General features: G+C 44.2%; 2 protein-coding genes across 6 annotated transcripts; one reads left to right on the top strand and one right to left on the bottom strand.

Moving 5' to 3' along the window:
- The first annotated feature begins 64,547 nt into the window (after window positions 1-64,547).
- On the top strand, window positions 64,548-74,296 carry SMNDC1 (survival motor neuron domain containing 1). Of its 2 annotated transcripts, none has more exons than XM_014872474.2 (6): window positions 64,548-64,689; window positions 65,294-65,413; window positions 68,825-68,967; window positions 70,733-70,894; window positions 71,682-71,835; window positions 72,600-74,296. In XM_014872474.2, the coding sequence occupies exons 2-6, from the start codon at window positions 65,294-65,296 to the stop codon at window positions 72,735-72,737; spliced, it is 717 nt and encodes a 238-aa protein (XP_014727960.1). In that variant the 5' UTR covers window positions 64,548-64,689; the 3' UTR covers window positions 72,738-74,296. The 2 variants fall into 2 exon arrangements, with proteins under 2 accessions (XP_014727960.1, XP_014727961.1); XM_014872475.2 differs by lacking the exon at window positions 64,548-64,689 and adding an exon at window positions 64,771-65,032.
- A 5,427-nt stretch (window positions 74,297-79,723) lies between these two features.
- On the bottom strand, window positions 79,724-135,393 carry MXI1 (MAX interactor 1, dimerization protein). 4 transcript variants are annotated; one of them, XM_088169323.1, is made up of 6 exons: window positions 135,096-135,393; window positions 124,435-124,567; window positions 108,309-108,338; window positions 84,121-84,235; window positions 82,794-82,965; window positions 79,724-81,630 (listed from the first exon to the last, which is right to left on the bottom strand). In XM_088169323.1, the coding sequence occupies exons 1-6, from the start codon at window positions 135,289-135,291 to the stop codon at window positions 81,470-81,472; spliced, it is 807 nt and encodes a 268-aa protein (XP_088025449.1). In that variant the 5' UTR covers window positions 135,292-135,393; the 3' UTR covers window positions 79,724-81,469. The 4 variants fall into 4 exon arrangements, with proteins under 4 accessions (XP_088025449.1, XP_014727957.1, XP_014727958.1 ...); XM_014872471.2 differs by having other exon boundaries at window positions 79,724-81,633; window positions 135,096-135,384; XM_014872472.2 differs by lacking the exon at window positions 135,096-135,393 and adding an exon at window positions 125,298-125,772 and having other exon boundaries at window positions 79,724-81,633.
- Window positions 135,394-144,179: the final 8,786 nt, after the last annotated feature.

The raw sequence follows: 144,179 nt of genomic DNA, 5'->3' as shown, positions 1-144,179 counted from the left end.
TTTGCCCCTTACATAGCCACAGACAGCCTTTACATCAAATGTGGCTGTCTCCCTAGTGTCCTTTTTATTTCATGCTGGTGACAAAACATTTGGCTGATTGCACTGGACTCTACTTACCCACATGGCAGAGCTTTGAAATCTCTCTTTGCCCCCACCCAGCCAATCAGCCAGTGCATGTGCACTGGGATGTACTGGGCCCAGCTTGAGGCTGGAAGGGCAGTTTGGTTCCCATTGTTCACTCCCACATTAGCCTCTCAGATAAAAATGCAGAGAAAAGACTGCCAAGTGGAAGAGGTCAGGGAGGCAGGAGCACACTTGTCTAACCGGATTTGCAGTGACACTTCTCACCCACAGGCCAGCATGCTGCTGCTGCTGGTGCAGGGCTTGTTTCCCTCCTGCCAAACAAACCCAGATTTGCATTCAGTAACATACTGTACTCTTTGCTTCTAATTTCTTGCATGGCTGACTCCTTTGCCCACCGTGTTACAAGGGAATTTGAGTCCAAAATGTGAAAGAACTCTCATGCAGGAGAGAGAATGATGCTGGGGAAAATAATTCAGGATCCTGTAAATAAAGACTACATGAGAGGAAGCATTGAGAAAAGGTGCTAAATTAATGTTATGGAAAACTTTAAATTTGGATGCAATTTAAATAGTAGAATTTAGAACATAGGCTACAGAAGTGAATACATTTTCCAACCTCTAAAAGGGATAGTCTATAAATAGACTTTTAAATCTATTAAAGGATCTTTTATGACCCACTAAAACATTCAGCAAATATCAAATTATATTTATTCCTCAAGATCACCACCAAATGGCTACAGCCTTACCCCAATTTTTTCCTCTTTGAAAAACAATAGGAAACAAACTGGTTTATCTACTGTACCTACTGCAAATACCTTTATGGCAAGGTAATTGCTAAGAGCATTGTGTTGAACAACTCATTACTTTGTTACAGGAACATTTGTCATGCCCTTTGGAGATAGCAGAACAGAATTCTCCGGGGACCTTTGAAAAATGAAATCAGTGGCATTACTCAGAAGACAAATTCAAAGTTTAAAAACAGATTTAAGAAGGGTTTCCCATGCCTCCTGAAAAAGAGACAATCTGCACTTTCACCGGGAGCCTAGCTAGATTATTCCAGTCCTTTTAGACCATTAATGATTTGTGCCTAATGTGCACTTGGAGCAGTGATTCACTGATGAAAGCGCTGCAGGGCTCCCTGTCCTGTGCACAACTCTGTTCTCATCATCACAGCAGTACAGGACATAACACCGTGGGCTGCCTGCACTGGAGAGAAGATCATGAGCTCGATTGTGTGCTACAAACAAAGGGAGAGCTATTATCAGACGCTGCCTTGCCAGGCTGCATGAAAAACCGCCTCTGCAAATTGCATAATGCCCCTGGATATTCCCAGCAGTGCGATGGCAGCCCCACGGGGCTGGCGCTTGGACAGGGAGGAAGCCGGATCTCCTCCCTCCCACCTTCCCTCCCAGCATGGGAAAGCTCAGGAGAGCTCTTGTGTAGTCAAAAAACCCCCTCACTTATCTCCTGGGAAAGAGCTGTGCTGCTCTGGGGTGACGTGTGACGCGCAGCGTTGTGGTCATGGATCAGAGGGAAGGCGGCATGGTGGGAGCCTTGGGAAGCACCTGGAGAGGGACACAGAGAGGTGTCACACTGGTCCTCCTTGAGTGTGCATCACAGTTCTGCTCCTCATGCTGTGCTCGTCTTGTTCATGAGACAGTGCACCCCAGTTTTGATCAGTCCCGTGCATTACAGCAGGAAAGCATCGGAAGGACGGGAGAATGCTGTAAACACAAAGCCTGTGCATGCTGCAGAGCCCACCTCGCACAGCGTGGAAGGGCTTCAGCTGAACAGCACAGAGATGCTGGAGTCACACCTTGTTCCTTGCTCCTCCTGGGCCAGGTGAGCACCTGTGCCTGCACCAAGGAGGGACTGGAAGGACAGCACAGCTGGGGCAGAGGGAAGGGTTTGCTCAATTGCCTGAGAGGCACTGTGAAAATGCAGCATGAGGGTGAACTCTCCAAGGAGCACAAAATTCCTGCTGGAACAGCCAATGGTGAGAATCGCAGCCGTTGTTCAGTGGGAAAGATTTCACGATGAGTGAATGTGACCATGATAAGCAATGTGTGTGACGTACCCAGCTTCATTTCCCTTGCTTGAGAATACATAAGCTTGGAATGCCACCCCCTCCACCTCCTCCTCCTCTGCCTCCTCCTCCACTCTTGCTGGTGGCACCAGGGATTTACAAGGCAGGAGGGAGCATTTCCTAATATTGGTTGGGTGTAACTTTCCAGCATGACTGATTGTGCTATTAACTGTGGCAAGGGGAAGAGCACAAGTGAGCAGCATGGGAGAGCACTTCAAAACCCGGAGATGAACGATAAGTGATATTAAATAGTTCTATGTATGCAAAATAAATGTTTGAAGTTTGTAAGAGTATTGTTGTAAACATTTTTGGGTTTATTAGAAAAGGGGAAAGTTACAGAGAAAAGTGAAGCGTATGTAGAAATAAAAAAGATCTATGTAAGTAAGACAGAAAGCATCTGAGACTTAATTGAGTCAGAGTTAAAAAAGGGGATAAAATTAAAGACAGGGTAAGGAAGAGGTGGAAGAATGCACAGTTTGGTTGAAGCTCTCAAACCTCTCTGTTAAGAAAAAGGATAGGACAGAAGGTAATGGAGATCAGTGGAAACAGAAAGAACAGGCCTCTGTAAATGAAGCTCTAATTAAGTAATATGCATGGGCACACACACACAAAGCACACAAAAATAGTAGCTAGTCTGCAACCACTCTTAAAACCATTTTGGTATGAATGGCAGTGATCTGAAAATAGGGGATGATGAACTAGAATGCTGGAATTCAAATAAGGATATGGGCAATCTATGCATCTGGGAAACTTTCTAGAAAAAACTAATTAGTAAAATACTATTATACCAGGTTTAAACAGTATAAATGTCAGAACAGTTCATGCCAGAGAGAGAAGGATAAAAGTGACTCAAGTTCTCAGAACTACATAGATTGAATATCAAGCTAAACGTTTGGCTTTAAAACGGGAAATCACATAGAAGTGATGAAATTCATTGAAATCAGTAGCTAAAAAAGAGTAAAGCACTTTTAGATGACATCAGATTGTTTAGAGACACTATACAGCAGACTCCTCATCAAATAAAAAACATTCAAAGCAGAAAGAAAAAGTAAGACAACATGATTAAACCATGTAACACTTCTGAGATATAAAAATAATTTCTTTAAAAGATGGGGAGTTTAGGAAGATGCAAAAGAACACAGTCTGACAAAGTGGATGTGAAAGAATAATAAAGTACAACAAAATGAAAAGCAACTTGCTAAAGGCATAAAATGGAATGATGGGACATTTTCAACCACAGCAGAAGCAGGAAGCTGACAGAGATTTAATGGGGTCCATGGATGAATAGGAGCACATGAGAGAGAGGACATAGTAGAAAATCAAGTTAAATTTGTCGTTTAGCTGCTCCCTCTGGAATGCTGAATTACTCTTTAAGGAGGATCAGTCTTACAAGGCAGTTTCATGACTCCTCCAACAGGACCAGGTTGAGGCCACCGTGACTTGGTCAGGATCTCCTGCCCCATTCCTTGTGTTGGTGCTGGTCCTTCCCTGATCCCATGGCTCAGGCACTGAAGGCAGACCCAAGCAAGTCACTGAGGTTAAGGGCCACACTGCACACAGCCTGGGATTCCAGAGGCTCCCCACCTCGGGGTTATGAACGACCACCTTCCCCAGGGAGAAGTCTGATGAGGGTCTTCCAAGATCAAGCGGTGTGGAGAGCAAAACCACTGTCTGGAATCTCAGCCCAGCTCACAACATCAATGGACCTTGGGCTGGGTCTCCTTGGCAGAAAATGGTCAGGCACTGGAGGACTCTGCCCCAGCCACAGATGGGTGCACTGCTGCACACAACAGGCAGAAAATCTCACCCTGCTGAGCACAGAGCCACCACAACCCATCAGGTGTCCTCGCCATGCTGTTCTGGGTGGCACTCAGCAGGCAAGGAGGATGTGGATGTGACATTTCTGAGCTGTGATTCAGAGACAAAGCAGCTGGACGTCAGCCGGCCCACTGAGGTGATTCCTGGAGGCTGCTAAGGGCTGGTTTCCTTTACACAGATGACACAAAGCTGTGCTATCCAAGGGAAAAAGAGAGATTTAGTACTTTATCCAGACCTAAGAATAGGATTCTCTGAAATCAATCACAGAAATACAAATAGATGACTATCACAATATCTGACATGCTAATACTAAATAAAAAATACATTAAGATAATGAGCCTTTGATGATTTCCTCTTTTCCTGAAATTTGGTTACTTGGAATTTCCTAGCCACCTGGGTGTCCCAAACTGAAAAGTCAAGTGGTTGGTTTCTTTCCAAAGTGTCAACGTGCTCTGTCTCAGGGCACTGCAAACTTTTCAGGGAGGTGTAGTTGGAAACACTGTCACCTTTCCATCCCAGTCAAGCTCCTGAGTCATGCTCGTACAGAGGGCAGGCAAGATCAGCGCTCAGATTCTTCTGAATAAAGGTAGAAATCTTGGCAAATGCTTTGGATGCACTGGGTGCTTTATTCCTAGCATGTCTCCCTGAAACATCACATGGTCCAGTCATGCCATATGGTCTAACAAACAAGCTTAAGGTTTAGGGTGCTGCTGCTTTTTCAATCAGACCTTCATTCACCATCCATTAGGCCTTAGGCATGCATGTAATGAAATCCAGTTAAATAAAGGCTAAAATCCATCTTGTTTTTATACTGTGTCGAGTGCTGACCTGAAACAAACTAATGTTGTATTTGCATTTTTCAGTGATTTCCATAGCGGAAATCAAACACATCCCATTTCTCATGCTGGGATTAATAAGTGATGACTCCTGGCTCATAAAACCTTTCAGCTTCCATGATGCCAATACATCCAACACTCTGATATCCCAATATTTTAGCCACTTGCATGTTTGCCATTACTGCAGTGTCTGATCAGTCTCAGTCTCAAATGCGTCTATACCCATCACACTGTGTGACTGACAGCTGCTCTTTTGCCAGGAGTACAGACGGATGACTCTGGGCCAGAGAAGGGAATATGTATCCCACATCATGGCAGACACCCTCCAGCTCCTTGGAGTCCTTGGCTGCTGGCACAATCACTGCATCAACTTTTTTCCCATTTCCCCTCTAGCAAAAGACATGGGCTAAATCCCACTGGCATCTATGAGCATCTTACCATGGACGTCATGAACCTTCTACTGACTTCAGCAAACTTGGCTCAAACCTAATTGCTTCTGCCAGCCTTCCTGTGTTCCTGGATTTCACAGGGTAACTGCTAAGGACAGAAATAAATCCTTTGTTTACTCTGGAAACTGGAGAGCTGCCTTAACCCCTGGCTAAAAACAGGTGCATTTTCCTATCAGGTTCATGAGTCACTTCTCCCAGGAAAGACTGGTGAACTTGGAAAGCCCAACACTCGTGGAACAACAGGAAAGGATGAGTTTCTAATTGAATGGTGCAAATCTTATAATCTGGTTTTCCTGTGTGGCTTTTTTCTTTTTAAGTCATGTTAAGTCATTGGTTCAACACAGCTCAGGCCTGTTCCTTGCAAATTCCTGGTATTTTAGCATCACATCCAGTTTGAGATGGCAAACACTACTGGTGTTTGACTCCTACAGGAAACAGCAGGTGTAATGTGTGACTACATAAATGCTGCAAGCAGTTAATACATTTGTAATAGATATTGTGCTTGGTCCAGCATAATCAAGTCTTTCAGCACAGGAACTTGTATTTCTCCTCTTCCTCTTCCTCTTCCTCTTCCTCTTCCTCTTCCTCTTCCTCTTCCTCTTCCTCTTCCTCTTCTCTTTTCACGGAAAACAGTAGTGCTTCTCACATGCCATCTGGTCAGGAACAGCCAAGGAATTCTTAAAAGGTGACCTTCGAGGTGACTTATTTTTGATGAATTAAGAAAGCAAACGAAACCAAACTTGCAATATCATTCCTCTCCAATTTTAACACCAGAAATTCAAGTCTTACTACCCTGTTTCCCACAGCTGTAGACTTATGATGACATCCTGGGAAGGTTCCCAGGGGATTTTTCTCCACTGCACAGTTAACTTGTGTTCTGACCCAAAACCAGTGGCTCTTGCCGTACACAGAAGGGAAATTTCTGACAGGCCAGAGTGTGCTCCTAGTTCAGACCAGATTACATGGCTGGCTATAGAGTGCAGAACCTGAGACTGGACCTTACCCCTTTTACCCTGTGACTGCAGACAGGAAAATGAAATAAAAACAATTTAAATTCTGGTAATTCTCCAATGCACCTCCTGTAGCTCCTCTGTGGCAGCCAAGTGGCTGCAAAATAAGCACACAGCCTCTGAGCAGCAAAGTCTGGCTCTGTGGCCAGACACACACAGATCAGCACAGCATCATCAAGGTCACAGAAATACGGGCAGGTCTCTGCCTGAGATGGGGCCAGGTTAACTGTGCAGTAAAATCAAAGCATGGTAGGGGAACTGATTTTTGTGCTACATCTCTGCTGGATAGGTTTGGCTAAAGATGCCTCACTATGTTAAGTGTTTTTGAAATAAGGAGAAGTCACCTGGTCCCTGCATGGCCGGGATATTCAAAAGAGTCCTCTCTTCATGACTGTGTCCTTTGAGGACCTTCAGTGCATGAATGGTAAAGAGAAGACTCAACACTCTTGGCATTGTAAATTAAGTGGATAAGTATATCTTTGGTGTAATGGAGGAAAACATACATAAAACCCTCTCAAGAGAGACATGCAGAGGAGCATGACCAAAGCATCTCTCCCTTTACAAAAATCAAAGGCTTTCTTTGTTTGATATAATGAGCCACAAATATTTCCAGTTACTGCCCATCCCCACCCCATTCCTCCCTCTCCCCCTGCCCTTTCCCACTTCAGGTCACTTGGAATGACACTACTTACAAAACCATCAGAAAGTCAATTACTCACGTATATTATTGCAGGGCTAATTTTTAACCTCTTCCAGCTGCACTGTCAGCTGGCTCGGTCAGACCTGTTCCTCCAGGCAGATCAAGTGACAGCTTTCCATTCCTGCCATGCACGATTTGGAGGATCCTGCACCAAGCAGTCTCACAGAATTGCTCAACAGAGAGCTGCAGGAATGAATGTCAGAGGGAAGATGAATGAAACACAAGTGTCTGAGAACAGTGGCATTAATTTGGTGTCACTGTGAGTCTTAGAGGACTACAGGAAAGGTGCAAATGTCACAGCCAGTGTGTGTTCACCATGAACAAAGGTGGTGTCATCAGGTTCTTGGAGAGCAGAGCACTGGCCAGTGTAAGTCCATGAGCTCTCTGGGGCCCAGACTTTGAGAAGCAGACACCAGCACACACTATCCTTGCTCCTTGTTATCAGAGAGGATCTGCAAAGCAGAACCAAACCCTGGTGGGACACTTACCTCAGTTGTCGCTTGGGTCATGCAAGGACCCACAGCCTTGCAGTAACATCACCTGATGCCCAAGTGTCATGTGGGGCTCCATTGTATGGGGTGAGCCCAAACAGAACAGATCCTGCTCCTTTCTCAGTGCCCAACCATATGCTCTAGCTGATCCAGCTTGCTAGCCCTGAAAGCTCAGAAAAATGTGAAATAAAATAAAATTTATAAAAAGAGAAGAGCAGATATTTTCTAGCATAGCAATTTAACCAGCTCATTCAGAGCATTCAAGGAGCACCATTCGAGGAGCTGTTGTAAATGGTGGGAGAAGGTGACAAAGACCAGGCTTGTGGGGGGGAAAAAAGATTTTCTTTTGGTGATGGGTAGCTGCTAAAACGCCTTGCACTATGACAAGGGCCACACACCTCTAGGCTGTGTTGAAGGAACAGCCACTTGAAATTGCAGATATCTGAGCAAGACAGGCAGTGACTGCCCTGTCTCTGGCTCCCTCCTTTTCCCTGCAGTGGTACCCTGTGTCCCCACAGCCACAGGGCTGCACCGGGACTAATGCTGGCACGGGGGAGAACAGATTAACACCGGATCCAAGTGTCTGTGTGCCATATGGCTGTGGCAGGAGTCTAACAGCAACAAGGAAAAAAGATTTATATCTTGCTGAGAAACATTTTATAAAGTGTATGAAGGTTGTCAAGCCTTTTTCTGGAACTATATCCTGTGGACTTTTCATTTGAAAAGCAATTTTCTCCTGGTATTATCAGAGATATGACCAGCTCTGAAAAACACCCCTAACTGAGAAATCCCCAAGTGTAAATATTTTTTCCCATAGGTATATTTTAGAACAGAACAGGGTTTGAAAAGCATAAGAAAATAAAATCAAAACAACCAGGTTGGCAATGCCTGTGAAGGCAGTGAAGTCAGCCTCCAATCTCTGCTTCCAGTGGACAAGCTCATGCATGAGAGATACTTTTCCAACTAGGTAAGTCTAGAAGGACAGATTTTAACAATTAACCTGCCTCAACAGCCCCAGCACTGCTAGAGCAATGTGTTTGAGAAGTCAAGAGCAAAATTCAGTGGAGTGGATGAAACAGAAGAGGCAATGGAACCATGCTCAGACATAAAAGCGACCATATGTTCTACTTAAAAATAATTTTTCTGATCTTAGCTGTCCTCACTACCACTAGTAGAGAAGATGGTTACGTTATTATGTGTGCCTTTTATGAGAAAAGAAATACAACTACTACTGGAAATACCTACTTCAGCAACAAAGTAATAAAGGTTTCTCAATTCTTCTCCACATTCCTGAGCCCTAGGGTAAGATTAACCCACCTTTAGGGCAGTCAGCATAAGATGCCCTGCAAGAACAAACACAATTATTTCTAGTTGCCAGCTTTGGGAGCAGTGCACTCCGTAGCCAGCTCAGCCTGTTTTGAGTCCATCTACTCCAGACACCACAAACCTACTCCTAACTAACTAAACCTAACTAAACTAAAGGTGAGAACCCACTTCTGCTTCCATCATGCTCTTTGTTAAGCCATCACCATCTCTCCTTATGGCAGGGAAAGTGGACTGGTCAAAAAACAGGATGAAAGATGTTTCTGCCTTACCAACACTACAGACTGAAAGTGCCAGAGAATAGGAAAGTGCTATTTTCACAGCAGAGAGAAGGACGTCAATAATACAGAAAAATGCACCCTGCAGCTCTCATGGTACCAGTGCTATAACATGCATTTCTGGGCCAGCTAATAATAGCAGAATATTGATAAACAGAGGGCTGGGACTAGGCTGGACAGTGAGTGGGGAATGTGATGACGACAAAGGAAAAGCTGACGTGGGAGGAAGCAGGAATTTATTAATATGAGAAAACTAGGAGCACATAGTTAACTCCACTATCAGCTGTCCACTTGCAAGTGAAGGACATCAGTGGGGCAGACCAGCCAAGCTGACAGTTTGGCTGCAGAGAATTTGGAGAGTTCACCACCACAGAGGTCAAATGTCAGGTGTGGGACCATGGTTTGATGGGAGGAAATGGCTTTTCTTTCTACAGGGCTCAATTTAACTCAAAGCAGCTTGAAACAGCACAGCCCCACACACCCCCGAGTCCACTGCTGGACTGCAGTGCAGACCCCAAAGAGGAGAGGAAAAACATCTTTCTCACTGCTGTGTACTCCCAAGCCTGCATGATCCCAGGGCCAGGCTTTTACACAAGTGCTGATTTAACAGGATTCTCCACCTTTTGCAGAATCTGGGCCTTCAGAGGTTCCCCAGGGTGAGGCCATGGCAAAAAAAAAGAAGAGAAAAAATATCTAGCAATAGGGAATCTCACCCTCAGCCATGAAAAGTGTCACAGTCTCTCTGCACTCCTGTTAAGTGCCCTTCCTGGGCAATAAATTGCTAGTAAATAGAGGCTTGATTTGTTTTTTCCCAATCTTTTCAAGCATTTGGTAGCTATGAAGAAGGATGGGCTAATCTAGTTTTTGTAAGGAATTAGTGAAATCTTGTAGTTCTTGTTTACATGTCAGGCTCTGAGGAGCCAGTGCTGAGCCCAGACTGTGCACAGCCATCAGTGGGCCTCAAGCAGGTTGTGACTTAACTATTGGAGGGGAGAGAGAGTAGGAAAAAAATCCCTTGTGGATTCCCGAAATGGCCACTGGCTGATCTGATCCTGAGGTGACTAATAACGATTTGGACTTATTTGACTCTCTGTGGCTTTACTGGAAAGTTAACTCCCCCACTGCCAGCATAAAGAGACTCCTTCCCCTTGCTGGGTTCCAGGGAAATACAGAAGCAGCTCAAAATAACAAATTACTTCAATGCTGTAAATGTCACAGCAAGGGGGTCATGGGAGGGGGAAGTAAGGGATTTAATTTGATCTGTGCTGAAATGTCCTAACTAGATTGTGTTCAGATCTGGCAGCTCAAACAGGTCTCACAATACATGGGGGCAAACAAGAGAACAGAAACACAACGAAGTGGAGAAATTTAAGCCAGTCTCTGTCAAAGCATAATGCAAGCTGGGCCTTAGTACACCTTGCTCTTGCTCAGCTTTGCTAATTATCCTTCCTGGCTCGGTCAGTTGTTTGCTTGACTTTAAAATATTATTTCCCTGGTCTCTGGTCGAAACCTATTATGCTCGTTCTCCAGGCTTCACAGAAGGCATTATCAGCCTTCAAAACCTCCTGCATTCCTCCTTCATGCTCCTGTTCCTGCACCACATCATCTGCTGGCCCAGAGGCATCAATTAGAGGATAATCCCAGGGCACTCATGCGGTGCCATCAAGAAGCCGCCGTGTCACCTCCTCACACCACTTCCTCAGCACTCATCCCTGTGATGCCCATTTTGCTGGAAGGGAAGATGGAAAACAGGAAAACAAATGTGACCTGTGCTTCTCCAGGACCTGCTGCAACTGTTTGCAGCAGCTCTCTCTGTCAAATCAGTAAGAGGAACTGGCAGAAAGGAGCCTGTTATTCCAGTTGTGCCAGCCACCTGATGACAGGAGGAATTGATCCCAAATGCAAATACAAATGTTACAAAATAAGCAAGAGTGAGTTGTCGTTAAAAGAAGTTTGCAGCCAAAAAATTGCATTTTTTTCCTTTCACAGTAACAAGTTTGAAAACGGAAATAAATTTGTCAGCTGAATCATCTGAAAGTGCTTAGTCTGCAGATTTCTCAAAACAATACTAGGATATTTTTAAAAGTTGGAGAAGAGGAATATAACCACGCTGTCGCCTTCTACCCCTTTTCTAAGCATCCTTACTTGCATTATCAGCAGAGGTATGGAAAACATAACAGAGGAATTCAGTAAGCTCAGAAATGTTACACTTTTTCTATCAAGTTCTTAATTTTTCCAACTTGAATATTTTCAAGTGGGATAAACAAAAAATACTTGTTTTTTTTTCTTTAAGGAACAAATACACAAAGAAGACACCCACAAAGCATAACATGACAAGTCATCTAAATCATGGTTTCAAAGTGAGCATTTCATGTAAACCTAATGTTTAGTTTTGTGAAATTGCTCCTGAGAAAAGCTCTAAGCCACAATCAAGTCAATTCTAACACTTTCGGACCTGAAGTTCTCAGGATTCATACTGTTTTGGGACTTTTGCATTTTCGTCCTCCCTCATTTCCTACTTTACTACAGCAAATATTTCAGGGAAGTGTTTAAATGCAAATAAAAATCTGCTTTCAGTGCTGACTGTATTTTTCAAGTATACAGTAATGAGTAGGGAGAGGAGAAGGACCTATCTTGATTTTTTTTGTAGCTCTTTCCTGAATCACAGAGAGCAGATGGGTAATTTCAAGCAGAATGATTTTTATGTGTGATTGAGAAACACACAGAACAAATGAGAGCAAAAGCCAAGTCTCCTGCATAGCAAGTCCCTTCTATGGCAGTCCTCAAAATGGACCATGAAAAGCATCCCTGCCCTTGCAGACCCCTCACAGATGGGAGACTTCAGAGCACTGCAGTGACACATCATAGCTATTTGCACAAAATTTATGGACCTGTCCTTTCCTTCGTGGACAATCAAGGATGGATGAACAGTGAAAGGCAAAGCTCTTTTTCACTTTATTAATATAAATGTAGCCAATTCTTTTTTTCTTGTGCAGAGACTCTGTGTTCCTGTACTCAGTGTGCAAATAAGACAGTGCAATGTTATTCTGACTTGCTCTATACCTCTTTCCAAGTGGCTATGAAAGAGAATAAACATTTCTATGAGTACAGCTTGCTCTACCCTCCATTATTTCCTTCAATCCCTTTGCCATTACTTACTTAAACAATTATTTCTACACTTACACAATCCTGATGCTAACTGACTCACCTGTACCAATTAAACCATTGTAAAGAGATTATCTCCATTTAATCCTTGTTGTCCTATAGATACAAATTAGAGCAGCATTTCAAATGCACACAAGCCAACTCAACCTTTGTGTTTAACTTACAGTTTTCTTGCTTGTTGTTCTGTGGCCTCTCTTGCCTTAATGAATATATTTCTGCTTCAAAGTCCAAAACTCAAAACCATTACATCTGCACCAATAGAATTCATCTATTCTTATCCTATGCCTCCCCATATTCCCTTCTCCACCTGTGTCTGCTCTTTTACCAGATACCCAGACTGCACCATCCTTTTACTGTGCAAATACCTCTGAGCAGCTCAGACGCAGAACCACAGGTGGGTTTGTACCTATACACTCAGAATAATCAGAAGCTCCATGAGCTGCTGCTCTGCTGGACACCCATTCCAACCAGGGCATGGAGAGGAAATAATTAGTCCACAATGGCAAGACCTCTTTTGACTATTAATATTTCTTTTAAATTTTCATATTTAGGAAATAAAGACAATGACCATAACCTCTCTTCTGTAGCTCTTCCTCTTTCATCTGTTACATGTCATACATTAGACTACAAACTCTTTGCTCTGTGCAGTGTCTCTGTTCCCAGTTTAACATGGCAAACTTCCAACCTTGATTTCAGCCTTAGTGACATGATACTAAACAACCAGTAACAAATAAATCATAATAAATTTCCCTCATTTACTGAACATATCTAAAACAAACAGGCTGCACAACAAGCACCCCTTGTGATTATGTGAAACTGGTGGATCTAATACTCCAAGATTTCTCTAAACCTCTCCAAGGCAACACCTGTGCTCCACCTACCAACTCTACTTTCAGAATATAATGGGCAGTGAGTGAAAATGAAAGGGTTAATTTCTCTCTGTCTCTGGCTAACCTTTCCAGGCTATTCAGTTTCCTCTCTGACTCCAGCCCATCGGAGGCATGCGAGGTGAAGGATAGAATTACACACTGGGCATGTTTCCTGTACTTAGTGGGTGGATAGAGCACAACTTCCGCACTAATAATGTCAAGGTAATTAGGACATCCTGCAAAACCTGTAACAGGGAAGAAATAACCATTGTTTATTGTCATTTCTATTGCTGAGGTGGTGGGCTCCTCTCACAACTCTTCTCACCTTTTGTTTTGACCCCATCTCTGCTTCAGCAGATACACAACTGGTCCAAATACAAGAACTCCAGCATTAACAATATGGACTTGGGATAAAATCTGATTTCTTTTTCCAGTACCATCATTTCTCTCAGCCCTGTCTAAAGGCCTGAAGCAGTCACTGAAACTGGCACATCTGTCCCTCATAAAGGCTCTGGGCCCCTGGACTACAGAAACACAACTCTGGCTCAGTGGTGAATTAATTTACACAGTGGGGCCAACTCCAACAAGATGGATCAAGAACACATCTTCACATCCCCTTCTTCCCCAAAGCAGACTTTAGTCTGGTGGTCAGGACAGCTCTTGGGCAGATAAGTCAGGGTTTTAGAAAAGCATCTCTCCTCTTGAGAAGAGTCCAGTGTGCAACAGTTTGTTATTGGGGTCCTGTCTCCTGGATTCTGCTGGAAAGAAATGGTTTTTCTTGACTCTTGAAAGAAGTGGCACCAACACTGATCTTCAAGTGTTGCAAAGCCCAGCCAGCCCCACATGGGCCACAGGATGGGGTAAATTTAAATTACTCATCTCAGTTTCCTACTGACTCCCTTAAAAAGCTCCTTTATTCAGTGTGGGCTTTTGGTAGATGTTCTTTAGAGGAGTGGAGATCTTCCTTTGCCCTTTGAAAAGGCAGACTTTGGAGAGAAGTAACAAACTTTCCTCGAGGCCATTGAATATAGCTGGCAAAAAAAGCAGGGAATTTTGGATAACAGAAACTTTTTTTAGATCTCAGTTTCACAAGAATTTTAGCATCAGACTACTGACCCTGTGCCTTTTCTGTGAACTGCCCCTCCTCTCACTAAAAAATGCCAAGGATGAGATAGATGGCTGCTTACTGGAACCAGTTGGTTGTGCAGCCCAGGCTCCCCACTAGGGCTCCACAGTGACCAAGGGGAATGGATGGGAAATGAGACAACTGGGAGACAATGCACAAGCCTTTGCCTCTAAAAAAGAAGGATCCTTTGCTTGACTTTTCTGGCTGCATTTATCACAGGCTCTGCTGTACACAGATGCCAGCACAGCCCGTCCCATACCACAGGAAGCTTCTACATGGTCAGATGCAGACAGTCATATGGTACCTCTGCCTTGCCAGAGGGCTGGGGGCTGCTGGGCTCCTGAAGCCATGTAGATGCATCAGCAGGGACCATCTCAGGATCACTTAAGCCTGGGCAGGGGAACATGACTGTGCAGGTGTACCCTGGCTTGGCACTGCTGGGCATTAATTCGTGCATTCACTGCCCAGCTAAAGTGACCTTCTGTCCATACTGGAATACAGATAATGATCTGTTAAATTATTGCTCTTCCCTTTCATAAGGTTTCCTGGCTGCTGGGTGCTGATGTTTGTAAGCACTTTAAGGAAAGCTACATTGATTATTCCTCAGGTGGAGAGTTTCAGGATGCCTCGTGTCTCTTGTTTGCTTCACCAAACCTATTTCCAGGAGCCGTGGTTTTGCACACATTGCAAGCACAGCCTGCATCAATATCCTGGGGGGAACTGTGATTCTAATTAATGGCAGAGTCCTTCTAAAGGTGTCTCTATTAAGCTTGTTGTACATAAGGGCACTTGCTAGGAAATGTCCCTTCCCTCTCACATGGCATAAGCTGTTGCCATCTGCAAAATATATTGACAGTAATTCTGAGCCTAAATTATTAAGTATGGTGCTGCTGGGCTTGTGGGGACAGCCACATGTTGTATATCCTGTCTGAAGGGCCTTATGTGTAACGAAATTCTGCATTTGTTTTTCAGAACTGCCACATGAAAAGATTGCACTTGTGATTGTCAAAAACTTCAGCCTGTAAAAGAAAGCTGTGTATTTCAAATTTGAGACAAGGAAAACGGTTCTTGGGCCCTCAAATAATTAAAGATAACTCTGGTAGAGTCTGAAAAAGTGATACTGTGAAAATAAGTAATAGAATAAGATTGCTAGCAATCAGAAGAGAATGGCTGTCTGTAATAATGTTTTTCACCCCACAAAATAACCCTGGTTAACCCTAAAAGCTGATCTTCACTCAGAACTTACTAGCATAATTATAATGCTAAAAATACCAGTATAGCTCTGTTTGGACATGCTTATTTCAAAATAAGAAAATCCACATTGGGTGGAAATACATGTGTAACATGAAGTATAATTATTATGGTAAAATTCCCTTCCCCATAAATAAAAACCTCACAGCTTGTCTGGTTTATTATATGCACTGATTTTAGAAACAATCTCTGACCAGATAAAAGAAAGGGCACATCCACCCAAAAAGGCAGGTTCCACATCCAATGAGCTTCCCTCAGATGAGAACCAAAAAGCTGAGACTTACAGAAAAATCCACCTTTCCACAAAAGTCTGGAAGGAGGAGTTTGGTGGCCGAAGTGACTAAGTAGCAGCAATGCCTTTGGTCTAGCTCACTGTTTCCTCTCTGCTGCTACAACGTGGGAACGAAGCTGTGGGATAGCTGGGGGTGGGAGAGCTGCAATGGTTGGTCTGGGCAGTGCCTTTTCCTCAGAGACTGAGAATTTCATATACACAGCAGCCTGTGCCTCTCAGCCTTCTGGAGGAGTGCAGGCCAGCAGAGGTTAACAGCTGACCCTCACCCTTCTGCCTGGAAGTGGGCTGAACTGAGGCAGAGGCAGCAGAAATCTCTGCTGACAGCTGCAGAAGGATCACCTAGTGATAGACTTTAGCTGTACCAAAACTCTGAAGAATGTCCCCTCTGCTTGCCAGGCCATTAAAAAGTGAGGGTTTCATGGGGCTCTAGGAATTTCCATCCAGCCACTGGCCCTGGTGGTCATCTATGAGCAGTCCATGACCATTGTCTGCATCAGTGCTTTGCTCAACTCAGCCTGCCATGACACAACTTTCATGGCTTTCAACCACTTCCTTCACAATGTTGCCTCATGGATATCCCCATGAGGAGTCCTTTACTAAGCTTTTCATGCTATTTCTACTCATGCCCAATTAGCCATTCTCCTGTCTGACTTACTCAGCCTTTGAAGACACACAGCTCCTAAGAGAGGCAGGTGCCAGAAAACACTCTTATGAGTCCACCATTAAGACACTTAATTGCTGCAGGACTTCAAATCCCAAGCAACTATTAATAGCCATGAAAGAAATGTTATCTTTTGCCCTAGAGACTCTCCACTACTTGTTTGTAAGAGAGGGCTTTTGAAAAAAAGCAGAGCAGTCATGGCCTGGATACAGACCAGAGTCAGTTCTGCCCATTGACTGCCTTCAGTTCCTCCCCCAGACAAGTTTCTAACAGAGAGCAGCAGCTGCCCAAGACTCAGAGTTCTTCAGATGTTGATTTAATCTGTGCTTAAAGGTGTGTCTTCCCACAGGAACTTGGAGAAGTTGGATAGATATAAAGAAGAGCTTCTGGTGGGGGTAGTTTGGATCAGCCCTGCTATCTGCTCACAGTTGGTGGAAGAGAGCAGGACAGGATGTAACAAGTGAAAGAAACCTACAAAATAATGCTGGTCATAGGTCTTTTGAAAAAAAATGCTGTGAATTACCAGCGGAAACCCTTCAGGAGAGGAATAAGTCACAGAGGGAGAGTGTCAAAGCAGGCTACAGACATCCCCCAGCTGTCAGACAGGAAACAAATGCCCTTCATTGTGCAGTGCCATGCAACCAACACATTTCCATCTGGGGACAAGCATCATGGCAGGAAAGGATATCCAGAAAGGATGATGGGTGACAAGCAAAAATAACTGAGACACCTTGTTAGAGCCTTCTTTAGAGGTCCTCTCCCATTTTGCATGGTTTTATAGGGCTGTGTATGGATCATGTTGTTTTACATGATGCTGACTGATGAAGGAGACCAGCTCAAGCACTCAGAACCTGCACAGGGCCTCATTGAGTGGCTGAAATCATCATAGATAACCTGTGCAGGAGCTCAGCCCAGATACCTTGGGACTTTTATCAGACAGTGGAAGGTCACACAAAACATGTACAGCCTTCTAACACCCTCAGAACAGAGGTGAAGTGTTTTCTATTCACAGTTAGTGCAGCTGTATATAGCTTCAGTTGACAAGAAAACCTTAAAAGTGCTCTTCTCATAAAAGCAACCACAGAAGAGATATTTCCCATTTCAGTTCTCAGTCTGCAAACACCACAGTGCTCAGACTTTGCTTATGAGACAGCCTGGATATCAGGAATGAGGTAAGTTTACTAATTCCTCTAAATCATGCCTCCCAGCTCTTCAAAGAAAACAGCAGTCTCACTAAAGAGATTTTGCTCACATTTTGCTGTCTTTTCATGCAGAAGAGAAGCAGAGCCATTCCCCACCAGGTGACCCTCTAAGGGACATCCTGTGCAGACTTGCTGACAGACCCCCACCCCACCTCCACAGACACCTTGAATGATACTGCACTTCATCAGTGCCTTGTCCCAAATATAAAGGCTTGGAGGATACAAAAAATAGCAGAGATTGCCTTTCAGCTCTGCATGTGATACTCATGAAGTCATGTCTGCACTGAAAAACAGTGTCGACTGTGGTTTGTTCACCCTCAAACAATCCTTTGACTTGATCTAAGCCAGCCCCATTCCTGCCAGGACACAAGTGTGTCCCAGCGCCATCTAGCCAATGTGCCTTAGAAACACACAGCAGCACCTGGAGAGCAAACCCCAGTGCAGAAGTTATCCCTAAAAACACAAGCCCCTCACCACTGAACCCTACACCCACAGCTGCATTGGCAGCTTCGTGCCCAACTGCACTTTGGCTTGCTAAGTTTCATAAAGGCCTCTTGAATTAAGTTTAACATAATGTGCAGCACCATTCAGAGACTGAGTTTCCATGCATTTGCTACCAAAAGCAAAAAGATAACAAGGGAACTATTGTGGCTTCAACTAATTTTTGTTTCAGGTTTTGTATTTCCTTTGAATGAAAAGCAAGAAGTGAAACCTTGGTGTGAGTGTGTAGTGTAAATCCCCAGACAGATCAAATCAGATGAAAACTGGAATCTCCATTGGCTCCATAATGTGGCCTGACCTACCTTAAAGGTGGACCTTACTAAGAGGAAAGAATTTGCAATCAACTCCAAGCAGGAAATCCAGAAAGAACTCGAAGGTGGGGTGGCTGTAACAGAGATGGAAGGAGAACCAGCACTAACATAAGCTAGCAGCTTTCATTAGGGATTTGTTTCCATCATCAATTTAAGTCACTCTGAGTCTGCTTCCTCCCTGTCATACACTGCCATCAGCTCTCCTGTGTGGGTACTGATCATCACAGGGTTAGCTGCAGTGCCAAACTGGCCTGCTGATCCTGCTGCAAACCAAAATCTTGAAAAGAAAAATCTTGGGACAGGCAGAAACTAATCCTTCTCCCCATTCCAAGTGCCAGCACCAAGAATGGTGGTGGCAGGAAAACTTAGCCAGATGTTCAGGGGAAGACAGGACTACTGCTTTTGGCTACAGTGCAAATCTAAAGCATAAATCCACACTCCAAGCACTCTAGAGAATCCATTTTAATTTGGAACAGCTTGCTAGACTACATGCTCAGCACCCTTACAGAGTATGCCCACCTCCAAGCTGAACTTTCATGTGAAACTGAAGATGACGTAGAGGAAGCCAGAAACTGAACTGCAGTAGCGACATAATAGCACCACCTGCAAGGTGACATGTCTGAATGCTGACCTTTCTTATTGAAAGTTCATTCTGCATCTGTTAGACATAATAATAGAAATAGATATTTGCTTTATCAGCTGCAAACCAACCTGCTTTGCATGTACTGAGGGTCCTTAGCATTGATACAATACAAATAAAAATAAGCTCCAAGGTTGAGTGGTTTACTTCTATTAACTGAGCCAATAATATTTCAGCATTAATTACATACGTAATTATACATAAAAATATCAGAATCAGTACATTGCACAATTCCTTCTGGATTCATGTGGGTACAGGTCATTAAATTTTAGTGGAGGAAGCTCTGTGACAGCAGATTTTTCTTTTTTAGCAAACAGTATGCTGGATATCTGTGCCTGCAGTTCTGTAAAGCTGGGCTGATGTGAGGCATTGAACATCCCAGTAAGTCTGAGATTATGATTTGTGAACATTTAGAGAATGTGGGAGTGGCAGACCTATTCCACTCACCTGAGCAATATCAAATAATCTCAGGAGTGTTCTGCACTTCTGAAAACAATATCAGCCTCAAATTGGTCCACCTTGGTTCACTGGCCATGGAATACTGTAGCCTAAATCTGCATGTTGAAATGAGATATCCTTCCCAAATGAATACTTCCCTTCTTTAGCAGGGAAAGCTGCAAGGGAAACAACATAAACCATAAAGAAATACTATAAACATCAGTTTAGAGACTTGAGCTGGATGCCCTCTACCTGTGGGGCTCCCCGTGCAGCAGCATAAGCACTCGCTGAAGGTGGGGTGTTCTTTTAGCAAATATCTCAGCCCTGAGGGGATGGTGTCTCCCAGCAGAGCCAGGAGCCATTCAAACATTTCCCTGCAGTTCCCTAACACAGATGCCAGGCAGTGCAAAGGGCACAGGCAGCTCCTGGCAGTGTGGAAACAGCTCTCAACTGCCAAGTCATGGGAGAGTGACTTGAAATGTCCAGATCTGCTTGTCCCTGGGGCCACAATTTCCTCACTGTAGCATGTGGACAAGACTGATTTTTCCAAACCTCTCTCTAGAGGGACAAGGTAACAGTTCAACTTTTACCCCTTGTCTGACTCACCCTGTCTAGAAGATTCATTGGACTGGCAAAAAGCAAAGGCATATTATTTACATGGATTATAACCCATCACCCATTTAAGAATTTGGCCTTTTGATTTGTAAATGTACTTCAGTTTAATTTGTAAAGATTTTAGTCCAAACTGGAACCTGCGCTTTCACAAACACTGGAAAAGCAAAAGGCTAAAATCTTCAGTCCAGGCCCATCTCCAGGTCAGAACTTGGTGAAGAAACCACTGACAGGACCCAATATTTCTTCAGATATTTTTTCAGATCTTAATGCTGATAACAACCTTTGACAATGTTACATGAACTTTGACACAACTGCTCAGAGGGCACAAAGAAGGTGACAGTGAATTTGCAGATCTTTGTTTCACTCTTCCATCACCTGTGCCTGCATTAACCATGGCACAGTTAGACTCTTCTGTGGGTTTTCAAAGAGAAAACAAGGATATAGAGCTGAGGAATGTACTTAAAAAAACCCCACAAACAAACCCACAAAAAGAAACAAACCCAGAAGTTACTGAGCTCAGCCCCAGGATGAACTTCTCTAGAAAAACATGTTTCAAGTCTGAACAGCAGCAATTAATTCCTGTGCTGTAAACCAGGGGAAAGGGTACACAAATGGGGTTGATACTGAGAGTGATCCAAGCTCATGCCATTGGAGGAGAAGGAGATGTGCTGTATCCCTGATTCTGCCATGAATCAATCTGGTCTTCAACACCATGAGAGCCTGGAAATCTCTCCTGGTCACCCATTTAATTATTAGGCTGCCCAAATCAACACTTCAGGTAGCAAAACCACAAATGAAGGAGTGATTTGGTGTCACACCATGAACCAGGTAGAAATTTATATAGGAAGCACTTACTTACATGTTGGCTATATCAGAGTAAGTCTGTTAGGGCCAGTTATTTACAAGTAATTAAGAAGATCACTGAGCTGATGCAGAGAGGGGCTGATATTTGGGTAGATTCTCTCTATTTATCAAAGGGACACACAGTAGAGCTGGCCTGGCAGCAGCCTTTTCTATATAATAACATCACAGTGACAGGAAATGCATGCTGTTTTCCAGCATTGAATTTCTAATTCTGGTATCTTGCTTCCCTCAAACAATTTTTGTCCTGTATGTAGCTGCACTAAAGCAATATTATCTTTTGAAAGCCTGGTTTGCAGCTTTTTGTGCTATAGTCAGGAAGGTTTTTTTGGCTTTGTAAAGAGTAGCACATTATTGTTTCATCAATGGGAAATATCAAGAAATGTCTTTTGAGGAAGAGAGGAATTGTGGAGGAAGAGAGGGAAGAAATAATGTCTGTAGCTTGTTATGGGCTCGATGGACATACTCTGTTTTCGTCAGCAGCTGTACAGCCCTTATATAATATTTTTGGTCAATGGCCAACTCAGCCCCACAGAACTGTTTTGATCAATGTTTTTGTAAAGCAGGAAATGAATTGAATATATCTGATATCTGTGGGTAATGGAACAAATCCCAAAGATTATGCAGTCAAAGCTTCAGGCCACATGCATGGCTTCTAAACCCAATCTCCGAGAAAGGGATTTTATCAGCTCTTCCCTGGTTATGTGAGGCAAAAGTACAACTGAGTGCTGTGAAGACTAAGAATTCCCAAAGTATCCAGGGCACTCCTGTACAGAGAGATTATATTATGCATTAGCCAGTCCTCCAGGGCTGCTGGTGGAGTCCCATCTGTACCTAGCAGAGATGGGCAGTTTGCAGAGCAGGAAGGGAATAAGTTGTGTTATATAAAGAAATTCCTCTTAGAATGAACAGCAGCATAGTCACAAGCAGCTTTGTAACTCTCCTGTGAGAAACAAAACAGAAGTAACCACACACCTGATCAGCACAGTAACACCAATACCACGTCCCCCTGACACCTACAACAGGACAGCAGGCTGGATCAGACGAGCAAGCCAAATAAAGCATTTGGAAATTACTGGATAGCAGGAATCCTGAGCTGGCAACCAGAGACAAAAGTATCTTTGCATTACATAATACCTATGATATTATTATGGTGTACATATTTGTAAAAGGGAATTAATTCTATTGTGAAATACTTTTCCTGCTTCAAAATTACCACTGTTCCAGTAAATGCTGAAAAGCTGCTGGAGATGTCCCTATTGATGCCCTACTCCATTAAAGCTGCTCTGATGCAGTAATTGACTGTCACTGTGATTACTCCCTTTGCTTGTCCATTCAGGCAAACTAAGCACATGGCACTGTAATTTTGGGCTTGCTGAGCAGATGACTGGTTTGAATAGCCTGAAGTTAGTCTCAGAACTACAGCATCAATATCAAGTTATATTATTCCAGTGATTCCAGGATACACCTAAAGCAACCAGCTGCTTTCTTGGACAGTCCCCTTCAACTGTGCCTTCAACTCCCTGCAGTGCATTTGCCATTGTTCCAGCTCCCATTTGGAAGCTGCAGTGGGACACGTGTGTGCAAGGTGCAGCGTCATCAGAGGCTCCTGAGTCCCCAAAAGTACCAACTGACATCAGGAAGGTGAAAGGAAGTGGTGAAAAGTCATTACCCCTGGTGGCATTGAACTGTGAGATTGCATCATGTGAACAAGAATAGCCTCATAAACCTCTCTGTGCCTGCCTGGGGATTTTTTATTTCAATTTTTAATTATGAGCTGTGGCCAGATTTAGTTTCAACCTATGACATTCCTTTGTCATATTTGTTCCCATCTATATTCTTGGTTCATCCTAAATTAGACCATGGCCCAATCTAGACTGTAACAGTCAAAGACTCAATTACAATTTGTGTTGCAATCAGGTCTGGGAACAAATTATTTCCGTTTTGTGGTGTTGATGGGAACTGTGCCCATGAAAACTTGAACCCAGAGAAAGCCAGATGGTCACATCAACTCCCTTAATGGGGGAGAGGAGCAGCGCTGGCAGAGCTGCTTTTGCACTGTTGTGGTGGACTATAATGAGAGCAAATTTCTTTCTCTGTTCTTTAACCTATTCTCACATACCCTTTTTGGTGGGTGGCACATCTGGCTCTCAAACTTATTGTTTCTCTGACTGACAGTTGGCAGAGGTTGGTGGGTGATTTTCATGACAAAAGGGCTTTTGTTTGGCACTCCTTTCCAGCAAGTAGATGAGAAGCAAAGAGACACAGCAATATTCAATGAACACAGCACAGCTTTCCAGGGATATTTTCTTTTTGAGCCTTTCCTGTAATAAAAATAGCTCCTCCACTGAAGTCTACACATTTCTGGAGAATTTTTATGTCTATCTATATATATAGATATATATACACTATTGGTGTTACTCCTCCAGAATAAACACAGATATTTTAGCCAATCTGCTGGGAAGATTTTTCAGCTTGAGCAGCCTCCCCAAGAGAATCTCAAAAATTAACTGAACAGATTGAACTCAAGTCTCAACCTCAGGTTCTCCTAACCAGTCTAAGCAAATTCAGCTCAGGTCTGAATCTTATAAATGTGAAACAACTATCCTCATAGTGCTCTGAAATAGGAAATTACTGCCTGCATTATATAAAATATTATTTCAGTCTTCTTTCAGTCTTGCACAGAAATCTACTTGCCCAAGGTCACAAGAATATTCTGGCAGAGGCAAGAATAAAAATCTTGATTTCTTGTCTCCCAATCTGCCCCTTAGGCAACTAAAACCAAACAAGTACCCTTGGGAAGGAGATATGCAAGCACCATGCCAAATTGGGAAGAAGAGGGGAAAAGAATTTGACATTGTGACAGGACAAATATTCTCTTCCTCATGGGAACATGTATCTCTAAGGCCCCTTCCAGCGGATGCTGGAGCTCAAAGAAAAGGCTGATCTTTGTTCTTGTACCTCAGAAGCACTGGGAACCCATAGAGAAGCAGTAAAACCAGAGCACCAACTTTTCCCATCCCTTTCCTGACATCCCAGGAGAGTTCACATCCGACACCAATCATACCACTCGCTCCAGATGGTTTTCAAATACGTATCAGTAAATATTTAAGGTGTGTTTTTCCTTTTAAGCAAATACTTTTCTGTATGGCTTAAAGAAATGTCCATGAACAAAAGAATAAGGGAGGAAATGAAGAGTCAGAGAAGTGTGTGATTTTTCTGCTGTATCTCACTTCCCAAATAATTTAAAGACTTTAACCGTGAAACCATTCTTCAGCACATTAAATACATTAAATCAAAGCTCAGTTCCATACTTTAGATACCCAGTGGTGCCCCTTTGGATATCTCAGCCCACAAACCCTAGCAGCTGGTACCCATCACCCCAGGCTCTCCCACCATCTCTGGCTGGTGGCATTGCACTGATTCCCTGTGCCACCTTCTTTTCACTGCTGTCCCCTGGCTGGTGCTAAAGAGCAGGCTGCCTTCATGAGAAAGGCCAGACAAGCAGAAGAGGGGCTTCTCAGCTTTGACACCCTGGAAGGCACACTGTCCCCACAGCCCACCCACCTCTGCACGCCTGTCTCAGCCCAGCCATCCACCAGCCCACGGACCCACTGTGCAGCCGGGCTCTTGTGTGGCAGCAGGCTGACTCCACTGCTGTGGCAGGCTGCAATATATACATTTTTCTACCTCCCTCTGAGAAAACCACCAAAAATTGACTACATAGCACCTGGCTGCTGATTATGAAGGGTGGTAACCCTTCATAATACCGTGCTCACTCAGAAGCACACTTTGACAGAGGACTGATGGGCTCTGGTTCTCTAAATCTGAATTTAGACGGGGATAAGGGTATGCAGTGGGAGGAAACAAATGCCTAAATATGGAAAAGGCAAATGAACTCTAAGACACCATGCTGTCAGGAAGGTAATCAGGACTGGCTGCCTGAATTACCACTGTTGCAGCAATGCCTAGGGACTGGTCCTGGGCTGAGCCCAGCTCAGGCTCCTTCACACGGTGCAAACACAGAACAAAGTCCATCCTTATGCAAAGAACTTAGCACAGGAAACACCAGCACCAGAGCACCACCAAACCCACTCACCTCCAGCCACTGTCAGTACAATGACTCCTTCAGGTTAGGGAAAAAACCAAAACTGTAAAAGCCTGTTGACATCATTGGAAAAAACCCAGAGCCCCTCCTACATGACATCTGTAAGAAAAAATAGGTTATATTGCATTGGCCTCTGAGGATAAGTCCTCATAATAAAGCCTGGGCCTGCTTAACTTAGCAGGCATTAATACTGACAAGAGTTCAGGGTTCATCAGTCAAGCTAATTTGTTCAACATTACCCTGCTCTTACTTATCTGGGATAATCTTTCCTGCTGGAGGAGGGGAGCTGCAGGCTAATGTATTTGGTCCTGCTTTGCATGAACTAGTTTTATTTTTCAGGCAATGTTCCTGCTCTGTTATAGCATTTCTGTTTAAAAGTGACCACAAAGAGGAAAAAATACATAGAGGTATCCTTTTTCTTTCTATTTCACCATGTTTCCAATAGACAAAGAAGGATTATTCATTACAATCTTTACAGTTTCAGTGGCAGCAATAGAGGGCTGATAACATGAGGAGGTGAAAGAAAGGACTTAGGAACAAGTCACTCTTGAAAATGCTCTGTGAAACCTTGATTTTAATTTATTTTCCCAATACACACGTGGGAGAAAAAGCTGTGTAGGAGATATGCCTGATTCTCATCAGGAGCTGAGAAAACTTTTACTCATCGATTCACTTGTGAAATTCCCCAGCAAAAACAACTGCCTGAAACCTTGCAAAAACACAGAATGTGCAATACTAGAAGGACTCTGAAAATAACTCTTCTCTTCACAAAGACTTCAATGAAAGCAGAATAAATTGTGAGACCAGAGCACTTTAGCAGGGAACCATCAATGGAACGAAGCAGGGGAAGGGCTGAGAGAGCATGTGTTCACTGAAGCATATGGTTACCAATTTGCTGGACATATGTTGTATTCCCCACAGGGCACGGGAGGACTTTTGGATTAAAGGGTGTAAATCATTGGTTATCACCATAGAATTAAGTTCTATTCTAAATGTACAGAGGCTAAATATATACCTTTTTCTCCCCAGAGATTTCTTTCCCTAGTCGCAGCTCAAAAAAATCTACCAATCACACTGTGCAGTGCTTTTAAGAAAGAAAATGAAAATAGCAGTTCACACAGAATTTTTTTCCCTTTTATTATAATACTTTGGGGTGGGGGGGGGGGCAGGAGGGGCATAACAAGGCAGAGAGAAAGTAGAAAGACAGACAAATGTCTTGGGACATTTTATCCAATAATTTCCAGAAGAAGCTATTGAACACAGATGTGCTTTTACAACACAGCAGCACCTAATTATTTTTCAGGACTGTTGCAATACATGTTGAGGAATCTCTGAATAATAGAACCATATGGTAACATTGTCAGAAGGAGAAAAAAAGAACCCAGTAGGCTGGGGGGAGGGAGGAGGCATTAAAATGTGCTGGCTGTAAATAGAAAACAATTTGTCAAACAAAGAATGAGGAAAAAGCAGGCATGTGAATTGTTGAAGATAAAAATTTTCTTCACATTCTCTGGAGAAGATTCCAAGAGCCTCATTCTTTGTCATTCCCAAAACATCTGTCCTGTGAGACTGGGTACAGAGCTGCCACAAAACTTTTGAAGGACTGCAGAGGAGCTTGGACAGTAGCTGTACACCAAGGCAGGAGACCTGGACATGACATGTAGTTCTCAGTTATGTGAGGACAGGTGTTCCTCTGAAAGCTTCTCCTGGTGTCCTGAAAGGTGTTGAAGTAGCAACAGAAATACAAGAGGCTCTGCCATGGAACCTTTTCTTTCTCTCCAGCTTCACAACCATACAAACACAGATTTGAGGCACCACACTCTTTCCTGAAAAACCTAAGCCAGGAACCACTAAGAGTTTAGCTCTCACAGGCACACAGAAATGTTCTTTATAGGCCCAAGAATATCCACGTTTTCACAGGGCACCTCAGAGGGAAGCAGATACCTGTGAAAGGGATCACATGAGGAGCAGGCAGTCTGGTATATCCATGATGGTGTCAACTCCATTTTACACACACTGTAGTTACAGCTCACCCAGAGCCCTGGACCTTCTCATGCTCTGCACTTGCAGATGGACTGTGAGATATCTTCAAATCCCAAACCAGTATGCAAAATCCTCAAAATCCTCCTGGTCAAAATGCTCCCTTAGAAGAGAGCTGTCTGAGGAATACCATGCCCAGTAACTGGTAGGAGCATGCTGGAACATGACAACAACAGATCTCCTTTCCCCTGACTTAATCTACAGCCTCCTGCAGTGTCAGAGCTCACCTTCAAACACAGCCTGGGCTCACACAGCACAAGGACTGGCACAAGGACTCCTGGCCTAAGCTTCCTAGCATCTGGAGCTAGGCTAAGGTTCCAGGATAAACCTACAAGGCAGCACTGAGCACAGAAGGGATGTGCACACATGCAGGAGGAGCTTTTTCCACCACACACCTTGAGTGGAGAGATTCCACATGCTGCTCATCCTCGTGGGTGTCTGGCAGTGCAGGAAACACTTCCATCTGAAATCAAGGCATCAGAGGGTGCCTGGGGCTGTGCACATTCATAGAAGGAGCCTCTCTTGAACAAAAGGATGCCACTGCAGTGATCACAATGTCCCCAGCTTGAGGCAGGGGTAGCTGTAATTGTGCAAAGTGCTTTTTATTCATTAACCTTCACTGAAGTTGTGTTCTTCAGTGAACATCTCAAAAAAACCTTCAGGGCCACTTCTTTCTTGTCCTCAGCTAGATGAAATTTGTTTTCTCCTCCTGGAGAGTACATTTAATCATCCTGCAAGGGACCAACAAGTTTAATTGTCCCAATGAACTAATTTTAGATCTTCATACCTGACTTCAGATTCACTTCAAATACACTTTAAGAATGAGAAATAGAAATGCTATCCATTTTGGGGTCATGTTTTTCCAAGGGCCCCAGAAATCTACACCGCAGCTATATTCTCTTGCATATATAAATAACTAAATTCACAAATGATAATTGTAAATTATCTGCCTAATGTGCAGAAAGGTAGCCAGAGCTCCTGAGGGCTTTCACTGCAACCACAGCTGATTGCAGGAACAAAATTGGAAACTGTTTCCCATGCATAGGCCTATAATGTCACTGAAGGATTGCAAAGGGGAAGGAAATACAAAGACCTATGTTCCTCCCTCCCAAAAAACCCCTAAGCCTAAAGAACATGAAGGAAAGCCAAGAGAAGTAACCACCTAGCCTTTGACAAAACCAAAAATGACTACAAGTGTATTCGTAATAATTACAGATTATATTAAGATATGTAGGAAAATCTCTCAGGCTGGTTTATTCTGCTAAGACTCAGTTTACTGCTGATGATTCAAGCAATGTAATGTTTTGTATTGATCTGCCAGTAATTTTGGCCCACATAAATCCTTCTGGGTTGCCTCAGGTGCTGGCTAAGGAAGGTAGTGACCATGTGTTAGTCAGATCTAGACTCAGCTATTTCTCCTGATCAAGAGCCAGACCTACCACTCTTCCAAACGTTTTCCAATTTAACATTCTTGCTGCCTTTGCTTATTCTCCCAGTCCCTTCTGGCATTCTTTAGCACTTACAACTTTCTAGATTTCTCTTTTGCATAATATAAATTTTGAATTATTTTCTTCTCAGAGTTAAAAGCCTGATAAAGCCAAAACTCAATATTAGTTCTGCACACATTTTTAATCCTCTAAAATAAATTTGTACTGTATTTGTCAGTGGTGGTTGTCACAAAATCTCTCATATCTTGTCATGACCAGCTTTAAAGAATTTTGTTAACTTTTTTGCTCCTAGTAGAGGAGGAATATTTTAAGTTTCCAGCTTGGCACTAGAAGACCCTGGCACACTGTTCAGGGGCCAAGTCATTGCACAGGAAATATGTTCATTATAGACATTTCTAGATGACAGAGTGGAAGTTGCATGTGACAGACAAAACTGTTTTCTTAGTGATTCATGCAAGAATTTACATGCACAACAGACACCCAACATAGCAATAATTCCATGTCTAAGTCCTTAGGCTGGGAAAGACTTCACACGTGCACTTATCAGAAAAAGCTTCAAGTGACAGTTTTTTCTGCTGCTGTGCATGCACATCTGAACACAAACACTGCTTTCAGGTTAAGAGCAGAGTTTCAGTTTTCAAGGCTCATGTCACCACTACTTAACACTTATTCTTTTATTAGTGAACCACAGCAAGTGCCAACAAAGAGGGTATTTCTGTAGATGTCCATGGGAACAAGACCCAGAGCATCCTATAAAAGAAATTAAATACATGAAGAGAGGCTTGTTGATCCAGACACAATGGGGCAAAAACCCAATAATGTAGACTGTAGGTGAAAAAACTCCTTGGGTACTTTGTCTTATTTATGTTTGCAGAGATAGAGCTGTTCTCTGAATAGCCAATATACAAAATTGCTTTAAACATGGCAACATAGCACCTTAGATAAAATACAGGGCTCTCTGGTTGGACAGCAGTTAGTCAGGGGAAGCCTTCTTAATGAAGACATGAATTTGAAAGCACATATTTCTTAAAATCATGAAGGTGACAAGTGAATTCAGTAATTCAGTAATCTACTACTAGTTGTCCTTGGCCCACATCTGCATTCAAAATCTTCTAGGAAAGAATAGGCTCCATGGAGCTAAGGTCTGAGGATGCCAGACTTGGAGTGTAATCACACCTGAGCCCATTCTTGTCCAGCTCTTTTTGTGACCCAGAAAGAAAATTTGAGGCTCAACTCTTAAAAATGGCCACATAGAGGATGGATGTATTTTCAGATTCTGCCATAACACAAGTGAGAAGTGGGTAAGCAGCAACACATTCACGTTTCCAGCTCGTCAACGTCGCTGAGCATCCTTCCATGTTTCTTTTTCGTACATGACAGAGACTAACACAGCACAAAGCAAGATAACATGACTGAAGAGCTTGAGAGATATTAAACCAAACACATTGCAATGAAATTTGCATCATTCTAACTGCTTTCCTTCCTTTTCTTGAGAAGACCACAGGTGGGAAAAAATGTGGTACTTAAAACCAGCAAAGGCCTTAAAAACAATTAATGGGAATCCTTTGGTCCAGTAACCTGAAAGCTTGCCTTTACTTAAGAAAGTTCCCAGCAATGCCAGTAAGCAGGGAGGAGAACAGAGAGGACCTCAGTGCTAACCAGGACATTCTCTGTGCTGACAATGTGGCACTGCCACGGTTCAGTGGAGAAATCCCCAGATGACTCAAGGAGACAAGAAACATGTACTCAATGCAAGCTTAATTTCTGCCCTTTATGCCAAATCTGAATACACTCTCTGTTTATAATATATTTCTGGTTTAAGTTACTTCAGTTTTCTTACTGTATGTTCTGCTGAGAAGCTCCCAATTCCTTCAATTTTAGTATCATAATGATACAGTCTTCCTGAAAGAAAGAAAGGACAGAAAGAAGAAATAGAATAAAAACAACTTGCTTAGCAGTACTACCAAGATGCACTTCAAAACTACACAATTATTCCTAAACCCCTGCAACAAAATATAGCTATGATTAGCCAAAAAACCCCAAAAAAAAGTCATGTAGCATTATTAATGACAATAACAGATAAAATTACAATCGTGTTTCCACTGATTCCACAGTACTGCAGCTCTATTACATGGGTGTCTTATTAAAGAAACCTTAGGCATCTATTTAAAATTTTTTTTCCACAGAAATACTCTTATGGGATGTCCATAAAATTATAAATAATTAACACAATGTGATATTACTACTCCTTTGCTTTCACCAAAAGGAGGCCTACAATGTCTGTTGAGACAGGAAAAACATCAGATTTTCAAACAAGCACACCTTCTCACTTTTGTCTCTTTATGAAGTGATTTTCTTGCTTAATCTAACTTAACATCTTTTTACTTCTTACTTTTCAGTGGATTAAAATTTTTCATTCTTGACCAGACATATCTTTTTTTTAAGTTTTATTTTAACCTACTTTTACACCCCTGGCACTTCCGACTCTTACCCCAGTGTAAAAAATATATTTTTTTTTGGTCATTCAGAACATCTTCTGGTGCTTATATTGTTCACTCACCTCTTTCAGCATTGACTCATCTCTGTGATGTCCACTGTCATCTCTCCTGTCATTTCTAATTCATGCCTTACAGTATTATGACGCATTTTCCCTTCTGCGCTGATGAACAGATATGGCACAAAAGAGAGAAGTGATAGGAAAAAAAAGGACTTTCCTCCTGATCTCATAACAGCTGGTTACTCCACAATGACACATTTTTCATTAGAATCCCCACCAGCCCAGGAGGAAACCTCTGTTCCCTCAAAATAACAGCCTTTCTTGAGCTGAATGTCATTAATCACCATTTGTTAATTCATTACATTCCCACTCAGTGCTGTTCTATGCACATTTTTGAACTTGTGTAGCTAGAGGTTAAAGATGAGCCATTTTTCTAGGATATGTCTAGCAAACATAAGCTTTAAAAAGGTGCTTATATGTCAGGAATAAGTCCTACTGAGTAGGGACCTCTATTCTCCTTTAACTCCTCCAGTTAGCAGACAGCTCACGCCATGCAGACATGCCCACGCTTACAGTCACATCGGCACAGAGCAGGCACAAAGGTGTGACACATGCCACCTCTGGCCCTGGAGCCCCCTGTGACAGTCACCGAGGGTGGCTTAACCCCTCAGGGATGGAGGATTTAAGGGTAATTGACCTAATCAAAGAACACAACAAATAGCTACACTGACATGTTTAACAGAACCCTTATCCCCATCATTGTCGGTATTTTCATGGGTTTTGGCCGAAATCACATTAATGTCCATACATACCACAGGCCAGACTAACCCAATAAGCTCTGCTCTAAGTAACAGGAACACACTAACACAGAAGGTTTCTTCACATGAAAAAGATGAGTGGATAACAGGTGGTACTTAACAGCCCAAATGAGTAGTGAGAGAGTAGGATGTGATAAAAGGCGTTATTTAGGGAGACAGAAAAGAGACAAATCAAATCATCGGCAACAGCAGTCTGAGGGCAGATAGCCTGCCCAGGAAACAGCAACAGGAAAAAAACATTTTATGTTGTCACCTCCTGTTGTCCTGCAATCACCTTATGGCCTCGTCTCAGTGCCATCAGCAGTGGCCCATGCAGCTCAGCACTCTGCTCTCTGATTTCCCACTTCAGTGCAACAAGAACTTCATGCTCTGATCACAACTCCTGTGCTGTTCCCACCAACACTTCTGATGGAGAGCTCTTTCACAGTTCTGGAAATCACATCTGTGAAAGATATCCTGAGTATTATATGCAGAGGTGTAATACTAGAATAATTCCTGATAAAAACCAAGTGAATAATGGTGATCTACAAAGAAGACTGGAGGTCATCACCCTCACTTCTTACAGGCCTACAACACTGAGAGGGTAAATTATTGCACACTAACATCATATGTGGCTCTTCCTATGAGCTACAGCAGTAGCAGGCTCCCAAATCTAGGGACAACAATGAAGAAAAAAGCCAGCACCATCTAGTCCACTGTCATGTAGGCTGCAGAGCCCTGTGAGAACAGGTCTGTGATGGGGGAAGATTGTGACCTCCTGTCTCACACAGCTTTTGCTCAGTGAGCATCACCCCACAGCTGTGCTCTCCTCAGCTTGAGCTGAGGTTTCAGCCACACATTTGTGTTTTGCTCCAAGACTCGGGGACTGCTTGCTGTTTTGGAAACTTGAGGACAAGGAAACCAGCAGACTCTGCAGACTGGTCAGCAATACTGATTCACACACCCAGACAACTGGACGGATCCAAGACAGACCATGTTTGGGAAGGGGAGAGCTGCAGGGAATCAGCTTTGCTCAGCAGCAGGTGATGTAATGTCTCTGGAAAGCAAGATGGGCAGAGAGCTCCGATGCATCCTCTCTCCGTCACAAGAACTGGGGATGGAGAATATTCACACAAACGTGAGAAAAAGCAGAACAGAGGGAGGAAGGAACAAGCAGACGGGGAGGAGGAGGTGCTGAAAACCGGCAGGGGAACAGCTCTTTCTGGGAGAGAGTAGAAAGGATTTTGCAATGAGGAAAGCTGTCGCCAGTTATTTTTGTACAGATTTAAAAGTTCACCGAACCCAGCTCTGGAAGTTGCATGTTGTGTTTTTGGCTGGCAATATTAACATACCATATGGAGAAGCCTCAGTGTGAGCTTTACAATATTGTTTGGATACTGACGTATTTTCATTACTGAACCTGCCTTGAACTGTATGTTCTTTTCTTTTGATGTACTACAGATGAAACAAACACATGAAATAAAAAAGCAAAAACTAAAAACAACAAAAGAAATGCACAGGGAAATACTTGTATTTTGAATTAGACCTGAAATTCATTGACTTTAGTATCCTGTCTTTTACAGCATCTACCAGACATGATAGATTCTAGACAAGAGGAAGAGGCAAAAACCACTATACTACTGTTGATACCATGGATGCTGCTTCTTCATCTGTTTGTCCCATTATACTCGACTGCTTCCCGGTTTTAGGGATTTGCTGAACTAGTGGTGTAAAGGAAGGGAACAGTTTAAACATACCCCTTATATTTACTAGTGTAATAAGAAATGAAGGGCAAATGGGGGAATGAAAGCAAGCTCTCACCTTCTGTGCTCCAAGAAGATCCCTAGCAGAAAATACTCCAGAACAAAAAGTTGCACTGAATGAAATCATAGAAGCTGAAGGGACTGTAACATACTGAAGACACAGAGATTCCAGAAACATGGGAGCTGCATCCTCTTCCTAATTTCCCTCCCTGTAAAGCTATTCCACTGCTGCAATTGTGCTTTCTGTACTGTAATCCAGGGCTTTTGTCCCTCCTGACTACTGATCACATATGTCAAAGGCAAGAGGGCCAGTTAATTAAATGTCATGCAGGTGCTGCGGTCACAACAGTTGGCATTGAAGCCTGGGAACCCCTAAGGTGAGGAGAACCACCATGGCCTTTAAGGCCAGCCCAGCTTAATGCTGAATGGAGCTGCTGAGAAAGAGCTGGAAAAGTCAGAGGATGGGGTGCAAGTCCCCAGCCATGAGAATCACTGTCAAGAGGGGAGGGTGGCTTACTTGGCAGACGTGCCATCCTGCAAAGATAACAATTTATTACAGGTGCCTTGGGCATGTGGAACAGGAGAACCACAAGAAGTATTCTCTGAGCTGCACAGAGGTGCTGCAAGAATACAAAAGAAGTCTAAGGGAGGCTGTCTTCCTGAGGCCAAACCCAGCATGTGGGTGCCTAAAACCTATTTGGGACTTCATTTGTTTGATTTCAGTTCATTGTTTTTTCATTTTGTTTGAAAAGAAGTAATAAGAACATGAGCACTGTTGACTACATATTGTGCTTAATACCTTGTGTCTGTGTGCTGGATAGGGTTGCTTATTGCTAGTGTAATAAGAAATCCAATATCCAACAGTATCCAGCAAACACCCTGGGCTAGGTTTGAACCCAAAAGCTGTGCAGTGCAAGATTTTGCATTTTCCAAGTCTCTCTTCAGTGAGTCACAGGCCCTGGCTAATACTTTTTTCTACAATACACACTTGTTAATAAAAGTGTATCTTCCTTTGCTAATTACCATCACCACCATGAAAGGAAGCAGTAGTAGGAAGCTTTCCTACACATCTGTTCCTCCTCCTTACAGCCCATACTGCACCAAACCTTGTATTTGCATTTTTAGAGATTGCTTGCCTGAAATGTAAATGAAGACATATAGATCATCTGTTGACAGTAACACATCACAGTAATTTCAGTGAGGCTTTAGTGACAATTTCACTGCTAACATGGCTATTTTTGATATGAAGTTAAAACAGAAGAAAGATGATGGTGAGATGGCCAGAAAACCCTCATTAGGTAAAAAAGAAACACTGTAGTATTCTTTACTAGACAAGAGATACATAAATATAAGAAAAATGATACTGTAGAGAATATCTCTTTTCCCTTCCTGGAACTCCAGATGAGGAAGTTACAGCTATGTGACTGCAGCACAGTGTGATACCAATCTGTAGCCAGTGTGGGTTGTACTGGGCGACAACCCTGCCAGACATAATCCTGCTCCAAAATTCTCTTGAGCATCTCTCTGATAGAGACTTCTCTACTCCCTTCCCTTGGCATCTTTTTTACAGGCTACAGAGTTTACCTGTCTTCCAAGAACTGCAGGAGCCAGGCAACACAACTTCAAATTGCTGCTTGATTCAACTCGTGGGAGTTTCTACTACTGATGATGGCCTCTGCAATGCATTTATTAAAATCTGGTGATGTGGGTTGCCCAGTGCTCTGCTGCAGAACAAGAGACACGAGAATCTTTGTCACTGGTCTCCTGTCACTACAATTTTCAGAAAACGTTGTGTTTAGAAAGATTTACAAAGAAGCACAGAGAGCAAAGGGAGTTTTTCCATTAGGGTTAGAACCAAAGGCTCCCTGCAGAAACAGTTTGCTCATTACACCAAGCACTGGCAGAGAAACTCAAGAAACCACTGGTCAGTGTAGAACCCAGTCTTTGATCTCCCTGTAAATATTTAGTGGCTGAAAAAGCTGCATTGGATTAGGTATTTTCCTGTACAAGTGGGGAAAAAATTAAGAGAAAAAGCTTATTTTTAATCTTCACCAAAGGTCACAGTTGAAAACTGAAACCACACCTTGGTGGGAGGAACAAGAGAAAAACCTGCCTTTGATAATATCACTGATACAATTTACCAAAATAAGTTGCTGGGACTGATATCCACTAGCCTACCTACTTGCTACTCAGCTCTTAACACTCCACTAGTGCTTTCAAGACATTTTTCCACCTCTGCTTGTGCTGAGGTGAAGTTGGAACAGTGGGAAAAGAGAAAAAAAAAAACCTGCTGCTGAAAACTCAGCACTACCACTGTGCCCTCATTTCTACTTGTAAGATCATTGGTGCAACACTAACCCAGCTGTGCCTCCTGATAATCTTGAAGGTATTTATTACCACAAGCACTGCTGAGGCAGGAAGCAGTCATATCATCCCCACCATGGGGCAGACTGTACCTCTGAGGGATCAGATAATTTTCCCAAAGACCCAAAACAACTTAGGTCTGGCAAACCAAGGCACAGAGCTATGCCACCTTCCAACTGGTACAGCTGAACTGGGTTTCTCTTTTCTCCTATGCTGTCAGAATAGTCATCAGTACACTTCCAGTTTTAAAAGAAACAATTATTTGAACAAAGAACAATTTTTATCTATCTGAAATCGCAGCTGAGCACATTAAAAGTCATTCTATAACCCACTTTATCCTTGAATTTCACAAAATGATTGGTTAAAGTTCTTAAAAATGGGCCACAGTCCAAGTCCTATTAACAGATTACTGCTGTTAGCAAAATTCTTTCATGTCATCACACGGGGGGGATTATAAAGCACTGATGAAATGAAGTAGATTAATAGGATATAACAAATATTACTTAACTACTCTGGCCCCATTGCAGTAGCTCAGTTGTTTTTTTGCAAAGCTCTTGCTCAAACAAAGACAGCTGAACAACATTGTTGACACTGAGCACATGTGCATAATTGTCAATTAACTTAAGACACTAAATGCACATAAAAAGTAGTATTTTTGGGAAATGGCTATGATGAACCACAGAGTTTCAGTATAAAATAAACAGCAATCTGATCGGACAGAAAAGTCCGACCTATATCAGAAAGGTACAGCTTCATGGATTTCCTTTTCAAGAAACAAGGGAAGATACGTAAATCAAATAAATAAAAAAATTCTATCAACAGCCTGGAGTTGTCCCATTTATAAGGCAGATAAGTAACAAGAGAGTAAAGCAGCCTTGCAAAACTGACTTCATAATTTTCAGATTGGTGGATTTCAGTTATATTTTTGAATTCTTTTCCCCGTCTCTGACCTTCTGGTGAGAAACGAAATACTGATCTTCAGAAGAAGCAGCCAGGTCAAACCTCCTGCATTTTTCCAAACCCACTCAACACATGGAAGGATGGTTCCATGGTTAACTGAGAGTCAGATTCTGTTCCCAGCTTTCTCTGTGACCGTGGGTGGCTAAAAGCTAGAAATCATGCCTCTGATAAAAGAGAGGCTGGAGAGGAATTTCATTCATCAGTGTATGCAAATATGCTGGAAGTGAGAGCATTAGCATATGACAAAGTCTCCATGTGCAAATTGTCTGCATGTTTTGGAGGTGTGATTACCACTGCATTTGGGTTCAAGACAAAACATTTATACCCAATCTCAGCCACTCCCCATACTCAGGTATGTTATTGCAAACGCAGTCAGTGTGTGCAGTAAAATACAACTGGATTGTTTTGCCACAGTCAGCCCCAACGTTTTGTTAAAGGATTTTACTTAAAAAAAAAGAAGTTCCTCATGTGAAAAGAGCAGGAAATGGAGGAACCAGCCTAGCAGACAAGTCATCACTGCCTATAGCCTACAAGATCCATTACAAACACAGGAGGCCAGAGGCTGTGAAGCATAGATTGCTTCAGCTGTGTTTTTACCTGTATTGCCTACAGGCATTTCAGCTTCTCACCTCTCACCTATTTACCTATTTATATTGTGTCCCAAAAATGAAGCCCCAAAAGATTTGAGCTGATGGCAAGCTCTGTTATCTACCAAGCTGAAGTTGAAACAAAATCAGAGATTCTCCTATAATAAATACATTGGGTAGACTAAGCCTTAAGACAAGACAGCAGCCGACAGAAACAGAAAACTCCTTTCACTGCCTCTGTTTCTGTAGTACTTCTCTGAAGATACAGCTCTGCTCCAGTCCAGCCCAGAGTTCATTAGGCAGACAGTGCATGATGCATCACATGTAGGTGTGTGTGGGAAGCAAACTTCACCATTTCACAAAGCATTTTGCAAATACTTTTTTAAACCCATGTGGTATAGTTTGTCTCAGCTGTTTAAAGCTTTGCAGTCAGGGCTCTGCTCAGCAGAATACTTCAAGGCACACAAAAAAATATTAATTATGGCTTCATAAATATCTCTGTAAAGAAAGTTAAGTGAATTCTGTGCAAGCAAAAGGAACAAAAACTGACTGACATCTCTGCGATCTCAGTTTTTGGTTTACTTACAAAGCAGTCCAAGGCCACAGTTTTACACAAGGCCAATGTTACTCCTACTCAATACACGTCAACCTGAGGAACTTTCCAGGAAAGACAGGAAAGAATACACCCATTCATTCAATTCTATCCTAAAACCACCAGCTAATGGGATATAGCTAAGAAGGGAGAAGAAAAATAAAAACTCTGTATGAGGCAGCCCCCTGCTTGTTATTGGAGTGATAAAGGCTGCTGAATTATTTTAGGTGATCTTTACAAAAACCTACACAAAAAAACCAATCAACCAAAAAACCTCCCCCCCCCCAAAAAAAAACCCAACCAAACAAACAAAAAAAACCCCCCAAAAACAAACAACCCAAAACCAGGAGGAGGCATTCAAACCCAAGCTTTCTAATAGGGAAAGGATAAACACCTACCTACCCTGCCCTTAGAGGATTCCTTCAAGAACAGAGATGAAAAACAGCACAAAGAAAACTTACAGTGGTGCTAGAACCATATGACCATTTCCATTATAGGAGTGCTTCAGCTTCCAGATACATTAAAAGAGAAGTGACATTTATAACCCTTTTGAAAAGAGAAATAAAGAAAAGCAATGAAGAGACCAGTTGTTTCCCTTGCCTTCCTTCCTCTCTTCCCATAACTCATATACCCTCCAGGAAGAAAGATTTCACTCTTCTTTGGCTTTTCAGAACAGCTGATCTGTCTCTAACAAATGAGGTACCCCGAAGAGGAAATATTGGAGAGATTGAGCTGCTGAAGAGACACAGCTGACCTCAGGGCATCACCTCTCCTCTACTGGAGAAACCCAACCCTTCCTAAATGCCAAAGTTGAGACATTTCCTCACAGCAATTCAGGGAAATCTCTGTTTGTGACATGTATATTGCTAATACTTATCATTGCTCAAATTCCACTCTCTCTTTCATTTAAGGAATGCAAGGACAATCCAGCCATTGTTGTTTTGACCATGACTGACAACTGCTCTGAACCTTACCCACAGGGAGATATGATTTTAGGTAGAAATTTTAGAGGTGTTTCTAAACAAGCAGTGTCTTCTGACTTCTTTAGAAATGTATCATTTGTTAGTCATTTAAGTACTACTAGGTTTCCCCTAGACAAAGAGAATCAATAATTTCAGATCAGAAAAAGAGCTGTTGCATTTCAAAACAGATTCATAAAAAAAGCTTTCGTGTCAAGTGTTGCAACAAGTGGGGAGAGTCCCACCATTGTGCAGAGGCAAGAAAGAGTTTCATAGTTAATAGAAAGAGCAATACTGATATCAGGCTGTCTGCATCATTGTTCCTCATCAGCAGTAGTGCAAACTGAGAGCTACAGTCAGGGCAAGCAGAGCAGCACTGTGTTCATTAAGGGTCGCGGATGGTATTGAAAACGTCAGCAAAATGCTGCAAACATTCTTTGAGCACGTCCTTTCAAATAGCAAACACAAAGCACTACAGGAATTGCACATTCCTCAAGTCATTTCCAAAGCACTGGCCTCAGCAGAGACCAGGGGACCAAAAGCTGCTAATGAACGAGCAGATGGGTCTTTGAATGATGTCCCACACTCGGTGTCAAAGGTGACATAGGGTCCACAGCAATGCTTGTCAGAAACATTGTCCAGCAGACTAAATGACAAAGGGGAATGTTTTAATTACTGCTGACAGCAACCCGTTTTTTTATGAGCTCCTAAGTTTCTTGAAATTGTACCCAAAAGCCTATAGATTGTCCAGAGAAGTCACTCTTTGAAATGCTTCATCTTGAAGCTCCCAATCAGAAACCTGCCTCCACTGTCTCTGCATCCATGTGGACAACTTGGACAGCATTGCATCAAGTCATTGAACTCTATTTCCAGCTCATATTAGAGATAGTTCGTAGTGGCAAATTTCTTCAAGTAGATCTTAATTCTGCTATAAACTGGCTGCAATTGACATGCAGGATCTGATTCCTGTCTCCTATTTCCAGCAGATATGTGAAAAAGCTAGCTTGAGATAGTCAAGCAGTGGCAGTCTTTAGTTCAAGCATGTACTGCCATAACATACCATGGAATTATCATCTAGCAATGACTTAATCTGCGACCTGAGAAGGAACCCCCTGCCCAGCAGGGGAGAGCAACACTGTCCAATCAAAGGCTGTCACTCACAAACCAAGTGTAATTAGCCAGAGGCATGTTGCTACTGTTAATAACTATAATGAATCCCAAACAGAGACACCTTCCCTGGCAGGCTGCTGTTTGGGCTTGAAAAACTGTTTCAGAATAAATAAAACAAAACCAGAAGCCATCGCATTAGCTGCTGATTTTTCACCTCCTACTCAAGCACTCCACAGAGATCCACTCCAGGCTCTCAAAAGCAAGCAGTTACTCTCAATCAGAGATATCTGGCATGGAAGGAGTGACTTAGTGCATTCCTACGGGTGGGTGGGTATTTTTATACTGATTCAGAGAATGGAACTGGCTTGCTGAGTGGGAGAGAACTACTCATTTCCAAGACTACCTCCCAGCCCCCTTCCACTCCATTTCTTGATTTTTAACATACTCCCACTGCTTTATGACTGGTGCATTACACATAACCAGCTCCTGAGGTGGCTGCTCCTGGGTAATAGAAGAGAATTGTTCACATTCCAATGTTGGGAGAGCTAATTTCCTTCTCCTTTTCCTTCTCCATCTCCTTTCTTGTCCTTCTGTATTGTATATAAAAACCTAAAAAATTTATATTACACAGCACCGCAGCAAGCTCACATTTTTCACCCCACCTGCCCTCAAAGCACATGTTTTAGAAAATTGAGAATGAGGAACAAAGAAATCACAGGATGCTGTGCTGCAGAAGGATCTGGCCACACCTTGTGCCAAGTTGGGCGCAGGTGGTCTCAGAAGGTATCAGACTGGTGACCAGTTATCTCAGCCAAAACCAGGATGGCAGAAGAACTGATGTCTGACTTCAGGATGACATTTCTCACCTCTCTGGCCAGGGGCTTCGAGCCAATATCCTGGGCTGATGACTGGTCTGGGCATGTACAAAATGCTCCCCATTTTGCCAAGCCAGCATTTGTATTTCTGGTTTCTTTCACTTGTTGTCAGAGGATAACGTGAGTCAAGAAAAAGCCTGCACAGACCAGCCAGGACAGTCCCAGAAACATTTTAGTCATACTGCTAGTACAGGCAGCTAATTCCAAATGACAGCCAAGACCTAGGCCCCCCCCTTTCCATTCCCTGAAACTCATTACTCCTATCTTGAGTCCATTAAACTGTGTGTAAAATGGGGTTGTATCTCTACAGCCCTGCAAGAATTTGATGGTGTTTGTACACTACTCTTTAGTTCTTTATAACTTTTTACAAAGCCACTCATTTATTGATATATTATTTTTGTAATCTTGTCAGTACCTTTCAGGAAAAGAAACACAAGTGAAATGTTAATGTCATTCCCTAATAAGGCACTTCCTTACTAAGCACAGTAGATCAATTATGCCATGTTATCAGTCATGTCATGTTATCACTGTCAGCCTCACAGCACAGAGGTGCTTTCCTAGAAGACAATTTATTAGACCTATTTTTGTTTAACCCAAAGGTTTGTCTTCCTTCCGCTTCTGAGTACACATTCTCCAGAGCAGAACTAGAGAGGTATTTACCCCAGATTGTTGATGACAGAATTAGCAAAATCTCTTTCTAGTTTTCTCTGTGCTAGACAGCTGGCAATTGTGGCTGTCTGTGGCATCAAGGAGAGACATTTTTCAGGGGCTCTACTGGCAGCACGCTGCAGCAGGAGAGCCTGCAATGTAACAGGGCTGGGAGGTTTTTTCTTGAAAAAAAGCACCTCCCTTGCCTGCACAATGCTGCCTGCTGTACACCAACTGCATTAAGAGCGAATAAATGAGAGTGGCACATCCAAATTTCAGCGTTCACTACAGGGAAGGCTTGTGAGCAAATTTTTCACCATGGGATACAGAATATGGTGTTCAAATACATTATCACTGGTAGTAGACAGCTGGAAGTCAAAGAGCAGCTATAAATCCCTTTGAGATACGACAGTGGCACCTTACGAAAGGGTATTGTACAACACCTGTTATAATTTCTACCATTTTATTTTCTCCTCCATTATGAACCACTGATGCACACCCCAAGCAGGTAAGGTAGCTAGCCAAAGAAAGCAAACAGCTCTGGATGATTCCACAATGAAGGTAATAAGTCATATGCTTGTTGTTATCATTTAAGACAATTCAGAAGAAAGGATCTGCCTGCCATTAAAAGGTTATTTAGTTTAAGACAGGTAAGATTTAAAGACAATAGTAATCTTGGAAAAATTTGGTGTTATTAACTAGAATAAAGACAGGACTGCTGTGACATATCTTCTCCAAAGATTTGCCTTGCAAAGAAAGGAAGCTAAGCTGAAGAACATACCATGTCTCTAGAATAATAAATTATTCAGACTTTGATCATGAGCCCCGAAAGACCCCCCAGGACCCCCCAAAACCTCATCAAATCCCCTAGAAACCCCCACAAACTCCCCCAAATACCCCTAAAATCACCTCAAAAAACCCCAAAATCACCCCAAATCCCCCAAAACTCCAAATGATATTACAGAACACTGGCATTTTGAACATCATCTCCTATTATAAAAAGCCACCACAGCACAGACAAATGAGATGCCTGAGAATGCTCTTCTGCAATTCAAATTAGTGCTTAGTCTTGCTTTTTTCATGGAAAATAAAACCCCTTTTGCCCAAGAATGAAATAATTATATGGCAGTATTGCCTCTGAACAACACTAGGGACTGGTTTGGACTGGATTAGACTGGTTTCAACTGGTTTCGACCGGTTTGAACTAGTGTGAACTTTCTTAGACTGGTTTGTACCGGTGTGAACCAGTAGGAAATGGTTTGAACTGGTTTAGGCTGGATTGAACCGATATAGACTGGTTTGAGCCGGTGTGAACTCATTTAGAATGGTTTGTACTGGTATCAACGGGTTGGAACCCTGGGGCTGGACAGAACGTGGGAGGGGGTGGGGCTTAAAATGGGTCGGGGCCTGACAGTGAATGGGAGAAGTCAAAAATGGAGCGGGGCTTAGGAGGAGGAAGAGCTTGGGAATGGGGTGGGGCCTAGAAATAGGCACGGCCTGGCAGGGAATGGGCGGGGCTTCAAATGGGGCAGGGCTTGGGAATGGGGTGGGGCCTGGGATGAGGCAGAGCCTAGCAATGAGTGGGAGGGGTCGTGCAGTGAGGAGGCGGGGCTTAACGGAACATGGGAGGGGCTGGCAGTGAGTGGGCGGGGCCTGGGGAGAGGCGGGGCCTAAAAGGAGCAGAGCCTAAAAAGGAGATGAGGCCCGGGAGGAGGCGGGGCCTGGCAGTGAGTGGGCGGGGCCTAAGACAGGGCAGGGTTAGGAGAGGAGGTGACGCCCAAGGACAGGAGAGCTCAGCTTTGGACTGGTTTCTACCGGCTTCTGTCGGTTTGGACGGGTGCAAAACCAGTTCCGACCGGTTCAGACAGGTTCGATCTGGTACCAACCGGTCTAAACTACTTCAATCCGGTCTAATCCGGATTCTAATCTGAACCAGTTTTGGCTGGTTTGATCTGTCTCAACCTTTTTGAACTGGTCTGAACCGGATCAAACTGGTCTGAACCAGTCATGACCGGTCAGAACCGGTATAAACTGGTTTGAACCGAATTAGACCGGATTGAAGTAGTTTAGACCGGTTGGTACCAGATCGAACCTGTCTGAACCGGTCGGAACTGGTTTTGCACCCGTCCAAACCGACAGAAGCCGGTAGAAACCAGTCCAAAGCTGAGCTCTCCTGTCCTTGGGCGTCACCTCCTCTCCTAACCCTGCCCTGTCTTAGGCCCCGCCCACTCACTGCCAGGCCCCGCCTCCTCCCGGGCCTCATCTCCTTTTTAGGCTCTGCTCCTTTTAGGCCCCGCCTCTCCCCAGGCCCCGCCCCATTCCCAAGTCCTGCCCCATTTTAAGCCCCACCCATTCACTGCTAGGCTGTGCCTATTTCTAGGCCCCACCGCATTTCCAGGCCATGGCTCCTCCCACTCCCAGGCCCCACCTCCTCACAGGCCTCACCCCCTTTTAGGCCCTGCCTCCTCCCAGACCCTGCCCCATTTTAGGCCTTGCTCACTCACTGCCAGGCTCTGCCCTATTTTTAAGCTCCACCCACTCACTGCCAGGGCCCCTGTCCCCCAGCTTCTGTCCAGCCCCATGTGCAGGTAGTGGCCGTGACCCTCCCAGAGCCATGCAATGGTGCCGTGGAGCTGCGGTTCTGGGAGAGGTGGGGGGTCTGGGGGTCTCAGGGACTCCAAAAAAAAACCCCCAAACCACCCCAAAAACAACACACCTAATATTCTCACAAACAACCGCAAATGTGGCCCTGCTGACCCATCCCCAGCTGTGGTTCTGAGACAGGGGTGGGAGGTCTGGGGGTCACCTGGTTTTAATGTGAAATCCCCATTGCACAAGTATTCCTGCAACTCTTGAAGCCTCAAAGTTAGTTAGTTGTGAAAAGCTGATGAATATTGAATGCACTAACAAAACTGGTATTTTCTAACTCACTTCAAGAAGTTCTGACCACAGTGGTTGCTACAACGCTCTCATTATGTATTTAAAATTAAGGGGATTTAAATGAAAATTGCAACCCAATTGTGCATCTCGCCACTGATTAACCAGCACATTGTCACTTAAGGCACTATTAATAAGCAAAGAGTAACTCTTTGTCATCCTAGCAGATGAGAGCACTTTTCCATTAAAGAGTCACTTGCCCATAAATCAGAGCTTATCAGAAGCAGCATTTGATGTGCGTAAGCAGAGGAGTCAGAGAGGAACTGGTGGAGTGAGCAGCCGGCAGAGCGAGCACACAGGAGCGCGCTGGACCAAATGTGCACATCACCAGACATTCAGCACAGCTAATGACATCTTTTCTTGCCAGGCTCTAAGATCCCATTAACTGGTGAATCATTCTACCATCTGCAAAAATGCAGGTCCTTCCTCCCCCATCCCCTCACTTAGGACAAGCAAAGGGGAAGCTTGAAAACAACTTTCAGCTCTCTTTATTTGTCCTTGTGAGAAGTTTCATAGTCTCCCCTTGGTGATGTAACAGGTGATAGCTTCACTTCTCTCTCAAAGAACTTTATTACAAAGCAATGTAACATGCAGAGACCAACAGATTTCCAAGTTACACATACAACAGCATTCAAAATGTCAACCAGAACCGATACCTTTGATGGCAGCTGCACTAATAGATTGTTTTGTGTTTACTGCCCTTAAACAAAGCAACATTACAGAGCCGGGATTGAAGAAATACAAAATATTACAAGTTGGGAGAATGAATGATAAAATGGAGTCTAGCTACCTGCTAAGCCCCCAGTCATCTTGCAGTTTCCAGAGACTCCAGGAATCTCCTGGCAGATCAGACACAAAGGCTTTAATTGGTGGTTTGGTGCTCAAATGTCATACAAAAACCCAGAGAGAACTCAAAGAAGGAACTCACATCACCTGCCTATCTCGAGCTGCCAGTTGATAACCACATGCCAGGGACTGCATCTCTTCGTTGTTCCAAGGAGGCCAATTAGTCGCTCATTGGGATGGCCAGACCTGGGATTGTTACAGTAGAGAGTTACTGGTTCAAAAGTTACTGTGCATGTGGTTCCCCCAAAATTTCCTTTGTAGCAGTCCAGTTCCCACATAATTCCCACTAGAGCTGGCATGGCTGTTTGGATGCCCACAATGGCAACCAGACTGGATGTACTGGATGTTTTTGCTTCCAGATGGAAAAAAAAAAAAAAAAGATAATTTTTTGCTGTGCTAGTGTCATTGGGAACCTGGCATGAAAGCTGGTCAACATGACTTCAGCAATATTGCTGTAAAAAGCAAAACCACAGACAAATGATCTGTGCATAAGGAAGTTGTTTGAAGATTTTATTTTTTTAAAGGTAATTTTCAAAATATTGAAAGCTGCAATTCAAACTGCATAACACAGTATCTCCTCCCTCACAATTTTTTTAAACACTCATCTGGCTTTCAGATCTAAAAATGAGTGCCAATAATAGTCTTGAAGTCGCATTAGGGAAAAAAAACCACTAGCAAACCAATTCAGTCAGTCAAACTGATTCCACAGGCATTCAGAGAGATTTATTCAGACTTAAAAGCAACGATAAACCTGCCCACACCTGGTCAAGAACAAGGGCAGAGAGAGCCACTCCAAACACCTTCCCACTCTAATCTGTTATTCACATTCAGGCCTCAATTTCTATCATGACAAAGATGATATAGGGGTTGGACTGAATGACTTTGAAAGGCCCCTTTCAATCTGAACTGTTCAATTCTAAGAGAGCAACTCAGTGCTTAACACCCCTTTTCCCCAGCCATTTCCATTAAGTCTCATATTTAAATAAACAAGAATTGAAACAGAAGAAGGAGGAAGTTGGGGTTAGAGTTGTGCCACTTTCAAGGGCTTCATGCTGAAATGAACACAACATTCTTAAAATTGTTGTGAGTTGCCTTGTGAATCTGAAGGATCATATCTATCTCTGTATTATCTGTAAAGGATGCTTTTACAGACCTTGTGTTTTTGGGACTTACTTGTTTTTTCTGTATCAGACAACAACTAACTTAGAAGTTGTAGAGATTGTTCAGCTAATGTGCAAACACCCATGCTTCATAATGGCATAAAGCATCTGGTTTTTTCACTTTATATTGTAAAGAATGCGTCTCTGGGTTTTTTGTTTTGGCTTTAAAGAGTGCATCATTAAGTATTGTGCCAGAAAACCTGATTAAGACACTATTCTAACTTCTAAGTTCATCTAAAACAAGCATTCATTTGACAGCTTTAAGAAGATGACAAAGAGCTTTTTTAAAATAACATTTTAAAATCAAAGAGGTAAACCAATTCTATCCTGCAAGAAGAAAATATTATCAATTTGTTAGACTAGTTTGACACATATTCCATCAACAAAAGAATGCAGATTGTCACAACTGTCTTAAGCAGTGAACAGGAATGAGTTATTCAGATGTACTATCCTTTCCTTGATAAGAATTATGCAAGTTATTTCACTACCACTGCATATGATGGCACTGCACTGACAGTCTCCTGGTTCCCCAACATCCACAGCAGCTGCAATTTTGCAGTTTCCAAAAGAAAGCTCCTGAGCATGGGCAGTACTGGGCTCAATACTCAGAGAAAAATGACATACTATAAATTTATTGAACTTTCCAGGAACTTAAAGGTTCTTGTTTTTTTCTTTTTTTTTCTTCTTCTTTCTGTTTCCTTACTCTAAGATGCCACAAATAATCCATTAATAACTTAGTGGTTTAAGTTCCCTTTCTTGGTACTGTCCTGGGGTACAACGCAAAATGTGTATTCGATCACCATCTGTTGAAATGTGGGAGGGGTGGTGATCCTTATCTCTGTGGGAGATATCCTCTGCTGATGTGCCATCTGATAAAATCAGGGGGATGATCATCGTTATCTTTTCACAACCCATCCTTCCTCCAGAAGATATATTCTGTTAATGGGCCATTAAATCCTATTGTGTGACTAATAAGCTTACACCATCCCACTGGGAGATGCTCCAGCCAGCAGGAAGAGCCAAGTCTTTCCTACCTAGATAAAAAACTGGGGTTTGGAACGTCAAGGCAGCCCTTTCCACTGGATCCCAGAGGAAAGTCAGACCTTTTCCACATCATTACTGGACCTTCGGAGGAAAACTGCACCTTCTACAGGAGCACTGCTTCAACAGAACCACATCTGTCACTGCAAGAGGATGCCACCATTTAATCAGACTGCTACCAACACCCTGACAGGGTGTCAGGTTGTATTCTGACTCTGTCAGTGGCTTTTCTTTTGTATTATTGCATGTATTTTATTTTTTCTCTTTTTTCTTATTAAATTGTATTACTGACTTGGAGTCTCTCACTGGTTTTTCTTTCAAACCAGTATGTATGGAAAGTGCTGCCAGCAGCAGCTTCTCAGGCAGTGTAGATGATGCTGGTTGTGCTCTCCAATGGGATGAGCACCTCAGCACTGCACTGCATGGCAGTCACCACTGAGGAAGCCTCTGTGCCTCTGCTGTGCCATGGATATCATCACTTCAAAGGATTCCTCTTTCCTTCCCCTGCCATGTCCTCTGGTAGCTTGGATGCTGGCCCTTTTTCCAAACAGTCCTCACTGCGGCCATAGTGGCAGATGGAGGAATCTGGGGAGAGGGAGCAGACATCTCACTGCTCTCTCTGCATGTTGGTGCCTCTCTCAAATCACTGTTTCATTCCCTGCACAGCAGCCCAGGTAATGCCTTAGTATTAGACTCACAGGATACCAGAATTACAGAGGCGGAAAAGGATATGAGTAGCTGGAGGAAGTGTTAATATAACATGTTTAAAGCAGGTCTTTCTGTCATCTTGCATCAGGCAGCTGTCAGTAACCCAACAAGATTTAGAATTTAAAAAGAAAAAAATGAAATCATGCTTTTTTTTGTAAAAAACTATGTTAGAATCACCACACAGAGCAAACAACATTCTGTGCAAGTATATGTGGTGACACTTCCTCTGGGAAAAGTTTTAATTTTCCCTTTGTGATTTATCCACCACTCAAAACTCCACATCCACCCTGGCCTTCAGCTGGTGCCAGTTCACAGAGTGTCCTGTGACATAATTTTCACAAAGTGTTTTGTGACATGTCTGTCACCAGTGCATGTCATGAGGCTTTATAACATCACCTCAGCTTTCCACTCTGACCAACCTTCTCCCAGCTATACTTCACACAGGGAAAGAATTTTAAAGAAACAAAAGAGGAGTCAGTCACCTAACCTCACATTTGCAATGCGTGGCTGCAGCCTGAGCTGAATCAGAGTCCTTTGAAATTGAGTCATTTTGTCTAGTTTGCTCTAATGTGATAAGCTAGATAGAAATTCTATATATTATTACACAGAATTATTTCAAACATGCAGCTAAGATAGAAGCAGAGTCCAGGGAGGGCTAATCTGTGCCTGTCAGCCCACACTTTAATCACATGCCGATTACTTTGTTAGTCATCTCTTCATCAGTGCTCTCAACCCACTCCTGCTCCTCCTGCAGTAAACTTTAATTAACCAAAGAAACACTGGAGTTACTCACTGAGAATAGAGAAACAGAAAAATGGAGGAGCTGAATGCTAAATGCCTGTCATCACAAGTGAGAGTGAATCAGTTTGAAGGTAGTGGAAAAGACAACTCTTTAAACCCAAGCAACAGGAATTCCTGTCTGTAAGCAAACATTTTGAAACAATCCAAAAGGAAGACTTCTGTACCACTGAAATTCTGTGTTTCTTTCCTGGGTATATGTTTTGGGTTAGCAGCTGGTCTTTTACAATAAATTAAACTGAGAAAAAAGCAAATAGACCAACACATGAATCACCTGCTTGGAGAGTTCACTAAAATCACTGCTCTTCATCTGCTATGCATTATCCTCACTCTGCTGGGACAGCTGTTAGCTAAAAGTCAAAAACAAGCAAGTCACACAATAGCAATGTTTGTACATTGGGCTGAGCCATCAGTTCGTTCTAATTTTAGTGAGCTAGCACTGATCCTTCCACGGTAGGTAATTGTGCCGATTCCCACAACAGTAACAGCATTTGTCACACCACCAGCAAGTAACATTTGAGGTGTTATGGTTTTGTTGTGCTCTTAGGGATAATAATTAACCTTCGATGGAAAGGAAACCACCACAGGAAAGGATGATGCCACTGTACAACAAGTTGAACAAGTTGACTTGTTCATGACTTGCTGAAGAGAATCCATGACAGAATGAAGGTGTTCTCCTCCTGGATCAACATCCTTGCATTAGCACTGCACTCTTCCCCACCACACCAAAGCAGGCAGCATGAGATCTGGAAGGTGATTAGTTACTCACTTGCAAACATTTTCATATCAGTTCCAGAGTGCCAAGAACCTATCACATGACCTTAGCTATCAGGTGGCATATTGGAGAAGCAAACCAGACCGCTGGATTTTCCAACAGCAGCCAGTACTGTGAGTCACATGGAGGAGCTGTGCTTTGGACAAAAGCTGCCTATTAGCCTTGCATGCTCATGAGGGATTCTGAGCAGCATCCTGCACCCAGCATGCACCTGGCACATTTGCATAATTTGCAGTATTAGAGTAGAAAGAGGATTGTGAAAACAATGACTGAGGCAATATTCAACTCCAAATGGATGTGCTGCTACTAGCCTACCATAGCAGGCTGCTGACAGAACGAGCTCTAGATAGATTTGTCGCATCTCTTGCCTGGTGTCCCTTCATTCTTCTCTTAACCTCTCTATTACTCCATTAACGATTCTCCCAGCTTCTTTTTCCTCCCACTTTTCACCATGATCTACTCAGCCACTGCACCACTCTCTCCCTCTCTCCCACTCATGATGATGCCTCTCTTCATGCCAGTGTCTCTGCTTCAGCCACAACAAACCATGATCAACTACACCAGGATCCTCCTTTTGACAGCACATACTGGCACATATATGAAAAGACAGTAAGAATCAGCCTCTTTTTCGTCCATTTGTGGAACCATCCCACTTCTTCTGGCCCTCACCTTGCTGTCAGTCAGCCACTGCTCTCACGCCTGATCATGTGAAGACACAAAAGATCCTAATAACTAGGTTTGAGAGGAAAAGGAGCAAAGCTTTACAAGAGCTCACCATCTGGGCAGTACTTGGTATAGAGCTGTCACTCAGTGCCAAATTCACATGCCAAGTCAGATCTATCATTACAGAGATGCCTGTGCACATGGACTGTATTCTCAGCTGAAGCAGGACAAATCTCAAAGAATTAATCTCCGTTTTCACACATTTTCATCTCAGGCAATGCTGTAGAAGCAGTGTCCCCAATCTAGCATTTCAAGATGCTATTGTGGCATCCCAAACAGCAAAGCAAGCCGTAATTTACTCTTATAAGCCAAGGGTAATGAGGCACAGCTCCTCCCAAGCACACTGCAAAGGGCAGAAAGAATCTTTCCCTGTTACCCTTAAACAGTCTCAGTTTTGCTGGAGCAAACTGTCATCTCCCTTCCCTAATCAACCCCCCCAGAGTGGCAAGTGCACTTGGCCACCTCTGTATTTCAGTCTAGGAAAAGAGAATGCCTGTTTGCGTTGGCACAGGAAGGAGGCTCAGGCAGGCACGCACAAACTTGCTGACCTGGCACAGCATTCAGCTGTAACACACAACCGCTTTCCCAGGCAACTCATTGTTAGCGTTTAATTGTGAACGCTGTAGAAACGGCCAAGGGATTTGGATGGAGGTTATGGGAAGCAAAGCATGATCTGGAATGCTGTTCTGCAGTCTAGAGAGCAGTTGGGTAAAGACAGCAGAGGCTGCCTGGGTAAATGGGGAAGGCTGGAACTAGCACCATGCAACAGCCTGTCTACAAGCACAAGTAAGACAAGATCGCCACAGAAATCAATTTTCATACCTACTCTCACAACCACTATAAAAAGTATATTAATCACATCAGTAATAAATCATGTAAGGATTGCATGATTGGATTCAGGGGTGAAGGGAGCAAAGAGAAAATTCATCTTGCCTATCACAGTCCTCTTCTTTTCATCTCTGAGGGACCCTTAAGTCCCTTTTGATACCCACTTCCTACTGAGAGCTGTAACTTACCATGTCACCCAGTTGAAATCCTGCTTAGGATATTAAAAAACAAAAACATACGCTTCTCAACAGAACTCTCTGGATTATTTAGTTGGTTTTTAGAAATTAACAATAATAATGCTAAAACATCCAGCAGCCTAATTATCAGCCACTTCTCATTTATATTCCCATTAAATTCACAGCTGCTTTGCAAAGAGACAGGCTGCTGTATGAAGACTGCCTTGAATGCTCTCACCCAAGCCGCTTCAATGTATTCCATGGAGAATGACAACACAAAGAACTCAAATGCCTGCCTGGTGTTTGGCAGGTGCCATTGGTGTATGACACACAATTCAAAAAGCAAACAGTAAGAATGACGTGACGTTCTAAAGTGAAAAAACAGGGTATTTTATTCTTCTCATGGTAATAAAACTGTTAATTTTCAAGTATCCTCTGACCTTTTCACCATCCAAAGGAATTTTATTGTGATAAATCTGCCAGCTTACCTGTCCTGTAATGAACCGTGGCTGAAAAGTGGGGAACTGTGAACACTGCAACTGCTATTGAGGGGTGCGGGGGGAAGAACTGACAAGCAAGGTGTCTGTGAGACTGGCACACTGCAGATAGGACCCCGAGGTGTCACAGTGCCATCTTCCAAAACTCACCCAGCTGGGTTCCTTGGCAGGAACACCACAAAAAGAAGAAAGACACTTCAATTGCATTTTCTTGGCTTTTAAACGTGCTAAATTGATTGAATATGTGTCAGCTTAATGCAGTGAGATATTTCAGCATCTCTAAAATACATTTGCAGGTGTATTTCTAATTTGCAAGGACATTCTCATGCCAAGCACCATGTGGGTACTTACCTGATGCCACAAATCTACAGCAAGAACGATCTGCATCGTCTCAGCTAAGAAATGAAATCGTTTTGCTAGACAGAACTAGGCTGATTTCAGACAAGATGTTATAAGGAAGCACAGAGAGGTGTATTATACCTATGGATTACATAGAGCCTTGGTATAACTCAATCTACCAGTGGTTTAGCCCTGGAACTATTTGTTGCCTGTAAGGTGATCTATAAAAACTGATGCAGTTTTTACAAACAAATTCCTGCCCACTGAGATGCAAACTGGGATTCTCCCATCTTTTTCACATTTATCAAAAGGCTTCCACTGTAAAATTTTAGGTACTGCATATTAGAGCTGGAATAAGCCAGATAACCTAAGGACAAATAGTCTAAATAATGAACAGACACCCTGAGATGTTTTGTTTTCCAGGATCAACTAATCACACCTTGCCCAATAGCTTGATTCAGTGTCTCCAACAAAAGTGAGAAGCACAACTGAGAAGCATGACTGAGATATTTTCAAGTAATTACATTTTCACAGCAAGCAATTTTATCACCATATAAAATGAAGTTGTTTCTATCCCCTCACACTACCCATACTAAACAACCAGAAAAAATACAGAACATGTGAACTACTATTTTTATAGCAGCCCTCAAAGGTCAAACACAACCTTTGTATTCAGCTGATGTTTGCCTATTCCTGATTTCTAATAGCAAGAAAATGGGTTATTTGGGACATATTTAGTTTAAAGGTTCTCTTAAACAGACTCTTCAAAGCCAGCCATATGATAGCAAACAAAACATACATCTAAAACATTGAAAATCTCAGTTTCTGAAGACATTGATTGTGTTCAAAGAAGAAAAGTTTGTCATGAAAGAATAAGTATGGAAAAATGATGCTGGACTCCAGCAGAATACAAAGTAAATACAAAGAAAACCTGTTTGGCAGTATTAGTTGACATGAGAGGTGACAATGCCACACTTCAGGGTTTTAAGAGGTGTAAAAAAAGCCTCCTTATTACAATCAGGGCTGCTGCACTGACAGAAATACTCCCATTACATTTATCTGGAGCAGAGGTTGCTATACTTTGTGCACAAAGATATTGGGGCAGGTGCAGTTTATAAACAACAAAACAACACCAAAGTGCAAGATGCAGGCTTAAATAATAATTTACATTAAATCTAAAATGAGAAAGAAAATTTGCACTTACCATTTGAGGGATTGGCCAAAAAGTCAACAAAATTACATTGAAATATGGGAATGTATAATAAGCCTAACAGCCAGATTCAAGTTTGGATTCAGTCTAGAATTTTGCAGGGTTGTTTTTTGTTTTGGTTTTTTTTTGGTAGGGTAACCAAACTATGAGGAATATACTTATTTTAAGTTCTGTTTCTAAGTCTATCAAAAAACCTCTGAGTTTCATGAGTTTCCAACTAAGTTCAGCCAACATATACAGGTTACTGATGATACAAACTTCATGAATTACATCTGGTTTCATTACCATGCAGCTCATAAACCACAAAGCAGACCAAAAGCACGTTTTCACAGAATAATTTGGAGTCAAGTTCCAGAGCTTTAAGATTTTGAACTTGGAAATCAGGAGCCAAACATATGTGAATTTAAGGCAGTGTGTTTACTATCAATGATGTTTCCTCTCTTGCATGGCTATAAACATTTGGGTGGCTTATTTTTGAGACAGGCGATGAAATTAGGTTCAATGATTCTGTTTGCTACAAGAAAACAAGATATTTTTATTTACAGGCTTATAACTGAGTGCTCTGGGAGTTCTCCTGATAAATGCTTCACCAGCTGAGTCACAGTGCGCACAGGATTAGTCACGGCTGAGGAAGTGTCCCAAGGTTTCATTTCCAGATTTACCTGATGTATATTAATTTCTCCTGTGAGCAGCAGCTCTCTGAAGATGTGTGCTTCAGAAGCCTTGGCTCTGTCATCGCCCCCACGTCACCACAGCCTGGAAGACGAGGGCCAGGGTGGCAGCACACAGAGGATGGCGATGTCTGCAGCCGTGCAGGGCACAGGAACCCTCGCAGCCCGTACACCAACATATGTTCTGTGGGCCTCAGCAGAGCACAGCCTGCGTCACGCTCACTTGACGCTATTTTAGGCGACAATGGATAAACTAAATGACTTAGCTGAGCGACCCAGCACTCTCCTTTCTTTACATGCTCCAGCAGAGAAGCCTGAGCCACCCGCAGTGCTGCTGTGCCTCTGAGCTTCTACCCGCAGTGTTCCCACTCTACACATGGGGAGCAAGGACAAGAGGTAAATAACTTTGTCCAGGGTTTAATTGCAAATCCCTGGTAGAATAAAATCCTTTCCAATACCTCAGGCATCCAGGTTTCAAGTCACCCTCTCCATGAAATCTCTAAAAACCCTCTGCCTGAAAAATCTGACCTGGATCTTCCATGAGAGCTGCAAATCACTGCCTTTGCTGCATCACCAAGCAAATACGAGGCACCTCTGTTACCTTTCCTCACAAGCTCGAGCAGAGTCTGAACATGGGTGCATGCACAAGCTGGCTGCACGTCACTGTTCTGAGAGACTCACATGAAGCATAAGGAAGATCAAACCTGCACACTTGAGCAACTCTGTGAAACCAGAAACGCAGGATTCCTAAATGGCTAAAGAGTGTAACCAGCCTTTGAACCCTAAGACAGTTGTGTTTCTGCACCTTAGCTCCAGTTTTTACACATAAGTTGAATTTAGACATGGAGAACCCTTGCACTGGTGCCCACATCCTCATGCTACCTGTGTGAAAGACACTGCTTTCCAAACAGGCTGTTCACATTCTACCCAGGGGATGTCTGCATCTTGCTGCATCTGGAGACTTGTCCCCAGCCAAGTAAACTACAGAAACACTTGAAGTTTCTATCTTAATGAAAAAACATTGAAAAAAAAAAGAAAATGGTAAAGTAAAAAATATTAAAACTGCACATAAAAGCTGTTATTACAGAATTGGCACCTAGATAAACTTACAATCACTGTTAAATACATTTTTACACAAAAGCAAACCACAGTGAAGCTGCTCCATGTTGACTAGCATTGTTTGTAGCTTTGAAGACAAATATAGAGGTCAATGTGTTAATGAAAATAAGCAGCTCCGTGAGACAGTTCTGTTTCTTTTGAGGTGAATATACATTTTCTCTAGTTTAGCATATCCATTGGGTGGGTATATGCTAAACATTGGCTCAATTTTGCATTTCTTCCTGCAGCAGAACACAAATTGTTAGCTCTCACCTGTAGGTTAAACCATGCCTAGTTTCCTTCCTTCTATTATTCTGTACTCTCCTTCCTCTCTTCCTGTTTCTGTGCTAAGGATACTGACATCTCCTTATGACAAAATTTTCCTCCTTGCTTTAAACAATTTCTCCAATAAACTAACTGGAACTTTCAAAAATTTCTCAAATCAACACATTTTGGAAAAAGCTTCTTTGGGCCTTGACAGAGTTCTTTAATATCATGTAAATGTAAATATGTTGTTTGAAAGCTTGATGAGTTCTGAAAAAGAAGTGAATCAATATCTACCAAACACTCTGTACTAAAATTACTTGTATTATTAATACAACTGATGACAGGACTAGTCCACAGTGATTTACAGTTTCAAAACCAATAATGTTTCCCTGCTCAGGTCTATACAGATGCCCCAAAGTGAAGGAAGTTTATTTCCCAAGTGGTTCCACTGAAGAAAAAAAAAGGTATTAACATAGCTGATCTAATACTTCAACCACTTTGCACCACAGCTCCTGACAAGATCTCCCTCAAGGTTAGCCTTAAAATTATATCACAGCCTAATTCTGCCTTGTTTTACATTAGTCTGAAACCATGCCTAGATTTTATTAACTTTGATTCTGTTATTGGTTTTACATATTATCCAGATTTAACTTTTAATATGGTTTCATGGTTTGAAAAGCATCATCATCTACTGGTAGGGAGTTTTTAGTGCAGCAGGAAATGGAATTAGGAGAGATCCACTGATTTAATTGAAGATGCCACTAAAAGCGTTGCCAACTGCAAATATCCTGCTCTTCTGACTTCAGCAGTGATCCTGGGAGGAGTGTGGAGCAAACTGTGGTTCATGTACACAGCAACTCTGCTTTAGAGGAGTCTCTGATCCAGAACAGGCCCGCTGAGGGACATCACATCTCGGGGTGCATTACCTGCCTATAGACACCAACACTATCAGTAGGATTCTAGCATATGCAATAATTTGATATGGTAATTATGCTGTGTTGTGCCTGCCAAATGAAACATCTCTACCTTTTCCACTGCTGCAATGCATATTCAAATCACCAAAGTAACTAAAAAAGGAGAAATGTACTATAAAAACTCATCTAGATATATGCCAATAGTATTTCCTATGCTCACCATTCTGATTTACCAGGCAGCTACCATCTTCATTCTATTACAATAAAAGGGAGGTAGAGACCCCAAATAAATGCCCTAAATCTAGGAATACTGGCACCAGGAGCGTTAGTGAAATAAGTCTGCTTGCAAATATCCCCAAAAATGAAAAACGCAGAAGAAAAAAAGCCCTGTTTGAGTTTTGCACCATAATTTCTCTCTGTATCTTAAGATACCAGTGTCATGACTCACTCTGGAGATTTGAATTGCTCCCTGGGCGACATGACCTTCTCATACCAGCTTTGTTCCTCATGCTAGCAAAAACTGGTCATCCACAAATGCTGAATGAAGAAACTTCCTTATTAGTCATCTCTGGATCTATAAAACTAATACCGGAACATGGTGTTTAAACAAGCCCACTGCTGCTTCAGGTACGTGGCCTTCCAGCATTTCAAATCTAAATAGTTTCATCAGGTGTAGGAGGAAGGATAGAAAAAGAAAAAAAGTTAGATATCTAAGTCATCTGCCTCCAGATAAAATCTATGGATCAGTATTCCCTTCAGCAGTTTGGATCTATATTTAGGTTTTTATGTTTATATTCCTGACTGGCAAATCCCTTGGCAATTTTGAAACCAATGCTTTAAAAAACCCCCAAACTTGAAAACCCACCGAGCCTTCATAATCCGACGGCTGAGCTCTCAGTTGCACTTTAGCTGATTAGCTGTCCATCCTTATGTATGCTGTAAAACACTGTGATTCCTCATACTCAAGTAAAAACTACAAATCAAATTCTCCTTTCAAACACAAGAACAGGTATTTGTCTACACGTGGTCTTGCCTGAATCCCTCCTGAAATAGTTCAGTATTTTCCTGACTGTGTATAAAACTAAAAACTCAGAGCAAAGCACATGCATCTCACTAATTCATGTTACAGGCATGTTGCCTCATTCAAAAGACAGTGCAATAGTATCCAGTCATACCCATTATAACGGTCACTAACAAAAAATGTCACCTTGTTCCCATGGATATTTTTTGTTTAAGCTCTCTCTGCTTGTAACAGTACAGGCTCAAATTCCATTGAACAGCATATTCACCCTCTCACCAAATTATGTGAAGAGGATTCACCAAGATGAGGACAAACATCCCCATAATTGCAGGAGACCTAATCAGAATCCATCATCTGTCCCCGAGTCCACAAAGTACTAAGCTAAGTGCTAAGTGTTCCTGCAGATCTAAAACTTTGGAAAGACTTCAGCTCTATAACTACACTGAAGAACTGAAACCTTCTCACATAGGAAGCTTAGCACAAGCAATCAAAATCCTCATGGAAATCCTCAATCCAGCATATGAAACAGCGCAAAAAAATTAACTACACCTTTTCCTCTTTGTTATTAAGAGAGGTAGATAGCACTGCACTTACTTTCTTTTTGAAAGAAAAATTTTTAAAAAAACATCCAACCAAACCCCTCCCATAGATTTTTAGCCAATATACGATTAAAAATTATCCCAGAGCCCAAACATGGTGTTGACATCTCTGTGTGAACAAGAATCCAAATCTTGTTATATCTCTAAATTACCTATATCTTACTATACCCTTGGCAACCTGTTATCCTGGTTTCCCATTAAGATGGATACCGCAACACAGTCTGTTTTTATTAAGTTTAGAATTTAAAGAAATATCCACCAGTAGCTCCACTATTTTTTCTTTCAAATGACACATAAGTAGGAACATTGATAAAAATAGTTCTAAATGCCCATCTGATATACTCTTCTTTTATTGGGAGTCTCTGCAAAGTGTTATTTGCTGCCCAAGGATCCAATATGACTTCATCTGTAGACAGCTGTAATGACATGCAAGACAATTTCTGTAAGAGACATTTCAATTTCTTTTTCTGAGGAAACATCTTTAGAAGGATTTCCAGTTTCTCTAAGTGTTGGATCAGCTGTAGGATGTAAGACAACACTCTCTGATTACCAAACACTCTGATTACCAGGAACAGGATGCTAAACCACATGAAAGCAGTCTCGCTGCTCAAGTAGTGACTAACATGATGTAGAAGGAATGTTTAACAAGTTCCTTCATGCAGCAGGATGGGTGAATGCCATCTCTCACCACTACGTGCACACTCCAGAAATTCTCTCACTTCAGGAAAATGTGTCTGAAAGTCTGTCAGTAGAATGAAGGATGGAAAAGTTTGGAACAGCAATGCACATATTTTGCATTTTATGTAAATTGTACATGTTGTTGTTTATATTGTTAAAGGAAACAATGTATGTGGATTCTACAGCTACTATGGCATAATTAACCTTTTTAAAGGTTCATGAACACTACAGTTAGCAAAAATAAACTTAGCATAGTGCAGAAACAAAATGTTAACTGCTGGCAACTTCTAGGTTCACAGGACAGAAATACAATGTGGCATGACAAAGTCAGACTACAGCAGTCCTTGATACTGCTCTGTGCCAGTTAATCACAACTTGTTTCTGCATCCGTAGAATGCACTATTTGCCATGGACTCCTTGAATTCTAATTTAGAAAGAGAATTCTTCATTTTCTCACTGGATTTCATTTGATATTCATCAGTTCTATGTGGCAGCATTGTTTAAATGCTCATTTCTATGACATAAGGTATCTCTATTACTCCTTGTTCTAAAGGAGGGCAAAGAAACAAAAGGTACTGAGGTCCAAAGGTGTACACTTGACTAATTAAAATTTCGATGTTGTTAACTTCAGAAGAGGCAGAAAATAATCAAAACCCTCCTTATAAATAACACTGTTTCAAATCTCTTCCTATTTTTGACTGCCCCCAAAACTACTCGTATTGCCTAAATAACACTGATCAGGAGTGGTAGCTCTTCCAAGCCAAGATGCTATGAACTTTCAAAACCTGGGAATGTATGACAGTTCCTAAAAGCAATCTATCTCACCATGCCCGTGTGGTAGCAAAGTTACCTCCAGATAAATTTGCGGCCAGTTCTCAGCTACAATTCCCATGGGCAATCAGCTCTAAGTTTACACTCTGAGCTTTTATTCCATACACAGATCTATATCACTCACAATATGTAAATACCCCTACACAGGAGAATAAACCCAGTTCTTTACAGGGCTATTCAGTAGCCTTTTTGCAAGGCTCTCTTTCTCTTCTTTCAGCTCACTTTCCTTTAAAATTCAGCAAACAGCAATGCAGGACCCACAAACAACTGCCTATTTTTAACTACACATTCTTGGTTACTGTAAGTCCTGTGTTCTGAGCAGTGCTCACACCAGGCCTGTGCAGCTCCTGTGGGGGTGGACCACCAAAGACTGACTCTGGCATGGAGCTGCAGCTGTGGGGCACAGCAGAGCAGCTCAGCAGCACCCAGAGGCCACACAGCTCGTGGTGGGCGGCTGCTGAGCAGCTGCCACTAACCCCAGCCAGTGCGTGGCACACAGCTGGCAGCAACCCCTTTCTGGGGAAAACACACACAGCCATCACTGCTGTCAGCTGCACCTCATATCCCCTCCCCTCTCCTTCCATGTGCTCATTACAAGCTGCCCTCTCCCTGTGCATACAATGCCCTCCTGTTTGTCTACCTTCACTCTGCAGGACTTGGGTCTCCCCCCCACAGCAGCCCCACAATCCATCACAGCAGTCTGTCTTGTTCCTGACTTCCCAGGTCCCTCCCCACACACAAACCAAAATACCCCCACGCTGTTCCCATATTAACCTCAAGTTCCTGCTTCCCAAACCTCCCACACTGCTGGCTTGCTGCTTCAGCTCCTCTCCTAATCCTCCCAGGCTCTTCTACCCTCTGCATTGGCCCTTGCTCCCTGCTTTCCAAACTTCCCTTCTCAGCATTCCTGCCACTCAAAAACCTTCTGGACCTAAGGAGTCTCAGGAGCACAGTTCCTGGCATCCCAAGAAGAAGAACTAGCATGTCCAGCTGCCTTCTCCTGCAGTGCCCAGGCCACCAGGGCTGAAGCTCCCTGACACAGATGGCAGAGCACCTCAGAGAAAGACTTGGAATATTGCTCCCACCCAAAGGCTCACACGAAGCTGCAGATCCCATCTGACAGTCTGTGTTGTGTAGGCCTGATCAAAACCCAGCAAACAGACCTGCTGCTTGTGCCAGTAAACGATCACACTGGCAGGCTGTCATTTCCCACGTAAGCTGGCATTCTCACAAGCTGTCAGTTGCAAGGGAATGGAAATCCAAGAGTCTCAAATCCCTCTGAAGTGGATGACATCATAAAGGATGCAAGTTTTCAGTCCATTCTTCCTAAATCTGATATTTTCTCCTTATCCCCATGCTTCCCCACCCTGAGTCTTATTCTTAATCGAGTGTTGATTCACTTTTCCTCCTCAGTTTTAGTCACTGTGCCTTTTTCACCAACAGGACATAATTTCTACAGTAATTCAGAGTATAGAACATGTATGAACTCTCAGTTTCTTTGCTTAGTACCACAATTTGTATTGATTACCTGGACTGCAAAGAGTGAAACTATCTTCAGGAATGCAGACAATACCTGACTTCCCTTCCACACAAACTTCTGTGTAAGCAGGCATTGAAAAATCTGACAATTAAGCCGAATTTCAGGAGAGTAAAACGGCAAAAATGACTTAAAACATCCAGAACTTCCCTGAGAAATGTTGAGCCCATGCTTTAAAGCAAAGAGACACTTGAACCTCTCAACAGTGTAGGTGTGTATTTTAGTCAAGCACCTGGGCAAGCAGAATTTCTTTCTATAATTGGGTTTTATAAGAGCCAAACTGCTGAACTGCTAAGTTCAGCCAGACTCAAACAGTCTGCAGAAAAAAAAAAACAAAACAAGAGCAAGCTGTAGAAATAAATTTTGCAGAAGCAACAACAACACAATGCCTCATAATGGGAAATATTGCATAATTGCATCTATGGACAAAGTTGAGAGTTCTGCTTGTATTGAGAAGTGGTAACCTCCTCCCCCAAAATAAAGCAAATTAGAGACACAGGACAACCGAACAAAAAACCCCTGCACCTTCAGGAAAATTGAAATATTAATACAATATTTTCTTAACCCTAATTAACATACCAGTAACTTTCAAGATTGACTTACTGCCCCACTGACAGGGCAATGCCTGCCATGCAGGCAGCCTACCAGAAAAGCCTAAAAATATCCAGTGTCTCCATTCTGGCCTAGACTTGGATTGCAATTTCTGTCATGAGGACAGACCGGTTTGTTTGCAGAAGCCAATTTTTTTGCTAGTGGCTAGGCCTCTGTTCTGAGCACAACAACACACCCATACAAAGCTGAAAAACAGGACATTAAATCACTTTGACATAGTAACATCTTCACAGCATTGGTTGCTGCTCAGCACTCGGATTTCTGATCCTTAACTGCTTCAGGACTTAACTTCTAGGACTGAAGAATGTTGCAGATTTAAGTGTACTTATTCACCAAAGCACATCCACGTTTCAAAAGACTATATTGTCCCAGTTACCTTCAAAAACAACTTCCTATATATGTTCCCATCATCTGGCCATAAAAATCACGCAGCAGACTGTAAAAAGGAACATTATGGAAGGTGGAAAAGAATTGTGGACCTGTAGCAGAGTTGTTTCCCGAGCAGCCAGTTAAACACGGCTGGCGGTGCAGAAGTTTTGCGCAGCGCCACTACCACCTCCTGGACACGCCAAGCGTGGCTGCGGGACCTCCAGCGCCTCTTCCAGCCGCACATCAGTTTGCCTTAAAGGCAGGCAGCCCCTTCCAAGGCATGCCCAGCTATCCCCGGCACTGCAAACCTCACCTTTCCAGCCAGATGTGCCGTTCCCGGCTACCCAGCGGTGCTCTCTGCTGCCCAGCACGGCCACAAAGGCTCCAGTCGCACCAATCCCACAAGTACAGCCAGGTCAGCTGGGGAGCTTCCCACTGGGAATCACAGCTGAAAGCCCCAATGCTAATGGCAACAGAGTTGGTCTTTGGTAAAAGCCAATTAAGTTGCCCTTTTTTTTTCCTGTTGCTAAGTTATATATATTTGCTGTAAGTAATGCTAATTTGCAACTATGTACGTATCTATCCAAGCAGCAAACATTTAATGAACTATAAAATATACTTTTTAAAGAGTGTAATCTGTAAGACAGCAGGAAGATGTCCTCCTTACACTCTTTGTCCTCACTATAGTATAAAAGAGCTTCTCTAGTCAAACAGAGAAAAAAAAGTCTCTATTTTTGGGTGAAGATAAATTCAGTTATAAGGATGCAATTAATGAGAATTTTAAATTTGTATGAATTAACGATCAGTCGTTTCAAGATCTGGCTTGTCTCCCTATATATAACATATATATCTTATAATGTTGGTGGCTCTTCTTGAATGTCTGCATATTCCATACTCCATACTCCACTATAAACTACATATCTATATAACCATAAAACTACTTCAATATTAATTCTCACCAAACCTTTTATAGAAATAAAAAGCCTCTTTATGCTTGCTCTTGCTGATGCAACGACAGAAGTGTTCTCCTTTTTGCTGTCGCTGCCTTTGGAGATACTATATGGTGGGTGCCTTCACAGTCCCTCTCTGTCACTTCGATCCTACAGACACAGCACAGATTTCTTGTCCTGAAATGTGAAATTGAAACTGATTGTACTAATGTCCATTCTAATTGATAGGTACGCTCACAAAGTCATTAGGATTGCACTGTATTGGAAAATTTCTACGTGTTTCAACAATTACTGATCTGGCCGCAAAGTCTTATGAGAAAATGTTTCCTTAACTATTTCTAGTTTATTACTGCATAGTAATGAAAATACCAAGAAGTTACTGTTGCTATTTTCATTATTACATTTGGCCTCATCAATCATCTCTAAACAGCGTCCAGTAATTTCTGTAATTTAATTATCAAATCATGCACCAAGATACAGAAATGTGTTTCATTCTGGGTCAGGATGTCCTCTGAGGACACCAAGTGTCATAGAACACAGTAGATATATTTTCCTCATAATATATAATAAATCCAATGAGTGAAGTCAGTTTCCTGGGCGGTGACCATGAGGGACAGGATGTTTGCAGGAGACACTGATCCTCCTGCTAATATGAAGAAAATTTTGGGGCATCTGCTTAATTTGCCTGGCTCACAGCCAAATTAATCACTGGCTTTCCACTAGAAATATATATTTCTTCCTGCAACAGGCTTGAAGAAGCCACTGAGCTTTTCCCCTCATTTTCCTCCTCTGTTGCAGGACGAATATTGAAATTTACTCTCTTCTAAATAGTTTGGTATTGTTTGCATGGTTCTGATGATCGTGGAAGTAGCCAGAGGGTGTTGCTGTATTTGATATTGTCAGAAACAAAGATGTGAGTGAGCAAACGCCCTGTGTGCAGGCAGAGTCAGGAAGCCCTGGTCCCCCAGAGCAGTGTGTGCTCCGCCGTGGCTCCCCGAGCTAACACCGACAGCAAGGTTCTGACGGGACGGAACCGCACAGTCCCAGGGCCAGTCCCAGCGCCGGTCCCGGTCCCGCCCCGGCCCCTCAGCCTCGGCCCCGCCCCCTCGCGGGGCTATGGGCGGGGCGCTTCCCCACGTGACCCGCGGGCCGCGTGACGCGCTCGCGGGCCGGTAGCCCACGTGACCGCTCTCGCGAGCGCCGGCGCGCGCCGGCCCAGGCCCCGCCCCGCGCTGCCCCCCCCACCCCCGGCTGCGGCGGCGGAAGGAGCCGGAGCGCAGCGGCCGCGGCCTGACGGGACCCCGAGCGGAGCCCCCGGCCCGGGCACGGCCCGCACCCCGCACCGCCGAGGTGAGACCGCCGGGTGGGCCCTGCCGGCCCCGCGCGCTGAGCCCCTGCCCGCTCGGAGCGAGCCGGGGCCTGGGCCGGGCCTGCCTGGGCCTGGGCCTGGCCGCTGGCGCGGGCCCTTCCCAGGCCCGTGTGTTCTCCCGCGCTGGTCCGCCCGCCCCGAGCCCATGGGCAGCCCCGGGAGGGGCCGTTCCCGCGTGCCGCAGAGGATTTCGGTGCTGGGGCTCGCGGTGTGCGGCAGCCGGAGGGCACACACCGCAGTGCGCGGGGTTGGCTGGGACGTGCATTCATTTTCTAAAGAGCCGGGGAGTTGCGAGGCTTGCTCAAGGCCCCGCTGCCACACGCGGTAAGCTGTGCGTGTACAGGCACGTGTTTCAACCTTCTGTTCCTCAGAGGTCTCTCGAGAGCAGCCAGAACTACACAAAAATTAAATGAGCGGGTATCTGTAGTCAAATTACTGAACAAATACTCATCATTGAAACTTAATGAGCCGTGTTTCCAACATGTTAGTAACAGGTTTTTTTGTTGTCATTTCATCTCACTTGGACCACAAGGCAGCAAAGCTGTTGTTTTGATGTGCGGCTGTGTGTGTGTGTGTTCCTTGTAGATGTCAGAAGACCTTGCTAAGCAGTTGGCCAGCTACAAAGCTCAACTCCAGCAAGTCGAGGCAGCCTTATCTGGCAATGCAGACAATGAGGATTTACTGAAACTGAAGAAAGACTTACAGGTGAGAACTTGAGGGTAGGTGAAACATCAGGGCCTTTTACAAGTGTTATATCTTTTCTAAATATTTGTTCTACAACAGAAATAGATACTTGGTGGGTTTGTAACTTTCATTCCACATAGCTTGATGTAGTCCTGGTAGGCTTAGTTTGGAAAATCCCGAAGTATGGCCTATTTTAACTCTATTTTTTTATATAAGTAAAAAAAGATGTACTGATTTATACAGCAAACTCTTTTACTATAAACTTTGCCCGGAGAGGTGAAAGATATGCCAGTGCTGTCTTTACTATGTGCTGGGTTTTATTTTTTTTTTACCTGAAGCACTTCTCAAAGTCATTATGTTTTGTTGCTTTTATTAATGCTGAAGCCTGATGGGTTTGGCTTACCATGATGTTCTTACTGAGTTCTCAAATAACTTGATCCAGAACCTTCTCACTCATTAAATGCATTTGCAGTGTTAAAAGCTTTGGAGTATAGTTCTGTATTCCTTGTGCATCTGAGTCTTTATTGTGCTTCCATATAAGAAAGGAAAAGAGTTGCGTTTTTCATTTGTCACAAGATCATAGTGTGTTCCTAACAGCTAAAACCCATTTCTGGTCCTTGGGATGTGGTTTAGTGACAGGAAGGCCACCAGCCTAATTTTAAATGTATGAGTGGTCTTCTAGATTCTTGTGCATATAAAGACACATTGGCATATAGCAAATCCCAGCAGTGCTGTTAAAATCTGTCATGAGAGTGCAAGATACTGCTTCATTTCTGTTGTGGATTGCTTTAGCCATCAGGTGTAAAAATATATAAAACTACCCAGTGCAAGCTTCAGTGACCACTGCTCTGTATGGAAATAACAATAATAAACTGGGGCTTCAAAACCAAAACACAAGTAGTGCCTCCAAACAGTGATCTTTAGAATTCCTTTTAAACTGCAAAGGCTTTGTGCCCACAAGGCACTTTATAGATCATCTGAATGTGCTCTGTTGTACACTGTTAAAAGCATGTGTATATTTTTATATTTTTAAAATGCACAGCAAAACCCATATGGGATGATATTTCCGATACCAACAAGACCTCGGCTTTGATATGCAGAGATCATTGATGTGAAAGGACAACTTGCAAACTTTTTAATAAAAGCTTTCTGCACAGAATGGGGAAGATCTTTACACTTTCGTCCCCAAAAGGTTTGCTATCCGTATGTTCCACCTTGAAAATGACATAATGTTTTGCAGACTTGATATATGCCAACTAAGCAAACAGCTGTAAAAGTGGGTTTGATGCATCAGTGTCCCAACTAAACAGCTTTCTGTCTGTTCAAAAGGATGATTACTCTGTAATTGGAACTTCTTTTTCCTGTTATAAATACTGATGCATCTTGTATACTTAGATTATTCTTGAGTAGCAAGATTAAATATTAGAAGAAATTGTTAGAAGTACTTAGCTTTTCACTTTTCTGTTTATCAAAGCATTTCTAGGACAGTGTCTGTGCACCCAAGAACCAAACTTACCTTTTCTAGGATTGATAGCAGCTGTCATCTTCTGTAATTGGAGATGAGATCTGTGGGTGTTGTGCTCTGGAGTGTAGAGCTCTGTCTAGTTTTGTGAAGACCAGTTGGTCAGGAAAAATCTTGGCAAACTAAGTAGTGTTCCCTGTGGGTCACACCTCCTTATCACGGGGATGTGGCACCAAGCCATGTTGTTCAACCTGTTTGGCTGTACTGAGCTGCTGTGGTAGTCCAAGTCCTGCTCAGAAATTTTCTTGGAATGATCTCTTCTCTTAAAGACTCAAGAATTGTCTCATTGCTTGCAATAAAATTAATGCCTCTGTCTTGTGAGCTTAGCATACAGTATGTGGATATCAGATGATTTTTACCAAAAGTTTGTTTATTTTAATAGCCTGGTGTGTAAGGGGCTTTATGAAATTCAGAGGATTCTTGGTAGACTTGTCTGAAACTATACATATCCAAGTTCTAGAATAAGCCATCTCTTAGGCAAGAATTAGTCAACAGTTTGGTGTTACTGGTAGTTGCAATACTTGAAACACTTGTTTTCAGGAGTGGCTTGTGCCTGATGTGATGTATTTGACCTGCTGAGAGAGATACTTGTCTTAAGCCATTATACCTCTTGGATTTGCAGAATACAGCTACCTGTATGTTGAGGAATAGTTTGGGATTTTGCACTTGGGAGGGAAAATTAGGCTTATGCTGTATGTTCTCAAATTAGGTAACTTGATAATCAAAATCTGTTGTGCTTCAGCTGTGGTATTAGGAGAATGGTGAGCTAAGTAGTAGAAGTAATTGTGTGTTCCTGTGCTCTCAGTTGCTACTGCTTGTGCTCACTGGAGTACTTATTAACCAGCAGCTTCTCCAAAGCAAAGAGCAAACTTTTATTAGCTGTTGGAAATTCAGACATTAATATGCTGCAACAGTAACAGACTGTTACCATGCTAGTGGTATAGTTTATCAGGTAGAAGTGCATCTAAGTTTGTTGTATTAGCTTACTTGGGAAGTGCTTACAATCCTTCAGGTTCTTAAGGGATGATGAACAGCTCCTTTACTGCGTTTTCCTGAGTCTTTGTATGCCCATAGCTGAAGTAAGGTGTGAAATGGGGAGGAAAGTTCAGGCTGCACCCAGCCTCAGTTGATCACTGTCTGTAACCCTCCCCTGACTTAAATGTTTATTCTTTGTTAGGAGAGTGACAATGGTTCATGCTGAGGTACTCAAAGAACTGAAGAATTTTTCTTCTTTAGGGCCAGCAAAATTTCTTTGCATTATACAGAAAATTTATATGGCCCTTTAGGTGCTGTCTCCTTTAGCTTTTAACACTAGTGAAAAAAGAGAAGTCTTGCTTTCTTAGTCTTTAATGTAACATTTACAGGAAATTGGGAGAGATTTTTGCAAGCTCCTGCCTGCAAATGAATAATATGTAAAGGAAATGGGAAATTTTGTTACTTGGGCATCTTGGATTACCAAGGGAAGGCCTGAGCTCAAATCTCAAAGTCAGGGAACTATCAAAATGACTTGAGGAAACCAGTTCTTTAACGTGCACCTGGATGCTTTCTGACAAAATGAGAGCTCTTCACAGCTAGTGGGTTCTCTGCCACCCTGACTCTGGATGCTGCAGTTCAGCCAATGAGAGAAATGCTATAAAAAATAATAGGCTACTTTTTGAAAATTTGAGGAGGGCATGGGCAGCTTTACAGCAGTACAGTGAGGACTATACATGTTTTTATCTACAATTGCAATTAATGAGTTTAATTAAATTATTAAAAAAACAAATCAAGTGTAACTCACACATCAGTAATGAATATAATACAATAACTTAAAAAAATTTCCAAACTAAAACCAATAAGCTTGGGGTAAAAATATGCATGGTAAGAGGAATCTGAAAAATTCTTCTTTGTGGGTTTTTTGTCTTTTCTAGGAAGTCATAGAATTAACCAAAGATCTCCTTTCAACACAACCCTCGGAAACTCTTGCAAGTTCTGACAGCTCCGCCTCGGCCCTGCCCAGTCACTCATGGAAGGTTGGGGACAGGTGTATGGCCATATGGAGTGAGGATGGACAGTAAGTGTAGAAAACTTCTCTAACAGTTACATGAAATAGTTCAATGGTAAGAGACTTTCATTCAGTTTGAATTGACCAGGATGGCTAAAAACAAAGAGAAATTAGGAAATAAAAGTAGTAATAAGTGTCCTTGGACTGTTTATTAAAGGTCAGTATTTTAGGTAACAAAGAGATGGGGGGTTATTTCATAAAAATGCCCTTTTTGTCACTAACCTTCTAACAGTAGGGTAGCTTTTGTAAATTACCATTTGCAGATGTAATAAATGGCAGATTGAAAGAATTGGTCAATTAGGACAGTCTTGTAAAGCTTTTGGGATGTGTAGTTCATAGTTTGTCATTGCATTCATACATATGTGTCACTAATTACTATGAAGAAAAATTCTTGCTGTATCTCAGTTTGGGCCTCTAGTTGGAAATTAATTTTAAAATTTTAATTGAAAATGTTTGGTTTGGCTATAAAATAACTAACTATGTAATGTAACTATAGAATTAATCAACATTTTGGGTTTGGTCTCCTATATATTAGCCTGTGTAGTTCTGGGAACTCAAGCAGATCATTCTGACTCCATAAACTTTGAAATAAACATTTACAAGTTACTTTTCATAGTGCAAATGTTGCAGCTTTAAAAAAATAACTGTTTGTTGCAATTGTTACCACTTAGAGAGAGGCTCTTATTCGATGAACTTGCTTCTCTTAACAATATAGTAACAATGTAAAGATTTTGGTATAGGTGTTGCTGTCTTAAGTAGAAAACGAATCTAAAAGTGAACAGTTCTTCTGTTTATTAATGAGCAAAATGTCCTTGTGTTAGAACTCAAAGGCAGAATCTCTTAGGTCATTCTTTTTGGTCTGATCCCTTGGTTACAGGATGAGAGTTTAGGCAAGAGTGTGTCAGAGTGTTCACTGAAGTGCATCTTATTGGACTTAATTGTTCTGCTTTTTTTAGAAAACCCTCCTTCTGTTACAGTATTTCTTAAGTGAGCAGTTTTTCGTAAAGAGCCAGCCAGACTTTTGGGTTTTCGTGTGTTTTCACCTAACTCATCTCAAGATGTTGGCCCACTGAAAACACACGAGAAATTAATTTAGTAAATGTTAATTGGAATATTTTCTGGGAAACAATTAATATTTTTCCTCTGTTTGCTTTAGATATATCCTTTTGCCCTGAAGTTAGACAGTTATTTTAAATATTTTGGAAATGTCACTTGTCTCTTTTATTTTTCCCATTTTGAAGTCAGTTTACCCTACACATAAATATGAAATGGACTGATTTCTGTGAAATTTTCAAAATTGCCATTTTAAATCAGTAAGAAAACTTTTAAGCTTTAAAGTATTGAAGAGGGAATGTTTTGAAAGCTTCAGTTTTTCTCAATTCTTTGTCCTATGGAGAAAAATGGAACAAAAGCTTTGCATTTCTAGAGCTCCTCAATGAATGCAATATTTTTTTTTTCTATCCCATGACCTGCAGAACTAAAACCAAATCAGGGTGGCAGACTAGATTGGCCCCAGCATTAGTCATTAGTTGTGATAGCTGTGAGGACATTGCTTGTTGAAGCTAAAGGTCCAGTACAGCAGATTCCAGTCTCTGTACCTGTGTCTCTTTGACCTTAAGACAATAATCTCTTGGTTTGATTTGTGTATTGCCCCAAAAATGAAGGCTGGCATCTGCAATTTTTTCACTTAGTGGCATTAGCTGGCTGATGTAGGTGTTGAAGGGCTGAGTATTAAAGCTTTACTCACATGCTTACAGCCATGATATCTTTACAGGTGTTATGAAGCTGAGATCGAAGAAATAGATGAGGAGAATGGAACAGCTGCAGTTACATTTGCTGGATATGGCAATGCTGAAGTCACACCTCTGTTCAACCTGAAGCCTGTGGAAGAGGGAAGGAAAGCAAAAGAGGACAGTGGCAACAAACCCATGTCCAAGTAAGTAATACACAGGCAGAAGTCTGAATGCTGCTTTGTGGGTTGGCTGTTTTTTCTTTTTCTCCCTCACCTGTAAAAATTGGTTAATGAAATAGGTGGATTTGGTTTGTTTTTGTTTTAAATTTACATTTACTTAGTATCCTGCTGTGTCTAACACAGGAGAGTATTTGTAAGGGCTGAAAACTATTTTTTCACTTTGGAAAAAAAATTTTATGATTCTTTAGTGTTTGTTATAGCCAGTGATCCTGTCCCTACAAGGAAGGTGCTGCATTGTGGCATAGATTGATTCCTTCAGCTTCCTTATCTTCACTGAAGTAATCTTTCTCCTTTTCCTTCCATCCCTGTCTAATAATTGGTAGCATCAGAGTCCTGCAGACCTCCAGAAAAGTCTGGGCTTTTCACTCCAATGGGTTATTTACATTTTCCAAACGAGATGTTTCTGAAATGTAGAAGTGCTGATAGGTCCCTTTTCACCCAGAAATGAACTGCACCCAATCCCATGGGTTGCTGTGTTTGGCATGGGCTCCTCAGGTGTGCTGGTGGTTGTTGTTATGCCAAATACATAAATAAGGTAATGCTTATTAATGGAAAGATTTGGTTTGGATTTTTAGGTTTTTGGGATTTTTTTTTTTTAACCTCCTAGAAATGATGAATATTTACAAGCTTTATTTCTGTAATTTACATCTGGAAAACTAATGTGCATGCCTGACATATTTTAGTTTGTTACAGGAAGAGACACAAACATAAAATGTGGGATTTGTTTTTTGTTTTTTTTCCTTTTCTCCAGAAAAGAGATGATAGCCCAGCAACGAGAGTATAAAAAGAAGAAAGCTTTGAAAAAAGCTCAGAGAATTAAAGAACTCGAACAGGAACGAGAAGACCAGAAAGTCAAGTGGCAACAGTTTAACAACAGAGCCTATTCCAAAAACAAAAAAGGCCAGGTTTGTTTACTTTTTTCAGTATGTGAGTAGCAACAGGACATAGACTTCTGTGCAGTACCTTGGGAGAAAGGAGGTGGTTTTTAAAGGCATGCAACATGCAGATTTGAGTGTCTTTGGGATTCTGAAGTGTGCATTTTTGTATTTTGTGCACTTCAAATGCCTGTTTTATTACTGGATTGTTTTGGAGGAGTGCTGCTCCTAAGAGGGTGAGCCTGCACTTGGCTGGGAGAGCTGGGCTTGCATTAGTTGCCAGCTGGTGTTTGTTGGAGCCAAGAACCTGAGGGCCCCTCTAAACCTCCAAGTCTGGCTTCTTGCTGTGTTTGTGACCCAGCAGACAGTGCTGAGGACGTGCCCTGGAACAGCAAGTGCAGAGCAGAAAAGGTAGCGAGGACATTAAAATCTTACTCCATTTCTGTCATGGCTTGACCAAGAGCTGCCAGACATAGTGGTAAAACTTCAGTCTTTCTTTTGAGCAATTATTAGAAATGCCCTTATGAGAGGTGATTTTTATTCATTATTGGCCTGACCTGAGATCCTCAGTACCACAATCACATCCAGTATTGAGGTGCCAGCAGTTCCCAGCCCCATTGCTTCACTCAGTGACAACATATCACAGCTGAACTGGCTGTTAGAAAGTGTGCCCATCTGTTGGGCACAAGTTGAGAATCTTGAAGCACTTCAGATGGTAATGACTGCTTGTTTTTCTTCTTTGTAAAATCCAGATAGTAATTATTCAGAAATGGTGTTTTCTGTTTTATTTCCAGGTGAAAAGGAGTATTTTTGCTTCCCCTGAAAGTGTAACTGGCAAGGTTGGCGTTGGAACATGTGGAATTGCAGACAAACCTATGACACAGTATCAAGATACCTCTAAATATAATGTCAGGCATCTGATGCCTCAGTAACAGGTGAAAAAGGTGGAGCTTCATCTCTGCAGGGCTTTACACTTACCTTTTTATCATTATATTTTTCTAAAAGTAAATTATTTGTTGGCACATAGTGAGTAGTCCATTTTGTCACCATCACTTTGGCTTCAGCTGATTTGAGCCTTAAATCTCCAGGTATTGATTTGAATCTCCCCAACCATTAAACTTTTTGTAGCAGGTAATTGCAGCATGAACTGCTGTTACCTGTTACTTTCAAAGCAGCATTTGTTTCCAACTTTGAATCTTTCATTCATACCAGTAGTGAAGGGTCTTTTTTCCTTTAAAAAAGTGATGGTATAAAAATGGCACCTTAAGAGCCTCCCTGGTTTCTGTAGTCACAGTGCTGTCTGTGACATGCTCAGTATTACAGAGCTGCTGCAGCTCTGGGAGAGAGCTTACATGTCACACGGAATTGCTAAGGAAGTCTAAATGACTCCCTTACAAATCCACTGCAGATTGATTTGTACAGCTGTAAATGAGGGCAGAACAGGGCTGATAGGATCTTTATTACAAATGATCACTTATGTTCCAGAAACAATAAATTTGACTTAATTCCAGTCCAAATTTCTTGCGCTTGAATTTAAGCAGAGGAGATGCTGTTTCTTGTTGGTTGTTTTTCTTTGTTCGTTTGTTTTATAAATACTCATCAAATTATAATAGGAAGTTAATGAAATGTAACCAGAAAACCATAGGACAAGGAACTGTACTTAAGAGTCCTCATCCATCCCCAGGGATCAGAGCTGGAGTGTCACTGGTTGTGCTGTGGAAAGGAGCTGTCGTGTCCTCCCCTGTAGATGTTGTAGGTGTGTTGGTACAGTCACAGCAGTGACAGCCCAAGCCTGGGCCCCATCCAGACAAGGAGAAGCACAGCAGATACAGATGCCTAGATCCCATTTAGTTGTGAGTCAGTAAAGGTTAGTTGGGAGTTTCTGTCCTCACATAACTGACTGGCCCTAGCGTCCATTGTACCTTCAGCTCTATTACAGTGCTGCTGAGCCCCTTCAGTTTTCTTCAGGAATCCACGTGTAAAAGCTCTTGCATTTTTGTACTCTCTGTGATTTGCTTTCCTGCGTTCCTTGTCTCGCACTTACGGTAGTGATGCCACCTCTGAACCCGTAATGTGTTTAAAGAAGTTAATGGGTAGCCCTGTATACAATGTAGATATTATTTTTGTAAAATCTAGGGCTGAGTTAATGGACAAGAGTACATCAGCTATTTCCCCCATTAAATAAAATGTGTGTCTTGTCCATTAACCCTGACCATTATTTCCCTGTATATTATGTTAATGTAGCTCATTTTGTAAGTTGTTAACTAGATCAGGTCACGTCAGCAATTGTTGATGCACTGATTGGTGGAAATGTCCATCAGTTACCTGAGTCACAACTCAAGCTAAACTCTACAAGCAGTAGTTTAGAATCCATACATAGAAAAAGGTTCTCCCTATAATGGGAGAAGGTGATTTTTATGAATACAAAGTGTGTTAATTTCAGTTTTGTATGTTTAACTTTTATTAAATAAAGTGTTTAAAATCTGCTGGATATATTTGGTGAAGTGGAATTATTCATGGGGGGATAAGGGTAAATCATCAGGACAGGGCTAAGTACAGCAGAATCTGCTGGACAGAATGTAATACACAAAAGTGGCTTTGAAGTACAACACCCTCACTGCAAGATGAAGAGATTGCTTAATTCCTCATCTTCACTGGTAGTAGGGGGTTTAAATTTTCTTTTGCATAGAAAACAAAATAATCTGCTTTTAAGAAGGAGAATTTGTAGTGCAGCTGGCAGCTACAAAGACACGTCCCAGCAGTGACATTAACTAGGTGACAGTTGTGGCACACTTGACAGCTCAGTGCTGAGGAAGGTCACCTGTTGTCTTTCACAGGTGGCTGTGATACAGTGTCCCTTTCACTTATCCAAAAGGAGCATCTTGAAGCCAAAACTGACACATGCTAAAGCAGGCAGAACTGGAGTTTTCAGGAAGCCTATTCTGAACTCCACCTGTTCTTTTAATAGAAAATAGTCTTTGGAAAATAAGGCTCAATCCATACCTGACATGCACTACATCTACTTATCTTTAATGTAATAAATACAATCAATAGACCATCCCAGGGCTATTTGTTCACTAGCCCTGGAGAGCAATAGAGTGTCATCAGAACACAAAGGGTGTGTGAGCCTCCCCTGCAAGGCACAGTCCAGCAAAAGTGGTTTGAGCTGAACCGTTCAAAAAAATTAGCAATGTTTGTACCTTTCCATTGAATCATTTACTGTCACCTTTTATAAGGGGAGTTGCCTCATGAACTTTGCAGTAACTCTTCTGTTCGGCACTGCAAATTAGTGCTGAAAAAAAGTTTTGATTGGCTTTTTCCTGAAGTACCTTACCTGTTATAAGTGAGACAATGAGAGCACTGTGCCTGGGGTCGTCTGATCGATGAAGGGAAAACAAATTGAGAACAACTTGCATGAACAAAAAAGCTGCCCCACCAAAACTGTTGTGTTGACCACGCAGCCATTCTTTATAGCACGTCAGGTTTTTTTATGCTCTTGCCTCATCTGCAGGATGGGTGAGTTCACTGTAATCTGGCTTTGGACCACAGCCTTAGTACAGTGGCTTGAAAAATTAATGTAATAAAAATAAATCTTGAGTGAAGCAATGCTAGTAATTGCCAAAATACAAGAGTTCTGTATATTACAAATTCTGAGTTGACCCGAAATATGGCTGATGGTGTTTTAGTTGATTATGGCTTTTTACAATTTATTTTCCAGTTTTATTAACTGGTCTGCACAGCAAGAAGCCTGAGACCTCTTGCTCTGCATTGGGCCTTTGCACACATAATACCCACCCCAGTGCCAGCAAATCCTGTGATAGGCAGAGAGTACTTAAAACACTGAAATGACAGGGAAAGTTACTGTAAAAGAAAAGAGTTCAAACCCCCCCAGCTACAGACATGGAAGAGATATTTGTCAGAGAACAGAGATTGGTTCCTGTCAGGTAAGGGTACTGTGCAAAATCACCATCATGGGCTGCATGTTTCCTCTTCAACCATTTCCTATAGGATCTTACTTTTATCTAGTACAACCTCAGTCCTGTGCAAATTGCAACCCATTGTGGAAATTAAACCAGTATAAACTTGACTCAGATCTTGGATTGCCCCAGTCAGTTTAAATATTTAGAAGTCTCAACAGTAGCAAATTGAAATTCTCATGGTCATGGCAATCCATTTCTCTTTTGCCTTCACTAAAGCCAGTGGGTGCTGTGTCCCTTATTTATGTAGCTGCTTGGTCTCACAGGTTTGTAAATACAAAAAAGGAATTTACCTGAGAGGACTGCAATTCAGTAGTGGAGATGTTTAGAAGGCAAAACCCACAGCAAACTTCTGTGCTTCCCCTTGAGGTTCTGCTCACCTGCAGCAGCTATGGCAGGGTCGGGACACAACCACTCTTGCAACAGGTAGTGAAGAGTGAGGTTATGGAAAACGTTCCTGGGCCAGCCCAAGAGAAGGATTGCTGCCTGGCAGCTGGTGCTGCTCTTTATGTTGCAATTCTTATCTGGGCTCTAAAACCCTTCACTTAGATGGTAAAATAAGGAGGGACATTTGCATTGGGATGATGGTGCCACCTACCCAAGGCAGCTCTGGTCTTGAGCTGAAGGCTCTGCTACACAAAGGCACCAGCACTGTTTCCTTCTGTAAAGCAATTCCCTTTCTAACTGAACTCACCTCACAATGACTCCTTGGTCTGTAGAGAAGTGCAAAGCCTTCCCACAGTGGGTGCTGACTGGAAAAGTCTTACTCTCACCTAGACTGAAAGGTGCTGTTACTTCCCAAAGAGACATTATCCCTGAGGAATATGAGTGGTGCTGCATTTTACACCTTACCTGTCTGACTGACCTGCTGAAACTGGGATTTCCTGGGGTGATGGATACTATTTTGGACAGTTATCCACCACTCTGGGATAGGAAGGAGCTTTTGGATTTCCCCATCAAGCTTTCCAGGAGAAGATCCAAAACAATTGTTTTGAGAAGTATTTTTCAAAGCAGATTAAATGGAAAGAATTTCCTAACCTTAGCTGAATGGAGGCCTCACTGGGGTACTACAAACCAAGGAGCTGATTTTTTCCAGTGTGATAAAATAAATTGCTACCCACAGCTTTTACAGCATGGTTAATGTTGAAGATCCTTCCCAAAAGAAATGACATTTTACATCTTTGACCTGCATCAGCCAGGCCAGCAGCACCGTGTGACTCAACTGTTCAGCTGTACGAGCCCACACCTCGAAGGACACATCCACCAATCTCAGAGGCTGCTCAGCAGTCCCTGATCCTTGACATTTTTGAAGGGATCTCAACAGATGCATGTTGTGAGACAACTTTAGTTTTAGCATCACCCCAAACAGAACCCCTCCATAGAAGGTATTTAGTACCACAGCCACAGTAGCAATCCCCACAGACTCCCTGCTCCTGCTCTGCCCAACAACTGAACACATCAGTCCCCTTTGCAGGAGGAAATGAGCAGGGAAGCAGAGGCCAGTGCTGGTGTATCATTCCCAGTTAAACAACCTGCCTTTCAGTAAAAGGAAAACATTGTCTTTGCAGACACCACTCTCCTGTATTCATCCTCCCAAAGGTCACTCAGATTTGTTGGCACATTTCAAGAAGATGACAGCACATCAGTGTTTTCTAGGTATTTTGTGCAGACTGGGGAACAGAGGGGCAGAAGGGCACACTCCTCTTCCCCGAGGGTCCCACAGGACAATTCAGAGATTGCATTGCTGATGCAGAGGACTTTCAGTCACTATCGAGTCACGGAATTTCTCACTCCCTGGACAATCTGTCTATGGGAGAAAACTCCAGGAAAAAAAAAATAAGACTTTTACATAATTTTTCATTATTATCACCTCTCTAACCTCAGAACAAAGTCTTGTTTTTTACCATTCTCTTCCAGGAAGTGACCCTGATTTCTCTCTCCAATGATGCACGTTTGGTGTCAGAAAAAATGCCACAAGAAAAGCTTTTGACCCAGGGTGGGGAGGAAACAGAATTACTATCTCCAGTCAGAGCATCCCACCTTCACTGAAGCCAAATGTTTCATCCATTCCAACAGGGCAACACAACAAACAGGGAACAGCAAGTACAAGAGAACAAAGCAGAAAAGCAGGAGACTGGAGCTCACATGCAAACAAACAGAAAAAAGAAAAACAGTCTAAAACCCCAGAAAATGATAAGTCTGTCTAGTTAACCCCCTTTCTATTGACCTACAGATTTCTTGAGACAGACAGATGTGAGACCACCTTCGTCACTGACATGCTGCTAATGGAACGGACATTAAAATGACCTTCAAGTGACAACTCGGCACAGGATAACCGTGACAAATGCAGCCAGATAGTCATCTCCACCTTGTCTGCAGACACGAGATGACATTCCATAATACACTTGTGTCAAAAGAAGGAAAATGCTGGATGGTCTTTTTAATGGGTTTGTCTGCAGCAAAGAGACCCACTGGGGATCTAATTTACAGAGCGAGGACTTGACAGAATGAGCTTATGAGGGAGCTGTGCGTGCGTGTGTGCTTACTGAATGGGAAGGCTGCCTCAGGAAAGCACATCCAATTCTGCTTTTACAGGAAAAGTCACCATATTCTTGCAAAATTACAGCAACTTCTCTAAAAATTGGTCATCTTGAACACTGTAGCGTGAGAGACAAGACCAGTGAAGGGAGATTTGAGGAGGATGGCAGCTGTGTGAGGTGAGAAAAAGCAGAGTCCACCAAGAAATAAAGCAGGGCAGGACAACTTTGCAAGGCCAGATAAATGCTTCCATCACATAAGAAATGATCAAAACTCTAGCTGAAATCTGCTAGGATCTGCTACAAAGAACCCATCAACACCAGAGCAACCAATCCCAAGTCTTTGGAGTTATTAGAAAGGTTCTTAGTTTTGTTTTCTTCCTGGACCTCCCCCTGGCTGGATCACTGCTGCTGGCTGAGCCGTCGGGCAGGTGGCTGGTGATGGAAGTTCATCCCATGTGACATTTCCCCCATTTACTTGCACTTGAGATCAGGACCCCTTTGAGACCACAACACTAGAAAAAGTAGGAGATACCAAACTGTCCCAGAGCATCACAAACAAACATTTCAAATGCATTTATTCCAACACAGACATGTCACTGTTTTATAACAACTAGGAGAACATGGCCATTCTCCATCCCCTGAACTTCAGTGCTTCTCACCTGTGGTATTGCTTTTCCAAGTGGGCATTTAACACAAACAGGAATAACAGGAAAGAGGAGGTTCTGGGACAGCTACATAAAAGGGCTGAATAAATAAATCCCACTGGTATCCAACTGCTCAGCACCAGCACTGCCAGTGGTCAACTCTTCCAAGGAGAATAATAATGAATAAATAAATAAGGCCATGCTAGAGATGAAGTTTCCTACTTTTCACCACTCTACAGATTGTTCCAAGCCTTGTGTCATCTAGAGATCATGGACCCCAAACATAAATCCAAGCAGCATTTCTTCTTTCAAAGCCCTTGGGCCCCATTTGTAACCTAGAGTTGAATTCACTCTGTGGCAGATTCTTGCTCGTGCCAGGTAACCTCCCAGAAAGAAGAACAGATGGACTGAGACACTAGAATACATGTACACAAGTGAAAACACATTGAACAACTGCAACCAGATGCAAACTTAGTAAGCAAATTAATTAAAAAAAACCCCAGACTGAAGAGAAATCATTCATTACAGCCATGGAAAGGTTATTTCTCTACTCAAGCACGTGTGTTGTGCCTCTTACAGGGAATGACACATTTTGGAGAGTGGGGGAAACATCAGAGTATTCAAACACGGGCAACTTATCACAGTGCAAAAGTCTACATGAGACTCACTCAGGATGTCACCATGGGCCCAAGGGGCACAAGAAGAACAGCAGTTGGCTGAAGTGACAGGAATGACCAAGATGGAAGAACACAACTCATTTCAGATACAGAAATGTTTAATGGCGTTAAAGTGCTACTTTAATGGGGACCATATGCTAACATTTAAACACAATTCCACTGCACTGCTAAATATGGTTGTCTTTAATTTTTCACTTTATTTTACCTCTTTTTACCCAACCCTATCTAAAACAATAAAATAAAATCTAAAGGACTGAAATTAACAACCCATTCAAATCAGCAATAAGTTATGAATTTTATAAAGCATTTTTTCCTTTTTTTCTTAGTAATGAAGGGTAATTAAATTACTTAAGGATATACAAAGTTTCAAACAATGCCATAGGTGAAGACTCTATTAAGGTTTTTAAAACTTGGAAAACAAAATAATCCTGGCCATTAAAAAGACAAAAATAAAAAAGCAAAGCCCTCAAAGTGCAGGTTAGAATGCTTGTCTTGGAGAAAATTAGAAAACATTCGCTATAACAGCTCTTAACAGCACCTGCACAGATAAGATGGCAAGGCCCTTGGGAACAGGACGTGCAGTCAAAACGTTACATTAACATGAGAGACGTGCTGAGCTTAACTAGGTTAACTACTGGACTGGAACTTCAAAAGTCAGCAAAGGGAATGATTCTAAAAAGAAAACTGAAGAAACCCCCAACAAACCTGGCCTCTTCCAGCTTAGCACAGCCTTCATCCATTGTGTGCATGGCAAAAAAAGGATCTTTGCAATTCATTGGGTCAAGTGCTTCATCAAAACAGAGATCTTTTCATGGCATAAATTCATATAAAAGACATCTAAGGTTTCATATGGACAAGCTCTAAAAAGATGCATCAGACTTGGGGTGTTTTCCCTCCCAACACATTTACAAATGTTTTATCAAAAAATCGCTTCAAATAAAAAGGTCATAGTGGCTCAGTATCTGGGCGTGACTGTCTGGTGTGTCAGCTCTGGAGTGCTGGTTTCGTTCTGCCCTCAGCTGGCCGTGTGCCTGCGAGGGGCACACACACATCTCCCGAGGGGCACACATCTACTGAGGACCTGCTGGCGCTGGCACAGCCCCGGGCGGCACAGCCCACCCTGTGCTGGTACATTACAGGTGGGTACCTCTCGCCTCAGCCACGCTTCAGAGGTACTCACTCTTTAAATGATGTCCAACAGAAAGCTGAGTTGAATGGTGTTCTCCCCTGAACATCGCTGCCCCTCTCCCTCTGGGCACAGAATGAGACCTTAATCATTATTGTCACTGTTATTCCTAGGCTACGTAAGCCTTCTTAGATTTCCTAGTACATTATGACAACATTAGATTGTGATAAACTGTAGGATACAGTCCTTTTAGGACCACAAAAGCTCTTCAGAAGGGCCTAAATTAGGTTGTTCAATCTGAATGCAGTGTAAGAAATTTTGACATTTCTCAGATTTCATGACAGAAAGAGAGGGATGAGTCTCTAGTATCCTCTTTCAAACAATTTCAAATAAATTCAAAACAAAGTATTTCATCACTAAAGTCTAGATCCAGGTCCCACAGAAACAAACGGATTTCATTGACTGCAAAGGGACTAATGTTTGGCCTAACTTTTTGCCAGCAGAAATTGGGATTGGTAACATGACCAAATGAACAAGTATGGGTTTCTGGGGAGGCTTCCTTTACCCAAAAAGCTTTATATACAGGTCTCTCCAGGCCTAGCTGTCAACATGTCAATTCTGAAAGAGGATACTGGCATCTAGGACCCAGTTTGATCACCCCAGTGAAATCATTCACCCTGCACTGTTGTCTCACTTGGTTCTAGGAAGCAAACGAAAGCTTGACACTGGCGCTGGAGTAACCCTCATCACTCCCAATACTCTGCAAGCTGCTGTGATCATCAATGTCACTGATGCTGGTTGTGCTGATATTGTCCACTTCTCCATGGGAGAACTCTGTGCTTTCAACGTCCACTTCAATCTCTTCTAGAAAGGAAATGAGAGAAATACACACAGGTTAGCACTACACACCCAACTGCCCCCTTCATGCCAGTCAGCTCCTGGGACTGCCCCAACACAGGGAATAAAGAGGACATCTGGCAGGAAGACTTTCAGTGTTCCCTCTGGAATGGGATGGGCTGTGGTCATTATTTATGAAAAGACTAATACGAGCTTGGAGTTCTTTGTAGGGATTTGGCAAAGGGGTTTCACTCCTCCACATGCCAGCCACAGCATCAGCATAGCTAAGCCACCCCACACACTGAGCTTGTCCTACTACCTCTTTCTTTGGATCACTAATACCCCAGTGTTAAAAAAAAAGAAGAAACAGATAAAATTGAGTGTAAGAGAGAAAATGGAGCATGAATTAACCTTAAACATGCTAGTTGCTTGACACTGTATTGCCAAAGCCAGGACCACACACAAATACAATGCATTACCATGGGAATCTGGGTCACTCTCACACATGCTCAATGGATTTTGAAAGACATCTTGTTTTTAAGAAAGATTTAAAAAGCAAAGATTTAATTAACGGTATCTTGGTTCCCATATTGTTCAGGAATTTTCCAAAGAATTTTTGTTTTAAACTACAGACTCACGTCCAAACTATGCAGCACCTTTTGGTTTATCAGTAAATACCAAACCATCTATTGTGCTCAATGTTCTCTCCACAGGTGCAGGGATATTTTTAAAAAGAAAGTTGTCTTAATTCAATTAGCCATTCAGATATCTCTAACCAGTTTTGACTGAGGAGATGAACTCTATGGGAAGTTTGGTAAGAGAGCGGTGGGGTAGGTGTGTGAAACATGGGTTCCAGTCTCATTAATAATATCTTCTTACATTTTCCTCTTTGTGTTGCCAAGAGATTCAGCAGACCAAAAATCACAGTGAGCATCTCAACTTTAGCATCACCTTCAAAGCCACAGAAATCAGATCAAGTTGACAGCAACAATTCTTCCAGACTTAGAACTCATGCAAAATACTAAACTCTCCATATGTATGTGTGTATATGTGCCTGTGTGTGAGCAGAATCAGCAACCTAAACATCAAAGGCCATGAGAAGGGGAAGCTGAGAGATAAGACATGGATGAATCTCATTCTCTCACTTCAGAGTCCAGGCAATTTTATGCAGGTTCAGCACCACCCACCTCGCTCCGAGTCCGAGTGATCCGAGGAAATGGTAGATCCAATGCTGTCCATTCGTATTCGCTCTATCTCCTGAGGACCCTGTAGTTGTTCCAGTCTTCTCTTTAGGAATCTTTGTTCTCGTTCCAGGTTCTCAAGCTGGTGTTGGCTTCTCCTCTCAGCCTCTTCAAGTTTCTGGCATGATCAAATATAACTCAATAATTTTTATCCTTTTCTCCTTCCCTGCCACCTGCCTTGCTTAGACCTTCCCAGTCCCAGAAGGATTCAAGCTGCAAGTGCCCTGAACCAAGCTGCCTCGCAGTCTCCAAGCACAATGCCTTCTTCCCGCATCTTTCCACCTCTCAGGTCCTGATAAATCATACCCATTAGTACAAAGAGTCTCTGAGGACTGAGCCTCTCCAGGGGAAACGCTGTGAATTGCAGCAGTTTGTGGGTCACTCCACACGGGCTCCCACACCTGCATTACCGCCTCTGCCCACGCAGGGGCCTCAAACTCCCGGGCCAAGCTCCAGGGCTTGTTACAAGCTGCTCCAACATAAAAACGTGCCCTGGGAGCTCTGTGCTCCTTACTGCATGCTTTAGAAGGATTTCTCAGAAACAGTTTTCTATTCAGTGAGTGATTTACATAACCTACTACAGATTTCTTTGATCACAGCTGGGAAATCTACCAGGGCACTGTTCTTTGTTTCCTACAACAAGCACATTGCATAAGGAGGAGTCATTTCAGGCTAACTCTGTCCCTCTGGCAGCACTTTTCCTCCCTCATCACCGATCCTCCTTCTCTATATCCTGACCTGCAACGAAGTATTTCAGCCTCTCCCAGATACTGACAATGCTGCATTTTCTTCTCATGTCTCACTTTGCCAAAAGTGGAGCAAGAAGAGCACTGGGCTAGCTGGAAGGTTCACACATGGAGCTCCAGCAAGCCAAACCTGTCTCACACTCTTATGGTTTGTGCTAATGCTTTGGCAGTGGAAACTCAGTAGCACACCAGAAAAAAAGCTGCATTTCCCATCAAAACGCAGTCACTCAACAGTAGCTGTGTTTTTCTTTAAAGAGATACAGCTGTCAGGAAACGATCACAATACAGGACAATATCCTTGCTCTTCAAATCCATCATTTTTGTAGTTAAGGAGTTTATGATGGAGTTTTCTAACAATGTGGCTTGTGGCAACGATAAATGGCTAACCAAGGGGGCAAGGCTTGCTTGCTCTTTTTATTTATTTATTTATTTCTTAACAGTGTCACGTTTCCTTCAACAGAGTTAGCTCTAGGCAGCAAGGATGAGCAATTGTATTGCACATCCCAGCAGGGAAAGGCAGCTCTTACCTTGATATGTGCTTTGGCTTTGTTGAGCAGCCCAAGCGTGGTGTGCCGGGTGCAGTCTGGTCCGAGCGGTATCAGAACTTTTAAGCGTTCTAGACACAGGCGGAGGTGAGCTCGGCTGCAAGGGGAGAACACATCAGAGGATCAGAGCTATGCTTTCTGCATGGGAATGTCATTTCTTTCACTTCTGCCCCCCACGAGGCAGTTTTCAGGTTTCCCTGTTTCCATGCATCACAAGATTCCCCTAGGTACCGGCACAGACTGCCGCTAAACTATTTACACTTCAAACATCAGCTGCTCACCAACACTTGCATTATTGCTAACCTTTGACAGACACTGTTTATTTTCTTGCCGTCTGAACTGATAACCTGACTCATCTGGATGAACTTTGTGCAGGGGCAAAGCACATAGGAAAATGGTACAAGAATCTCATGGATTTCCATTCTCTCTGAGCTATTTGCTGTCTGTTTTGCTGAGAAGAACTTTCATGAAAGCAGTTTTGAATGACTGCTACCCCCTGCATGCTTGTTCAGTGCTAGCTCAGGGACATTTGCTATGAACTGACCTGAACACTTTCTTTTTTCATGAAATTAAGATCATCAATGAAAAAAAATGGTCAATTCAGAACACTGAAACAATCCCTGGTGGCAATTAAAGGAGTGAGAGGGATAACAGCTCCCAAGAACTGCACTCTTACTCCTCCCTGGGCCCAGGTCTGAAATGCTGCTAGGGGTGCAAGGTCTGTGGGAATGAGAGAACCCAAGACCTTCCCCCGGGCAGACTTCTGACCTTGGCTCACATCTACAAAGACAGGCTCCAGCACAACAGCACTGCTGGTGATATGATCCATTTTCTGCAGAATATGGCAACACGTTCTAGGATAAATGGTTCAGGCAGCAGTGGCAACACACATCGTCCTCAGGCTGCAGAGGAAAACTGTTCCCACTTTCTCTCTTCTGGATCATGTATACAGGGATGAACAGCAGATTTATGGAAAACTATCGAGTGTGGGTTGCCTTTTCCCCCTCCCTCTCTCTTTCCCAGACATTAATGATTTATGTCCAAAGTTGTCATCCCAATCAATAACACAATGACATCAGCTTTACTATTCACATGCAAGAAACACCAGTGCAAAAGACTCTTGAAAGCCTATCCCAGCCCCTGCTCATGCACAAAGAAACTGAATCTTAGCCTGATCCATCTCAATGAAGGGGAAGAAAAAAAAAAAGAAAGAAAAAAAAGAGCATGGACAGTTCATTTCCATTTGTTTTTCAAATGCACTATTGCACCCAGTTTGAAAGGGGTGGGGGAGAGGAGTCTGTAATCAGGCAATTATGTCAGTGACAAGCAAGGATGATTAAGGGTGGAAGGGTCAGGGGTTTTGCTGATGAACTGTCAGCACAGGGAGTGTTCACTGGCCGTGCTGTAGCTGTGAGATCCTCACAGTTTCTACCATAAATCTCCTTACGAAGGGTTCATCATTCTGTCTCAATAACAGTCACAGGGCTGTATTTGACCAGCAAGAGCCTTGAAGAAAACGTGTTTTCCATTAAACATTAACAAATACAGGGGAAAGGGAAATCGTAATCCAAAAATCAAACTGAAAGAACAGTAATCACATCAATCTCATCTTACTTCTCAGCTTGCTCTAGGGCAAACCCCACTGTCATTAAACCCATACGGTGGACACGGTGGTTTTTTTTTTCTACCTGGAAGCCAGTTTTCAACACAGAACTTGGTCAGGAGTGTGCATCCACTACACGTGTATGCCCCGTGTCCCATGATGACCGAAAGGGTAAGCAATGAAAATGACTGCTGGTTCACACTGGTACTACAGTTCGTGTCATCCCTTGGGAGACTGGACACTGACTTCTCTCACAGAAATGAAGAGGAGCAGGATCTTGTGGGGTTTGAAACCTATTTTTGGATATGCCACAGACTTCCTGAATGGCCACACAGTCAAGTCACTGAGTCAGAGCTGTCAGAGCACAGCCATCAAGCACCAGCTCCAGCCACACACTTCACCTATGGATCAGCCCAAGTTAAAAACACAACTTCAGCAGAGCTCAAATCTGGGGGCTCTACCTAACAGCAGACTGCTACATAGCATCTGCTACAGGCAGGTACCACAGACCTGGAGGCAGCTCCCAGCCCATGGTGAAAATTTGTGAATTATTTGTGTAACAGGAAAAAAAGTTTGGGGAATCAACATCTAACCAGAGGCAAAGATACCACAGTCCACTCCAAATGCAGAGAGAAATGGACAATATATCTACAGCCTGAACTTTGGGCTGATTCTTAGCACCGTGTTTTACCAGGAACTGGGAAGGTGCTGCACCAGGAACTGCAATTCCTGGAACCAGAGATCAGCTTCAGACAGGAGCAAGCACTGGCTGGATTGCTGAGACAGCAGTCAAAGGGGTGGCACTGATCTGCCACGTCAAAAGCTGGGTTATGTGCAGACTGAACAAGATGAACCCTGTTAAGCACCAGAAAGCTACAGGCAAAGGGCAAGCCATGTAATAAAATCCCAGACACTTGAAAACCTTCTTGTTGTGCCCCAGGATCATGGTGGAGTGAAGGTTACTGCTTGTCCCAGGCTCATGCAGAACATTTTCAGAGAAGCCACTCCTGCCCATGGCTCTGCTGGCTGCTGGCCAAGGGCTGTGGCCTGCAGCAGGGGTGATGGCCTGTGCCAGCACACCAGGCATCAGGAGGGGCCACCTGCCTGGGACACAAGTGTGGTACGAGCTGATAAGCTCACAATGGCACATAGCATGGCTCAGGCTGCAAGCACACTGTGGGGGCAGGTGTTGTTGGCTGAGCTAATGCAGGTTTGGAAGAGGTTTGACCAAAGCCATTACTTCTGTGCTGCTGCTGAATTTTCCCCCTGTTTTGCACTCCAACCTGAGCCATACTGGGATAGAAAGGAGCATCCAAGCCTGCAAACTGTCCTGGCATGTGAAAACGTTGCTTTCCTTCAGAGAGATCAAACTGAACAACTTCCCCAGCTGTTACCAATCTGCAGTGTTCAATACCTTCCTTACCTTTTTATTTTTAAAATCTGACTCAGTCACAGTCCTTGACCTCTCTTAACTTCCAAGAGCCCCAGTGGACCATGATGGGTTCTTAAACCACAGAGCACACACTACAGGTCTAACACACTGATGGGTGCAACAGAAATAAAACTCCAGAGCCCTGGGAGGAGATGGAGTCATTGCTCACAGGACTGGATGTGGCACAGAGGGCTATGGTCTAGCTGACAAAGTGGTGATCGGTCAAAGGTTGAACTCTGTGGTCTTGAAAGTCTTTTCCAACCTAAATGATTTTGTGATTCTTTGAAAACCATCACAGAAGACTTAGCTAAAAGACCATTTCAGAGAGAAAGCAATCTCAAAGCCATTAATCTTTCTTATCAAGCCCTGGAGCTGCCCCTGGGCAGCTGTAATTCCACAGGTCAGGCCGTGATGTGTCTTTTCCCCTTGTTTACCTGGACTCTTGCAACGTGGCTTTGACAATGCTGCAGGCTCTTGTTTTCAATGAAAATATTGTGCAGCCTCCAGACAGAGCCAGACGGCTTTCCATGTAAATCACTGGATTATGCCAATATTTGACACATCTGCCAATATCTAGAAAAACAAGTCTAAAAGCCCATATTGTTATGTAACAGAGAAACAAGGCAGGCTTGGTGCAAAGGGCTGCCTCTCGCTCTCTTGATCTTGAGGAAGACAGAGGATGACAGAAGGAGAATTCCAGTTTCAGCAGAGGCCAAAGCTTTTGCAGGTTAGCTGCAGGGGAGATGGGAGAAGCTGGAGCCCTTTCTCCTGCCAAAGTGGGAAAAAAATCAGGCTCTTGCAGCAGCATCCTGAGCACATTGTAGGTACTTGATGTGTTTAAAGAGAAATATGTGAAGGATTTGAAAGAAGGGGGCTCTCCACTTTCCCAAGGGATCAGCCTGGTCCCCTCTTCCTGCTCAGCCTGATGAGAGGAAAAATTCCTGTTTGAGATTCCTATATTGGGGAACATCAGGATGGCCAAAAAAGGAGCAAAACACCTCAGAGGTTTCAGAAATCCAGAGGCAAACACAAGCCCTGTCCTGAAGAGCTGAGGATCACCCTTTATCTTGTTTCACCTGGCTACTCTGGCTAGGACAGAGACTCTCTGTTGCTTGTGCTTCCTCCTCTGTGTGGGGCCAGGAGGAGACTAGAAGCAAATTCCTCTGGGATGCAGAGGGCAAGCAGGGCAAGGATGCCCTCTCTTCTCTGCCAGGAGCTGCAATGGGCCAGGAGATTGAAACAGAGGAAGGATGAGAAAGCCCAGCAGCCCCATAGCCCTGCCAGTAGATCCACAAGCTGTAGACGGCTGCATGCAGAGGAAGAGAGTGCTAGCCCTTGAAATGGCAGCCCCACTGCTGCTCACTGGGCACCTGCTATTCTCCCTGCTTCCCCTTTGTGCCTGTGCAAGAGCTTCTGACTGTATTTGGATTATCTGACTGTATCTGGATTATCTATTTCTACCCCTCAGCTCCCCTCCAAGGTCCTCTGTCCTGAGCCTGTATCAGAGGGGAGCCCGGCTCTTGCTCTGCGCAGTCCCCCCTTGCACTTGGCTCTGCCTGGCTGCAGAGGGCTGTAATTTCACAGCCTGCTCTCCTCTCCAGCTTCCAATGACATCACCCACTCTGATTATATAAAGCACAGGGAGGAAGCCTTTATTTATGCGTGCTTTTTGCTCACAGCTTCAGCTGTTTCAGTGTACAACACACATGCAAATCCCACTGCAGGAACTGGGCTCTCTATTGCCCAAATCAAAACTGCACTGCAGAAAAAGGTGTGGGTGCAAAAAAAAAGTTTGTTTCATTTCCTCACATCTCTGAATATATTTTTGAGGAATTTCGGTAGGAATCAACCTAGCACAACACTCTGCACCATAGCAAGCTGGGCACAAAGCCACCAGCTTCCTCCCTGCCTGGAAAGTCCCCGGAGAGCTGAGGGACCTGTGCTGGCAGCTCCAAGCCTTGTGTCTGCTGGTCACAGGGTGGCTACACAGGGGCTGGAAACCTACCCCCCTAACAATGCCCGATGGGGTCCCTGCAAGGGCCAGCCCAGGGCTGTAAGGCCACTGGCAGTTTCCCTCCCTGGGCCCTGGTGGGCTCAGCCAAGCCCCTGTGCACCCCCTGACAAGGAGGGGATCCCCACCACCTGCTCCATCCTCCTCTGGTCAATGTGCAGACACGAGCCATCCCTGAATGCTAACATTGCTACAGAGACAGCAGCCTCTTTGCCAGAAGTGGTTTGGGATTTGTGCAAAGTTCTTGCCAACTTCCAGCATGGGCAGAAGCGATGGAAACTGAGAAAAGAAACTTTCTCTGCTGAGGAGTCAGGGAAAAGTGTACACACTCAGCTCTGGAGCAGCAGGTTTACCAGACTCAGCACTATCCCCTTGTCAGACACTGCTGAGAGACTTTGCTGAATCAAGGCCTGAACATCTGCAAAACACACACACACACACACACACACACACAGACACACATACACACACAAACTTTCCCCCCATCTTTAAAAGATCAAGCATCCCTTCCAGCAGGAAATGACCAACTCGCCTCCAGCGGCAGTTCAAAATGCTGAATTCTTAATTTTGTATGTTGAAAGAAGGGAGCATCTGAGGGAAAAGAAAAGCATTTCCCAGATATTTTTGTACTTATGCCTCCAGGTCTATAAGGCTTGAATTCAACAGTGGATTTAAGCATGTGCTCAACATTAGGAATATGCTCAAGTTCCATTGAGGCTAAATCAGACACTTGATCTCTGTGAGATGTTAAAAAAATAGAACCAAACCAAAAGAACCAGAAGAAGGAGGATCCTAACATGGAAAAGGACATTATCATATGTCTCCTCTTCCCTCTAAGCCTTTTCAAAGTTGAATTTAATTTAACCCTGAAATTAGAAACCACCAACTTTGTTTGGATTTCAGAGCCTAACAGATTGCCTAAAAAATTCAGAAGGGATCACTGGTTAAAGAAAGCAATTCCTGGAGAAACACATGTGACCCCACATCAATAATTCACTGTACGAGAATGATTTTGAGATAAAAGTAATGAGAAGCACATGCAAAAACCACAGGGCAGGGAAAATACGGTTTCCTTCTAAAAGCAATTCACAGGTCAAAGGCTGCTTATCTCCAAGAGCCGTCATACGACTTGATGTTTTTTCCTTACTCTTGTCCCTGACCCCCAGCCCAGCCCTCTCAGCGAGGTATCTGCTCCCTGCTTTACTGAGCACTTGTCTCCAGTGAGGAAAGAGGCTTTTCCAAGCACCTGGAGGAGGCAGGAGCCCCTGCTGTCGGTGCTGCAGCGCGTTATGCAACTGCTGCGAGCCCTGTGGCCACGCAAGAACGCTGCGGTGGCGCCCGGCCAGCCTGCAATAAACACGCTCACACCCGCTCACCCTGGCTCCACAGAGCACACACATGTTTCAGAAGGAAATCTGCCTCACAAACGCAAAGCTGAAAGTTAATATTCTCCACCTGAGCTGTGAAATCACTCACAACAAGCCTTGCTTTTGGATTTTAAATCAGGTCTCTCCTTAGGATTGTTTCCGTGCGTTTGCTCCCAGTTGGAAGAGGATATTTGCTCATCTGACCCTGTTTCCAGTCAATTTCTACCGATGGCTCCCTGGCATGTAGGAGTTTTTGCATTCCAAATACTAATAAAATGTGCCATGAAAATTAATTGAAAAAAAAATCCTTCATATATTTGAATTTTTAGATGTAAAGATTCACCATTTAAAATAAACAAAGAAATGAAAATTTAAGACCGACAATAAAAAGACCTGACAACATCCTATAAACAGGAATTTTAAGGAACAAGAAAGCTCTACAAGCAACGTTTTCAGCCTCATCTTAACCATGTCAGGTCTGTCTGCAAAAGTTAGAAATGAACATGCACCCACCTGTATTCTCAAATCAAGTGCAAAGGAAAAACAAACTGCAACTGATGAGATCTGTGATCTAACAATGGTAAGAACAATAATAGAAATAATAAAAACGACCCAACCCCAAGGTAATGCAGTTTTTCAAAAATCACACAAATCAATGCACCTCTGCTTGGTGACACGCCACGTACCAGGCAGATAAGGGGTGGCACAGTGTATAAGAAAGCAGAGTCATGAGTCAAGCCCATAAGTGGAAACAAAATACAAACAGCAATGTACTGATGTACTCCAGAACTGCAGCGTTTTGTCCAAAGGCCACCTCAGTGACAAAACCCAACCCAGGTACCCTGTTTTTCCCTGGGAAAGGTAGCATCTTACCAAGCAACTGGAATACTCAGGAAAAATGGCCAGTTTTGGGGCATGCAAACTCTTCTCCCCATCTGCAACAGAAGCTGCAAGCCTTAAGGTAAGCATAAAGCAAGGGTTTTACCTGAAAATGCAAAGAACCCACACTCTCCACTGTACACTTTGAAAGCCTCCATGCTACAAACTCTGACTGTCCCTCAGCCCTGCGTGGCCTTGCACTGCAGTGTGAGCACGTGGCTAAGTGCCCCTTACACAGAAATTACTTCTACCCCCAACTCTTCTAGACGGGAAGACTCATCACTGATGTCAACTTTGGAAGAGCTTCAGGCTCTTGGCAAACAGAAGCTGCAAGACCAACAAACTTTTTGCCAAGTGATGTGTTGCCACCACTGGTCCATGCCAACATTCCAACTACTGCAGTCTGGAGAAAGAAATGCTCTTTCTACCTCTTGCTGCATCACAGCTGTCAAAATCTCTGCTTCTCCTGGGATCCTTCTGGGTATGAAACTGAATACTTTTGAGAGGGCTCTCCAAGTTATATTATGATTTTGAAGGCAAATCAATTACTTCAAGATTTTCAAAGAGAGATGGAGGGAGAGAAAATCAGGCAGCCTTCAATCCTTTGGTGAAATATGGGGGATCTGGTTGAAAGTTTGGATTCCCTGCAGGTGTCTCCTGGGCTGCAGTATGGAGTAACTGACAGTTTTAGCTGTATCTCCCAGTGGCTGATCAGTCTGTTCACATTGTGCAGATGTTAAGTGTGAATCACACTGTTCAGAGGGTGCAGAGGTTGGCCTACATATGCTTTGAGTTACATGGACACATGAGAGAGCATCCACTTCCCAGGATTCAAAGCCACAGCACTGCAGACACAGCTGTGAACAGGACACTTCTGAAAACCTGGGAGTCTCACCCTCACCTCAGAGCACTTCAGGGAGTAGGACTGCTCTCATTGCACACTGAGTCTCTATTACCTTCCTTTTCACTCTCTTCTCTGACAGCACTGTTTGCTCTGCTCTGCTATCACCAGCTGCCATCCTTCAGCCTGTCTAGGCTTTGTTTCTCTCCTCTTCTCTGTCTGTCTCCTGGATTGGAAACTCTTTGGAACAAGTATACAGTTGCCAAATGCACAGACATTGAAACAGGTTCCTCTGACTGCACTCAAAATTTGTAAATCAAGTAGATCCCAAATAATTATACTAAAGCAACACTAGGATTCTGAAGCTGAAGTATATATCCAGGACTAATTTTATTTACAGCATCACTTCTGGGCCTTTGGGTTCTATTTGTTGCCCATCTTGAGGTTTTCTTCTTTGAACTATAGGGCTAGAAGATGGAAGCTTCATTTTAAAAAATGAAACAATTTCTAAAAAAAGAGACTACCTATAATCTCACCACTTCCAAAACTAGAAAAGGTAATGTCAAAAACTTGAATACTGATGCTCACAGTAATAAAAATTAGGCCATTTTGGAAGGTGCCTCCTCCAGAATGAACTCACAGTTGCTCAGTAACATGACTGCTCATCCTTTCATAACCCCTTTGATCTTCAGAGGCACCAATGAGACAGGGCTGCTTCAACTCAGTGGAAAAAAATCAAATGCAATAACCTGGGCTTCACAATGAGAAGGTGACGAGAACAGTAAAGATGGCCATCTGCCCAGCAGAGGAATGGAATCAATCAATGCCTGGCATTTTCTCTCACTCCTTCATTTTCATACAGACCTAACACCGACCTCAGTGCCACTTTCACTTCCCTACTCCCAGCTCCTCTATGACATTCTTTGCAAGAAATTTGGACAGTTATTAAGAGATGTCAAATAGCAACAGATGCTCTGGAGCAGATTTCCCCCTGAATTTATACATTGATGATCTCCTATTATCGATCTTGGACATTAGCCAGAAAGTATTTTAATCCCTGGTGAATATAATTCAATATATTTTACTGTAGCACAAAACACGATTTTGCCAGCTAAACTCCTTTTAGGCTGAGCTGTGCTCACAACAACATGCTAAACCCAATAGCCACTGCAGGTCACAAATGCTCTACATCACGTTCTCCTTCTGACTGAAAAACACAGCCCAGGTGCCACTGGTATGGCCACCTCCTGCACAAGATCATTTGCCAACAACTTTTCAATGTGCTGCCAAGTGTGCAGGTATTGCAATTTCCGGCCCTGGCCATAAGATATGGTTACAATCCTGCATTTGACTATCAGGGAACATGTAAAGTAAGCCATAAACATCAACAAGCAATCCAGGCTGGTTAATTATAAAGCCTAGTCTAATAAAAACTCATCTTTGTTAAAAGGTGGTTAAAAAAAAACCCTGCTCTTTAAATAGCCAGCGGTGTCCTGTGCCCTGGTTCTCACTAATACCATTGTAATTATCCTTCTAGGGATGCACAGTGTGCTCACAGCTGCCAAGTCAGTGCAGTGTCCTCCTGCATGCTGCCAACATGCCTGCAAAGCAGCTGTGCCATTCATCAGAAACCTGCCTCCTTGCAGAGGAGGCACTAACCTGCTTTACTGCAACCCACGGATTTTCAGCTTTACTGCTAGAATTAGGTCACCAGCAAAGATAGCCAAGATTTTCCAAACTCTCCAGCTATTCCTGATCATTCTGTTTGGAGGTTTCCTGGCTAAGCACCATGCCTTTGAAATGAAGAGGTATTTTGGGCTCCTGCAAGGCTTCTGCAGTCAGACACTGAGAAGCAGGGATGCTTTCACTCCATAATCCTCAATGGCCTCTACAACTGCCAGGCAATGGGAAAGCTGTCCAGCTCAGATCTACTGCCATCACATCCTTCCAGCCTCTCCAGAAGAAATCAAAAGATAGTGCACAGCAGAAAACAGATGAATTAGCAAGGATCTGCAGAGACCCTTGAAGACCCATGCCTGCACTTGAGCCTGGCAGAACCCAAGGTAGCAGACAGCTTCCCAGCAGGCAGCTGGAGAGTGGCCAGGGACTGGTCTCCTGCCTACAGTGGAAAAGCCACCCCTGGTCCACAGGGTTTGATAGCAGTAAAAGCACACACAGTACCTCAAAGCCTCTGTTTCTCTGCAATACTAATGAAAGAGACCTTGGACTTTGGTGCCTTCCAAATAAAGTCAGGTTTCAAACTTGTACTTTCATTAACCAGCTGAAAGAAGCAAGCATTTGCTTTGTAAGACAGACATTTGTACATCACTGAAAGAGTAAAGGACGCTATTAACTTGTTATTTGGCAAAACCTATTTCCAGTTCTTAAAATCATGAGTGGGAAATTTGTCAATATCAAGAACAGATTCTGATCTGGTACTAGAAGTTATTTTTGTCATTAACATAATTTTTTTAATTACATGGGTAAGTTATTGCTACTACAAATTTTTCTACCACATACTCTATTTTCTGAAGCTTATCTCATGGAAGAAAATTCCTAATGAAAATATATTCTAAGAATGTGACCATTTGACATACTTGTTTACACAAAATCTTTTATGCCAGAAGGAAAGCATGTGCTATTCATCTAATATCTCTTCACACTGTCAGAAATATTTAAGGAGTCATCAAATATCTACTGTACCTTTCAGGTATAGAGGGCATACATCTGGAACAAGGGAAGCAGTGCATGTAATTTCACCTTGTAAAATTATTTTAAATTTAACCTCAAACTTCCCAGGGAAAATGAATTACCAGCCAAGGTCATTTTTAGATGTATGTTTGGAAAAAAAAGCAGTAGGAAGGAGAACTTAAGAAATCCTAGCAATATTTTTCCTACTGAATTTTTGCACAGAAAAAACAGCAATACTGTATTTCAAGAGGCTAGGAGTTAGCTAGCATTAAATGACAAATGGTTTTAACTCAAGTTACTTATACATGTTACTCAGGAGGGGAGCCTGAACAGGGCATAGCTCTCAGCACACTAACAGCATGTGAGTGTGAGCCATGTCCTGATCTCACACATACAGAGGTACCAGGAAAAAAAAAAGAGTTTTGGAAAGGAGGCACCAGTAAGTCTGAAAACACACCTTGCCTCTTAGCTGGTGTGATGTGCTAATACCAACTTTCTCTATACAGTTCTTCCAAAGAGGAGCCGAGTTTATCGCCTAGAAAATTAAAACAATATAAACTTCAGGGGGAAAGAACAACACAAACCACCTGCCTTGCCCTTTCCCTTTAGCTGGGCACCTTATTAATATTTTCTTTCTCTCCTGTAGGAGTGTGTGAAGGCCAAGAGATGCAAGACAGCTCAAACCTCAAAGAAAGAGCTGGCTACTTAGAAACAACTTCCCTGAGCTGGAAGCAAGACAAAATGTATTTGTAACACATGAGAATTGCTCCATTTCTTTCAGCTCAACTACAAAACTTCTAGTGCTTTCAATAGGGCTCAAAAATCTTTATATTAAGCACAGGATACTCTACCTAGTGAACTTTTGATCAGCTGGAGAAGATCATTATGACCCCTGTTTGGGTCTTCAATGCCACAAATGGATACAAATTTGATTCCCCCAAACCAAGAACAGCTGTAGTTGAGAAAACTAACAATTGCAGGAGCATTAGATGCTTTATGCTTGCTGACCCTGCAGGAAAAGGGTTAGGACCCCACTTGGAACAAACCAGACACTGAAAGATTCATGGCTTGTTTTGGAAAGAAAAAATATTTTAAAAGACAAAGACAAAGAGAGACGATCTGGAACACCTACTCCTCTGGTTTGGTGGGAACTGGTTTCCATTTGCTCTGCTATCAGAGCAATAGTAAGAAAATAACCACATGATCTTACAGAAATACCTGCAGCAGCACCACTTCATAATCAGTCATACCCTCCTTCCTGGCTCTTTTGTAGTGCTTATGTCACTTTCAGGGCCTCATGAATTTAGGCAAGGTTCACTACTGCTTCACCATCAGATATTTTATTTTCTATATTGCACCCCATCCTGGGACAACTCCTTATTGGTTTCAAAAAACAGTACTGCTAAAAATCATAGCTAAAAACAACAACAACAAAAATTTTCTCTAAACACAATTACCTAGAGAGAGCCTGTGGTGGGTTTCCTTAGCATGAGAGACAAACTGCAAATCAGAAGGATGAACTTTTTGACTTTCCTAGTGCTGTGCGAGCCAGGAGCTGGCAGAGCTTGCAGGCACTTTCAGGAAGGGTGAAGTAGCAAACTGAAGACGACATTTCCACAAGCAGGAAAGGGTAATGCAGCAGGCAAGACCTTTAAATGAGAATCAGACTGTCCCCAGCCAGCTTGCATGACCCCAGGTAAATCCTTCAGGAACTGAAGTATGCACCACTCATCCACAAAATGGAGCTAATCTTAATTCCTGCATGGAATACTACACAGCTATAGCTACTCTTGGTTTTCAGGTGCTCATGTAGCTCAGCAATGACAATGGTGTGGGAAGAGCCAAGGGACTAGGATTCTCTGGGAAGCCAATTCATCCAGCTTTCTCTGATAGTTAATAAGGCTCAGAGTACAACACGGCCACATTTCCCAAAATGGATCAGTAACTCCTCACTATTCCACATACACAGCAAAAATCTATCTGAGGTCTTCTCTTACCTCTGCCCCAAGAAATTCTCAAGATGGAATGTCAAAGTTTAGTCATAATCAGGAAGACAAGATGAAGGGTGTATTGTTGACACTGCAATCAAGAGGTCATAAAACTTTTTACTTCTATAAATTCTTTAGTTTCTGATATCCTACTGCTAATCCCATTATGGTTTAGGCCCCATAAAAATATACACCACAGTAGCTCAGACATCACACTATTTTAAAAAATAAACACCTACATAGGATTCTTCCTCTTCTTCCTGTTTTTTAAATACAAAGGTTACACTGGCTCATTGGTTTTATGTGGGGCATAGGAAACACTTAACTCTGGGTGCTGGGACGCCCTGACCACAACCAGAATTGCAGGGAAGATTACAAGAGTTGGCAAAATTAATCACATTTTTCACTTTAAATAACAGAACAATAAAAAATAAAATAAATAAAGCTCCTTTGAAATTAAAGAATAAAAAATCCTTCAAGAACCTCATGCAATTTGCTTTCCCTGGATGGCTGAGGGAAAGAACAAGCCAGTGCTGTCTGCACAGACCTGGAGCCAGCCTGGAGGGTTTATGGGAGTCCCCTGCTTGTTTACCACAGCTTTCCACTCTGACTGCTGCTGAACACTTCCAGTGTGCCCAACACACAGTACAAACCCCTTCCAATTCCACTCTTTCCCCACCACATGTATTCTTCGCAGAGATCACCACAACACACAACTCAAAGAAACTCCAAAAAGACACTCATTACTCCAGAGAGCCTTCACTTGTTTTCCTGAAGTATATGACACTAGATATAAGATTTCACTTCTCCTCTCCTTTTGCAATCCCTTCACTGAAATGTATCCCCATATGTGCTTTTTTCAGTGAACACCAAGCCTGTAAGCTGCTTTTCCAAGCCAAGAAAAGTTTAAAAGAGGTCACAACACAGAGAACAGGCTCTGCACATTTCCTAAGAGGGTCATACTACATAGAATATCCATGGGAGATGAAGTATTCCTATCTAGTTTCCCAGGTTTTTTGGCATTGAGGCTGCTCTTGGGGTTAGGTGAAGTAGGAAAGGCATGCATTGGAAAAAGAAAAGATCAATGGTTTTTGTTCCCCACATTTGCCTATCTCAGCCAGAACTCCTCAGCACACTTCGAGGGTCTAACAGAGCGATTCTTGCTATGAAAGTTGATGGCTATATTCAGCATTTGGGACTCTTCACACTCATAGAGGCACTCAGCTTTGGACAGCTTTTTTTCCTCCTTTGAACAATGCTGAAATAATTTTCTTCTTAGTTGGACGTTAGACAAAGCTTTCTGGCAGTAACCACAGTTAATCAGGGCAATAGGCTGCACTGTTTCCCTATGCAATCCTGCTGTCTAATGCTTTTAAGGCCATGCTAGATTGGCACCTGCCAGAAAAGCTTTAGATGGAGCTTATCCTGCCTTGGGATGAGGGGACCAAATGAGCTCTGCAGGCCCCTCTTAGCCCCATCCCTGACAGAAAACTTCAGAAACTGCAGAAATCTAAACAACACAGTTTCTTGCTCTCTTTTAGGTACAGGGCCTGAGCCAGCTGCAGTGTGCTGAGTCTCCAGATACCTCTCTGAGGTTTGACCTGGGTGACAGAGTAGAAGATCTGCTCCAGAGTGGCAGTTGCAGCTGGCAAAGGGCATTAATGCCATGTGTGAGGGAGCAGGCAGGCAAAGTCAAAGGGAGGATCTTGAGGCATCTGCAAGGCACTGTTTCCATTAGCAGAGTGAGACAGCTCCCTGCCGTGCACATTGGCAAGGAAAGACCAGGAGCAAAGCAAACAACAGGAGGGATTGCAGGGAAGAGGAACCCCCCACCCAAACTGCTGAAACAGGCTGCACCCCAGCAAGCTTCACAGTTACACAGCTGCAAACTTGGAAAAGGGCAGACAGCTCTGAGGAGCGCCAGGATCCACTGGATGAGAAACACTGGAAACAAACACAGATCAAAGGGAAACATCAAGCTGTATACACAGCTGGGGCTGTCTTCCCCTGTTAAAAAGAGAAGGGCACGTAGGTTTTAACTGCAAGCTCTTTGTGTGTGCCTGCACGTAACCGTGCATCTGGGCAAACGTGCACTCGCCCCACACTTGGCCTCCCGACATTACCAGAGTGTAGCTAATGAATGGCGTTTTCCAAGCTGTGTGGAAGATTCCCACACAGCTGGGCAAAACCTGACTGGGCAACCCACAACTCAACCCACTCCAGGGAACAAGGCCAAATATGTGGAAATAAATGACACGAGAGATACAAAGCAACCTCTGTTTCAGCCTCTGATTTCTACAATAAACCTGCTGCACTGCTCCTCCTTTTAGAATGACTCATTTGAACAATTTCATTGAGTTTCCAGAAGGAGCAGAACAATTCCCATCTAAGGGCTGGGCTTTTACCATGTGGAATTAGAATGAATTACCCAACGGTTCAGCAGGTTGTGTCTTTAAGTAGTACTGTAAATTCTCTCCTGAGAGGAAAATGTAGAGGACACATTGCCCAGAACTTTCTGGGAGAGCCAAAGCAATCCCTGCTGCACAATCTAGTTGTGAGAGAGAGAGGAACACATTGCAGTAGCACATGGCAGCTTCCTGTTGTCAGGTCTTGAAACACTCTTGGCTGACCAGGCACTTCTTCAAGGCTAGTGACAGCTACAAGTGGCTCGGGGCTGATCTCACCTCTGAACCTTCCTGTTCTGCTCCTTTTCTTTCCTGGGATGCTCACAGGGAGATCTTCCCGAAGACAAGTAAGCAGCAAAATTAAGTCTGGCATCAACTACCTTTCCACATATCCCTCCTGATGGTTGTATGGCTTTGTGGCCTTCACCCACATGGAAGGGTCCTTGCCCTTTTACTACAAACACACCCACTTAATCACGAGAAGAGCAGTGTCTATCAAATGCCCTCCTTTTGTTTTTGCATTATTCACTGTCCTGGACAGTAAGGAATCCTTGGCACTGCTCCCCAAATGACTCTGCACAACTACAGCACTACAGTAGAGACAACTAGAGAGGAGCAACAACTGTCCAAGTGAAGGAGCAAGTATTCACCCAAAAGCCATTAAGAGTTGTGCTTCTAAATGATTCAGATGCTTTTACATATTCCACCCTGGCTCAGCAGCCAGACAACTCGGAGATAGCAGCCTGCACTTGACTTTGTAAGCATGACTAAATTTTGTGCAGCTGTTTACTACCCACCATGATAAAAAAACCACACCCTTAGCATAGGAACTATCAGTCTGGACCATGTGTGAACCCACTGATACCTTGCACAGAGTCTGCTTCTAAAAAAGTAATGCTTCATTTCAAACTCATGTCCTGTTTCCACTGGTGGCTTCATGAATAAGCTTTTCTGTACCAATCCTTCTTTCCCTCAGCCCCTCCTGTGCGGAAACCCTTGTACAGACAGTTACAAGATCACTCTGTAACTGCTACATCCCCTTTCCTGCCTCACCTTTTGTGAGCTGAACATGCTCATTTGCAAAATCTCCCATTCACAGCAATCTGTTCTTCACCCTGAGCCTTATAAGTAGTCAACTCCCAGGCAGAGAAAAAAAAAAAAAGAGAGAAAAAAAGCATCCATGCTTTGCAAAAGCTTTACATTTTTCTCTAAATAAGTCATGTTGCTTTATGAATGTACTCTCAAAGGTAAATAATTAACAGGCAAGAGGGACAGAAAATCTTATTACACAGCTAATGGGAAGTGATGCTCAGGCAGCAGTGTACCCATAAAGTACAGCTTCAAAAGACAGACCCTAGGCTTTCTTAATGGAACACTAGGCTGAAAACCTGACTCATGCAAGGCTTCCTCTGCAATCCTCCAGACTCAGACAAACCCAAAATCTTTATCTGAGATTCAACCTGCATGTAACAGACTCAAGTCTGTTTCACTTCTGAAAAACAGGGTACTCCACTTTTGCACAGGCACTGTATGGAACAACCACAAAGAGCACTAGTGAGAGATGATCAGTATTTCCACACAAATTCAAACTCCCAAGGACAGAAGGAGCACTGGTAGATTATACCATCTACTGCCGTGTTCTGCCATGGCCCTGACATAGCCCTGTCCATGTTATCTGCTTGTTTCATGTGAGGAGAATTCCTGACCCTTGGTTGCACATTGCCTATTGAATTGTTTTATGATTTTCTCATGCACTGTTCGGGAGGAAACCTCTGAGGTCTCTTTGCCCACAGTTATGCAAACTACTCAGGGTGACCAGCAGCATTTGCAGCCAGGCAAGAACCACAGCAATTGCAAGATGAAGCCCTTCTTTCCCAGACACACACTTGCATTTACCATCCCAGTACCCAAAACTAGGAGTTAGACCATACAGCTGCCTCCCAAAGCAGCAAATGTGCCTACACTTTGTGTCTCTCTTCTCTTTCTTTATGGGGGAAGGTGTCATGCAGCACCTCCTGGCCCTGGCCAACACTGAGGGGACAGAAGGACACTGAGAGGGACACAAGGAGTGAGCATGAAGTTTTGAAGGAAGGTGGGATAGGGGAAACTTGTGTGAAGGAGAGAAAGGGCAAACAACCGGCTGGAGATGTGGATCAATGAAGCAAAGGACTGGGTCAATGCAAACTTGTCCCTGCTCCTTTTCTTCATCCAGGCTCCAGCTCTATGCATGTTTCTGCTTCTCACCTGGCAGAGGTCACACCAGGAGACACCTGAGGGCATCTCACTCTTCCCATCTTCCCTTGGAATATAAGGTTAGAGATTATCAAAGCTGTCGTACTTTGGTAAAGATGGGCCACATACAGAAAAGAGAACAAGAGCATGTTTCCCTCATTGCCTATCCCACCTCCTTTCGTTACTACAAGTCTGCACGGGCTACATTATTACATGTACCAGATGTAGATCAACACATACAACTCCAACTTCTGCCTCAAGAGTACAAGGTCCTGAAATGTGTTGTTAACAGGTGATCTGTTTCAAAATTATATTCCTATTACCTCATCTTCCCTACAGCAGAAATTCCCAGTTGGCTTTTAGCTAGCAATGCTTTCAGGCCCAAAAGCAATATTAGTCACTTGAACAAGAAAAGTTGTTGCATCAGGATTGTGGGCTCTCAGCACCACAAAGAGCACCCTGGGAAAAAAAAAAAAAAAAGCAAGCCTGCAAAGTCTCCAGAGATGCATTTAGGAGAGAGATGGTAAGTACAGAGCCATGACACAACTGAAAATGGAGCCAGGAAAGGCTGAATGCCTGACTTCCTACCTGGGGCCAGAGGTCCAAACTCACTGATTACAGAGGACATTTGCCCAGCCTTTAAAATTCTTCTAGGCAGCCATAAACATACAGAACTGGAGAGGGTTCAGAAAGAAACCTATGAAAGGGTGAAAGAAAACTATGGCAATGCACCCAAGTAGAAATCTGAGGATGCAAGTTTGGGAAGAGATTCAGGAACCACAGCTGGCAATGAGGCACTCCAAATCAGCCTGGTGAGCTCTGATTTGGTGCAGAGACCTGACTGCAGAGAATGTTTCTTTCAAAGATGGGGGTTTCCTCTCAAGTCTCTCTTCTGGGAGGCAGGACGATGAAAGGATTCTCAGCATCAGACCATTATGACAAGGCCAAGCAGATTGTGCTGACAGTTCTTTCTACACCATGGGAGAAAAATACATCAGAAAATGCCCCAAACATGTCTTAGTTAAGAAGAGCTTTGTGATAAATATCTGTTTCTGAAAAATGGCATATAACAGTGATTTTATTGTGCAACACTGTTGAAACAAAAATATTTTTCTTTGTGACAGTCTATCTAAAATAGCACTATTGTTCTTTTTCCTCTTCTTTCTTCAACAGCTATTGGATTCCTAAGGGAGGTGCAGAGATCTGGGAGCAGAAAGGATGATAGGCATGCATACATTCTTCACTGCATCGCTTTGAATAAAAAAATAAATCATATTGAAACTTGAAATTCCAATATGAGCAGTACTAAAGGACTTGCAATAAAATGTGGATCATTTTGTTTCCTTCAAATCTTGGCATGGAAACTAACTGTCCCTTTGCAGCAGCGGTACTCAGAGTTCAGAATGTTCAGCAACCTAGCCAGTGTGAAACAAAGCCTTTGCAGACTTTCAGTTGTAACTGAATCAAAATGCTGCTTCTGCCCAAAGAGGCATTTTGCATGAGCAAGTGTAGTCAGCCTTCCCCAGCGTTACATCAGTGACTGGTGAGTTCTCAGAGCGATGGAAAGAAATAGCAAAAGGCAGACTGACACCAAATAACACTGGCTGAGCCTGAATGTATCCAGAAAGAACAGCTCTCAAGACAGCCTTACTCCAAAAACCACTAGCTTCAGCCTCTCCAGGTTAAGCAAAAACAGGAACAGCACTGTAATAAGTTATCCAGATCTCCTCAAACAGAAACATGCTGCAGCTCTGTTGAAAATTGTTAGTCCCAGCTGAAAACAGCATCTGTCATCTGAACAACAGAGCTGAAGACAGCTAACTACCTCCAGCTCTTGTTCCACCGGCCTTGGAGACAGGAGAGTTTAGCTACAGTTCCCACAAGGAGCAACTTGGATCAGTGCATGCTCTGACCTTTGGATGTGTCAAAGAAAGATGCATGCTCAGCTGTGTTGGACACGGTTTGACTGCTGCAAGGAACATCACAGAGTCCAAGTTTTATTAATGAGGGAAACAATACGTACTGTCAACGTTTGCTACATGAAGTTAGCATGAAAACAAAGGCCACTCCAGAGAACAAATGAAATTTACTGGATTAGTTTCTTGTTTCAGCTCTCCTGATAAATAGCATTGAACTCAACACCACATTGATTAGTTGGTTCAAGACAAACACTGATCAGATTGCCTTGGCAAGTATATATATAGCACTACAAAAGCACAATCACCCTGGTCTATTCAGAGTAGCAAGGATTCACCATACTTTCATTTCCCTTCCCTCTATCTTTCCCAGCCTAGACAGCTTGCCTGCACTATTTAAAACCCCTACCTTAAATGCTTCTCCTAAGACACACTCAAAGCCCTTGTTCTAAAGAAACAGAGCCAAATGGTGCAAATGCTGCAGAGCCTCAGAAGGCCCCCATGTTTCAGTGCAAGCTGACCCAGGTCATGGTTCTCACCTCGACATCCAGTAGGGTTTTTTCTTTATCTTATCCACTACCTCAGATAGGCACCCGAGCACAACAGTCAGCTCTGGGTGAGAAACCGCCTTGGAGAGCCACTTTGCAATAAACAGTCTCTCACGTCAAAGAAAGAATGGGTGAGGAACCACTGAAGATGGGAGATTCTGGTAAAGAGTCAGGCTAAAAACCACAGTACTTGATCCTTTCTACGTGTTTGTCCTCTTTGCTTCTGATCCTCTCAAAAGATATCGGAGAGAAAGGATGTTACGCCACTTTGCTCTGTGCTTTTACACAAAACAAAATTCTAGCAACTTGTCTTCGAAGTTTGTCTCCTTTAGACTTTTTCCTTTGTCTTTCTAAATTGTGTACTTTTGCACATTCACAAATTCTGCAAGATCTTCAGAAAATTCTATTTTCAGTGATCCCTAGGTCTCTTTGCCTCCTTGGATCTATCTTTTGTTTGAACTGAATTATTGTTACCATAAGAAAAATACGCTCTCATAACTCATTCTCTACCCAATCACTCAGCTTTGTTTTCCATCCTTCTGCTGTATTACAAAGCCATCATCATCAAAACCTAATACAGCAAAGTATGATATACAGAAAAATGCTGGTGGATTTTTTTATTTCTATTTTTTATTTTTTAAATCAGATCAATAGCATTACAAAACTCTTTATTGCTCTGTCAGGAGACATAACTTTTCTGACAGACACCACCACTGTGTTGGTCTACCAGAACTGCCACTTCAGAGAGCAGCAGGAAGTCACCTCAGAGCTGTGTGTCTTCCCTTAATACCACACTGACCACATCCTCCTAACATTGGCATGTGTCTGAAATGCTCACAGACAACAGCTAACAACACTATCTGTGTAACACACATTTACCTTTAGCCTGAATTTCATTTGTTATCCTTTTTGAGAATATGTTATACTTGCAAAGTTCACCTTCCAGTCACACTTTATCTTGTTTTCTTTAAGCAGACCATGAAGTGTTGTTTACACATCAGTTTTTTTGGTAGGCGTGTTAAAGGACTAAAAAGTATCATTTTAGTTACGTATTGCAGCAGATAAGAAGAATTCTCGTTTCTTGTTTAAATGCAAGCTATGACTCATCCTGAGCAGAGATACACTGAAACACATACCCATTAAATAAAATTTTTCACTGTGAGGATTAATGACAGATAATAAGTATAAATTAACTTTAATCTTTTACAACAAACAAAGTCCCTTATATAAATGTCACTGCAATCTTTTCAAATTAAGAAAACCCAAATCAAAGCCAGAAGAGGAGTCATTTAAATATTACAGCTAATGTTTGGTACCAAATCAAACAGCTGCTTAGCAGAACCAGTGGAGTGTTCTGAAGTGAAATATTTTCAAGCAGTAGACCTTGAAAAATTGCTTTAATATTTTAAAATACATTTCTAGGGGTTTTTCTACATTAAAGGGGTACACATTAAAACATCATCAGCTCTGCAATACTGAGTCCAAGTTAAATCACATATTCAAAAAGGAGAAGAGCATTTTGTTTTACTAATATTCTCTTGCTACTGCTTGAAACAAACTCTCTGTAATTGTTGAATGGGTTAAACCAAAATTTAACTGAACATAAGACTGCTGTTCACAGACAAGAAGGGAAAAAAACAGAGTCAGAGACCTAATAGTGGACAATTTTGAAAATTATAGTGCATGTCAATAACAGAGATAACAGTGAGATTCAGAAGGAATAATCTCAAATAATAGGGAAAATGAGCACCTGTCAGCCACAAAGCCATTAGTATCAGGGCTTTTATATTTGCAACAGTTAAGTCTGGAGACACTGACAAACTTAACAACATAGCAAATCAAACATGGAGATGGGGAACACAGGAAGCAATCCCCCTCACTCAGAATACACTGCTGTAGAGTTTGAAAATAAATGCTTCCAGTATCAAACTCGCTGCCCAAATCACTGGTAATGAACACTGCAAACACAGCAAAGGCACCACAGTGTCTAGCTGGGTTTGCAGATGTGAGTAGCTGATCAAGCCATAGCATCTGCATCAAGGGACAGACAATGCCAAACCAAGAACACCAGACTCCTGACCAAAGTTCCCAGATATAGGAGTTTGCCTGTACAGAGCACCCAATGTGATCAAATGTGTGCCCTTCCCAGAAGGATGAAAGCTAAAGGCTTGTAAAACCATGTCTGAGACAGACCTGGAATACAGTGCCCCGGAATGGGAAGCCCTGGAGGAAAGACCTTGCTGAGAAGGCTGATGGTTAGGAATCTTCAGCCTGGAGCAGGTGGGGACTAAGGAGAATAACAGACAAAAGGAGAGGAAGAGAGAGATATTACACCAACTGAGAATGGAAGGACAAATTCTGCAGCAATCAAACACCTTGTCAATATTCAGGAAAAGGTGGCATAAGGGGAAGCTCAAGTAATAACACTCCTCTCACGAGTAACACTTCTCGTGACACTTCAACAGTCAGTCCTTATGGTATCCCCACCTCAGATAATATTACTGTCCTCAGTTAAAGACAGGGAATCAAGGCAGAAAGTTCCTCAACTCCCAGAGACAACAGGTACCAGCACACCCCAACCCCATCAGTCCATGGGAGTCCTTAGCTGGACAGTAAGCATGTAACATTGGCTGCTAAGATCTCACCCACACAGAATTTGAAGTTTTGCTGCCTGCTCTCAGGCTAAAGGAGATGATCACATATCCATGCAAACTTGGCCAATGTGATAGGACCAGGCTGGTACAGGGGAAGATGGAGACAGCTCTGCTCTAAAGCTGTACTGAGTGCAAGCAGCATTTGCAGTAACAATTAGATATGCAAATCAGCACATTGAAGATTAGTGACGGTTTACTGTTGTCATGGAGAAAAAAGCACCTTCAGTTCTGGGTCAGACCCAAGAATTGCATCTTCTTTCCCTCACTGGTAAATAGAACCAGAGAGAGCACTGGAAAACCCAGGAGCCAACACAGCTCAACCTGGGACTGGAGAGGCCGAAGCTCAGGGAGCAACATAACGCAAAAAAAACAAAAAACAAAAAACCCCTCCCTGCATCAACCCAGATAGACAAGACCATTGGCAACTCTGTAGATACTCAAAAATACCAGGAGGTAGAAGCACAGGCTGGAAGAAAACACTCACACCATGCAAAGGCCAAGCTGCTTCCCAGCATTGCTGCTGCTAGGGAGAGGCAAATGTGGGGGAAATTGAGAGCAACACAATTCATGAGGTACTCAGCTCCAATTCCCTTGAAGCCACAAGGGAAGATCTCGTCTGAATGAAAATACACACTTGGGTAGAAGCCTCTGTGTGTCTTTGGCCATCCTCACAGCCCTCCCATCCCTTGTTAAATGACGGCTGCTAAGAGAGAAGAGGAGGCAATCAACCTATTTAGACTCAGCTTTCCTTCCCACCCTGGGGATTTCTTCATAGGAGCAGCTGGCCAGAGCACTGCTTTGTTACAGCAGCCACAAAAAACACAGACACCCACCTTCAGCCTCCCTAAAATCCCACAGAAGAGCCAAGAGAAGTTTATAATGGAAACCCTGACACAACCTTAACTATAGCACCCTGAATGGAAGGCGATAATCTGATCTGTGTGTGAACTAGCACCCCTTGTCTCAACGGTATTTATCTTACTTTAACTCCTGTTACAAAAGGGTTGAGTCATATAGCACAGCCAGCCAAGTAACAAAACTGCAGGGCTTGCTAAAACATCAGAATCGAGGATAAACAGGAGCAATCTTAGAACAGGTTAGAAGAGTCTCCACAGGAGTGCTGGTAGCCAGATCTCTGAGCCTCGGGACAATGGTATTTTCTTCTGTGCTACAAAGACTATCACAGCCCAGTGCAGGGGTGGGGGGAGAGGGTGCAGAGCACAGGGCTCTGCCCTTCGGTTCATGGTAACACATAGTACCCAGCGCCCAAGAAACCTGATCCCGTAGCAACCTCATGTATGGAAAGTGCCCCAATCAGATTTCACTGTGTCAGGAGAAGAACAGTATTTACTCTGCATACAGATTAGTTACAAAACTGGGTCACTTCTTGCCTTTTCAGAGAAAGAGGAAAAAAAAACAACCAAAAACAAAGCTTCTTTTTCAGATCTTTTTGTGTCTTCCCCTCAACTTTTAAAACTACATGATGCAGTGTGGTCACTCACAGCTGTCTAAGCTGATCAAACAGCACCTGCATGGGTAAGGTCAAAGCATATTACACTCACCAGGCCTACATTTTTTAGAATTCCACTCATTAGCTACTTACCGGTTCTTTTCTAGTTCGTTGTGCGTAGACCTGGAAGAAAAAAAAAAATTGGGTTAACCACCTCTGACCTCTAAGAACCAAAGTTCAACTGCTGCAAGCTGTACACATTCCCATTGGCACATGACAGTTCAAAGCCAACTATCCACATACATTAAGATCTATAACCTCATCCTCCTTGCTGACAAGAAGTTCCTTTCCTCCAATGCAAAAGCTGGTACCCTTACTGCTAAAGAAAATGCTCGCTAGAGACTTAAATGCAAACAAAATCCCAAAAAGAGGCAATGATTAGAACAAGGGACCAGAGTCTGTCACTTCCAGACTCCTGGCACTGCCACCAACTCAGTACAGGACTGAAGTTGTTTCTTTGTGCTTTAGTTTTTCCATTCACCCTATAAAAATATCGGTATCATCTGCTAACACAGGAGTTCATGGAGCATTAATTTGTGCATCAAATACATGGGGAACCTTCCTTCCAGCAGAACTGGCTCTGTAGGGACAGCCTCTGGAGCCTTTCAGCTGTCACATGCCAGATTTAGCCAATTTAGCAGAAGCAGACATGGCCAGCATTTGGGTACAAAATGGGATGGCCAGTACTGCCATGTTTGCAAACATCATTGGCACTGCGTGGCACATTTAGGATGTCTGGAAACCCCCTGGGGATGGGAACAGCACTGCCACAACACCAGCATGCAGTGAAGCGACCCATGAAGTGACACTGTGATACTGGACAAAGGAGTGGGCTTTGTCTTTATACCTGCCCACCACGCCAAGCACACTGCCAGTATTCCTTAATTTAGAGCTCTGCAGCTTGAAAATGAAACCAACTAGAAACAAAAGGGAAACAAGCAAGCTCATTCTCCTTGCCTCTGTGATGATAGAATGAGTGGTAAAAAAAAGTTTAAATCCATTCAGGATTTCTAATTTAGCCCAGGTAAGGTTGTTGAGGATTATTCATAAGGATAGCCATTTGTCCAACATTTCTCTTTAACAGAAGGTCACCTTAAAATAAGAGTAAAAAGAACCCAAGAGCTTAATAAAAAGGATCTATTTTCTCTAATTTGGCATCACATTTCTTCCGGAGCTCTGAGAAGATTATCCTCTATCCCCCATCTGGAGAATCCCACAGAGAATTCTACAATTAGGGAACTGAATGGAGGATATGCTCCAAGGGAAACCCTGTCATAATTAAATGCTTCTCCAAAAAAAGGAAGGAGGAGTGCCTAACAGGTGTTAGAACCTCATTGAAAATGATGAATAAACTGTGGATGTCTGCAAAACACAAGGTAAATGAGTCTTAGCTGACAGTGGCTGTGAGCGGAGGAAAAACAAAATGTTACAATATACCTGTGCAAGCCCCCCTGCCCAGCAGGACATGGGATACCCTAAAGGCAAGGCACACTATAGTAAAACTCTTCATGTTGAGAAAACTCCTGAATTCCCTCCCAAAAGTAGTGGATGCCTACATTTTGGTTCCCAGGAATCAGAAACATGAAGTTAATATTTAGTCCAGAAAATCTCCCAAATCAAACCCACATTCCCCCACCCCATAACCCCCACCATGAATCTAAGCCAGCAAAATCCATTTGTCCAGGCAACTTGGACTCAAATGAACCCATCAGGACTGAGTTGAGGCCCTTTAGAACCACTGCTTGTATGTAGTTTAAAACATGTTTATTGTTCTTTTTTACTGTATGCTCCTGCAGGAGACTGTGCACTCCTCTTGGCTATGACATTAGCACTTATAAGGCCAAAGATATGCAATGGCTTGAATTCCTATATTATATCGAGCCAATTACCAAGGCCAGCACTGAAAGAACAAAGTTTGGCCCACTGCTGTGAACAAAATTAAAACAGCAGGTTCTCCTTACTCCTCTCACACAGGAGACTCTTTATTACCTATCTGCCTTCTGATGAACAAGACAACTGAGAGAGGTCACAGGCTCTCCACCAAGTCAGGAAATATTCACTGTGACTTTTAACCACGTCTGTGGCAAGGAAAAAAAGCAACCCCTCCAACACCTTCCCACTGAAGCTGAATGAAAATGAAAGAATCTCAGCAGCATTGAATGAATCCTACAGGGAGGCTTCTTCTCTTACCTGCCTGAGTTTTATTTAGTCTCACTGGGAACCATCTGGAAAAGTTTTAATTTTTATTTCACCCAAATTTAGGAAAAATGTCCAGCACTTATCCCCATTATCACCATTCACTAACTCGTATTTTCTGTGACAGTTTCCTTTTGCTTGGACAACACATAAAGAGGAAAAAACGTTCTCTCTTCTGTTCATTAATAATTTCGTTTTCTATAGCTCCTAATCTAAAGATTAGTTTTTGCCCCTCATCTTTGGGCTGCACGTGTTACTAAGATTTATTTGGAGTTAAACAAGGACAGCGCTGTCAGTAAAGTGGAAAAACGTGGAGGAACCTCTACTGATACAACTAAAAAAAAAGTGTCTTAAATAGGTACAGAAACAAATGTAACTGGAGTAAGTGAGCTAGGCTTATCAACTGAGAACTCAGAGACTATCAGCAGACTGAAATCAAGGCCTCATATCCTTGTGTACCATCACCAGCTTTTTGATGGGTACAGGATGAACAGCACAGCTGAAAACTATCACCAAAACTCGGGGAACACTGGTTGTACAGCAGCAAGTAACCAGTGTGCTCAGTGTGACACTGCTGTGCTGCTGCTGACACTCAGCCACAGCCTGTGCCACTCAGTGAAACAAGGACACTGCTGCTCAGCATGGACCACAAACCAGAGAATTCACATCCCGGCTGTCAGGAGGGCAGGGCAAGCAGAACCTGCAAAGCTGAAACCAGAGCCAGGCGGGTATAGACACATCCAGAGGGGAAAACAAAAGACCAAGCACATGTACTGGCACTGCTCAAAACGTCAGCTGCAATTTAGAAGTAGCTCAAGCACAAACTATCTGCAGGGTCCTCATTTAAAAGTCAGGTTTCTATAGCAGTCAGTTCTTTAACAGTCAATTTAAAACACCCAAACTGATAACTACTCCTAAAAACTGAAGAAATGTTATTAAGGAGGAGGATCCTGCTCACTACATTTTGAAAACAGCTTGGAAAAAGATCAAGAATGAGTTTCAAAAGCTTAAGATAAAGGAGCCAAGCAAACAACAACAAGAATAGCAGAGCAGTCCCTGTCAGGATTTTAAGCAACAAAAAGTTGAAAGAGGACAAACTCAAGTTATCCCAATTTACCCCAGATACCTGAAACTGCATAAAAAATAAGAAGAAAGAGGGAAGCAGCAATTGTCAGTCATTCTAATTTAAGGTCAAATGCAACAACCTTTTTGTGTCAGTTACAGTGATGGTGCCTGCAACCGAGCTATCCAACACAGTAAAAAGGTGCTGCGGAAACATTAAGCTACACTGAAGTCTCCCAGCAAATAAGAATGTGCATGTAATTTGCCACTTTACCCCATTTTTTTTATTTAAATAAAATTTCTTCTACCATAGAGAGGCAGCCAAACTTTGCCCAAGCACAGGTAAGGCAACACAACTAACTGCATCAGAAAGGAACAAGCTCTAAAGAGCACTGAATTCATTTGTCATTGGGGTTTTTGCTGTAATTAAAATCACAAAGCTACCATATGACATTAAACACAGCTGACCTTTCCGGTCTACACATTTATTATTGATAAATGGGCCAATACATGCATTTGCAGAACATCTGCATTTTAGTTTGTGTTCTCAGTGAGGTAACTATTTTCTATTGAGGAAAACACAGTCCTCGAGAGCCCTTGTCCTATGCAATACACAGATGGCATTTAGACCCAACAATCCTGTCATCTCTCTTGAACCTGGTCATCCTCCTGCCTGTATTTGGCATCCGCTCCTGGCTCCAGAGGAGCCCAGGATTCCAAGAGCTCCATCTGCACCACCATAGATACACTTTTGTCTCAGGAGGTGCTGCTGGCCTTACGTAAGGGGCCTCTTCCAACACGTCCTTAAGACCTCCTCAGACTCAGTGCTTCTCCTCCAAATTCACTCACCCCACTCAGCTTTATCAGGAGTTTAATAATGAAATAAATATCCTACCAGCTTGAAAATTAGGTTACAGTTACCTGAATCACGTTTAGCAAAACAAGAACATTGATGGCTCTGCAGACGAGGCCAACTGCTTTCTGTCTTACTTCACTCAGGTTCAGCTACTTCTGCTTATGCATCATCACCACACCATATACAAGCTCATTCTTCTTCATTTTACAGACCCTTCCCACCTTCTGGCTCTGCTGACACCCATTCACTAGGCCACTAAATCCCCCTGCAGGAAATGCCTTCTTCTGTTCCCCAAGCCAAGAAAAATCAACGCTTCTGAAAACAGTGAACTACATTAGTGCCCTCTTTTATGCAAGTTATTCCTCAAAAAATTACAAAATCATGGAAAAGAAGGCTGATCAACAGCTTTCTTACATTTTAAATCCACCTGTGTCCACCAAACAAAACTTACTGGGTGAAGAATCCCAGTGTTTTGCCAGGGTTCCAAGTGGATCAACACCATAGTAGCCCATGAAGCCAGTGCAGAAGCCAGCCTGGGAAGCCCACAAAGAACCTTCACCAGTAGCAGCACGTGAGACTTCCAGCCCAATGACAAGATAAATGAAGGCTGCACAAGAGTTAACTCTTCCTGCCCAGACAGAGATGCTCAAGGGCTCTTTCTAAGGGAGTTGTAAATCCACCTCACCTCTGGGAGGCCCAGAAGTTTGGCCCTCAGAGAGCTGCAGGGGAGCCTTGGGAACTTAGCAATTGATGGTATTGAACACTGCCATGAGCTCCTACACTGAGGAGGAGCAAGATGCAGCACAACAGAAGATGGCACAGCTGGAGCAGGACTCCTTCTGCTGCCATCCTTATGCCCTTTGCAAGTAGCAGCATCAAGTCTAACTAGAGCATCACCTCAGCCTTGTGTACCAGCAAATCTAACAAAATGTTTCCTTCCAAGCAATACCAGAGACAAAAATTATCTTAAGCTATTACTACCTCATGATCCCCTACACTGTTTGGCCTTGAGGTCCAGAGTAAATTCTTCTCCATGAGGAGCTGAGGTGAGGGGATGGAACAGACTGTTTCACCTTCTCACTGACGTCAATGGAGATGCACCAGATTAACCTGGCCCCAAACTCTGGCTAGCTTTTCTGTCGCTCTCAGATCGACACGGTATCAGATTCCTCCTAAGGCTCTGATCAAAGCTGTTTTCCCAGGATCAAGCCAGACCCTTTCCAAAGTTCACATTCTCAGTCTCCAACAGAGAAGGGAACGCAGCCGTACTGGCATCTGTTCGTGTTTGTTCATCTCTGGAAGAGGAGAAATGGCCCCACAGTCTGTTTTCAGCCCAAAGAGAGGAAGAGAGCTCTTCCACGTGGTTCACAATTGTAGAAAGTCACTTACCCCTGGGTTTCTACACAGTATTGGGAAAGTCTCCTGCAAGACTCAGTCAAAACAACTTTTAAAAGCATACTGCATACTTCCCTTCAAGAAGTAAATATATTCAAAATCACCTACAGTATTTACACAGCCTCTCTCAATTTGGTACCTGATCCCCCATAACCATTATTTCTGTTTGCAACATTTCAAAATTAAGTCTTCCATAATATATTTTATGCAGGGGAACAACACCAACACACAGAAATTATAAATAATTTTCCCAAGGTCATACAAGAAACCTGTGGCAAAGCAGAGGGTAATTTGGGTTCCCTGAACCCCAGGATAAGGCAGCTGTTCTCAGGCATCCCAGAGACAGCTAACATGAACACTCTTGGGTCAAATTTCCCCAAAAAATCATGTAACCATTGTGAAGTGTAAGTGGGAAACTGGGAGAAAAGCCCACAACCAACATCAACCCAAACCTAAACCAGCCTTGATGCCTTGCCCACTGTCTGCCAAGTGGGCTAACCTGACACTCAAACAATACTGTACAAAGTGCCAGAGAACAATCTAAAATGGGAGCCAACAACAAAGTAGTATTAATTTACTGATAAAACTCAACCAACAGGCATATCAGACACAACACTCAGCTGTGGAAGCAGCCTTGTTCTGTTGGTGCATGTTCTGCCTTTTAGCACACAGGAGAAAGAGCAGGAAGACAGCTCCTCCTTGCTTAGCACCATGAATTTATCCCAGCTCCAGAGCTGAGCTCCCTCAAACCAGACTAACATCCGAATAAGCAGCACAAGGTGGCACTCTGCAGGGAAAGGTTTTCCAAGCCAGGTGACATAACAACAGGAATTTTGTTTGCATTCAGTGCTGCAGTCTGGGGCCAGCAAAGAAGTCCCCAGCCGGCTTCCCTCCCCACTGTGCAGGCTGGGAGCAAGTGTGCTGGTGTGGGCTTTTTCCTGCACCACCTGAGATCCTACATGCCCATCCAAGGCCCAAATGCTAGGGGAAAACTGTCCTCATGCAAGGGCCCTGCACAGCCAAGAGGAACTGGGTTTGCTGAACAAGCAGCTATTCAATATTTTGTTTTCTCTTCGTTGTTCAATGCGTGGCCTCAAGCCAAGCCCTGCTCTGAATACAGAACTGGCGCTTTCCTTACAGGCTTTTCGACAGGCTCACCGAGAGCACTGGCTGGGCATTTCACAAGCACATTTATTGTCATGCATCCTCACTTTCCAAACTGAAAGCTAACAAACAGAAATCAGAATTGCATCTTCACGTCCCTCTGAGCATTTCCATGAAAACCCCCAAGGACCTGGTTTTCTGGGCCATTTTACATGTTCTAAGCACAAGTCCTGCTGATGCCCTCTCTGGCTGTGCACCATCAGCACCTCCACAGTCCACATCCCAGGTTTGTATCTTGGAAAAAACAGTGTGAGGAACAGACATTTTGGGGTCTCCCAAAACAAGCTGGCCTGAAAGGGGCAGCTGACAGCAGCCAAGAGTGAAGCAAGTTCTCCAAAGTGGTATTCATTGTTCCATGTGTCTGCCTTCTAACTTCTGCCACAAGTGAGCAAAAGTGCTACAGAAACCACTTCTTTTTCTTCCCAGCCCACAGTTAACCACGTCAGAAGGGGCTGGTACACACAGATCAGAGACAAGGACTGATGTATGTTCACTTGGTGAAGTACCTTAGCCATTTGAGTAGAGAAACCCTAGTCCTTCCCCATTGGACATGCAGCAGATGACATCTGTAACAATTTAGGACTTGGACAATTCAGGTAGATTTTCACTTGTCAGGAAAAAGGAGATTTTTGCCTTCACCAAGGCAGGATTCCTGTCTGTGATCCATGATGCAAGGGAGTTTGAGCTTCTTATAAACAGATTCTTGCCCTTTTTTTAAATCACATTGACAAAACTGTGTGTTTCATGACCTGCTGAACAAAAATGTCACCATGGCACTTCCAAGCTCTCCCATGAACAAGGAAGAGCATGACAAAGAATGAGGACAGAAAAATACAAACACTTCTTTATGTAGTCCCTGTCCTGCTGACTTGCAGCAGGATATGTGAGTCTCACTACATGGTCAGCAACTTGGCCCCTTCCAAGGCCACATCAGAACCAGTATCCCACTTTCTGGTACCTGCATTGCAGTGGTTCACAGAAAAAGAATAAAGACACAGGAGGCAATTTTCAAATCTACCTAGAAAACTTAGGAGCTTAAGTCTCATTTTCTTTCAAACACAGTAACAAGCTCCAAAACAACTATACTGCTTCCAGAAAACAGGATTAGAGAAGTGTGTGCATTACCCCAACGTACAGATGGTGGGAACCATACAATGTGCAGATGGCAGGAGCCATGTAGGTCATCTGACGTGCCCAGATCGTGCAGCCTTTCGGCAGCAGACTTAGGAAATGATCCAAGGGCCCAGCATGCCAGGCCCTTACCCTATACTGTGCTTCTTCCCACACATAACATTACCCTTTTGAGGAAGATGGTCATTTCCAGAAATAGCCCAGGCAGTGTCCTCTGCAGTGCAGCAGTCTGTTTGGGGAACATATACTTCTCTGCAAACACGCATCTTCTGCCCTCAAGAAACTGCCTTCAGATGCACTGGGGAAAATGAGGCTTTTTGAGTAAACACCACCTGACTGAACTGCACTTTGTTTGAAAAGAAACTGATGGCATTTGTATGGCTGTGGGCCAGGCCAGACTTCCTTCACTTCTATTTAGGCTTGTTAGTTATCTCTCATGTTACAACTATACTGCTGCAATACTGTGCTTGGAGATGAAGGCAGGGGGAAATATACTTTAAAACAGGAAAATATGTTAACACTACTGCTAGCTAAATGTTGTACTAGGGAAACTGAGGCACAAAGACTCCACAGGCTGTAAGAAAATCAGGAAGAAAATCCTCAGACTATATTCTCTCAACAAGGACACAGTCATCCAGCATTTGGGAGATCCATGGAAATGAAAGACTGAGAAAAACGGAAGAGCTTCAATTTCTTCTGTTCTTACAGTTCTGGCTCACAAGCAGCACTAACTAACAGGAAGGCTGCAAGGTGGCTACCTCCCCCAGCTCCCAGATGGCCAGGCTGCTTGTGAAGCAGTTCATGAACTGCTGCACTTTGCAGCCCCACTGCTAAAGGCAAACCAGAACCAGTGCCATGTTACCTTATCATGCCTATATGCTGCTTTAGTGCTGCCCAGACACCTGGGCAATGACCACTGGAGCAGCAGTTCCAACAGCAACCCCAATGTCATCTGTCCTTTCCCACAAGTTCTCCCTTCTTGATAGTGTAACAGATGGTAGGAGATAAATGAGAAGCTTTCAGAAAATAATCGACTATTTTGTGGAGAAGAACTTTAATCAAAACTGAGGCAAAGGAATTGCTCTCAGTCCACATGCCTGGCTGTCACAGAGCAAGCAGCAAAGCATTAACAAGCAATTAAGATAATATTGGAAATCATCTAAGGCTACTTCAAACTGGATTTATAAGGCACCAGAACTGAAGTGAAATCACTTTCATATCAGAGAATGAAAGGACTGAAAGTACAGTAGGGAACACAGAAAAGAGAGATGGGAATACATCCAGCAAGATGGAAAAAGCAGGCCTGTTCTCTCTGAACTGATCAACAAGGCAGTGTCTCATAGAGAAGAGATCCAGGCAAAGGCCAGCCAAGTGCACAGCCCCAGAGACCCACAGCCTCTGATCAAGAGAGCCCAAAATAAGTCAACAAAAACAAATCCTATCTTTGTTGGTTCAAAGAAGGTAGGGAGTAAGAGCCAACACTCTCAGGAGGAGAACAAATAGCAGCCAGTCTTTGAATTTGGGCAGAAGTTTGTCAGGAGGGATCAGGAGATGATGAACAGCAGGAACTCCAACAAGCAAGACAATTAACTCAGCAGCAGGACATTGACCAGTCTGTTTGGGTCAGAAATAGAAATGGATTTGAAAGCTCAATCAGGAAACAAGAAAGGAAAAAGTCAGTCTTGCCTACAAACAGGGGAGCAGATGGAAACAACACTACAGGTGACAACCAATTCTGACTGCCGAGCACAGCATCAGGTCAGGTTAAACAAAAGCATGAAGGATAAATCCCTGCATGTGTTGTGGATGAAGTATTACACAGAGAAGACATAAAAAGGGTACAAATAGTGCTGAGATGGGAAAAAAACCAAAACAACTGACAAAGAAGGAATACGACTTAAACCAGAGAATTGCCTGTACACTGAACAAAATGGAAAGAGAAAATAAGGGAATTGTGGAAACAGTTGACCAGGTTTGGCCCAAATATCCTCCTCACCATCCCAGGACACCAAATTTCTCTAGGGGCTGGGTCTAACAAGCTTCACATTTCAAAAGACCCTGAGAACATAAGAACCAAAATGTGAAGCTTCCTGTCATCACATCAGCACTGTGATCAGTGATGCAAATCAGCCCTCGGCAGCTGCAGCACAGCTCTAACTGGGCAGTGCTGCAACACAAACAGCACGAGCCCTGACTAACTCTCACTGCTGCAAAACAGCACACTCCTGTAGAGGATTCCCCCAAACCTGGAGGACAAAGGGATCATGAGCCTTCAGCCACACACAGCACTTCACACAACACTTCACAGCAGACAGGTGCTGCAGCACGGAATTATAGCTCACTTACAGATAACATCAACAACTGGGCCTACTTCTAGTTTACACAAAGGGCTTCTTTGCACAACTTGGATAGTCTAAAGAGAACACAAATTCCATTCTACAACTACTGAAAGTACAAAGTATAAATTGAGCCTGGAATTGTGAGTTTCTGCATAGACTCCCTGCCGCCCAGATATCCCTATACATGCCTATATTGCTAATACACAAAGGAAAACAGGAACTGCAGCTCTGCAGGATCTTCTTCCTTGGAGGGTTATAAAATAAACAGAGCTACAAAGAGGAACACAGTGGGTTCCCCCATGGAAATTGCTTCATCAGCTCTTACACTTTTGGAGGCCTCATTCCTCACCAGGGAGTGGGGTTTATGCATCTCATGCCATTTGCTGGGTTCACCCCACTTTCTGTGTTTTCCCTGGTAACCCGCCAGTTGTACTGCAAAGCCAGGCACCACTGAGAAGACACTGTATACAAAACCTCACCTATATGGGGTACTTTTTTGTTTTCCAGATCGTGGCAGGGTCTCACACAATGTAGTGCTGGCAGGTTCAGAAACTCCAGCATCACTAGGAGCTGCTTATCTACACTTGCAGATTGCACTGGGGCAAATTACATTGAATGGGCAGAGGGGATGTGGAGGCTGAAAAGAGTTATGTGAGTACCGTCCTGCCTTCTCTGAGCACCTGTATGCCAGTAGAAACCTACAAAGACGGTGGGATTTGAATATGGGGTGATCTGCCTCTTGTGCATGGACCATCAATCCAGTTTTCCAGCCCAACACTTACACTGTCATTATGCTTTCCCAAAAAGAAGTCATGCACATACCTCACTATACTCAATATTGCTGGCCAGTCTCCCTCAACATCTCTAAGAGAAAAGCAATCCTTAACAGCTCAGCTTTGTTCAGCTTCCCTTTCTTGAAAATTTAACCAGCATATTCAGGTATATCCTCTACTGGGATGCAAGATCCTGTCTCCAACTACTTCCAGACAAAGTTTCAACAGCAAGATGAAGATTCCAGATCCTAATCACACTGCCTGTACATTATCAAAATGAAGCATAACTCAAAATGTGGCACAGCAGATCTCACACATTCTCTGTTTTACATGTGTGGATTTGTACTCTAAGAAGCAAAGCCAGGTCCTGAGCCATGAATAGAGTTCACTACAAGGCACTACAAGGCTTGAGGCAGAAAGAAGCCCCTATCCCCCCCATATTAGACAAGGGCCACATTCTAACCCACCTACACACAGCGAGTCAAAACTCAACTCCCACTAGCTGTGGAGTGAGGTGTGATCCAGAGCAAGAGGATTAAAAAAAAAAAAAACAAGACCAAAAAATTCACAAGTAAATAAACAAAGTATCATCCAGAAACAAGTATCAACTGATAGAGCCTAGGAAGCAGGAAAGCTGTGGACAAAAAGTCTGAGACACCAGGTCTCTGGGACATGAAGACAGGGCTAGGGGCTTTGTGCAGAAACATAGATCAACAAAAGCTGACACAGTGATTTGCTCTTTCAGGAATTCCTTACACAAGACAGGCAAGCCACTCAGCCACCTGCATACCCTCTCTCTCAATAAAATCATAATTGCAGCACTGTCCTAACTCCAGAGGCTCTAGGAAGGACTCAAAATTGCCAAGTACTCAGTCAGCAGCACGATGTGGGGGGCTGAGGGCGGAAACCTCCTTTGACAGAAAAGATATAATATATTAAAACTGTGCAATGTTCACCAACCCTCCTACTCCTCCCCTGCAAAGTGAGGTAGAGCTGCACAGCACTGCTGCTGTGGTAAATCTTTCTTGTGCACCAGACACCCAAGGCTGACTTGCAGATTCACCTGCAGCCACATCCTCTGAGCTTCTGCACCCATGTTTGTGAAGCTATGCCATATGAAACCACCACCTAAGGCACATGTAGTACCGAATGCACACCTACACACCCACCCCTCAGTTCTTGCTCTGGGACACTGTGAGCAAACCAAGCTTAAAGCCAAGAATACCTGAGGGTTTCAGCAGTACAGTCCCCATATCAACCCTCAAGAGAGAGTTTCAAAGGATAAGAGCAAAGGCTAACAGAGAAGATTCAGCACAAGCCAAGTGATGGGATTTAGAAGTGTAAAAAAAGTTTCTTATGGGTAGAAGTGCATGAAACCAGAGAGAAAATGAGAAGCTGCACCAGTAGAACAGCCAGAAGAGCAAAGAAACACAAACACCCAGATTTCCAAGATAACAGGTCCAAAATGCCTTACCATATCCACCACAGCTGCTGACTCCAAGCTCTGCAAGAAACCTGCTACCAGACTGAAAAGCCCTTGGGAAGCAGCCCCAGATACAAGAGAGGATAATGGGAAGAGAGGAAAATGAAAGGAAAAAGAAACTGGACAGAGATCAAACCTTCCCCCATGGAACTAAGCAATAGATTCTTTGAGAGTCCTTAACAACATGGGCCTCCTGGGAAAGCTGAGGGCTCCCAGGGCTGCTGGGAGGATACTTGCTATTTCCCCAGGATTAGACCAAAAAACAACAGGCTTTCTACATGCCTGAGAACATAAATAAAAACAAAACACAAACGACAATCTAATATTGCAACTTAATTTCAGATTTTGTTATAAATCTTAACTTCATTAAATTGATGGTATTATTGGGGGAAAAATAATTTAGCAGCCCTACTGTTTATTTTATTTCCTGCTGATACAATGATTTAAATTGATAAAAAGTCTTCTCAATTATTTTCCAAAACGTATAAATATCAAGCCAGGCTAATCCTAACTAGCTATGAATGAACCTTTCAAATAATTGGGTCTATTAGAACTGCACATGAAAGCAGTTTCCAGTGACATTGAGTGCAAGTTAATGTACTCACAGAACTGCACTCCCAGCACAGATCACTTCTCTAGCAACTTCTTAGAACTCAGGCTCTGCCCCAGAAACATCTTCTGAAGAAAGTAATGTTAAATAAGTGATACTACATGCTGAAACAAGCCTCTGGTCATTTTTCATCCCATTCCAAAAACCAGAAGATACTTTTGTCAAGAGCAAATTTAATGCAGCAACATTCAATTTACATGTAACACATGTTGGCTAACTTGGATTTTTAATATGCTTAGGTTTTAGCTTTTATCTATGGGTTAAGTAGGATTTGTTTAAAAAAAGTTTCCCCTGTCTATTATAAACACCACGTAACAATGACTGTGATTCTCCACCTATTTTCTGCAGGTAGATAATTTTCCATACCAAAATATTCCCTAAAGCAAAACTGTATTTTAAAACACGTTTATGTTTTAAATCAAACTCACTAGGTCTTTCAAATACCTACACAAAACACTGCACATTCATATAGATGATGACTGCAGAGGGAAGCCCTCTGCAGCAATCTCTATGCTGTTGGTTGCACAATGGAGACAAGCAAAGGAAAAGAGAACCTGAGCCACAACATCCTTCTTTAAAATTGCATCACGTGAATTAGAAATCATGAAGCAATGTTTTCCCTCCTATCTGCACACCTCTATTTGGGGTAGAAAATACTTATTTTGCTGAGACTGTGAGGCCACCAGAGTTCTGTAAGAATAAGATTTGCTCCATTATTGCCACCCAGAACTGGGCTGTCTGCTCCTTAGAACTTTCTGGGTCTTTGTGCAATGACAATACAGAGCTTGTTGGGAGGAAACAGTTGTCAGGTCTGGGCTGCAAATGCTGAAGGAAAATACTTGGATTTAAACTATAAATCAAATAAGCAGCTAGGCTTTGTAAATACTCTGCACCACAAAATCATGTATTATTTGGTTCAATGAAGACCATCAGCAATGTACACGTGCCAATTTGTAAAAGTGTATAAAAAAAAAAGGAAAACATCGTTGCTTTCCCAAGTTGCTTGAAAGACATTTTTACAGGAGGCTGTTAAATTACAAGATCTGCATGAGATCTAAATGCATAATTCCTCTATACTAATTAAACATTTTGAGACAAAAGCAATCTAAGAAAATCTCTTGTGCACATATGAAATGTAAGTTTTGTTCCTCATCAAGGAATTGATATTTAATTCAAAGTCCATTCCATCTACATCAGACAGAACTTACTGAATTGCCCCTTTGATTTTAACAGGAAGAGATGATACAGAGCCTTCCTTAAACAAGGCTGATGCTATACTCAGCATCACACAAAAGGCACTGCAGTGAATTTGGAGGCACCCAAAACTTCACAGTTGTCACTTCCCGGCACTTCAGCCATCTGGAAGGCCTGCCATCTCCTACAGCAAGTGCAAGCTGCTACGACTTGTGCTAAAAGAAACTTCCATTTCCAAACTGCACATGTAAGGTCTGAGCTCCTCAAAAGACCACTCTGGTGTTTGTCTGGAGCAGACCTGACACTGGTCACTGCCTGAGGCTGAAACAACCACAGCAGGCAACGCTCTGGGTAACAATGCTCTCACTCTAAAGATTCAATTTGGCCTCAGAATTACTTGCATAAAGAAGGTTTAAGTAAGACTAGAAAGTTCCTTTTCTGCTTCTCTGTTGCCTTTACCCCAACATGATCATATTCAGTCTGTCAGGCTCCAGGGCCCTGCAGGCTGGTGTCAGCACCAGAGCTGCCCCAGGAGAGCTGTGCCTGGGGCTCTGTGCTGGCAGGGCCTGCTGAGCACCCTGGCCCCAGGGACTGGGAGTGCTCTGCATCCCTCTCCAGCCTACAGGCTGCTGGATTCAGTGCTAAGGAGCTCCTGAGGGGGATGTGCTTCCAGCCCTCCTCTGGAGAAGGGCAGGTTGCCATGACAAAGGCCTTTGAGACAAAGAGGTGTGGGATGGAAAAATAGTATGTGGGAAACCTAGAGGGAAAAATACCGACCTCAATTCAGCATTTTCCATCATTTTCCAACACAGAGGCACAGGACTGGGGGCTTTGGTTCATGAGAAACAGTAGAGAGCTACAACTGCCCTCAAATTAGGAGAGGCTGGATGAAGTAGGGAAGCAAATACAAATATTCAGCATACAAAGAGCTCAAGATATGCTGATCCTGATGAAGAAAACTTCCCCACAGAAAGGTGTCCTAACATCACTTCAAACAACCTTTATTATCAAATGCTGCCGAAGCAGAATCACTGCAAGCAAAGGCACCTTTCTCTTAGGCCTTTACAGGTCCTTCCCAATGGCCTTAAGAAAGCCTTAATCACCTGAGCCACCTGCCACCATTTTATGGATTGCACAGGCCCTGCTGCAGTAAAAGCAAGCTTGCAAATGCCTTTTCAAAGGCATACTTTATGTTTCGAAAGTTTCTCTATCCCAGAAGGTCTCAACAAGGTCTGAACAAATCCACAGAAGGTAGCAAATAAAAATAAAAAGAACAGGAATGAGAGGAAAGAGGCAGATGCAACCACAGCACCAGGCGATAGGCTTAATCCTGTTGTCTCTTCTAGATTTAAGAAACCAAGAAGCATGGCATTGTATAATATGATAAATGTAAAAAACATGGAGTTCTACAATAACCAAAATATCAAAATATCAAAAGCTAGGAAATCCCACTGCCCTGAAAGGCAGACTAAAACACAGCTTTGTTTTTTCAGAACTGAATTTTTAACATGTCGTACATTACAGTCAGTCATGTCCCTCTCTCCCATTTGTTGTAGGGGATCCATTTCAAAACATTTCCTTGCTTCAAATCATGCCTGTCATTACAATCCCAAAGCACCTAGGCTGTACATGCACTATCCCTTAAAAGCAGTGATTTCTGGGGTGGAAAGACATCAGCTGTATATAATGGGAATAGCTATTGCCTACCTCCTCCCTAAACCTTATGAACAGATCTCCCTATTCCCTTTTCCTCTGCAGCATCTGAGACTTGGCATGGTGTCAGCTGGCAGTGCCACTTCAGATCCAGCTCCCCTGTGTCCCCTCTACTTCCAGTGCTATGGATCCAGAATGGATGCTGCACTTGTGTGCCCCAGCTCTGAATCCCTCTAGCTGTTCAGACACTTCCCATTTTCCCAAGACAGCGAGTTTCTCTCCACCGCCTCCAACTTTCTTCTGCAGTTTCAGCCCCCCTCCAGCCAGCCCTGTGTCCCCTGTGCTGCCCTGCCCACAAGGTACCTGGTGGCAATACTGGCAATGCTGCCACTGCCGCTGTATTTCCGTGCCCGGCTCAGCCTCCGCGTGGGCTTTGGGTCTTGTAGTCCAGGGCTTGGAACTGAGGGGAAAGTCGAGGCATAGCCATGTTCACACTCTGCAAGAGAATCAACAGGCAAGGCATTAAAAACAACAACAACAACAACAACAACAACAAAAAAGAGGAAAAGAAAAAGGAGAAAGAAAGATAAAAATAAAGAAGTAAAAAAAATTAAAAAAAAGAAAGAAGTCAGCAGACAGGCCTCGCCACTAACCCACTGGCCTAGCTGGGGAGGCCCTTAACCTTCAACAACAGCTCAGGGAAATGACTGAGGATATATTCACAAGGAAGTGGACTAGGAGTTGGAGAAAAGGGAGGAAGTATAAAGTCTCTGCCAACCCTGGAGGAAGGGCACTACCAGTCAAACACCGAAAATACAAAAAAAACCCCAACAGTCCAGAAAATGCCTCATCTCTCTCCTCCTGTCCAACCTATCTGAACCAGGCAAACCTGATGTATTTCACTGAGCCACTGACGCCTGCTGAGCCAGAGTCACCCACCACCATCCCTCCTGCCCAGTGGAAAACTTTCACACCAATCCCCCCTTTTCCACCCAGAAACCACATCCACGTCAATCTCCCCCACTCCGCAAAAACCCTCCACCTCACCCACCACCTCCAGGAGGACTCATCAGCCCTATCCTTCATCCCTCACTGGGGATTCACCATCATCCCGCCAGCAAACACTGGCTCTGATCCCTTCTCCGGAGTCACTCCCGCCCCTCGGGGGGATCTGACCCCAGACTCATTCTCCTCACGGAGGGCACGCATCCTCTCATCCCCATTACCTCTCTCCCTTCGCTCCAGATACTCGGCTGCCTCCAGCAGCCGCTGGATGTTGATCATCTGGACCTGCTCCATGGCCGGGGGGCTCCGCAGCCCCGGGCCGCCCTCCGCCCCCACGCTCCCGACTTCCCCGCTGGACACGGGGGCGGCTGCGCTGGGATCGCCGTCTCTGCCCAGTGCCAGGGCCTCGTCACACCGTCCCGGGGGCGGCTCTCCTGGGACGGCGAGGGGCGGAAAGGGAACACGCGAGGAAATGTCGGAGGAAGGAGCCGCTCCGGGATGCTCCCGCCGGGGAGCGGCGAGCGCTTATTGCTGCCCCAGCCCCGTGCCCGGCGCCCGGCCGAGCGCCGTCCCCGCGGCCGGCCCGGGTACACCCCGCGCCGGGCCCTGCCGGGATCCCAGCCCCGGCCCCTCGGCCCGGCAGCCCCGCGGCGGGACCGGCCCCTCCGGCCGCCGCCCCGCCCGCCGCCTCGCAGCACTTTGTTTACCTCTGCCCGGCGCTGCCGGGCGGGCGGGGCGGAGCGGAGCGGGGCGGGCTGGGAAATGCAGTTCCCGGGAGCACCGAGCCGCCGCCGGAGCGCGGCGGGGGCAGCCGCACACGCAGGACCCTCCCGGGGTAATGGCTGTGTGTCCCCGCGCCTGAGGTGACGGCTCCGTGCCCACACAGACCCCGAGGTGGTGGTCAGGTCACAGAGTCACAGAGCGGGTCACGCTGGGAGGGACGGCGGTGGGTCGACCTCCCTGCTCAAGCACAGAGCACAGTGTGCAGGATTGCATCCACAAGGCTCTGGAATATCTCCAGTGAGAGACTCCACAGCCTCTCTGGGCGATCTGCGCCAGTGCTCAGTTACTTGCACAGCTCCTCATATTCAGGTGGGACTTCTGTTGTACCAGTTCCTGCCCGTTGCCACTTGTCCCATCGCTGGGCACCGCCGAAAAGAACCTGGTCCAACCTCTGACAACCTCCCTTCAAACAGACAGACATTGAGAAGATCCCCTCTCAGTCATCTCTTCTTGAGGCTGAACAGGCCCAGCTCCCTCAGCCTTCACTCCCGAGAGAGACGCTCCAGTCCCTGCTCAGCTTTGTTGCCTTCCTCTGCACCTGCTCCAGGAGCTCCGTGTCTCTCCTGAACTGAGAAGCCCAGAGCTGGACACAGCACTCCAGCTGAGGGATCCCTGCCCACCCACATGGAACCGACAGGGCTGTGGCAAGGATAAGGCAGAGAGGCTACAAAGACAAAGCCACGGCGTGGAAACTTTCTGCATCTCACCTTTGGAGATGTAACAAAAAAAATGTGACTGATACATTGTTTTTCATGGGAGGCCGAGAAGCAAGACTTATTTTTCAATGTGCACAGATGATTTAAGAGCACAGACAAAAGATACATAGACAGCAAACTCACTGTACTTGAAGTAGCACATTGACAAGGCACAACAGTGACCATATAACATTTTAACAAATGCTATCGCACACCTTTCAATATGATCACTCTTTTCAGAATTTTAATAATGTATTTACTTATTGATTTTCATGCAGGTACAAACCCTTGGATCACTTTTATCACCCTGAATTTTACCAACTTCAACATTAGCTGGAATGGAGCTTAAAAACCTAAAAATGTAGAATTGTATGATACCAGTCTCTAAAATATTTTACTTACTCAAAAAGGATGCTCTCAGAGAATATTCATAGTAAATATCTGAATCTCCAACTGATTCTGACTTAGAAACCCTCCAAAGACTGTTTTGTAGCTCTGACTAGGGTTTTTTCCTGAACCTTTAGGCCATGACTGGTTACATTTGCAATCATTCCTCCATCACAATGGGAGACAGAAAAGTACCTTGAAAAAAATCCCCCCAAAAAAGCAGAGATTCTCAATCAATGGCTTATGTCTGGTAGCAAGGGCTTTAGGCAGAGCACAAAGTATCAGGAGATTCGTGATGGAGTTGCAAGAGTTGGCAGCACTCAACTAGAGAAGGCCTGAAAAAAGTGGATTCAGGGTAACTAACATTTCTCTACACACAATTTGCTGATTCACCATTTCTGAGGTTTCCTCAGAAAACTGCAGGCTTGCAGCTGATGGAGGTAAAAATAATACCACTGTTCAGTTCTTACACAGACCTTTTCATGTCCGAATCTCTAGAGGTTGATTTGTTTTGTTTCTCTTAAGGTGGGATAGCTGAAAAACAAAGGAAGCTGGGACGCCTCCAGGGACATCCCTTCCTCATTCTGGGAAAGGCAGTCCCAGCCCTTGCTCGCACAGGACAGCCTCCACTCATACCCTGACACCCAGCCAGACCACAGCACAGGTAAAGACTGCCTTTTGTCCGGGGGAGAACTCAGGGAACAAAGTATTCTCTCTCCCCACCTCATATTTCTACACTGGAAACTGCCCATAGAGGAGACTGTTAAAAGCATATGGAAAATTCCAAATTTGAGCAGTCTCAAGGACTCATAAGATCTTGGATTAGGGAAAAGGACTCAGGTGCACAGACCTCTCCACAACAGTGAGGTTAATGCAAGAGCATTTCTGGGCTCTAACTTTCTTAAACTTACTTCCAAAACCAGAGAGCCATTTTTCTCTCAGAATTAGCAATACTAAACATTAAAAAAACTCAACCTTGCAACTCCAACCCCCCCAACTCATGATGAAGCCCCATAATCACTGCAAAACAGTGCCCTTGTGAGGATCCACTGCCACTAGCTTTTCTGATGGCACACTGGGAGATATGTGGTGCCACTCTAGGGATTAAATAGGGTAAGCCATGGCAGGAAAATGAAGGGGTAGGTTAGGAGCATATCAGGGTGTTAGCCTCATGAAGGTAAAGTTCAAGTTACAAAACAAGAAAGGATGAAGGAGGGGGACCCTGATACACACAGGTGAAATCCCTGAAATGAAGTAACAGCAGGATCAGTTTTGTGTGAAATGATGTAGGATAAGCTCTTGCATTTACACTTCAGCTCAGCTTCCAAGTCTTTGTTTCTGAAGTAAACAATGTACAAATAGAAAAAAAAAATCTGCGTGAAACAAAGACAAATTTGGGAATAAACTGTGGGACATTTCCCCAAAGAAGGAGCCCTAGAGAAGAGGCAAATCAACTATGGAGCCACAGCAGATCTGTAAAATCTTGCAGTTGCCACCCCAAGTGCTCGTGTGGGCAGGTCAGCCTGCAAAATACCAGAGTGTGACAGAAAAAATGTGGGTGGAAAGTAAATAGCAGGAAGATGCCCAATGCCATTCAACTGCTGACCAAAAAGCCCTCAAATTTAGATTTTAAATGTGGTTGAGCAATCCACAGGCAACACTGAGGAGGGGCTAAGGGAAGAGTATTTTAGGGGAGAATGAGATCATTTAATTTAGTGGCTCCGAATGATCTGTAAGTACAGTTTTCTGATTATAAGTGCTTGCTGCTTGGCATCCCTTCTGGCAGCTGTGATTCACTTTCATTGTGTGTTCTGCTGCTTCGCCCTTTAGAAAGGGGCTTTTTACATTTTATTAAATGGCACTTCGGCAACCCTCCATTTCCAGCCTTAATAATGGATTTGTTAATCTCCCTGATAGCCTTTCCCTCCTCCTTAGCAATAATTTAAATATCCAAGAAGAAATCTGCAGTGCAGAAATCAATTAATATTTACATCTGAAATGCTGCTGTACTATTTTCATCAAGTACAACAGATGTGATCTGTTTTTTATCAACATCACCATCACTTGCATTAAACTAGCAACTTCCATCAGGGAAATTTTCTAAGAGCTTTCTCAAAGTAATGTTTTAAGCTTCTCAAACCCGAAATTACTTTAGCTATTTTCTTTCCACTCAGCAGGAAGGGAAACTGAGGTGTAAGCAGCATAATTGCTCACATGAAGACACACCCTAAGTCAGAGGTGGAACAGGAACACGTCTCACAAATCAAGATGCCCAGCCCTCTGCTTTGAACACAAACCTTAGAAATAACACAATGCTTTGCAACGTGGAAGTTATTTTCAATAAGGGCAATCCCTTTGGCTAAGCTGCCTTGTTTTTCATTCTGTATTTGGCTTTTGCTAAAATCTTCCTGTCCCCAACCATTTGCATTTTCTGGGAGGAACATCAAGATGGCAGCAGTCGTAAGCACTTCCTTTGCCATCTTCACACAAACCCTCCAAACTCTAAATACTGTTTTTGAATCCTTGAAATCTAACATTTGTGTAATCAAAGCATGAACAGAGATCCCTAGTAGAAACCATCTTCTGACACTTTCAGAGCACTACAAAAATTCATCGATTCCCCAGATTTCTGGGAACAGCAGATCCTTACCACTCCTGTTTCTCTAGTGAGGGGAACAACATCTGAACATGTCAGCACACACTGCAACAAACAGGTCCCTCTTCTTGTAGTCATGACTGTAATAGCTCAGTATCACAGGACTTGCAGCAGCAGACTGGAGAACAACCCAAGTCTCACCTGCTCAACTCCTTTCCAAGGCTTGCAATACCTTCGCTAAGGTACCTACAAGTGCCTGTAGGACATGGCCTCATTTCTCATCTGGGAGCTTCATTCTTTCACAAGGCATCAGATAATCCATTTCAGCGCTCCCACCGGTATTAGGAACCCATCCACCACTGAGGACAGATGTTTCTCAGAACCAAACCTCTGGGATATCCAAGAGTTTGAACAGGAATAAAGTGCACACTCTGATTCAAAGACTAAGCTCTGCCAAACAATAAGGTAAAAGCCGCAGAGCCATTGGTTCTTTGGGCCACTTGCTCCTTCTCTCCAGGAGATGTGCTCTGTTTTCAGACCTGTGCTGTGCCCAAATTTATACTGAGTCAGTGACTTACTCTGGGACTTTGATTAAGTCACTTAACTGATCCAGCTGCAAAATTAAGAGGAATTCCCATTAGAAAAAACATACAGTCCTTCAGCGAAATAACAAGAAGGTAAGGTTCTTCAGCCAGCAGCAGAAGGTGCTTCTCTCCCAGCTCTCAGGACGCTCTGCTGACAAGGGATGTGATCAGTTCTCAGTGCTGCTTCTGGCATAGTTCCATGGTTTTACCTCTGCCCTATCATTTCTCCTGCTGTGGCTTCCTTCTGAATTCTAAGCTGAGGTCCAAACAGCATGAGTCAAAATCCCCCAACCTGGAAGTGGCTAACACATGAATCACTGTGGCCAGGTCATGAACCAGGAGGAATGAAAGGGGTTTACTGTGAGTTGGATGAAAAATATATAAATAAAGGGGTCCCACACTGCTCTACAGATCACATCACCATAAGATCCAAGATCACCTACACTGACCTTGAACCATGTATTCAGCCCTCACTGATACAATGGGAGCTCTGCACACAAAGGCAGCCTCAGCTTCTTCTGCCCTCTGCTAATTACAGGTTTCTGACATTTCTTTGGTATGTCAGAAAAAGATCCTAAGCAGCACATAAACAATGGAAGGAGCCACATGATGAAGATACTGTTAACTCATCCCTAAGGCTCAGTTGTCCTCTCCCTCAGAGAGAATTATTCAGGAGCAAAGGACAAATCTAAGATCATCCATTTGTTATTCCTGGTCAGAAGATCAATAAAAATAGCCAGCACTCGAAGATCTAGCTGTCTCCTGTGAGGGGCCAAGGTCTCCTGTCCCATGCACGCACACCTCTATTAGACTTGTGAACTTGTCACCCCTGTTACAGAGACTTGATTGTCTTCATGCTTTTGGAAGAGGATATGGCAACACAGGTCTGTATCTGTAGTGAGATCAGAATGTATTACCATGCCTATTACAGATAAGTCATCGTATCCAAAGGATTCATCACATGTTTGTGCAACTCCTACTGACAAAAACATGAGTCCACACACACAAAGGGGATGCCTGTCACATACTAAACCTCAGCTGAGTTTACTCCTTTAAAAACATCTTCCAAATTCCAGCATCTCAGCTGCTACAGATTTTCAGCCATATTTATTCATGAAGTGGCATTTGCAGAGGTTACAGATATATCAACAGAGCTGCCCTCAGCACAACTTTCATTTCTGAAAACAGCCACTGTAACTTTCTTCATGCGACATTTCTATTCCTTGGATACCAAGCTTAAATTTCTAGAAACAGGTCATTTGGAAACCTGTACATGTAAGTTAGCAAGATGTGTTGGGATTGGGTTTTGTGGTCTCACCATGAGAACTGCAGCAAGAAGGTAGGCAGCACTGTTATTCACTCCCAGAGGTTCAACTGGAAAAATAATTCAGTTATATTTCAGCAGGTAAAATACTCCAGCATACCCAAGTCTGATAAGAGGATTCTAACCTCCCCTGTCACTGCACTGTAACACAGGTAATTTCTATTCTAATATTTTAAAATATAAGTGAATACTCTAAGGGGTTGCTGAGAGGCCACTGCTGAACACCGTCTCCCCCTGCCATAGCCCTGACAGTTCATCCTACCCTGCTCCACGGCTCTCTGCCCTGTGGTTCTGTTTCCACACCACCCGGCCAACCCATGGCCCCTCTGCTATTATTCATGACTACAACGATAGGATGTGGGACCTATAAATGCGAATCTTAATCATCTCCATATTTCTGCCTGAGCTTTAGGCAGGTAGGAAACTCCTGCCTTATCTGAAAGGCCCGCCCCAGGCATGGAAGGCTCCACTGTCTGCCTTGCACCACTGACCTGCAGACAAGGGTAGGTGTGTTTTGGAGGCTGAAAACATCCTTGCAGTTGTTCCTCTATCACCAGAAGGTGTGACATGCACATCTGGGATATCCAAGCATTTGGATCTACAAGAGAAGAGGTTGTGTCCACCTCTCAGGGGGCCCCTCCACCAAAAAGCATCTGCTCCTGCTGAGGAGAGTGTTTTGAGAAGGTGAATAACCCGGCACAGCCAGCAAAGGCTTGGAAGAATGAATGAGGACACTGAGTGTGGTTTATCAGAAACCGTAAAACTACGAGGAAAACCACTTGAGCTCTCAGAGCCTTAATAGCCCTTCCTTAAATTCCTTCCCTTGGCTACTGAAGCCCTTCAGCTTCCATACCACTGTGATGCTGATCCCAGCAAGCATCTTGGTGGTTTACCCAGCTCTGTCCCTGTCACCCATCCTGGCCAGGAAGACACAAACATCTACCTGTCACCTCTATTTTTTTAAGACTCTGTTTCCGTGGGGCAGGGCACTGTCACTCCCCTGCATGTACAGCACCTGGCACAACAGGGCTGTGACTCAGCCACCTTCCTGATGGGAGTAACACTAAAATAGCTCATTACAGCCCTGCATAACACCGTGGTCAAATGACCTGGGCATCCTGCAGGAAGCAGGCAAGCACCAAGTCTGACTGCAACTGAGTCTGCCAGTCTCCATCACCAAACTTTTTTGAGCTGGGCTCCCCTATTATTGCTAATTGTGAGATCAGAGACTGTAATGAGGAGTGACCAGCCATTAGCAACATCTCTGCCATGCTGCCAGCACTGAGGAATGACCCCTGCCCTGGCAGACGAAAGGGCATGGCATTCTCTTGGTGCAATAACCTGAGCTCCACATGCAAATCCCTTCCCAGAAATGAGATGTATATGCATTAGGATATAACCCTCCCGCTTCTGCAGCTGTTCCTTAGTTTAGATAGGGCCAGTAATGCTCAGAGATTGTTTTCCAATCCCAGCAGCATTTTTCTTTGTTTGGGAGCAACACGTAAAAGCTGCCTGGTTTATGACGGTCACGTTCTGAACAGCACGTTCACCAGCTGAACCTTTGGTTAAATGGGACTTTTCACCCTAAAATGTCCTGATTGCACATTAAAATATTGAAAGGTTTTGCAGAATTGCCTAATAAAAGTGATGATTTCCAACATTATGACCTCAACAATTACTAGTGAAAGCTTCAGTGAAAACAAGTGTTCAGGAATGGAGTTGTTTAGATGCAAACACCTCTTTTAAAAATCTAGCAATAAAAAATCCTGTATCCTGCTGTCCTACTCATTTTCTAGTTCCAAACAAGGAACGGTATAAAATGATGCATTTTTAAATGGAGCATATAAAAGATCAGATACTATCCATCTCAACATCAAGGAAAATTCTATCTCCCCCCACCCCAGAAAAAAACCCCATGATTTTGACAGTTCCCTTTCACAACAAGAGTGCTTGTTGAGAAAAAAAACAAAACTAAACCAGCGGTCTCACACTCAATTTCTAAACCAGGGGTGCTGCTGTTTTCATATGCAAACCCAATTCTTGCTGGTATCTCCTGTCATTTTCCTGCTCGCAGCTGCTGCTTGCGGTGCAGCTCAGCTCCTCAGACGCTTGGCTTTGCAGATTCATTACGAAACAACAACTAACACACGAGAAAAATCCCTCCCCAATATTAACTCAACTTTCAAAAACAGAAGAGCAGCCTGGATTTGTTCTGGGCGAGCAAAGAGCAAGGGCTTTTGGCTGCAGCTTTAGCGGCAGAGCAGCTCCTCCGCAGTGGGATCCCTTTCCCTGGAAGCCTGTGTGCACGCAGCTTTTCCTGCAGAACAAGGGCACCCTATATCGTCACCTGCACCTATAGCTGCCATAGGGGATGAACGGCGAGGAGAGGGCGATGGTGCGATGGAGACGCGCGGCGAGGGACTCGCTGATCCCTTTGTAAAGTGAAACGGAAAACAAAACGCAGCACATGCTCCGCGGAGGAAAAAAAGAGGGAAAAAAACCACCAAACATGGAAACGCGGAGGGCAGAGAAATAAAAAAAAGAAAAAAAAAAAAAAAGAAAAAAGTAGAAAATTCAAAAAATAAAAATAAAGGCTAAAACAAAGAGTAAACAGAGAAACCCGAGGAAAACAAGGGCAAGGCGGCGGTGGCGGAGCGGAGCCCGGGGCTCCCGGCGAGGTTCGCATGTGACACCCCCGGGCCCGCAGGAGCCCCCGGGCCGAGCCCCCCCGGCCGAGCCCCCGGCCCCGCGCCCCCCCCGGCCCGCTCAGCAACGCGTGACGTCACACGGGGGACCCCGGCGCCGCGCATTGGCGGAGCGGGGCGCGCGGCCCCGCCCCCGGCAGGCGGCGGCCAATGAGCGCGGCGCGCTGGCTCCATGTGCGAACCATGTGTCCGCCCGCGGGGCGGGGCGCGCCGGGCGCAGCGCCGCTGGAGTGCGCTCCGCCACTGCGCGGGGTCCGCGGCCGCGCTCCGCCGCGGGCCACGGCCGCCCCTTTGTTCCCAAAGCGCTTCTGCCTGGCGGTGCCGCCGACCCTCGCAGCTCGCGTGCCCGCTCGGGAGACCGCTCCGCGGGGCAAAGCCGCGGGCTACGCGCACCCTCCGCGCCCGCGGAGCAGGAGGCTAGCGGCGCGGCTGGCCACCGCCCCGCACCGGACGCTCGCCCTGCCCTGCACTGCACTGCTCTGCCCTGCCCTCTCCTCCCCGCCGGCTACCTGGCGAGCGCTGCCACTTGCCTACGTGACTCTGCCCATGCCCCGGCGGGGGGAGCGGGGACGTGTCATCGCCTCCTCCCCCGCCGCTCCGGCTCCGCCACCGGCTCTGGCTCCGTGCGGGGCCTGCCGCCCCCCCGGCCCCTCTCGGTGTCCCCTCTGAGCCCGCTCTCCCCAAGAACCGGAGATGCGCACCCCCTCCCCGCGCCGTCCCGCTCCACTCTCCATCCCAAACTTTCCCCCCGGGCCCGATCTCGCCAGTGGCGGCGGGGGTCGCACGCACGCCTCTGCCGCGGGGGGTGCAGGCCGGCCCCGGCGCCCTTTGTCACTGCGCAGCCGGCCCCTGCAGCCAGCCGAAAGTTTGGGTTATTTTTCTTACTCCCCTTGACCGCCCCGCGGTCACGCACACGCGCGGCCACGGCCGCCAGCCCGCACTTACTTTTATTCTCCTTCTCGATCCGTTCCAGGTAGCTGGCGGCCTCCAGGAGCACCTGCACGTTGTAGAGGAAGGTGTCCATGCCCGCCGCGGGGCTCGTGTTGCAGATGTCCCCGAGGGGGCACCGGGCCCCGCCGGCCGCCCCTGCGCTCCGTGGCTCGCTCCGCGGCTCCCTCCGCGGCCGGCCGCGCTTCCCCATGCCCCGCCGCCTCCCCGTGCGGCGCTGCGTCTGTCCGTCCGTCCGTCTGCCGGCGAGCCCGGCGGCCGCCGCGGTCCCAGCGCTGTCGCCGCCCGCCCCGCCGCTGTGTCGCCCCACGGGCCGCCGCCGTCCCGCCCCCCCCGCGCCCCGGCGGGGCGGCCCGGCCCGGCCGCGCCTGCGGAGTGCGAGCGCCGGCGGCTGCGCGGGGGGGGGCGGCCGGCGGGGCAGGGCCGGGCTTGTCCCGGGGCGGGGGGCACCGGCGGGTCGGCGCTCAGCAGCCCCGGGATGTGTTACTGCTCCGTAACGGGGAACGACCCCTTGGAAAGGAGCACCGGCTGCCGCGCCGGAGGTGCTCGCACCGCAGCCCCGGGGATGGTGGCACTGGCGGTGCCCGTGTAGCGGCGGGGGCACAGCTGCAGCCGCCCTCAGGACACAGAGGCACAGCCAGGCCTGTCCTGCCTCTTGTCACCCCGTGTCACCTCGCGCCACTGCCCGAGGGTCCGTCCCTGATCAGGAACCCAGCGTGACGGGCGGGCTCCCAGCCCTGGGGGCGATGGGGCCAGCGCTGCAGGCACAGCCCCGCACTCCAAAGGAGCCCCTCGGCGTGAAGCACCAGCGGTTTAATGTCAAATGACTCCTACTCTATTGAGCAGTGCCCTCCAGAAAGCTCCGAGTTCAGACTCTAAAAACAATTAATAAATTAATTTTTTCCAAAGTAAATTGACGGCGGAGAGCAGGCAAGGGATGTACCAGCCTCCCTCACTGCCTCCATATCCAGCCCTGCAGACCTGGGGTCAGGGCTGCGCACACTACAGCTTGTTGTCCCCTTGTTTTGCAGTCAGGGAAGTGAGAAAGAGCAGCTGCACCCAGAGGAGGCAGCGCAGGACCTGACCCAGACTGAGGAGAAGGGCAACGATTTGCACTTCCAGGACTCATTTGCAATGAATTTTGAGGGAATAGGCGGAGTGGACTCTACTAGCACCAGGCTGGCAGCAAGTGACCTCCAACACCCTCCTGGCTCCTCTTCCATCCGTGACAACAGCACCCGAAACACGGTGCTACGTTTGCAGCACAAAACCCCGCTCCTGCCCGGCCGGTCGGGTCGGTCTGGCTCCACTGAGGAGCCCTGTGGGAGCGGCTGGGGAGAAGCATCGCCCCAGAGATGTGCTGGGGCGTGGGGACCTGCTCACACCTGGCTGTCGTGGGGCTCCGTGGGGCTCGCCGGCTCTCAGGGACCGGAACTATCTGGAGAGCAGAGAAGAGAGGTAGTGGCGGCGTTTAGGAGTGCTGTATTAGTAAGTGTTAATTGGTACCTAGAGCCTGCAGCATCACGGGGACCTGAATCACCTGAGAGAGGACAGTGCCTCACACTGCATGCAATGAAATCCCCGCGGCTTCCAAGTGCTGGGGGCCAGCGGGCTATTTTTGGGAAGCATGGCTGAAAGATTTCATCGGTCACATGCCCTTCCCACTGCACATGCCGGGGCTGGGCCAGCTCCCCGTGCAGTGCTGCTCAACACAGCCTCTCCCGTGGCCATATGGCACCTCCTCCGTGCCGGCAGCACCGCATGGCTGCTGCCACATCAACGATGCCACCACTTGTCCCATTACTGCATTTGGCATCCCAGAATGGGCTGATGTAGGGGGGAGAGCACCAAGCATCATCTAGATTTAGCTGTGGCCTGAAGAAGAGTGGAGAAGAAGGCAGAGCCTGGTGTGCCGGCAGCAGAGCGGGACAGAATGATGCTGCCAGGCTCGGGTGTGTCCAGCACCTGCAGGCGACTGGCCATCCCTAAGAGCAGGATTTCAGCTGGGAAAGCAAGGGCTGAGCAGAGGCAGAGGTGGGAGCTAGGCTGAGCCATAGGGTACATCCAGGCAAGTGAAGGACTCAGAATGTACTTGGCTTTTATTAACTCCACTGACTAGCTGAGATAAGAAACGATTCCTGCTTTACAAGCATGCATGGGCGAACACTCCCATTAAAACATCAGCCAGAAAGTCACTGGCTTTCTAATTGTGCAGGGATTGAGCTGGTGGTGTGACTGCTCTAATCAACCCCAGTTGCAGCCACTGGAGACCTGGACACTTGGGGCACCTCTCTGCTGGCTCACTGTAGGGCAGAAGGCTTTCCATGACCTCACCTTAAGGTGACAAGAGGTCATTGCTGAAAGCACACCAAAGTCAGCCAGTATTGATTGCTTAAAATCACATGGTTTAAAAATCTCATCCCCTCTTCCAGAAGATGAGGATGTGTATGGCCCTCCAGAGTCTGTACTGCAGATCTTGTGCCTAATGGCAACATCTTCTGTTACCTACTGCATTTCTTGATCCTCCTTGTGCACCTGCACAACACTTCTCTAGCAATTTTTGGAATGCTTTGTATGAATTAGTGCTGATTCAGCCATCAATAGCAGGTACCATTTTTCCCAGTGTGACATCCCATGTTTGAAGCCAGAATAGTCATGATTTTGATCCCTCTCCCTTCCAGCTTAGTTTCAGGATAATTTCTCTTTAAAGGCACTTCCACAGAGAAAAGTATGCCCAAGGGAATGGTCCAAGGGCAGGCATTCCAAGGGAAGTGGCCCAAGAGGAATGGAGGCTTTATGGCATGTGGCTGTGGGGTACAAAAAAATAAAAAGGGTGGGCAGTGGAAAGCACACAGAATCATAGAGGCAACACAGAAGGAGTGAGAAGGGAAGAAGGTTTGCAGTATTGGCATCTCTGCACGTCCAGCAGCCATGGTCCAACACCCTCATCCACTGCAGCCTTCTAAACACAGCCAGTTAAGGGCATGCTCTCTTTATTTCCCTTCTCTTGTACTTTGTTCAGCCTTTGAGCTCGTCCTGAAGTCTCACTGTCAGATTTTTCTCTGCAAGGCAATGGGGACAAAAGTGGAAAGTCTGAGTGCAGACCCGTGGGCCCACAGAAATGGGAGTTGGGGTGAGATGGGGTGAGCCAGTGGCTCAGCCCCACCACCCACACCATCGGCACGGTCCCTGCTTCCAGGCATGTGGCCAAGGCAGTGCTCACAACGTGGGAGATCCCTGGACCTTTTATCAGCAGCCTGTGGTTGCAGACTGCCCTCAGTGCAGCGTGGCACAGCCAGGGGAGTGTGGCCCAGGGGTGCAGACGTTGGGTGCCCACAGTGATGTTGTCAAATTCACTCCTGTAAAAGTGGGGAAAATATCCACCCCATCATTTGGAGATTTGGTTAGATAAGAGGTAAGATTTCTGGAGTGCTTTATTTTGCATATTTGCAGAACATAGCAAATGTTTAGGTGCAAAGCCAGGTGGTGTGAGATGTCATGAGAAACCCCTGGGGTAGAGAGTGAGCATCCCTTCCCCCCTTCCATGGGAATCATCTCATGTAGGTGTGGGGTCCCCATGTAGGGCTGAACAGAAGAAAACAGAGCTACTTCTCCAAGCACAAATGGCAAGTCCCCTTTGGTGGGTGTATTTTGACATTGTTCTGGTGGTATCACACACAGCAGCTGTTTCCCCACATTGCAGGTGTTTTCCATCCAGTTTGTTCCAGTGGCAGCACCAGTGTAAATCACCCCTTGGACAGACTTGGCAGGGTTCAGAGAGGGTTTTAAAGGGTGGGGGCCAAGACAGCCCTGGATTTTGGTCTGCAAAAGCTCCTAGGAACACCTGCTCTCTCTCCTTTCAGGCTAATCCCAAAGTAATCCTTTTATAAAATTTCACCTGCCTTTAAAAGTCTGCTGCAGTCCTTTTTGAAGGACTAACTCATTTTCCAAGTGATAGTTGTGCTGCCTGTCTGCCATGGGCAGGCATTTCTTGCTGCACAAGAGTGATATAAAGATATTGAAAAAATGTTTGGAAGCTATTGCCTATCTTTTTTACTTTTTTTAATGGACAGAGTTGTGGTGGTGGTGGTGATGGGCTAGAGCTGGTCTGGAGCAGCTGTACTCTGGAGGAGGAGAAGATCTCTCATGGAACCTGGGTGACTTCTAAAACTGTGATTTTGCTGTTGGACCCAGGAAGTTTCTAGTGTAACTGGCATCACTCCTTATGGTCAGCCAAATGCCCCAGCCCAATGCTGAGTGGAGGTACTGCCCCTGTCCTTGCCCAACCATCATTTAATTGGGGTGCAGAAATCTGCCAGCACAGAGAGATACACAGAGGCCAGTGAAATCTCCTATCTCTTCTTTCACTAGTCAATAATTAATACATGTAGCTCTCCCCTGGAGCAGTGGTTCCAGGCTCTCCTGCCAGGCCCTCGGCTGCCACCTGCTATTGCTGCCTGTTGTCCCTTGTCCCAAGGCGTGACATGGGGCTGTGATTTACAGCAGGGCCACACATTCTGTGGGGCTGGTAGATGTTTGCAGCTAAGGGCTCCATGTCCTTAGGGATGCTGTCAGAGCCTGACTCTCACTTGGCCAGACCCAGAGTGGGGGATGCATCCATCCCTCTTATGAAGCCGTCATTACAATGGCCTTTCACTTCCCCAATTGCTCCCTACATTGGACAAGAGATCAGGATAACTCAGAGGTGCCCCAGGAGAAAGGCTCTTGTCAGGGTTTAGAGTGCCTGCTCCAGCAGCTGTCATGCATAAAGTGGGTCCTCAGGCTCCTGAGCAATCCCCATCCTTTGCTGGGGCTCAGGAAGCTGCGTGGTTTCGCTGTGTGTGTCTCTGGCTGCCCACGCTGCCACATCGCCTCTGCTATCTGTTCTTGATGCTCTCTTTTGGTGTGTGCTAGAAATAACTGAGCTAGTGGTGATGTCCTTCTCGCCTGCTCCCGCCTTGCCCAGCCATACTGCTTCTCTCAGATCCATTTATGACGCTGTTATTCACAGTTTCATCCTGCTAGTACCTCTAAAGCTGCTACTTAATTTCCTTTGAAATCCCTGTAAGGATTGACCCTCCTTGAGACCATGTGTGGTGCCCCCGATCTCCTGATCTCAGCATTCATCAGGCAAACCTGAGCTTTTATCTCTGCTTTTACAATAAGCTTTTTTTTTTTACTACCCTTCTTCTAATTGTCCTCCCCACTCTCCATCTTTGTAATAGCAGGTTTTCTGTCTCAGAGGAGAGGGCACGAGCTCTTCTCGACTCCTCGTAGTTCTCTGCCATTCACACTTGGCCTTTCACAGTAGTTGCCATGCAGTTCTGCTATAAAAATAATAAAGAATTTTTCTTGCCCACCCTTAAGGGAAAGCACACATATGGTCTGAAATTGCCTTGTGCCAGCAGAAAAAAGGCACATCTCTTGGTGGGTGGATTAAATGCTGAATATTCCTGGTGGGTCTGGGTAGCTCTGTAAGGAGTGGATGGGACCTGCTAAGGCAGGTGGAGGCTGGAAGAATGTCTCCTCTGGTGCAAAGAGCCAAGTGGAGGATCTAGTTCTCCATCTGCTCAAATTAAAGCTTTACTTCACTCCTAGGAATACACCAATTGATCCTTGAGTCTGGGATGGGCTGGCAGATCAAGAATATGTCATTTGACATTGCTCCAGCCAGGAGGATCTTGTAATATTCTCTGTGTGCAATTTTGCATGCTTTGGCTTCGAGTTTTTATGTTAGACTCAGTAATGTGACATCCAAGACATCCAACACATTTCTGGGATTTGTGCCTTCTGGGCTAGGACTGAGGAGCCATTAGGACAAACCTAGCAGGATGCACTGTGGGAAGAGCAGAAAAAGAGGATCCCAAACCTCCCAGTGGAGGTTTGAGCCTCTTCTCACTTTTGAATGCCTTGTATCCCTCCACTCAGCTGGTCTTTTAACTGATGTCATAGCACACAAGCTCCTGGTCCCCCTGTGTTTTGATGCATTAGCTCAGGATGGCCTTCCTGAGGTGGTGACTGCTATGAAACCAGGCATTTCTGGGGTTGTGCACAAACTGCACCTGCTTTTTTCCCTTTCAGCTCCTCAGGCCTTGTGTCTTGGCAAACTGGCTGCAGAAGACAAAGCGTAGAGGAAAAGAAAGGCAGAGGCTTTACAAGGGGAAGTGTTCTTGGAGGTTTCCAGCCATCCCCCCAAGATGGAGCATGCAGAAATGATGCCCAGGGTTTTGGAGGGGCAGGGTCTCAGTTTTGGCCACCCCAGGCTGTCTCTTCAGCAATACCTTATTTCTGCTTTGTCAAAGCTTTTGCAGCTTGGACTCATCAGACAATTTCTACAAAGAGGAGAACCTCAAATTTGCACAATAAAATTAGTTGCCTTGGATTTCATGGCTGACTTGGGTTTTGTGGTATCTGGTCTGGTGTTAAGGTGGGGAAATCCATCAGGGCACAGCTGACACCCAACTCCAGCAACAGCAGCAACTAAATAATAGTGAAAAATTACATTATTCCCTTTAAAGGAAGGGAAGAATGCTGGTTATTCCAAATAAAAGGCTGGATAAAGGTTTAACTTTAATAATTTGTTAAACTTTAGAAAAAATGTCATGGGCCAAAGAGGTCATGCTCAGACCTGGAGTTACTGCTCACCTGCAGGCAGAAGGAAGGGTCAGTGCCCAGGGAAAGACTGCAGGAACCTGATGGGCAAAGGCTACTGGGGTGGGTTTGGAGGCTGGGAGGCACAAGGATGCTGCTTTTGGCCCTAATGCCACACCACAGTGGGCAGGGGAAAGCAGCCCCTGGCTGTGGAGCCACAATGATGGGCACCAGCTGGGCAAGGGAGCATAGGGCTTGGAGGGGACCATGCTTCCCAGGAGGAGCTCTGCTTTGGGAGGAACCTTGGGAGCATCCAGTGCCACCAGCCAGCAGCTCTGCTGGCTCAGTGTGGGAGCAATGCATCGAGAGACAGCTCGTGACTCTTGCAGCATAATTGCTGTTGCCTAATGAATTCCTTCACTTCTTACAAGCATCTCCCTCCAAAACAGCTCACTGTGCCTCTGCAGGCCACTGGCAGGCAGGTTTTGACCCCAGAAGCTGATGCAGGAGGGTTTTCTGGTGCATCCCAAGAACAGAAAAAGCACATCAGTGTTTGGACGCAGTTTTTCTCATTTTTACTTGCTTGGAACCCTAATATTCAAATACAGATAGACCAGCCCTGCTGCTACTCCAAGTACCTGGTGCCATAAGGGGAGGGCAAAACCAGAGGGGATAGTCTGGGTCATTTATTCCAACTATTCTGAGCAGCCACGTCATATAATCCCCTTCACAAATTTCCCCATCTCCCAGCAGCCCCCACCAGTTAATACCCATTTGTTCATGTGCCAATATTATCTGCAGTTTAAAACCTATTTTCTCCCCCCAGTATTTCCTTACAGCTTCCTTCTCATCCTCCTCTGCCCCCTCTCATTGTAACTAAGGAGCAGGATTGTGCATCCTCCCAAGCTGATCCTGCCTGGCATCCTCTGTCTTCACCCTGGCCATGGTTGATGATTGCAGCAGCACCAGGGGCAAGTCTCAGCATCCTGGCCCCTGGTTTGTGCCCACAGCAATCCCACAGGGATTCCAATGGACTGAGATCCCTGCACCTTATGGCAATCATGTCACAGCAAAACCCACTGCTGCTGGGCCTGACCCTTCTTTTGTGCAGGTCCCAGCTCTGCTGGGTGGGGGTGATGTCCCCAGCCCTTCTGCTCCCCTCAGCCAGTGCTTTACCCACTTTGTAATTCATTTACTAATCCTCACCTGCTCTGATTCCACTGATGACGACTCTCACAGTGCTGTCAGATACCTGTCTGAAGAGGTTTGATCTGCACTGCCTGGCCTAGAAAAATCTCTGGTTGTAAAGACAATAATCAGTGTGACCCGTTCATTGCACTTCTAACCCAGTGCCCTTCCCTCTGACTGTTGTTTCCTCCAGGACCCAGATTCTGTAGTATCCCCCAAAGAGCAAACAACTTGCAGAGTAAAACCACATAAAATGCCCCAAACCAATGTGCAGAGCAGGAAAGAGTGACTGTGGGCTCCTGATAGGACCAACCTGGCAGAATGCCCTTGCTTAAATCAGCAATCAGCTGATTGTGGGCAATGGCTTTGGCAGGAACAAGATTGTTCTGTGTTATGGATGTGCTGCCCTGCCATGGGTATTCCCTTTCCTGGGAACCCCCTCTGCACCCTTTGTTTTGAGATCACAAAACCCTCTATAAACCTGGGCCCGTTGGCTCTCAGACAGCTGGTGACAGCGAGCAGCACAAATTATCTGCTCTACATTTCAGATGGCTGAGCTTGGTGGCAGATGACTTGGGCCACAAAGCCAGCTTAAATCCTTGGCTCTGACGAGACTCCAGTGATGATTTTCTCATCGTCCACTCCAGGTGCCCAGAGCATTTCACCACAAACATCACTTCAGTGATTCTTAAAGATGCTGTTTGCAAAGATAGCCCTCGAAATATACCCAGAAATTCTCTCAGCACTTGCAGGAAGATGATTCCAGAGATCCTGGTTCAAACCTACCCCTGTTTATTTGTATAACACTGACAAAGCACCCCAGGCCACAGCAAAATGGCTCCCTCCCCTAGGCTGCTCACAGCATCTGGGGAGAAAAAAATGATTCATTAGGGTGTCCAGGATGAGCAACAGGATCTGTGGTCTACGAAACACTTGGGGTGATTCAGCGCAGGAGGCTGAGGGATAGAGATGTGAATGCACTGTTGATCATGGCAGGTGAAGCAGGATGGGGACAGAAAATCTCGCCTGGGGATGGCACAGGAGGCTGCTGGTGGGGTGGCACTGACACAAGCTCAGTGTCAGGAGCTTGGGCACAAGGGCACTGAAGAAGATGCCATAGAAAAACGGGGTTGATTTGATGGGAAGCTGAGCTGGAGCACTAAATCCTAGAGGGATGCATAGGATGTGCCTGCAAGAACAGCCCACAGGGCAGCAAAGCAGCTGGAGGAATGCTCTGCAGGGCAAAAGCAAAGTCCTGTGACCTCCGGTGACCTGACCCAGCACCACACAGGATGGGCACAG

This window comes from Sturnus vulgaris, chromosome 8, assembly GCF_052056855.1.
Source record: "Sturnus vulgaris isolate bStuVul1 chromosome 8, bStuVul1.hap1, whole genome shotgun sequence".
Classification (NCBI taxonomy): domain Eukaryota; kingdom Metazoa; phylum Chordata; class Aves; order Passeriformes; family Sturnidae; genus Sturnus; species Sturnus vulgaris.
The sequence above is the reverse complement of the archived record's forward strand: the minus strand, read 5'-3'. Positions and strand labels throughout refer to the sequence as shown.

Excerpts from the sequence above, each read along its gene's own strand:
- SMNDC1 (XM_014872474.2), top strand. The coding sequence starts at position 65,294 with ATGTCAGAAGACCTTGCTAAGCAGTTGGCCAGCTACAAAGCTCAACTC. Across the intron at positions 68,968-70,732 it reads ATATGGAGTGAGGATGGACA|GTGTTATGAAGCTGAGATCG; the intron begins GTAAGTGTAGAA and ends ATATCTTTACAG. Across the intron at positions 71,836-72,599 it reads CCAAAAACAAAAAAGGCCAG|GTGAAAAGGAGTATTTTTGC; the intron begins GTTTGTTTACTT and ends TTTTATTTCCAG.
- MXI1 (XM_014872471.2), bottom strand. The coding sequence starts at position 135,291 with ATGGGGAAGCGCGGCCGGCCGCGGAGGGAGCCGCGGAGCGAGCCACGG. Across the intron at positions 84,236-108,308 it reads AACGAACTAGAAAAGAACCG|CCGAGCTCACCTCCGCCTGT; the intron begins GTAAGTAGCTAA and ends CTCCCCTTGCAG. Across the intron at positions 81,634-82,793 it reads TCACTCGGACTCGGAGCGAG|AAGAGATTGAAGTGGACGTT; the intron begins GTGGGTGGTGCT and ends TTTCCTTTCTAG.